Below are 144,179 nucleotides of genomic sequence, written 5' to 3'. Positions count from 1 at the left end.
CCACGTGGCACGATGCTTCCCCAAGGTACTGGCGCAGGGCTCACACAGGCCCTGGCCTCTGAATGGGCACTGGAAGGCATTCTTCTGCATTCAGTACCAGTTCACACATTGCCTAATTTCTGTGATGGTCTATTACCTCCCCAAGACTGCAACAAACTCTGCCACCCCTTTAGTTAAAGTTTGCATATATTTAACTTAGGTATCTGAATATACTTTGCTTCTGGCCTTTTGTACTCTTACAAAATAATTTTGTCATCTCTTTGGATTTTATCATCTGATTTAGGAGCAGATACCCCACCACCCCACCCCATATTTTTCACTTTTTAAATATCTGTGAATATAGTAAAATGGTACGGGCAGCACTGACTTTCTCTCTGCCCGATATGGAAGAACAGGAACTGGACTGACCCTCCTGCCTGAAACAACTTAAACAACAAAAACAAAAACAGGCAACACAGGTGAAACAGTGGCTCTCAAGGTTTTGGAAGTCAGGTAACAAAGGACATTAATCCCGGGAACGTACACTTTTTCCGGACTACGGCCTGGAGAAACATTCCAGGCCGAGGGTGGGGGAGGGGGAAACTCAGACGCTGTGTCCGTGCTTTAAAGAGATGGAACTAGGAGTGTGGGGAAGCCAAGATGGCTAGACTGTTCAGAATGGAAAACAGGAGAGAAGTGCACAGCGAATTCCAGAGATCTGCAGAGGGTCACGCTTAGGCCTTCTGTTGACTACTCATCAGTGTGTGCGTGGGGGGCAACTACCTGGGAAAGAACCACCTGGAAGGATCAGAGGAACAGTCACCAGATCAGGTGAGAATAGGGCTGAATCCCAATAGCAGACTGGCAGGGATTCCAGCCAGTAACTTAGAAGGGTCTTCCTTGGCAATGGGGAAAATGAGCCCTAGACTAAATGCCGTTCAGTGCATAAAAGAAAGGCCCGAAAGGATCAGTGTCTCCAAATACCTGCATCGGAGAACAAAGATTTAAAATATTTGTAGGAGTACAGAAATGTTCAGCAACTAATAACACAGAATTCACGATATCTGGTGTTCAACAAAAGATTCCCAGAAATGCAAGGAAAGAAAATACCAAAAAACCCAGTAGCTTGAAATTGGCCAAGAAATAAATGGCAGATGAGAGAATTAGAAAACAAAAACTAAACAAATATTACAACTATAATCATATCTTCAAAGAGGTAGAGGAAAGATTGAACATATTAAGCAGAGACATGGAAGACAGAAGACCTAAACTGAACTAGAGGCAAAAACTAATGTCTGAGATGAAAAATACACTAGAAAGACTTGATGGCAGATTGTAATTGCCAAAGACAAGCTGAATGGACTTGAGATCGTAACAGAAACTATTCAGAAATGAAACGGTGCAAAGACTGAAGAAAGTGGGTAGCATCGGTGAACGGGGCAACTTCAAGTAGTCATTTACATGTGCATTTGACACCTCACAGAGAGCCGAGAAGAAGGGGCAGAGAAAGTCTTTGGAGAAATTATGGCTTAAACATTTCCACATGTGATAGAACTAGATATCCACAGAAACTCTGCGAACTCAAGTGCAAGAAACAGGAAGAAAATGAAATCAATGCACATCGTAATCAAATTGCTCAAAATGTATGATAAAGAGAAAACCAATCAGGCATCAGGGGAAAATGACAAAGGGACAAAGGTAAGAAGGATGATTCTCATGGGAAACAATGTAGACAAGAAGACAATGGAGCAACATCTTTACAGTACAGAATTAAAGAAGTCAACGCAGAATTCTTTATCTGGTGACAGTCTCCTCCAAAGCAGATCTGAAATATCACACCTAAGATTTTTATCAGACCAAAAAGAAGCTGAAAAAATGCATCACCAGCAGACCTGCACTGTAGGAAATGCTAAAGAAAGGTTCTGCAGACGGTTTGAGTGGAAAAAAAATGGTAGTTTGTGTCTTTCTTGTCTGTTCCATCTAATTTTTCTTCAAGTTTTTCCCATTATGTGGAAATGGTGTAAGCACCCAAATTGAAAGGCAGGGATTTTCAGATTGGATTAAAAAAAGCAAGGCCCAAACTACATGCTGCCTACGAGAAACCCATTTTAAATATAGAATGCGAATAGGCTTAAAGTAGAGGGTGGAAAAGATATGCTAAGTATAGTAGCCATATTAGTGTCACACAGTAAATTTCAAAATAATATTACCAGGGACAAAAAGGGTCATTTTTAATAATAAACGGATCAACCATCAAGAAAACAATCCTAAACATTTATGCACCTAATAAAAGAGCTATAAAAATATATGAAGCAAAAAATTGATAGAATTACAAGGAAGAATAGAAACATCCACAATTATAGTTGATTTCAACACCTCCTTCTCTTAATTGATTGATTGAACAGGGAGACAGAAGACTAAGAAGGATATTAAAGACTCGAATAGCATTATCGACCAACATGACCTAATTGATACTTTATGGAACACTCTACCCAACAGCAGCAGAATACACAGTTTTGTCAAATATACACAGAAAGTTTACCAAAATAGGACATAGTCTGGGCCATAAAGCAAGTCTCAATGCATTTGAAAGGACTCAATCATATAAAGTGTATTCTCTGAACTAAATGGAATTAAATTAGAAATCAATGAAGGAATAGCTGAAAACCCCCCAAATACTTGGGAACTATATAACACACTTCTAAATAACACATGGGTTGGAGAAGCAATAAAAATAGATGTTAGACGTTTTATTTTATGAATGGGAAGGAAAACACAGGGTTTCAAGAGTTGTGGGATGCCCTTAAAGTAACATTTAGAGGGGAAGTCGTAGCACTGAAATACCTACACAGGGAAGAAGAACGACTCCAATCAATGACCTCAGTTTGTACCTTAAAAAAGCAGAATAAGATGAGCAAATAAAACCCCAAATGCAAGCAGAAAAGGGAAATTACAAAGACCAGAAAGGAAATTAGCAAAAAAGAAAATAAACAAATAGAGAAATGGCTCCGTGAGAAAAATCAAGAAAAATGATAAACCCCTTGTCAGATTTATCAGGAAAAGAAGACAGAAAGCCCAGGTGAGCAATAACAGGAACAAGAGAGGTGCCCCCCTCAGGAAGAGGATGCTAAGGGGGTGGCAGGAACAAACTTCTGTCAGTGAGCTTGACAACTTAGATGCACTGAACGCATTCCTTGAAAGACACACTCTGCCGTTTTTACCACTCAGAAAGAACCTGATATTGACTAAGTGGGATATGTGAGCAGATTCTCACTAGGCTGGCTTGCTCTCCCGTGTTCCAGTGAGTGTGCATGCTTGTGTGCAGGAGGTTTGGCACATGTTTTCTGCAATTAAAATAACTTTTAAGTTTCATGAAAAGGAAACTTCCTTTCCACGAATGTCAAAAGCTTGAGGGGAAAGGTTTGTCCCTCTGAGATGCAGATGGAAAATTTCCAAGGACTGAATGTCTTGGGGTGTTAAAAACTAAATCAGCAGGGTCGACATGCTTTTCCGGTGTTGGTAGGGATTAAGAGAGTGTGCGTGTGCTGTCACTAGCCCTCAGTGTGGAAAAACCCAAGTGTTCACATTGCGAGGGACCCTCCAAGGCACACGAGAGGGGTTAAGTCAGCACAGTGAGTTGGAGACCCCCTCCCGGCCCCCCACTCCCTGTGTCTCTGCTTCTGGACCCGGAGGGGCTTTGGAGCCGAGGGTGGGGGCTCTGGTGTGAGGCACGAGAGGCAGCGCCCCTGGAATTTGGAGCAACGTGCGTGTAGGACGTCTTAGTCTGTCCGACTTTAATCAGTGGAGAATGAGCTTATGGCCATCCTCCTACCGAGAGGGTCACTGGCTGGAAGCCGGAGGGAGACTGAGTTCTCACATCTGTTACCTGAGGAAAATAGGGTCAGGATGGGAAGCAAGACTCCAAAGGACGCTGGCAGTTAGAGAAACAGGCGAAGTGCAGACCCTGGGGTGAATGGGGAGACCTGAGAGGCTTCAGCAGGCAGGCGCCTCTGGGGTAGTGTGGTCGCACCTGCGCTAGGTGCCCAGGAGGCATGCTCCATCTGTAAGAACGTTCTCTGTTACTTAAACTTCTCACGTCCTCTGTGGTCAGAGGACTAGGTCTGTGTCTTAGGTGTCACAGACAGTTAGGCAAAGGGGGCTGTGCCTGCCACCCGCATTCCAGAAGCACGTACCTGGGAGGGTTTGCATGACAAATTGTTTGGTTCGAGTGTTGCAGTCTCATAGATGGCATTCATGTGGGACTGTGAAGGGCTCCTCAGGGCGTCTGGGAACGCCTCTGCTCAAGTTTCATCCCCCGAGTCCCCAGGGAGCACTCGTGGCACGCCCTGACCCGTGCTGCATCCCCTGGGCCTAGGTTCCAGGCCGTCCCGGCGGGAGCTCTCAGTCCATTGGAGGAGACAAGACAGGCCGGGGTGTGACCACAGAGGAAGGGCCAGTGTGGGCGGCCATTTGGGAAAGGACCCATCTTAACTGAGTGGAGTTAGAACAGGTATCAGAGGGCAAACGTGGGGCTGGATGCGCTATTCAGCTAACCCAGGGTGACTTTTCCCATGTCGTGAAACAACTCCAGTAAAACGTATATGATTTATAAACCAGGTGAATAAAATCTCGTGTCTAGGTTTAGGATTTAAGGGACTAGAAAAGTCTGCGTATCTCAGTCTGGAAAGATCCTCTGGGATCACTGTACAGTGGGGACATCAGGCCCTGTGGGGGTCGTGAGCCACCCAAGGCCCCTGAACAGGTATTTTCGGGGACTGTCTTCCCCAGGGAGATGGGGGAGAGGACTGCACTGGCCTGGTCTGCGACTTTGGAGTCACCAGTCAAAGCTCTAGCTTTCCTCAGAAGTGGAAGGGATCCATCCCCAACTGTCAGCTGTGGGCAACGCTACAGGCAAGAACTCAGGAAGACTGAGGGGAGAGCGTCCTAGTTCAAAGCCCTTCTTTGGCCGTGTTTTCATCTGTGAGCACAGAGGACACCGGAAGGCAAGGACAGCACCTAGGGAACTTGATTCTCCAGCAGGAGAACTCGCCCAAGCACACGGCAGTTATGAGTCCCATTCCAGGGACTGAGCTGGGGTCCTTGCCTCAGGTCCAGGGTCTGTGGGGTGTTGAGTTTTGCACGCGCCACGGAGCACCGGCTATCCCCAAAGGAAGACTAAGCTCAGAGGCCTGAGAGGTGGGGCACCAGCATTTTGGGGTAGGTGTGCCGGCAGGCCTCTTCCTGTTGTGAGGGGTTGAGAACTTTCCCTGGCTAAGAAAAGGAGGCACGAGGCTTAGCACTATTTTCTTGTGAGGTTTCTCCCATGCGTGTAGTTTCAGGGTGAACCGGCTGTGGCAACTTCAAAAGAAATCAGATTAGTCAAATCAGCCCCAGCTTACACGTGAGTGTGCTTTGGGGCAAAGGAAGCTGGCCTTCAAAAGGTAGTGCTGGAAAAAAAGGGTAATGTTTGTTTGTTTATATTATTTTTGTGGCATGCAACCGCTTTTAAGAGTTTGATAAAAAATTTAAATTGGGGGAGAGAGAAGAGGGAGAACCTGCCCTTCAAATAAATCTCCCCTGAGGTCATTTCATCTATTTGCCTTAAAGGATTTTTCTTTTTACGTCGTTTTACATATGTGTGCATATCGGGTCGAGTTATGACCTTACAGTACATACAGATTTTTTCACCTTGCCTTGGCAGCTTTATACGCTGCTTCATGGAGCTGAACCTTCGCCCATGAGCGGTGCAGGCTTGAATGAAATGTCCCTCCTACACTGGAGAGCTAGGAGGTTTCTGTTTACAGACAGTAATGCCATGTCAAATTTAATGCTTTCTTGAAGAGGATGTCTTGGGTACAAATTAGGGAACACTTTGAGAGATGAAAGCTAAGCCAAGGATCCTGGAAGTGGGCAAAGAACCTGGAAACCAGTACAAGAGTGGGTGATAGTCAGTTGTCCTTCAGCCTCCCAGGATGACACTTGAGGGGGCACGTTCTCCTGGGTGCTGTGGAGTTTGTCCTGAAGCCCCCGTAGTGCCCTGGGCTCGGTGGGCTCAGATGTCGAGCCGGTGACTGTATTGTATTCTCTGTCCAGCATAAGAAGGTTGGGACCTATCACAGCAGAAAAATCCAACCTTACAACATTTTTCAGTCTGCAAAGGGATAACTGGCTTTACAAAACTTTTAACGGATGACCTTTAACTATTGCATCTAAAATGTTTTATTCCTGATCACGTTGGTGGGACTTCTGATTGGGAGGGGAGATGGAAATTAGGGAACTCCAAACCAAAAGTCTGGGGGTCCCTGATCCCTTGAATATCTATGGAAAAGCAAGAAGTGCAGTCACACAATGCAGGAGTCAGTTTGCAAGAGTTCAGGCAAGTAAACAAAACAAAACAAAACAAAACAGCTAGAGAGTAAAGTGAACAACGTTTGCTGAGCTCCAGAGTCGTCTGTGGTGGAATCTCAGTCTCAGCCTTGGGAAGGCCCCTCGGCCCCTTGCCCTGCTGAGTGTGTACTCTCTGAGGTCTCCTGGCAGACGACCGCGGAGCTAGAACACTTCCTGGGGTAGGGAGGCCACTACCCCAACGAGATACCCTTAGATGCTTTGCTTATAGGTAAGTTCTTCCAGTAGGACATCACCTGCCTTCCCCGAAGCTTCCTCTGGTGGCCCTGAGTTCCGCCCTGTGGACGGACACCAAACAAACCCAACCTCTCTGTTCACCTTTCCTCTGCTTGTGGCCATCCTTGTGCTTCTCTCGAGTCCGTTCCTTTCCAGGCTACATGCCCTCATTCCTGCTTGCTGCTCATTAGACAGAGTTCCCAGACCCCTGCCATTCTAGTGTGTCTCCTCCAGGCAAAGGCCAGCATGTCAATGTCTAGCACACGTGTGGCACCCAGAGTGACATTTCTGGGATTAGGACTTGGTGATGGAGCCCGCTGAAAGCCTTAGGGGATAGAGAAAACCCTCCCGCAGTGACTTCCTCTTCTTTGTGGGACAGTGAGTATAACAAACAGGAAATACAAACCTAGGAATTTGGAACAACTTTGGCTATTCATTGGCTCTAACGAGGGGAACAGTTACTTTTCTGAGTCATTAGGGGTCGTGAGGGGGAGAATGGATAAAGGAGCATCGGGAAAAGACAGTTGGCTTGATTCGCCTCTTCCCGGCATAGCAAACGGGACCTCTTTTATTTGCAGTCTTGCAAAGTAAGGGCTGAAAATTCTTAGAGGTTACTTCCATCAACCTCCTGAAGTTCATATGACAAAACTGATGCCCAGGGAAGTTAAGTGGCCTGCCCAGGGTCCCAGAGAGATTAATACCAATCCCTAAAGCAGAGCCCAGATCTCTAGGATTCTTTCCATCTGTTTCTGCTGCCTCTGCCTCTCTTCCCTGCCTATTCTCAGACCCTACCTTTCTACCTAACGCCCAACCCCTAAACCTCTTTGTCCCTCTGACCATTATTTTTACCCGAAAGCTTCATTTTAAAAACACAAGCACCAAATTCAGAAGATAACCTTGGCACCTTTTAATTTTTTTTTCCCACGAGAATCTTTTGCACTGTGGTTTGTGGAGGAAGCTGACTCGAGCAATCTACTTGTCCTGGTGGTTATCAAAGGGAGCAGGGGCCGTCGAGATAATGTATGGGTCTAAATATGTCAGCCGGTGTACGAGCTGTCTTGTCCCGCTGGGGCTACAGGAAGTGTTTTCACCCAAACACGCAGGTTACAGATAGGTCAGGAAGATAGTGCAGTACCAGGGGGTCAAACCAGCCACTGTGCGGTTTCTATAGACTTGCAGCCTCTCTAGGGCCCAGGGAACAGAGATGCCCACCTCCAGAAAGTGCTGCAGTGTTCACACGGGCACCCCTAGGGAGAAAACTCAGCTAAACAAAAAGTTTGCCAAATGAAGGGCCATCTTTAATTTTCATCTCAGGTCTACTCACTGCTTGTAGAATGTATCTTGGGCATTTTGATTTGTTTGTTTCTCTGTGATTTTCATTCATTCAGTAATTATTTTTGGGCACCTCCTTTGTACTGAACGCTTTTTCCTCTTCCCTCTCTGAGTTCCGCTCTGAATCCTCTAGGATTCAGCTGGAATCCCACGTCCGTTGGGGGGCCTTTGCTGTCCGCCCCAGCCCACAGGACTCTCCCTCTGTTGTTTGTGCTGCTGTACCTCTCATCTGCTTTGAACGCTGAACGCTCTCACCTGTAGGCTCTGCCTTACCAACTGGATGAACAAACCTAGCATTTGTTTAGCCATGTGCAGCCAGCCAAGTTCATGTGTATTTTCACATTTCATTCCCACAGTATGAGGTAGGTATTATCATCATTCTCGTGGCAAAGGTGAGAAAGCTGAGGGCTCAGAGAGATGAGGAAACTTGCTTGTCACGTGGTTGGGGGTGATGGTGCAAAACTCAGAACTCAGCGTGGTCCATCTGACTCTGGAACTTCTACTTTTTTGTCATCCACCACACTGCACTTGTTTTAAAAGTCCTTTCGTTTTCTGTTGAGTCTTATACCTTGTCAGTCCTCGGCTACATTCCCGTTGGTTGCGTTGTTCTAAAGCTTTCTGCTCCAGTTTGACAGTTACAGAAGCCCACATTCCCTTGCAAACCATCAAGGAAATGAGGAAATGTCGGATTGCATCGTGGCCATTTTTATTTCAAATGTTATCTGAATTTCTTGGACTGAGTCTGGAAGAAAATGAAGATGAAATAAATATATTGCCACTATAAAGCAGCTTATAAGCACACAGCTATCACATCATGCCCTACCCTCCAGCACAGAATTTGATCTCTGGGCGGAGGTGGAGAGGGAGGGTGCTACTGAGTTGGCCTAAGCAGAAAAGAAGACTGTCTATCTGACATTTAGTGAAATTCCTCATTCTCATCTAAGTGTCTTGGCATCCATATCAACTCAGCTCAAGTTGCTATTTAAACTGAGAGTTTGGCTTTTTTTTCCTTGTTGGTTGGTTTGTTCCTTTTTGTATAGTCTCTACTCTAGCGTGAGCCTAAGAAATTAGTTTCACTCTCTTGATTCAGACTCACACTACCAAATTAGTAAGGGGCCCTCCTGTACTGGGCACCATGTTCATCTGTTTACATAGGCAGTCGCGTCTTCTGTGAATGAAGACAGTTTTAGTTCTTCCTTTCCCATCTGTATACCCCCACCCCCTACTTTCCTTGTCTTGTTATGGCTTCCAGTATGATCGTGAAAAGGAATGGTGAGAGTGAACACTTTTGCCTCATTTCTGATCTTAGGGGGAAAGCCATCCTTTGTCGCCATTAAACATGACGTGAGCTGTGCATTTTTCTGTGGATGTTCTTAATCAAGTTGATAAAGTTCTCCTCTATTGTTAGTTTGCTAAGGGTTTTTACTTTTTTGCCAAATGCTTTTCCTGAATCAATTAATACGATCATATAATTTTTCATCATTAACCTGTTGATGTTGTGAATTACGTTGATTGATTTTTGAATGCTGAACCAGCATTGTGTATCTGGAAAAAAATCCCACTTGTTCTCGGTACATAATTCTTTTAATTCATTGTTGTATTCTGTTTGTTAATATTTTATTGAGGATTTATGTAGGTTTATTTAAGCCCTGACCATGAGTACATCATTCCTTGTTCAAAAGCCTCGGTGGCTCCCAAATATAATGAACTGAAGCCCAGATCCCTTAGTCGTTCAAAGCTCTCTGTAGTCTGGCCTCAGGTTACCCCTCTACGCTTCTCTACCACTCCTCTCTGTGATGTGCCCTCTGCCTCCCTAAATATTTGCTGTAATTTCTCACCATTCTGCTTTTGAACATCCTGTTCCCTCATTGGGAGCTAGGCATAATATTCAACTTTTCCACTCCCATTTTCTGAAAGCCAACTTTTGTTTAATACCAAGCTCAAATGATAACCCTCCCCCCATTTGGGGAATTGTGTCTGTTTCATCTCTGTGTCTCCTGAAATTCAGTCTCATATGTATAAAGAGAAACCTGGAATTTAGCTGTAGCCTCATTTCTCAGGACCTGACGTTGTCTTTGCTTTTCGATGTCAGAGATTGAGATCATCTAGTCCAGCTTTTTGAGTAGTGATCCCCTCTATATTGTTTCAGACAGAACATTGTTTCTGTGCTGATTATTTCCTGCCCCATGGTATATTCTGTTGCTGGACGTTCTGTTAGAAGGTTTATGTGATACTGAGCCAAGATTTGCCCACCTGTGGCTGCCATCATTGGTTCAGCTCTCACTGGAGCAGCTTGTAGCTTTCATGGAATGTTTTTACGGAGACAGCATGGCGCAGGGGAAGGAGCTTAGGCTTTAGCATGGGGCAGTCTTGAGAGAAAAGTCCAGTCTGCTACCTATTAGCTGTACTATCTTGGGTGAGTCGATGAATTTGCCAGAGCCTCTGTTTCCCATCTTTAAATGGGGGATTACAATACCTTTTTAGGAGAATTGTTAGAATAAATGACAAAAGGTATGCATGAAATCAATTATGTGAAGCTTCAAGTGCAGCACCTGTAATAAAGGAAATATTCACCAAAAGATAGCGGTCAGTGAGCTCCTGCAGTGCACACAACACCCACTAGGTGCCAAGAGGACTCAAAGCATATAAACTAATCTTTCTGTCTTAAGGCACTTAAGGCTAATTTGAACTGTGTTCTAAATTCATTGTTCCAGATGAATAACAGGAGACACTTTGTTCCTTCACTCGCCTACGGGATGAGTCCAGCTTGGCAGGCACAGGTTGGGATTTCTGATGGGGACAGTGTCATAGTTTCTTAGGATCGGAGCTGGCCTCCTGGACTTACATGACGGATGATCGGTCAGTTCAGTGGAAGTGGCCAGTAGTGGTTGGGAGAGCCCAGGCTGCCAGTGTCATGCCTGTGTGGGAAGGGGAAAGTGAAACAGACTTTCAGGGTGGATTGGATGAGCTGAGCGAGCTGCGGAGAGTGGAGCTGAGGGGAAAAACAAATGAGAACTTTCTTTTCACATCCTCAGAAGACTTGTGGGGATGCTCCGAATTCTTAGCGAGCTAAAGCAGCCCTGCCATGGCTCATTTTTTCCCCCACAACATTTCCAGGGGGCCGAGGCAGCTCTGCTTTGTTAGACTCTCCTGTTGCTTCTAATATCCTAAGTCCTTTCTTGTTTCGCTGCCCCCAGCTTTCATACATATCCTCTTGAAAAAAAAAAAAAAAGACTTTGTAGGAACAAGCATCTGTTTATTTGGTTGTCAAATGATCTCTGATTGAAATATTTTCCTTTGTAGTTCTTCACCAGCTGGACCTTCCACTGCACCACTGCTGATGTCACGAGGGTGGTGGCCGTCGGTTTTGCGGCCTGCAGACTGGGCAGTCCCCAGGGGCTTTTTATGGTTCCGGAGAGTTCTCTAGCTAAAGATCAGGGCTGCATCTGTTGAGCAATGCTCACAATCTCTTCAAAAGTGATGTTTCCACTATGCTTAACATTTGGGTTTTTTTCCAGTCTTGTGGCAGTTCTTTGAAGGCTTTGATGCTCAGGGCAGAGGCAGGAGGCACTACCTCCACCCGGGCCTGTCAGTTCAGAACGGTCAGTTCCACTGTAGCCCTCAGACCCGTCCAATCACCAGTTGCTTCGGCGACGTCATCGCCAATGTTTTATGGAGATGGGCCCGGGGGCCGACCTTGAGGGTCAGGGCAGATGTGAAACTGACTTCCCTGCTGGAGCGCCTCAGTTATATGACTTTGATCTCGTCAGGGCCCAACTTCGGCAGCATGGTGGGGGCAGCTGATGATGGATGAACCCTGATTTGGGATGACGAAAGAGAGTTGCACCTAAGCCTCCTCCAAACCTGAAGCTGAGAAAAATGACAAGTACCTATTTTAAGACAATAATTCCTAGTGATATCCAGACTTTTATTTTTTTTTAAACATTGGTATACTCTTCCCCATCTTTCTCCCCCAAGTCATTCTATGACTTATAAAGATAACTGTGCAGAGCTCGATTTGGTTAAGCTAGACAGTGGTGGGTTTTTTTTTTTTTTTAAATCTGTGAGCTGGCAATAAGATTCTAAATGTCCTGGGCACTTCATTAAATGTTTTGTGGTCTTAATGGCAATTGGTAATGGTTGCTTTGGACATTTTCTAGGCTAACATGCAGTGACTGGTCTCCATGGCACATGGCTTTGGGGACTTTGCCACAAGTTGGAATAAATGCAGTATTAACTCCTTTGGGAAACTTGGCTGCTCCTCTTGGCCCCCTTCTATGTGGAGGTTCAGTGAATTTTCCTGCTGGCTCAACCCTGATTAGGCCCCTTAACTTGGCAAAAGACACTGGCCCTGCTCTACACTTGGCTTATGGCCAAAGCATATCCAGTCCTCCTTTAATAGAAACAATAGATTATCTGAACCTCAAGCTTTTGCTTGATAGTATAACTTCAAACTGTGGAGCCTCTATTCTAATCAGAAGCTCATTTTTAAGATGCAAAGGTCATGGAGGATTACTTGAAGGATAAGCCGTTCATCTTCTTCTTCATATTCTGAATATCATCCTTGGGTCAAAGGATACCATCAGATGGTTGCAGACTTGGACTGCATTGTCTTGATTTTTCAAATAATTCATTCTCATGAATCGAACTTTGATTTGTGCCGTTATTCTGCATTGGAGAATAGCCCCTTGAAACCTGTTGTATTCATGGTGGATCATTATTAAAGGTGGAATTCAGCACACTGCACTGAGACAGGAAGGGAGTTCTCTCTAGTTTCAGTACCACTACACCTGTGTTTTACCTGGGCACCTGTTCTTGCCTTTTAGAAACCAGGAACCTTATAACCAGTGCTACCCTCTGTGCATTTGCCCTGGGAAGCATGCTGTCAAATCCGTGGTCTTCTTTCTACCTAGCATTGTACCTCACTCCTTGCTTTATTGCTTTTGCCTACTTCATTTTTTCTCCCACACAATATTCTCATTGAAACAAAACACTAATTGTATGGATATTTGTAACTTGCACAAATCCCTTTTTGAACAGGCCAGGGCAAGTCTGAATTCATGAAAGCCCGCTCTCCCCTGGTGAAGGTCATTGTGGTATGTGGAAAATTCCAGAGGAAAGAGCAAAGGGCAGGCATTCTCTTTAAAGAACACAGGTCAGCGTCGGTTTACATCTCTTTTGCGAAACTCTTTTCTAACTCTTGCAGGTAATGCATTCCAGCCATAAGGTTTGGCTTTCTCAGGAAATCATGGAGATGTTCCAGAAATGAAAATCTAGGCCCATTGACCAGAAATGCCATCACGCTGGGTAGATGCTTATAGTCCCAACCAAAACCAAACATGCCCTCTGTCAAGAACCCACAGCCCCGGTTGGCCTCACCTCTGGGGGTACCAGCAGGTCCTCAGAACATGCCCCCACCGCCCGCATGGCAGAGCCTCCAGAGTTTGTGCCTCTCTGTGGCTCTGTTCATATTTGTGGTCTCTGATTAGTTGTCTTCATTTCACCCACTGAAGAGACAGGTAGGCCAGTGAGCTCTATACCATCCTGATGAAGAGGTAGAGGTTACTTGCCATGACCCCTTGGGGACTCCTCAAACGGAGACTGTCTTCCTCAGCCCTGGCCTCTCCCTTCGAGCTGTCCTCATGCTGTGCTCGGGTGCCCTCTGCCCCGCCTACAGCAGCCTCCTGAGTGCTACACATCCTTCAAGCCGCACTCCGTCCTTTAAGTCCTCGCCACACCACTAAGTTATCCCTCCATACCCGCAATTACTGCAGCCTTATGTCTGGAGCACACTTGGCCTTTAAATTTTGCTGCCCTGAGGCTGGGCCATTTATTCATTGTGGCTCCACTCTAAGCTAGACTTAAAGCTCTAGGGGCAGCACAGATGTCCCAGCCTTGGTCTTAAATTCCTCATGACATCAATATGATTCTGAGCACCAATAGATACTCAAAAATGTCTCCTTCTCTCCTGTTGCTCGTCCTTGCCCTCTTTTGATTCCTTCTGTTTCTCCTTCTGTTTATGGGCCTCTATTAACCAGTTTTGCTGCTGTCATAATTAATCCCCAAAGTTTAGTGGCTTATAAACCATAGGTTTGTTCCTGTGTCCTGAACACGCTCGGTCAGCAGGGGCTCTGCTCCATGTCTCATGTGGGACCCCCACTGGAGAAGCCCTGATTTGTGATGAGTCATGGCAGAGGGAGCGAGCTGGAGAACTGAAACATACTTGCCCTGTCTCTGAGGCTTTTTCTCTGTTATTTCCATTCATCCCATTGCCCCAAGCAAGTTATATGGCCGAGCCTGACATGGGAACCCCACCTACAGGAAAGCACTTAAGCCACATGAATGGTGGGATGTGAGAGCATCTTCAAGGATGAGAGCTAAGAATGGGCAGCAGTGAACCATTTTATCACACTGGGTGCCTGGCCCTGCTAGGATCCTTGTGTAAGGCAAAATAGGTTCATACCTAAGCACAGTAGTTTTATGGCACATAACAATTTTAACTCTGCTTTCGAACAAGGAAACAGAAGGTCAGATAATTTAACAGCTTTTGAGTGAATGCACGCATGAAGGAATGTCTGCATTTCTTTCAGCTTTTCTAGTCAACTACTCACGCCCATCCCCACCAGCATTTTCCTTCTCCAGGCAATGCTACGGGTATGACTCTTAGCGTTCCACGTGGTCCTCTAGGACACTGCTCAGTAGGTTTCAACAGATGGTTTGTTATCTCTCCAGGTCAAGATAGTTAGAAGCCTCCATCCCTGGTGGTGGGTCTGATGGTGGAAACTGCAAGCACCATCCACAGATAGGACTAAGGAAGCCTTGTTAATAATACATGTTAAGCCTCTCTTAATGTAAGTTCCAAATCCTGGTCTCAAATCATTAGTGGGTCTTGACTTGAAAATAATTTAATGGGTGATCAAAAACATGTTTTTCAAAACTATTTTTTAATGAAATAAAATAGAATGAAGTACAAAGTATCAATAAAAAGTATTCGATCACACGTAGCGAGGATCAGTGTCATCAAACTTCAGTCTGTTATGTAGCTTGTGTGCGCACATGCTCTACACGTACAGAACTGCAACCTAAAATGGGTTTTTAGTAAGTTGCTGTCAAAGTTTTGAAAGCCTTTGTTTTAAAAAATGCCTTCTTCAGATCATTCACTGGGTTCATTCTTTCTGGGGTCCATTTCAATGAACAGCCCTGAAGACCCGAAGGCCGTCTTTGTGTCCTGTCTGGCCAAGGGGCGCTGACCTGGGTGACAAGCATGGGCTGTCCCTGTCTTCCAGGCAGTCAGGGCCGAGGCCAAGGGCGGGGCAGTTGGTCAGGGAGCTGTCTGTGAGGCCCCTTTCGGCTCTCTGACTCCATGGGCCTATCCCTGTTGTTGCAGAGAAAGTAATCCGCCAAATACTCATTCTTTTTTGATAACGTGAAGCTCCAAACATTTTGGGCTCTGTCTTCTTTTCCTGTTTTTTCCTATTTTATTATTTTTATTTTTATTTTTTAATATATTTTATTGATTATGCTATTAGAGTTGTCCCATTTTTTTCTCCCCTTTATTCCCCTCCACCCTGCACCCCCCCTTCCACCAGCATTCCCCCCTTTAGTTCACGTCCATGGGTCATACATATAAGTTCTTTGGCTTCTCCATTTCCCATACTATTCTTAACCTCCCCCTGTCTATTCTGTACCTACCTTTTATGCTTCTTATTCCCTGTACCTTTTCCCCCACTCTCCCCCTCCCCACTGATAACCCTCCATGTGATCTCCATTTCTGTGATTCTGTTCCTGTTCTAATTGCTTAGTTTGGTTTTGTTTTTGTTTTTTTAGGTTTGATTGTTGAATAGTTGTGAGTTTGTTGTCATTTTACTGTTCATAGTTTTGATCTTCTTTTTCTTAGATAAGCCACTTTAACATTTCATATAATAAGGGCTTGGTGATGATGAACTTCTTTAACTTGACCTTATCTGGGAAGCACTTTATCTTCCCTTCCATTCTAAATGATAGCTTTGCTGGATAGAGCAATCTTGGGTGTAGGTCCTTGCCTTTCCTGACTTGAAATACTTCTTTCCAGCCCCTTCTTGCCTGCAAGGTTTCTTTTGAGAAATCAGCTGACAGTCTTACGGGAACTCCTTTGTAGGTAACTGTGTCCTTTTCTTGTTACTTGTAAGATTCTCTCCTTGTCTTACTCTCGGGTACCTCACTCTTATGTCTGTGTCACTATTTGATTTCAAGTACTCAAATATTTGCCAATTCGTGAGGATAGTGGATATGGTTTTTTGTTTGTTTGTTTTTGTCTAGCTGCTGATTCTGTTCCTACTTTCCATTAACAACATTCAACCATAGCAATTGGACCAATGGATAAATGTGACACAGGCATTAGAAAACATCCTTGAGATTTTCTCTAAGGAAGATGAGATAGTTTTCTCTTTCTCTGAATTCATAGCTGGACACTCAAAATGATATTAAGCCTAGAGCCTTTTCTGTCTCCCATCTTCAGACGAGGCCGTGTGCAGTAGAGCATGGGGCCACACTCAGAGAATGGGCGTTTCAGAGTAAAAGAGAAATCATGGAACATATGTACAGGTTGAAGATACCATTGTTCGAACTCTTGGATCCACCTGACCTGAGATTAGATCTACTCCTTTTTGTCCAAGTCACATGTACCAATACATTCTTTTCTTGTAGTCTCAAAATCCAAATTATAGGGGATTGGTTAAGAAGATTATAAACTAGTTTTAGTTCTGTTTACATACCTTCTATTAAAAAATTAAAAAATTACATTTTTTCTTTCCAAAAGTATTTCTTGAGCACAAAAACATGCCATTCACAGTGTTAGTTGCAAACCATACCTGCAGCAAGTTCTGCTTCAATTTTTTCCATTCTTATGTAGTACAAAATCATAACATCATTAAAGGAAACTTTAAAAAAAAATCCTTAGTCAAGGACATTTTTTTTTTCATTGCTTCTATGGAGAGAGAAAGGGAGAGAGGAAGGGGGAGAGAGAAACAGTGATTGGTTGCTTCCCATACATGCCCAGACGGGGATTTTACACACCCAGACGGGGGATCCAACCCACATCCTGGGGATGTGCCCTGACTGGGAATCAAACCCGCAACCTTTTGGTCATGGACAACGCTTCAACCAACTAAGCCACACTGGCCAGGGCAAGACAACTTCTAAAAGAATGTGCTTTATCTCTTTTCACCAATGTACTTTTTTGGCTTTCCATGTTTCCATCTAGTGTTCCTTCATATGCAAGACATAATTTTATACATAATTTATAAATTATATACATAATTTTCCATGGTTAAAATCACAGTGTACTCCAAATTTAGAGTTCTACTTTTTCTATTAACATCAAAGCATAAAGTCTTCATATTAATAATACTTAGTGTCTGTATAACAGCCTCTCTCAACCTCAGCTCCGTTGACATCTGGGGCCTGACCTATGCATTGTAGAATGTTTATGAGCATCCCTGGCCTCTTCCCACTGGATACCAATAGAACTCACCTCTCTCCCCACTGGGACAACAAAAAGTGTTTGCAGACACTGCCAAATGTCCCTTGGCAGGTCAGGGGTGGGAGTGGGGAAAAATTGTACCCAGCTGAGAACCATTGCAGAATAATATTGCTTTGCCTTAACACCACAATTTTCTTAACCAATCTCCTATGATTTGGATTTTGAGATTACTCCCAATTTATTGTTATTACAAATGATGCAGACATGAATACTCTATGCATGTACTTATTTATATTATGCAATTGATATCCTAGGAATAAATTCATCAAAGTCAAGTGGTAGGAATGATATTTATTGCCAAGTTGCTTTTCAAAAGAATTCCATCAGTCTCTAGCATAAGGTACAATTTTAATTAATTAATTGTTTCCTCACCATTCTGCCGGGATATAGTCTCTTATGTTGCAATTTCAATGCAATTTCAGCTACATGTGGTGGAAGGAATCTAGAACTTGTAGTCAGACTGGTCTGGATCAGAACCCAGCATTAGCGCTGACAGGCTGACCTCAGGGACTTTCTTAATCTCAGTCCTGTGGCCTGATTTGTAAAATGGATCTAACCATCCCTACAAGGGTTCTCATGCTCACAACTGTTGACCTTTACTGCTCGAAATACCTCTGCCTGTGAGAACAGCACTGAAAAATACCATTTGTGTTTGCAAAAGCCTGGAGAGGGGAAGAAATTGTCTGCAATCCCAAAGGCCATCTGGGCTCCTCACAGAGGTGGAGGTTTCTTGCTTCAGAGAGGTTGTTGCTTCACCTCAGCCTTCCGCCCCTGCTGCTCTGGGTGCCTGCCTTGCTGGAGGCCATGGGGGCCGTCAGTGAAAGAGGAGGCAGAGATTGCTGGCACCAGCAACTACAGGAGCAGTCGGCAGAAGTAACAAAATTGAGGGCTGACCTGGGCGGGAGCCTGTCATAAGGGCTGTGGGTGTACTCAGGGGGCCGTGGGGCCAAGGGGAGGAGTCTCCATGAAGACTTTGGGTGGGCCACGGTGAAGAACTGTCAAGGTGGAGAAGATGAGGAGGTGGTGGTTACAGGGTGTGTCCGTGGGGAAGGGAGGGGCCCAGAGGAGGGAGGATCCCCAGCCAGCGCTGAGGGGAGTGACAGAGTTCCGGGAGCAAGCAAGGGGGTGTGAAGAAGGGCAGGTAAGGTGGCACACAGGGAGAGTCAGGACGGAGCGACAGGACGAACCTCGCGCCCTGTCCTGCTGCCGCTGCTGGGGCGTTGGAGACCAGGTGCTTGCGCAGGAATCAGTGGGTTGCCGAGCGGACCAGAAAGCTGATTTGAGCCCATAACAGCAGGGCTCTTCTTGATAAAAGTGACAGAAACACAATATATACAACTTCAAGCAGAATGAAAATACTACTATTGGTGATTCCTCAAAAACTTGAAAGGACTTCCATGACCCAACAATTTCACTCCTAGGTGTGGCCCCCCCCCGCCCCCCCAATGGAAAACAGAGGCTCACACGGAGACTACACGTGCATGTTCGTAGCAGCTCTGCCCACAGCAGCCGAAAGGGAGAAACGACCCCGCCCGTCAGTGGAAGAACGGATAGACAAAATGTGGTGTATACACATAACGGAATATTATTCAGCCAAAAGAAGAAATTCTGTTACATGCCACACCATGGATGAACCTTGAAGACATTATGCTCGGTTACAGAAGCCAGGGGCCAAAGTCACCTGTTGTATGATTCCATTTATATGAAATGTAAGTCCAGAATAGGCAAATCCATAAAGACAGAAAGTAGGTTAGCGGTTACTAGGGGTGAGGGAAGTGGTGGGAATGGCTGCCTACGGGGAACGGGACGTTTCTTTCGGGACGATGGATGTGTTTTGAAATTAGAGGTGGCGGTTGCACAACCTTGTGAATGTGCTCAGTGCCGCTGAATAGAACACTTTTAAGTTGTTAGTTTTATGTTGTGTGAATTTCATCCCATATGTCACTGCCACAGACTCAGGAAGGGCAGGCACACCACTGGTCCTCGGAGACAGCTGGAAGCGGGATTTGCGTCAGGTCCCACTGTCCTCACGGAGGACATGTGGCAGCTGAGAGCTGCACGACGTACTGAACGTGGCGCCTCCCAGTCTCTCGGTCTCTACGACAGTGCTGCTTACTCATCCAGCATGGAACAGCTGCTCATTCCCAGGCCACCAAATGCAGCAGGGCCAGGCTCATAAAGCCTCCAGGGCCTGGGGGGAATAGATGGAACTGGCATGCCATGCGGATAAAGTCACTCGGGGCCTTGACCTGCATGGATTAGATTCCAATGGAGAATAAACCTTGCCAAGCAGGTCCACCTTGCAAATTTAATGCAGACATTCAAAGTCAATGCCACCTTTCTGAGAAACACCCTCTTGCAGGCCCCACTGTTACGGAGCAGGGGCCTGGCCTGGGGCCAGTTGTACTGTGTGGATTCTTGACTTTGTGCAGGAAAGATTTCACAACACGAGTACAGGTGACTATGAGGATACATTTACTAAACCTGGGGACAGAGAAACAAGGAAGGGCTTAGCATAGAAGAAGCAATAGGAGAGCCTAGGTTGGGCTGTCTTAGCTCATTGGGAAGTCAGAGAAAAGGGGGCTCTAGGGACAGGTTCAGGGGATCAGCCTGGGACAAGCTACCAGCTGCCCAGAGTTAAGGAGACACTTGCCTGTGAAGAGGGGAGGGTTTTGTAAGGTTTCTTTTGAGAAATCAGTTTATAGTCTTATGGGCATTCCTTTGTGGGTAACTCTCTCCTTATCTCTTGCTGCTTTTAAGATTCTCTCCTTATCTTTAATCTTGGGTAATTTAATTATGTGTCTTGGTGTGTTTCTTCTTGGATCCAATTTCTTTGGGACTCTCTGATCATCCTGGACTTACACGTCCAGTTCCTTCACCAGACTAGGGAAGTTTTCCTTCATTATTTTTTCAGATAAGTTTCAATTTCTCACTCTTCCTCTTCTCCTTCTGATATCCCTATGATTCGGATGTTGGAATGTTTAAAGTTGTCCCAGAGGTTCCTAAGCCTCTCCTCATTTATTTGAATTCTTGTTTCTTCATTCTGTTCCAGTTGGATGTTTATTTCTTCCTTTTGTTCCAAGTCATGGATTTGAGTCCTGGTTCCTCCCTTTCACTGTGGTTCCCTGTACATTTTCCTTTATTTCACTTTGTATGGCCTTCATTTCTTCCTTTATTTTGTGACCATACTCAGTCATTTCTGTGAGCATCCTGATTACCAGTGTTTTGAACTCTGCATCTGATAGGTTGGCGCTCTCTTAATCACTTAATTCTTTTTCTGGAGTTTTGATCTGTTCTTTCATTTGGGCCATATTTCTTTGTCTTGGTGCAACTGTTATATTGTAAAGGGTGGAGCCTTAGGTATTCATCAGGATGGGGCAACCCACTTTGCTTCTGTGTTGTGGTGCTGTATGTAAGGGAGGGGTAAGAGAGGGAACAATGTTGCTTGCTTGGCTCTTGCCCCACTTTCCATCATTTCCCTCACTTCCTACTAGCGGAGGTGCTGATTCCTGGGTGGGTGGGCTTATGTACATCCTAGGACCCCGAGTCTCTCCAAAGGACTCTTCTGGGAGACTGGGAGTTTCTCCCACCACCGCAACCCCCACAGGTTTTTACAGCCAGAGGTTTTTGAGGCTTTATTTCCCCACCCTGGAACCCTGGATTACACAGTTTGTCTTGCTCCTTGGTTGTTCCTCCCAGGTTATGCACATGCGGATGCGGGATATCCCAGTCAGCCAACTACCACCTTGTCATGTATGCTGTCTCCCCAGGCTTCCTGTCTCCACCTCTCTTAGCAGACTAAATGAGGGTTTCTTCTTTAACTCCTTGGTTGTTGGACGTCCATAGAGTTTGATTTTCTGGCAGTTCTGCTTGTTTTTTGTTTTTTAAATTGGTTGTTATCCTTCTTTTGTTGTGCAAGGAAGAAAGCATATCTACCTATGCCTCCATCTTGGCTGGAATCTTAAGGCTCTTTTTTTTGTTTTAAATCAAATTTTCCTATTGCTTGTAGCTGAAGCATATCCTAACCGATAGGACTGAGTGTTCTTGAGGTGACATTTCTATCCCTGGCTGTGTTCATTACATCATTTCAAGATCCCCATTGCCTCTGAGTGAGATAAATGGTAGAAAAGTAGAGAATTTGATGAGGAAGATGAGGATGTGGTTTTCCTTGGGGTATCTACTTTCCGTTTATCCCCTTTCTGTCTCCCAACTCATCAGCATCCCCATTGTTCATGTCCTTTCTTGTGCAGAGTAGATGCTGCTGTCTGTCATTACGGGATCACTCTCGCCCGGATCTGAAAACCCCACTCTGCGTCGGTTTGACTCTCAGCTGTCTTTATGCATTCAAGCTTTCTGAGCTCAGATCAACGCTCAGGACTGGTCCACAGTTGCAACATGTTTCTCTTGTCAGCTCACTTCCTCACATTCCACCAGGACTCGCTGAAAACTCCGTCTTTGCAAACTTCCATTTCACTTCCTCAGCATCTTCCATGTTGCTGAGAAAATTGAAGTTATCAGTTGGGAGCCCTTTTCAATTCCATACCAATCTACAAGCCAACCTATGTTTACAGCCGCCTTTTCTTTCTGTCTTTTATTTTTATAGATGTGGTATTTCCTTTTCTTTCTGAAGTCATTCCTCCCACCTGGCTTGGATTTTAATTCTTGCACCCATCACCAACCACTGGTCACTTTTGTAAGCCTATTTAAGTCTCTCCCATGTTAGAAATGTTTTCCTTCCTTGATCCCATGACCTGTTCCAGCTGTCCCCGTATTCTCACCGCCCCACACAGCCAAACTTCTAGAGAGCTGCCCGTGCTGCAAAGCAGTTGGCATTTTGAATGGGATTGTATTCTCTACAGATCGACGTGTGGAGAAATGACGTCTTTAAAATACGCCTTCCAATCCATGAACGTGTAAAGCCTTTCATTTGTCTTCATGTTCGGTTTTTCTCAGTAAGGTTTTATATTTTTCTACGTGAAGGTTTGCAAAACTTTTGTTAGGTTAAGTACTAAATATTTGATATTTCTTTTTGCTATTGTAAATGGCACTTTAAAATTTTCATGTTGCTTCTTGCTTATACATATGTAGAAATATAATGGAAACTTTTAAATTGATTTTGTGGCAGTAGTCTTGTCCAATTTACATATCAATTGTGATAATATGTCTGTAGATAATTTGGGATTTTTCAGTGCACAATTGTGTCGTTTGCAAATAACCCTTATCTAGTTGTTTAGTGCCTCCCATACACTAATAAATGGAGGCAACAATAGTGTGAAACTTCTCATTTCTGACTTTAAGGAAAAGATTTTAACATTTCCCCATTAATTATAATGTTTGATCTAGTTTTTTTTAATCTTCACCTGAGAACTTTTTATCATTGTTTTTAGAGAGAGGAAGAGAGAGAGAGGGTTTAGAAAGAGGTGAAGAAAGGGAGAAAAAGAGGGAGAGAAACATCGATTCATTGCCTTTTGCACACACCCCTACTGGAACCAAACCCGCAACCCAGGCATGTGCCCTCACCAGGAATCAAACCCTTCACCTTTTGGTTTCCAGGATGATGCCCAACCAACTGAGTCACACCAGCCAGGGTGATACAGATGTTTTTAAAGATAAACTTTATTAGATTAAAAGTGTTCCCTTCTGTTCTTGGTTACTTAAATGGTATAGATTCTTTCAAATTATAGACTTTGTTACATTTTATCACATACTTTTTTTTGCACCTACTTACATAATCATTTTTTTCTTCTTTTTTCTATTAATGTGACAAATTACATTAATTGATTGTTCAGTCTTATAGTCCTGTAACAAACTCAATTTGGTTATTTTGTTTTTGTGTATCACTAGATACAGTTTGCTAGTATGTTGTGTAGGAAATTTTCATCTAAGTTCATGAGTAAGATTGGCTGGTAACTTTTCCTTTCTTAAAATATCCTAATCAGGTTTTGATATCAAGGTAATGTTTGTCTTATAAAATCAGTTGGAAACTTGGCTCTCGTTTGTGTACAACTGATAAATATCTTTGCCAAATGATGGTTAGAACTCACTTGTAAACATCTGGGCCTAGAATTTCTTTGTGGGAAGGTTTATAGATTAATTAAAAAAATAGTAAGATGGCTAATTCCATTTTCTACTTTCTCTTTTGCCAGTTTTGGTGCACTTTGTTTTTCTCAGAATCTGTCCATTTGATTCAAATTTTCAAATTTATTGATTTTAAGTTGTTCAAAATGTCTTTTAAGATCTCTTCAATTCCCACAGGATCTGTAGTGGTACCGTTGGTTTTACTCATAATATTAACTATTTGAGATGTTTAAAAAAACATTTTATTTATTTATTTTTAGAGAGAGGGAAAGGAGGGAGAAAGGGAGAGAAACATCAGTGTGTGGTTGCCTCTCACGTGGCCCCCCACTGGGGACCTGGCCGGCAACCCAGGCATGTGCGCTGACTGGGAATCAAACCAGCGGCCCTTTGGTTTGCAGCCCACACTCAATCCAATGAGCTACACCAGCCAGGGTAAACTTTCTTTTTTTACTTGAATAATCTCACCAGGATTTATCATTTTTATTAGTGTTTTCAAAGAATCAACTTTTGGCTATATTTATCCTGGCCCAGACATTTATGGAGTCTAGGGAAAGAGTACAAATGGAGGCTTATACATACTTATAGTACATATTTAAAATAGCAAATATATATCTTTCCTTAAGTAATAAAACTATGTAACAACAAAGCTGAAAATGTGTGAGAGCTGTGATTTTTATATGGCTAAAATTGGTAGAAAATCAGAGATAACTACATTTAATTTTTATTGGACATAACTGGGTGTTCTGTACATGGACTAATACTTTTTAAATTAAACATTTCTCTTCTTTAAACAAAATGAATAATGTTGTTATAATTAAGGCTTGTACATAATTAGCATCTTATTGATGCAAATTAATCAGATTAATTTGACAAAAATGCCTAATTAGACATTTTTCAATCTTTGTAGTTCTTAATTTTTCAAATTAATTTTAACTGAAGAAACCTCTCACTGCCGAAGCAGTAGCAACTGAAATTGTCAGTGAGATACTTAAAGCACTGATCAATTTGGAAAATGAACCAAGAAATTTACATACAAGTACAAATATTATAATGGGGTTACATAACAGACTATTGTTACTACATAAATATAACAAAATATTTTGATTTTATTAAATATATCTTTAAATCATTAAAAAATTTAAAATAAATCCTTATCACCATAAATTAAAGCAATATTTGGATAGTTATAGTATTCTTTTTTTTTACTGTTAAGAAAATTTTTGTGGTTTTATTATCCCATGAGGCACTGAAACATCTAAATAAATCAACACGTGGATGGTGAGGCATCTGATATCTCCTTCACTTCTTTGGCTTACTAGAGCATCTAGTCAGTAGATTAAAAAAAGACAAAATTTGCGTTACGTATTTCCAAAGCATGCGCTGGTATAACACAAACTTCTCCTGTTGGATGTAACTAGTCTGGCGTCCAAACATTTGCATAATACCCAGGAAGCAGCGGTGCACTGTGCTCGCTCCCACCCTGGCCCTGCTTGTTTGTGTACCTCTGGAGGAGGGCGAATGGCACCGGGAAGAGGAGGGAGGAGGAAACGGTGAGAGTGGCTGGCGGGGAGGAGGTCAGCGGAAGTAATGCAAGGCCAGCCTGAATGTGTCATTGGTGCAAACCCAAGCACGCTCGATAGGAACATCTGGTGGAACCTCAGGTCTCCATCGGCTTACGCTGACCCACAACCACAGCTGATGTTGTAGCTACCTGGAGTGGGTTGCTGGATTTTCTGGAACCGAAGGCAAGATAACGTCTCCACAATGACAGCTTTCCCCGGAGTTGCTGTTCTTCCCACGTAAGGTATGATGCGCCGGTGTAAGTTGTGCCCAGTGGGGTTCTGCCATTATCAAATAACTGGAACTAATGGTGAGTGAAGCTGGATCCAGTCTGCTCCCAAATTGGCTTGTCTCCCACTGTGGAGCGTCACCGGGTCTCAGCCTGAGGGGCCGGCTGGGGGGCGGCAGCGTGGGCCTCAGCCCCGTTGGCCGGCTCGATCGTGGCAGCGTGGGTCTCAGCCCCATTGGCCGGCTGGAGGGTGGCAGCGTGGGCCTCAGCCCCATTGGCCGGCTCGATCGTGGCAGCGTGGGTCTCAGCCCGAGTGACCGGCTTGATCGTCACAGCGTGGATCTCAGCCTGAGGGGCCGGCTGGAGGGCGGCAGCGTGGGCCTCAGCCCCGTTGGCCAGCTCGATCGTGGCAGCGTGGGTCTCAGCCCCATTGGCCGGCTGGAGGGTGGCAGCGTGGGTCTCAGCCCCACTGGCCGGCTCGATCGTGGCAGCGTGGGTCTCAGCCCGAGGGGCCGGCTCGATTGTGACAGCGTGGGTCTCAGCCCGAGGGGCCAGCTGGATGGAGGCAGCATGGGTCTCAGCCCGAGCGGCCGGCTCCAGGACAGCAGCGTTGCGGCAGCCAAATGCCGTCTTCTAAAGTATTCTTAAGTTCTTTTCTCACACTGTCCAGTACCTAGACATTACAAAAAAAAAGCAGCATTTATTGCTTAATTTGTTTTCAAGTTTCCTTCAATCAAGACTATAGTTTGAACTATAATTGTCAGAAGATAGATTAAAAAAATATATTGGGGCTTATTTGTATGTGAATCCACTCCTTTATGTTCTTGGAAATATCTTTGTTTCCTTGTTTCAATTTTCTCTCATCAAATGTCACTTTATGGCATATTTCTCATGCAGATATTTTTGGACTTCAAAAAAATGATTTTCTGTAAAAAATGTGGAGTGTTAAATCTTGTTCCCTGTTTGTCCAATGGAACATTCAACACGTTAGTTTACATCAGAGAGTGTTTTGTGCGAAGTATTCACTTGCTGTGAGAAGGATGTGGTTGCCGTTTTGTAGGTTCATTGTTCAATAAGGAGAGGAAAGTTATTTATTAATTTTATGAGTACAGTTTTCTTGTTTTCCTGGGAAGACTCGAGTTTAATCTGTTGCTTCTGAGTTGTGAATTAGATGCGTGTTTTTCATGGCCATTGTTTTGAATAGCTAAAAAATCTTTTTTAAAAAAATTTTATTTATTTATTTAGAGAGAGGGAAAGGGAAGGAGAGAGGGAGAGAAATATCGATGTGTGGTTGCCCCTCATGTGTCCCCAACTGGGGACCTGGCCTGCAACACAGGCATGTGCCCTGACTGGGTATCGAACCAGCAACCCTTTGGTTCGCAGGCCTGTGCTCAACCCACTGAGCCACACCAGCCAGGGTGAATAGCTAAAAAATCTTATTATGAAGTTGTAAGAGTTTCATCTGCTGTGTTCAAGTTGTAGAGTTCAGAAGAATAATTTTCTTGTTTTTATTGTTTTGCTCAAAAATTAAGGCTTTGTTAAAGATATTCTAATGTCTTTTTCAAAAATTCTATTTCAGGTCATGCTTGACATTAGTCTGTATACTTTTATTGCTTCCATTATTTAGAAACTTAAATAGATCGTCCCTTTGAATATTTTTCTATTACTTTGTTCTTTTCAACATTTTTCTGTCCTGACTTTTAGTTAACTATTTAAAAAATTAATTTATTTTTCAATTACAGTTGACATACAATGTTGTATTAGCTTCAGGGGTACAACATAGTGTTTAGGCATGTATATAACTTATGAAGTAATCACCCTGATAAGTCTAATTCCCCTCCGACATATGCATATAACTGTATTCCCTTTGTTGTACTTTACTTACATCCCTGTGATTATTTTTATAACTGGCAATTTGTGTTTCTGAATCCCTTTCATCTTTTTCATCCATTCTCCCTACTCCCCACTCATCTGGTGACCAGCAATTTGTTCTCTATATCTATGGGCTTGTTTCTGTTTTTTATTTTTTTGTTCATTTATTTTTTTAAAATTTTATTGCATTAATTAGGGTGACATTGGTTAATAAAATTGTATCAGTTTCAGGAGTAAAATTCTATCATATATCATCTCTATACTGTAATGTGTGTTTACCACCCCAAATCAAGCTTCCTTCCATCACCATTCTACCTCCCCCACCCCCTTTCCCTCTGGTAATCACTGTATTGTTGTCTTTATCTGCGAGGTTTTTTGTTTGTTTAATCCCTTCACATTTTTCACCCAGCCCCTCAAGCCCCCTCCCCTTAAGAAGTGCCAGTCTGTTTTCTGTATCTATGAGTCTGTTTCTATTTTGTTTATTTAGTTCATTAGATTCCACATATAAGTGAAATCACATGGTATTTGTCTTTCTCTGTCTGACACATTTCACTTAGCATAATAACCTCTAGATCCATCCATGTTGTTGCAAATAGTAACATTTCATTCTTTTTCTTTTTTTTTCCTCCATGTGTCCTTTATAGATGTTCCTGAAAACCCTTCCCCCCCTCTCCCCCATAATTATGGCTGAGTAATACACACACACACACACACACCCTATACTTTATCCATTCGTCTATGGATGGACACTTAGGTTGATTTCACATCTTGGCTATTATAAATAATGCAATGAACATAGAGGTGCACATATCTCTTTGAATTAGTGTTTTGGATACTTTTCAGATAAATACCCAGAAGTGGAATTGCTGGGTCACGTGGTAGTTCTATTTTCATTTTTAGGGGAAAGTTCATGTTGTTTTCCATAGTGGCTGCACCAATTTTAGTTAGCTATTTTTTTTTATTTCTATCATGATCTCTACTTCTACACATGTTCAAAGATTTAGCATTAAAATTTTAAATGTATTCAAATGAAATAAGTGTCCAAATATATAAATTTAAATGTAGTTCACCAAAATAAATTAAAGTTATTAAAAATAAAAAGTATTCCATATATGTGTTTCAAGTTATTTATTTATTATAAACTATGCTAAATTATTTACTAAAAATAAAAGCAAAATACAAACTATAATTGAATTGTCAAAATTTTAGATAAAACTTATGTTAATAAATCTGAAACATTTAAATGTTTTACTATTTAAAACATTACATTTTTATTAAAAACCTATTTACAGTTCTAACATTTAATGTATATCTAATTGCCTAGATGAAGAATCAGAATTACATGTTATGCGCCTGGCTCCACATGTATGCAAATTCAAGAATAAAATGAACGGCTTAATATTGTAAAATGCTCCTCAGTCTCCACGAGCAGCTATTGTGAAATCTGTAGTAGTTTGTATTGACCTGTTTTTCTATCTTTACACTGTCCTTACGATAGATCTTTTTTATACCTTCATTATTGTAGCTTAATGATGCCTTGAAGTTGGGTCACGTATGTCCTCAAACTTTGTCCCTAGTTTTCAAGATTGTGTAACCACTTGAATTTTATATTCAACTAAATTTCTACCAGAAAGCAAGCTGGAATTTTAACTGGAATTGCATTGACTCTGCAGATCAAATTTTGGAGAGTTGACATCTAACTAATGTTGAATCTTCCAGTTTATGAACATGCCATATCTCTTTGTTTAGGTGTTCTTTAATATTTTTCAGCATGCTTGCCATTATTTAATTTCTATGAACATCTTTTGTCAAGTATTTTCCTAGGTGTTTCATATTTTTGATGAATTAAATATTTAAAAAATTTTATAATTGTTGATGGCTAGTATATAAAAGAACAACTGATTTTTCTTGGGTGTTGGCCTTCTGTCCTACAATCATGCTAAATTTATCTGCTAGGACTAGTAGCTTTTCTGTAGACTCCTTAGGATTTTCTACTGAGATAATTATGTCATCTGTAAATAAAGTTTTACTTCCCCTTTTGAAATTTGGATGACTCATTTATTTTTTGTCGTTGCCTTATTGCATTGGCTAACACCTCTAGCACAATGCTGATTAGAAGTGGTGAGAGCTGTAAACTTTGCATTGTTTGTAATCTTAGGGAAAAATTATGGAATTTTTTTCCATTAAGTTAGTTGTTAGCTGTGGGTTTTTGTAGATGCCCTATATCAATTTAAGAAAGTTCTCTTTTACTACTAGTTTGCTGAGAGTTCTAAAATCAAGAATGTTTGTTTAATTTTATCCAGTGCTTTTTCTGTGTCTATCAATATGATTATATGGAGTTTTTAAAGTAATGAATTATATTGATTGAATTTCAAATGTTAAGCCACACTTGCATTCTTGAGATAAACACCACCACTTAGTCATTATGTATTATTCTTTATATGTACCATTGAATTCAATTTGCTGAGCATTTTGGGAAGAATTTTTGCACCTGTATTTATGAGGGATGCTGATCTATGATTTTGTTTACCTCAGTGTCTATCTGGTTTATGTATGAGGATAATGCTGGATTCAAAAGTGAATTGGGAAGTATTCCCTTCTCTTCAATTTTTTAGGAAAATTTTGTGTAGAACTGATATTATTTATTCTTTAAATGTTTGGTAGAATTAATCAAGGAAGCCATTGGGGCCTGGAGATTTCTTTAAAAGATATAAAACTATTTTGGTTTTTTATTTCTTCTTGAATCAGGTCTAGTTATTTTATATCTTTAAGGAATATGTCTATTTCATATAAGCTTTTGAACTTATTGGCAAGAAATTGTTCATAATATTCATTTATTATCCTCTTGGTATGTGTAGAGTCTGTAGTGATGTCCCCTCTCATTCCTGATATTGGTAATCTGTGTCTTCGCTCTTTTATTCCTGATTCATTTGGCTAAGAGTTTATCAATTCTATTGATCTCTAAGAACCAGCTTTTGGTTTCCTTGCTTTTCTCTTTTTTGTTTTTCTTATTTTACAGATTTCTGCTCTAATTTTTTATTCTATTTACTTGGGTTTAATTTTTTCTTCCTTTTTCTAATTTTTGAGGTGAGATCACCGAGTTCAGACATTTCCTCTCTTCTAATAATAGCCCTTTGGTACCATGATATAAAAAACTCACAACGGCTGCATTTCCTTCCTCCTGACCTCGGTTCTGTCGTTGTCGGTCATTTCAGTTCTCCCTAAGTTTTAAGCCTCAGAACACATTGCTATTGTTTTTGCTTTAAATATGTAATTATGTTTTAGAGACTCAAAACATGAAATAAACTTTTAAATATTCACCCACATACTAATCCTTTATTTCTTTATGTGGTTGGTATATTTTTCTTTTGCGTAAAAGACTTTGCTTAACATTTTTTTTTTGTAAAGCAGAACTGCTGCAGATGAATTTTTGCAGCTTTTGTAAACTGAGAAAGTCTTTACTTTGTGTTTGTTTTTGAAAGATGACCATTTTACTGCTTTCTAGCTGGTATTGTTTCTGGTGAAAATTCTGATGTAATTCCTATGTTTATTACTTTACATAGTATATCTTTATTTTTTGTCTGCCTGATTTTAAGATTTTCTCTATCTTACTAGTTTTATGTCATTATTTATAGTATTCTTTGGTGGACTGTTCTTCATTTTTCTTCTGCTTAGGGTTTGTTGAGCTTTCTGTATCTTTGGATTTATGGTTTGCATCATTTTGGGAAAGTTTTGGCCATTTTTTCTTCAAATAGTATTTCTCTCCTCCCTCCCCCTCTCCAGCACATGAATTTTATTCACTCAGACCACTGATACTCTGGTGGTTTTTGTTTTTGTTTTTTTTCTTCTGTTTCATTTTGGGTACTTTCTATTGCTATGTCAAACTCACAAATCTTTGACAATATCTAATTTACTATTAATCCTACCGAGTGTTTATTTTTATTTCACACACCGAAATTTTTATTTTTAGAGTTTGATTTGGGTCTTTTTTTCCCCCATTTTCCATGTCTCTGCTTAACATAGTCAATCTTTCCTCTACCTCCCTGAACACATGGAATATAGTTATACTAATCATTTAAATATTAGTTTTACCTACTAATTTTATTATTTATGTTACTTTCATACCTATTTCTATTGATTGGTTGCCCCCTCCCTCTCAAATGAGTTAAACTTTCCTGTTACTTCAGATGCCAAATATTATGAGTTTTACCTTTTTGGGTGCTGGATATTCTTGTATTCCTATAAATACCCTTACATTTTTTCTGGGATGCAATGAAGTTATTTAGAAATAGTTTGATACTCCTGAGGCCTACTTTCAGCTAGGAAGGGATCAAAACCTTTTGTCTAGGGTCATCTACCCGATCTGCCCGGAGTTAGGAGGTTTCTATTATGGCTGATGAGAATGCAAATTGCTCCCAGCCCTTATGAGCACCAGTGATTCTCCCCCCTCTTTTTGATTCCTTCCCAGCTGAATACTCTCAGAGGGCCCTCTGCAGATCTGTGGGTCTTCCCCCTCCTCCCGTCATCCCTTGGGCAGCTCTCTCTTCTCTATTTCTCTGCCCTGAGAACTCTAGTTCCCTTGGGCTCACCAGACTCCCAGCTCTGTCTCCTCAACTCAGACTGTCAGACTCGGCCTCGCTTCCCACCCCACCCGGTGGCCTGTAAGTGCTCTCCAGCAGTCAGCTGGGGCAATGGTCGTGCTCACCTTGTTCCTTTTCTCTCAGGGATCCCTGGTCTGCATTACCTGATAGCCAAAGTCTGCAAACTGTTGTTTCTTTTCTCCTCCAGTTTTTTGCTGCTGTTGTTGTTGTTGTTGAAGCCAGGAGGGTAAATCTAGCCCATATCACTCTGTCTCGGTAAGAATAAGAAGCTCAACTCTCTTTTGAACTCAGTGGATATTGCCTTTCTACTTGCTACAGCGAATTGTCCCAAGCTTAGCAAAACACTCTAAGGAGCATACTGTAATTCGAGTCAAAGCCTGCTTAAAAATTATCATTGCTCCTAAAATTGCAGAGCAATACATTCATATGGGACTTACTGTGCCTTTAGGTTTACTCTGTGTTGGCTGACTGTGTACTGTGCAGTAGGCCCTGTTCTAGAGCCTGCAAATACAGTGGTGAACGAATCACATGAGATTTCAGCCTTTTTCATCTCATGGCACAAATCAAGGTCAGCTGCTCCAAATCATCAGAACTCAGACCATTCTCCAATTGATCCCCTTTACTTGCTAGTAAATATGACATTGTCTTGAAAAGAGGTCTTGCCCTGCAAGCCATTTAAGAGCTGTTCAGAGCCCTGGCTAGGTGGCTCAGTTGGTTGGAGCACTGTCCTGTACACTGCAAGGTTATGGGTTCAGTCCCCTGTGAGAACACTATTGAGGTTGCAGGTTCAATCCCCGGCTGGGGTGTATACAGGAGGCAACTGATCAATGTCTCTCTCTCTGCCCTTCCCCTGACCCCCACTTCCTCTCTCACTAAAATCAATAAACATACCCTCAGGTGAGGATTAATAAAACAAGAGCTGCTCAGAATGTTGGGATCCAATCTCTCCTTGGCCTTTATTGTCTCTATAGGCAATTCCATCGGGTGCCATCTTGTCCCTGTTAGAGAAGACAATTCGACCTGCTCAGCTCACGCAGAAGCGCTGACTGAGTATTGCTTCTGAAACGAGCGTCAGCTTCTGTGCGATCAATTTTAATTGGGGCCTCTTGGTCCCGTGTTTTACAAGACGTGCAGGCAGGCTCCAGGCACAGCTCTGCGACTTTAGAGTGTCTTGTCACACCTTGGGGGAAAGTCAGGCCAAGGGTAGTAAAAATGGGGGTATTTTATTCTGGACTGGAATCAGATACAGTATTGGGCAGAGTTGCTGGCCGCAACTGAAGAAAGAGACCATCTGGACTCTTTAACTGACAACTTTTAAAGCTGTGGGTTGTGTGCCATATTATCTTTAATTTAGCTTGGTCTACCTGATTCAGATCACAGGCTTCTTGGGAGATTCATGCAATCAACATTCGGTGAGAGAGAATTCCAGGAAAGCGTACCTGGCACATTATCTACCATATACGTGACAATAACTGGTTCATTCTTGTCTGTTTGCACGACTGTAAAAATCCTACGTGTGCACGCATGTGAATAATTAAATATTATTTGTTTAATTATAAATTATACATAAGTCATATAGTTATAAATCAATTGAAATAAAAGTACTAAATTAGCACGACCATTTTGGATGCTATTGTCAACAGTGTGGTGATGTGCTGGTCTCATGATTTGTTTTATGAAAAATCAAAATAACTTTGGGCCCAGAAAGGCACTCTAAATCTGTAACTTTTATTTGAAAATCATAGTTTTAATGGCTGTATATGACTTAGGATAGCTTTTGGCCAAAACCACGAGTTTCTCCTTGCCCAAGTGTGGATATTTTAGCCCCAAATTTAAAGGTAATATCAATATTTGGCTGGTCTATTTGTTATTTGCACGGTGGACATATTTCTTTTATTTTTCTGTTTTAAATCTGGAGCATGAGAATGCTTGGCTTTATTTCTTCTTGCCCACTTTGGGCTGTTCATTTTTCTGCCTGGCAGAAATAAGGACTTGGAGAAATCAGCTGCCCAAACGTGTGATTTCTTGGTCCTCCCAGCACAAAGCAGGTGCTCCTGGGAGAATCATGGGCTGTCCAGGGTGTTCGTAAGGGAACAAGAAAGAGCCCACCCTGTGAGGGTCCCCCCTTGTCTAGACATCACAATAGCATTGTTTTCTAGTGCCCTACCGCTCCAGCAACCTGAGCAAGTCCAGATCTTTCCAGGTCTCTGTGACATGTAGGGCTCACAGTTGCCCCTAAAGCTTGGAGGTGAGGGAAAGAGGGACTTGGGCAGTGCTGTGTGGACTACAGAGCCCTGAGGAGGGGCTGGGGTGCGAGCACTGGGGAGTCTCCAGAAGCAGAGGTTGGGTTAGGCTCGTGGGCATTAGAGTGTGAGCCTCTCCCAGTCCTTGTCTGGAGCCTGTGTAAAGTAGGGCCTGAGTGGCCATTGAAGGCCCTGCACTATGTCCCTAGCTGGCTGTGGGACAAATAGTTTCTTCACCTGTAAATGGGAGCGCTGGACTAGTGAGTGATCTGTAGGTCCCTCTGAGGACACACATTCTGTGTTTCCTGGTCACCACTTCTCTGCGCATAGTTCGCTCTTTCCTGCCACTGCCCTGGGGCCAAACATTGGCACTGCATGCAACTGGAAACGGGGTGGAGGAGGGGTGTCAATCGAGGATGGGTGCAATGTTGCCCCCCCACCCCCCGACTTTGGCTCTCCCTCTCCCTCTTTTCTTATCCTCAACTTCTCCCAATGGTGAAAGTGCTGTGGAAATCTCAGAACTTGGAACACCCCCCAGTAATTTATGAAGCTCATTATGTGAACTGTTGAACGAGGCAAAGCTCTTCTTGACTGACAACTCTTAGCTAGATGTCCAGGGAAATCAGGTGAATTTGGCTGGGATTGGGGAGGAGCAGTGTGTGTGTGTGAGAGAGAGAGAGAAAGAGAGAGAGAGGGTGGGGGAGGGAGAGAGGGAGAGAGTGGGAGCATGAGAGTGGGTGCTCACTTGAGCTAATGACACACCCAAAATGGGACCTGAGCCAGTGGCTGTTGAGGCTGAGGTAAACACCTTGAGCTCTGTCAACAGAATCTCAGCTCTATCTGCATGTGGACTGGGAGACAGAATGGGACCTCACAACAGCCCGGAGTGGGTTGGCATACCTCCACTTAGAGTACTCAGTTTGTCTCCAAAAGCTGAGCCTCATCCTTGCAGCGATCCCCTCCCAGTGTCTCTGGGGGAGGAAGCTAATGCTAGGCTTGCCTCACCAGCTCAGGGAGGTTATGTAACTGGTCCTGACTAATGACTCTATGACAACGACCCAGGTCATCCAGGACTCTGCCTGTTCCTCATCCTGCATCCCATCGCCTCCAGGCCCCAGGAACTCACCTCCTCTCCACCCCTGCTGCCAGTGTTAGTTAGGAGCTCTTTATTCCTCTCTCCTATCACAGTGGGCTCCCCACTGGGCTCCTCACTGGGCTCCTCACCTCCACTCTCACTGCTTCTTCGAGTCTGGCGGCCAAAGGATCCCCCCACCAAATCTGGTCCTTACTTACAACAAGGCCTCCAGCCGCGCTCAGTTAGCTACGGGACCAAGCCCACACTCCACGTGCACACGGCCTGGCAGCATCAGACCTCCGCCTACCTTTCTGGCCTCTTTCGCCATGTGCTGCCATGAGAGAGCACAGGCCTAGACTTCCCTGCCTCTGTTCCTGCCATTCCTGCTTCCGGGAGCCCCTTTCCTAGACCCTTCTTCACCAGCTAAGTGCCTGCTTCTCCTCAAGCCAATAGTATCAATAACTACAGACTCTAATAGCCAGTACTGTTCTAAGTGTGCTCCACAGGTATTGATTCATTTACTCTTTTCAACAACCTTGTGAAGTAGGTGCCAGTGATGGAATGAGGAAACTGAGCCACAGAGAAGTTAATAAGTTGACTGAGCTTGTAGAGTTAGTAACAGGGGAGGCCTGGGTGCAAACCCACTCAGCCAGCGCTAGAACTTGTGCCTGACCACTATAGCCCACTTCAGGACCCTCACAGACACTGCTCTCCCATGAAGCCCCCCACCCTCACCCCCAGCCTCTCCAGGCCGTTTGTTGCTTCCCATTCTGTGCTAGTGACTACTGTTCATTTGCCATAGTGTCTGTCTTACTGCTTTCTCCTGTGAGCCTCTGGAGGCCAAAGGCCATGTTCTATTCATTTCCACACGCCTGGTGCCCACAGTGCTTGGCACTTGCTGGGTGCCTACTATGTATTTATTAAAAACAAAAGAGCCAAGTGAGTGACTTGCTTCTTCCAAGAAGCCCCGCCCAGCTGCCCTCTGTTCCTTGGTTTGAAGTATTCCTCCCCTTTGCCTGTGACTGTGCCTATGGTCAGCTCTTGGTTGGGTCCGGTGATGGCAGAGGAGCCACAGAGAGCCAGCCGACTGGGGAAGAGCTCTGCTTTTCTGGTCTCTCTGGTTCGGAAGAAGAAGACTTGGTGGTCAGATCATGCCCAGCCAGCCGGAGGGCAGAGTGAAGGAGAGTGTGGGGCCGAGGGCAGGAGACAGAGCAGCAGTGGACCCTGTTGGGACATCCCTCTGCCATCTCAGCTGCCTTCTCTGCAGTGACACACACAGGAGGAAGGAATCCCGATGCAGAACTGGGGGCCATCCTGTCCCCACATGATTGTAATGAAGGAATCCATATGCAGAATAAAGGAAATGTCTTTCTTGCAAAGTGTTCATTCTGAAACCAAAACTGTGAGTCAGGGGCCAGCCAGGGCACTTTGAGGCCAATGCAGAGTTCCCAGAGCACCCAGAATCTTCCTGTGGTCTGACAGCCTATGCTTCAGGGGTGCTGACGGGGCTGGCAGTGGGTCAGCAGGGGCCCACCACCACGGAATGAGCTCCTGTGTGCACTGGGTGAGCTTCCCACTCAGTCCTCACTGAGACCTGAGAGCTGAGGGTCACACCATTGGTGCAGGGGGGGAAACCGAGTCAGGAATCCATTTGCCCACCCCAAGTGTCTGTCCCCCAGATGTCTGGTAGCTCTAACACCAACCACTCAAGGTTTTAGACACAATTCTTCCCTTCAGTTTGTCCCATCACATAGGATGCACACCCCAGGAGGAACAGGTCTGTAAGCTTTCGCACTGTGGGCTCTTCCTCCAGGAAGCCTTCCCTCTTTAAACATGTTTTGTTTCCAGATGCTTCCTGCAACCTCTACTGACTACTTCCTGTGGAAGATGAAGCTCAGAGAGGGCTTGGAACACTCTGTCAGCCACCTAGATATAGCAGGTTGGTGTGGCTGTGCCAAAATGGCCCTGTCTACGTGTAAAGTCAGTGGCTATTTTTTAAGTTACCAAGTATGATGTCCCTCCCTCAGCCATCTCATCCCCACCTCATCTGCCTGTCCCCTGATCCCTGACTTCCTCACCATTGCTCAGCCCCTGCTTGACCCTCAGAGCCCAAGTGATAGGTGGGGGCCAAGGAGAGAATAAAGCATCTACACGTTGCTTTATAATTTTTCAAAGGCAAAACGTTTACTGTGTGTGCGTGTCGCTCTGCTGGTTTTAGTTGGCATTAAAATATCCCCGCCATGAAGCCTCTCCAGAGTGCCGAAGCTTGGGATGTCCCTCAGACACTCAGATCTGGCCAGGTCACAGATTAGTTGGGACATTAGTGTTCTCAGTCCCCGGGCCCTGCTAGCTCCCTTGTTGACAGTGGGAGGGGTGCTAAGACTCCCATGGGACACAGAGCTGGGCTCAGTGCACACAAGGCAGGCCACCCCGGGGCCCAGCGGGGGCCCTCAGAGAGTTCAGTCAGTCCTGCTGGTGGCCGTAGGGCCAGGAGAGAAGGCTCTCCTGGCCGTAGGGCCAGGAGAGAAGTCTCTCAGCTGAGCATGCTTGGGGTGTGGACCCAGGCCACCTGAGCTCCAGCTTTGCCGCTTACTACCCAAGTGACCTTGGACCGACTCTTTTTTTTCCTCCTTTTTATTGAATTTATTGAGGTGACACTGGTTAACAAGATGATACAGGTTTCAGGCGCACAGTTCCACAACACATCATCTGTCACTGCACTGTGTGCTCACCACCCCGAGTCAGGTCTGTCCATCACCATTTACACCCTCCCCCACACTGTGCCCTCCTGCACCTCCCTCTGCGATCACCATGCCATTGTCTCTGTCCCTAAGGTTTTCTTCTTTTTTGCTCAGTCCCTTCACCCCACCCTCCACCCAGTCTCCCCATCCCCGAACGCTGGCAGCCTGCTCTGAGGCTCGTGTCTTCACTCATAAAAGGAGGATAATTATACGGCGTCTTTCCTTTAAGTTTGCTGGGGGGGTGAAATACCCATACATGGTTCTTGTAATTCTCCTAATTCCATTCCTCAGAATTCTCTTGGCCTATGCTCTCTCTACATTTACCCTCATTCCTGACATTTCTTTACCTTCCCTCACCCCTGCCTTATTAGGAACATAGCAAGGTCATAGCAGACGTTCCTATTTCCACAAACACTTTCTCTAGAACAGTGGTTGCCTGGGGATGGGGACGGGAGGAAGGAGGAAATTTGGGGGGCGATGGAAACATTTGCTATTTTGATGATGGTTTTGTAAAGGTATGCCCAAACTGGTCAACTCGTGCACTTTAAATAAGTGCAATTTGTGGTACTTCAATTATACCGCAAGGCATTTGGGGAGTTAATTGAAAATATAATTTCAAATGAGCACAAAGATCAACAGCATGCTTTAATGCTACACTCACATTTCATCAGACTACAACAAAACATTTACAAAAAGCTTTGTTGGCGGTCACATCACCGTCACATAAGCTGGGCCAGTATGTGTTGTAACTCATCATCTCTGCAAGGATCGTGTGTATGGTCGTATTCCTTATGCTCAGCCCAGAGCCTAGTGCCTGTTAGGCAGGCAGAAAGACTACCTAGTGGGTGGCTGGCTGGCTGGATTGATGGATGGATGGATGGATTGATTGACTGAGTGGATGGATGTGGAAACTAAGATTCAGTTAAAAGAGTGACAGGAGATTCAACCAGCTCTTCCACGTCAAGCCTCCTTGGAAGCAGAAGAATGTTGTCAGTGGTTTCCTCTAGTTTCCCCCACCTTCAGTATGCCCAGGATGCCTCGAAGGCCCCTTGGTGACAGCCTCCTCTGCCTGTCCTGTCACCTGTGTCCTCCCCCAGAAGCCCTGTTTTTCCTGTACACATTCCCTGGGGCTTTTGTTTCTGTCCGACAGCTTGATCTGCACATGGGGGAAGGTGGTGGTGTCTCCCAGACAAATTATTTTACAGCCTGAAGGAATGCGGACCACAGGTGCCTCAGTCCCCTCATGATGCCGGTGAAGGGTTAGTCTGGATGGCCTCTGGGACCCTGCCCTCCTCTGGCATCCCTGGGGGCTTTCACTCCTGGACACCACCATGAGGCAAAGACCACATTTCTGTTTGGATTAATGAGTTGACACTGTCATGGTACAAAATTGAGAAGGTGCAACCGGGTGACTCCCCTCCCACCCTGTAGCTCTGCTGCTGGTGCCCAGCCGCAGAGGCGGCCACCACTGATTGTTCCTGGTATGTCCTTCCAGGGACATTCCAGGGTGAGTAAACCTAGAATGAGGTTTGAGGATGTGGGCCAGATTGCGTCAATATTTATTTGTTTTCAAGCCTGGTATGCTGTTATTTAGCTGCCCCATAACCTGTTCAACCCATCCCCCTGCTCCCGACATTTAGGTGTAAACATCTGCCACAGTCAATGTCCTTGTGCGTGTATTTTTGTGCACAGGCGGACGTAAAACTGTAAAAATCCAGTAAGTTCAAAAGATATATGTGGCATTTCAACTTGTATGAATATGACCAAATTGCCTTTCAAATATATTTACAATTTATCCCCCTACCCTCAACGTAGAGTGCCCGTTTCCCACATGCACTAATAATATTTGTGACAGTATTTTCCAGTTGATAAAATTTTATTGAGGTATAGAATTCAAGCAGTAAAGCACATGAGTCTTAAGTGTATAGTCAGATGAGTTCCCCCAAAGTGAAACACGCCTCTGTAGCTACCTTCTGTGTCAGAAAGAGAATATTTTACAGCAACCTAGAAGGCCCCTCCTGTGCTTTCTCCTCACTACTCACCATTCTGCCCAAAGATGATTAATATCTGACTTATGATACCATAGGCTACTTTGCCTGTACTAAACTCATACATGGAATGATATAGTTTGTATTCCATTGCTCTGCTTTCTAACTCAGCATTTATGACGTTCATCCATGTTTTTACATGTGGCAATAGTTCATTCCTGTTCATTGCTGCAGCATATTCTATTTTTGAACGTATCACCACTTATTTGTCCATTCTACGGGTGATAGAATGTGGGTTATTTTTGGTCTGGGGCCATTGGAAATCTCGCTGCTGTGTATGTTCTTCTACCTGTCTTGCAGGACAGATGCATTCATTTCTCTTGGATATTTCTATGAGTAGCATAGCTGGGTAAAAGGGTAGGCTTATGTCCCGTTTCCCTAAGTGGTTGTACCTATTTGCACTCCCCCCAGTGCTGTGCGAGAGCTTCCGCTCCTTCGTGCCCTCCAGGATTTGGGGCTGACGGTTTTCAACGCGAGCCATTTGGTGAATGTGTGGTTCCTCACTGTGGCTTTAACTTTCATTCTCCCGATGACTACGGAGTGTGAGCTCCATTTTATGTTTTTATTGGACATAAAAACTTTGGTGAAGTGTCTATTCAAGTCTTTTATTCATTTTTCTATTGGATTCTTAATTGATTTGAGGAGTTATCCTGAACATAATTATTTGCCAGGTGTAAATATTGCAACTCTTGTCCCCCCCCCACCCCCCACCGGGATTGCCTTTTCATGTTTAAAAAGTCTCGAAGTCTCGCCTACTTTGAGGTCATGAAGATATTTTCCTATAGTATCTTCTAGAAACTTTATTGCTCACATTTAGATTGTGATCCCATCTGGAAATTTTCTGTTTTGTATGAAGTAGGAGCCGAGAATAATTTTTCCCCAGACCCTATTGACCTCACACACTTGTTGAAAGCACACTCATCGCCCTGCATCACCTGAGTGCCCATTTATGAGTGGGGCCATTTCTGGGCTGTGTTTTCTTTTTTTTTATTGTTCTATTTGTCATTTGTCTATCCTTATGGAATACCACGCTATCATAATTTTTGTGATTTAAAAATAAGTTTTAATATCTAGTAATATAAACCCTATAACTTTGTTCTTCTTCAGTATTGTTTTGGGTACTCTTGGCTCTTAGAATTTCCACATAAATTTCGGAATATGTTTTTCAGACCTCAAACACTTATACACACAAAGTAAACTGATTTGGGTTGCATTTAATGTGTAGCTACATGTGAGAAGAATTGACATCTTAGATGTGTTGACTTTTCTAATCCATGAATATGGGATAGCCTTTCTTTTATCTTTGTACTTTTTCCTCAATATTTTTTTAAGTTTTATATTTAGCAGGTCTTATACATCTTTTAGACCCATTTTTAGATATTTTATTTTTTATTGAAATCATACATATTATCATTTAAAAACATAACTGTTCAGTTATTTATTGTTGGTATATAAAAATATAGTTGATTTTCTAAGTCTTTTTTAAAAACAAATGATTTTATTTATTTTTAGAGAGAGGGGAAGGGAGGGAGAAAGAGAGGGAGAGAAACATCAGTGTGTGGTTGCCTCTCGCAGGCCCCCCGACTGGGGACTTGCCCCGCAACTCAGGCATGTGCCCTGACTGGGAATCGAACCGGCAACTCTTTGGTTCACAGGCCAGCGCTCAATCCACTGAGACACACCAGTTAGGGCAAAACTGGTAGTTGATTTTTGTATCTTATCTTTGAATTCAGCAATCTCACTTAACTTACTCATAAACCATAAAAATTTGTCTGAGGATCCTTTTGCATTTTCCCATTGACTCGGTACCTTACTGATACTCTACACAGTCATGTAGACTATATAATTGCCGTTTTTTTCTTTGTAATTCTCATGACATTTATTTATTTTTCTCGTTTTATTTCGCTGGCTAGGTCCTCTAGCATAGTGTTGAATAGAAGTGATAATAGTTGGCATCTTTAGGTTGTTTCTCTCAGGATGAAACCTGTATTAGTATAAGTGTTAGTTTTTGCCATTAAATATGTTTGTTGCAAGTTTTTAATAAATGCCCTTTATCAGAGTGAAGAAGTTACTCTCTGTTACTAGTATGCTAAGAGTAGTTTTCTAAATAATGCATTTCAAATTTTATCAAGTATCTTTTCTATACTTACTGTTTTTTTCTTTATTCTGTTAATATGGAAAATTACATCGATTAACTATTCAGTGTTAAACTAGCTTTGTATTCCTTTAATAAACCCAGCTCGCACACAGTACGTTTTCCTGGCCATGTACTACTGGATTTGATTGGGTAATATTTTGTTGATGTTATTTGAATAGATGCCTGTGAGAGAGACTGGCCTTCTATAAATTCTTTCTCTTGTTAAATGTTTGCCAGGCTTTGGTATCAAGGGTATGTTGGCCTCATAAATCAGTTCAAAGTGTTCTTTTTAAATCTATTTGTTAAATATATCTGAGAAAGTGATTTTCCTCAAACATTTTGGAGAATGGAATGGTAAAGCCATCTGGGACTAGTTTTCCTAATAGGGAAGTTTTATTTAAGGATTCAATTTTTTAAATGAATAAATGAATAATGGAATTTCATATTTTCTATTTCTTCTTGTGTCATTCTTAATAAGTTTGATTTTTCAGAGTGTCTATTTCATCTAGTTAAATGGCATAAAGTTTTTTCTAATATTCTTTGATACTCCTTAATTTTAGGTTCTGATATTAGTAATTTGTTCCCTTTTTCCTGACACGTCTTGCAAGGTGCTTACCAATTTTATTACTCTTTCAAAGCACTAACTTTAGCTTTGTTGATTTTTCTCTATTTTGCATGTGTTTTCTATTTCATTTTTTGTCTCCTATTTGTTGTTTTCTTATTTCTTTTCTCTATTAGGTTTAATTTCTGTTTGTTTTCTAACTTCTTGGCATAAATACTTATATCACTGGTTTTCATCCTTTCTTCTTTTCTAATATATCCATTGACAGTTATAAATTTCCCTTCAAGCATAGCTTTAACTGAATCCCAGAAGCTTTTATTAATACTTAAAGTATATTCTATTATAATTTCCAATGTGACGTTTTTTGACGTATGGGTAATTTAGAAGTGAATGGCTTAAATTCAACACCTTGTGATTCTTAAACTTGGATTTGATTACTGACTTCTAGTTTAATTTCATTGTGGTCAGCAACCAAGCTGAGTCATTTTAAACCTTCGAAATGTGTTAAGGCTTGCTCAGGGCTAATACTGTGGCCTAGTAATACATGACTAATTTTAGTAAATCCCCCATGTGCACCTAAAAGAAGGTCTATCTTGTAGTTTTGGGGCATAGGGTTCTACGTATGTCAATTAGGTTTTACTTCTTAATTGAGTACTTCAATCTCATATCTTTATCTACTTATTTTTTTATTGAGATATAATTCACATGTCATAATAGTCACTCTTTTAAATTGTACAATTCAGTGGTTTTTAGTGTTTAACAAAATTGTGCATCTGTCACCACTGCCTAATTCCAGAACATTTCATCACCCCCAAAAAAACCCTCCCCGTTTCTCACTTCCTCCAGCCATTGGCAAGCTACTAGTTTACTCTTTGTATCTATGGGCTTATGTATTCTTGATATTTCGTGTGTGTCTGGCATCTTTCACTCTGCATAATGTTCTCAAGGTTCTTTTATATTGTGGCATATATCAGTACTTTATTAATTTATGTGACTGAATAATATTTCATTGTAAAGATATACCACATCTTGTTTATGCATTAATCAATTGATGGCCATTTGAGTTGTTTCCCCTTTTCGGCTGTTGTGTATAATGCTGTTATAAACATTTGTGAATAAGTTTTTGTAGGAACATGTTTTCAGTTCTCTTGGATGTTATGTAGGAATGGAATTCCAGGGTCATAGGGTAACTCTATGTTTAACATTTTGAGGCTGCCAGACTGTTTTCCAAAGGGCAGTGGCATTTTACATTCCAACTAGAAATATAAGAGGGTCACAGTTTCTCCACATCCTCACCAACACTTGTTATTGTCCATCTTTTAGATTTAAGCCATCCTGGTGGTATCTTTTTGTGGTATTGATTTGTATTTTCCCAGAACATCTTTTTTTATCTGCTTATTGGCCATTTATATATCTTCTTTGGAGAAAGGTCTAAAATATTTTGCCCATTTTTAATTGGGTAGTTTTCCTCTTAATTGAGTTGAGTTGTAGATATCCTTTAAATATACTGGATCTTAGTCACTTATCGCATATATGATTTGGAAATATTTTCTCCAATTTTGTGGGTTATCTTTTTATTTTCTTGATCCTTACTTACTTGATACCTGCTTGTTCTATTAGCCACTGAGAAACGTGTATTAAAATCTTCTATCATTATAGGTTTTCTATTTTCTTTGCAGTAATATCAATTTCTAAGGCATATTAGATACATACAAATATAGAATTATAATATCTTCCTGTTGCATTGCTACTTTGTATTATGTCCATCTTTATTTTAGTAATACTTCCTCCTTAAAGTCCACCTACCTGATATTAGTAAGCTACAGTGGCTTTGTAAATTTTGTGCTTGTATATCTTTTTTGTCCTTTTACCTTCTCCTGTCTGTATTCCTACTTAGAAGGGATATGTCCTGCAAGCAGCTTATATTTATTTGTTAACCCAGTCTGAAATTTTTCTTTTTTAAACGTATATTTTATTGTTTATGCTGTTACAGTTGTCCCAATTTTTCTCCCTTTGCCCCCTCTGCCCAGTACCCCACTTCTCTCCAGCAATCCATCCCCCACCCCTTAGTTCATGTCCATGGATTGTGCAGGTAAGTTCTTTGGCTTCTCCATTTCTTATACTATTCTAAACATCCCCCTGTCTATTTTGTACCTACCATTTATGCTTCTTATTCCCTGTACCTTTTCCCCCTCCCAGCTGCTACCCTCCAAATGATCTCCATATCTATGATTCTGTTCATGTTCTAATTGTTTGCGTAGTTTTGTTTTTTTTTAGATTCATTTGTGAATTTGTTGTCATTCTAATGTTCATAGTTTTGATCAAAACTTTATTTTCTTAAATAAGTCCCTTTAACATTTCATGTAATAATGACTTGGTGATGATGAATTCCTTTAGCTTTCTTTACCTTGTCTGGGAAGCACTTTATCTGCCCTTCCATTTTAAATGATAGGTTTGCTGGATAGAGTAATCTAGGTTGTAGGTCCTTGTTTTCCATCACTTTGAATCCTTCTTGTCAGTCCCTTTTTGCCTGCAGGTTTCTTTTGAGAAATCAGCTGATAGTCTTATGAGAACTCCTTTGTAGATAACTCTCTGCTTTTATCTTAATGCTTTTAAGATTCTCTCTTTATCTTTAACTTTTGGTATTTTAATTATGATGTGCCTTGGTGTGGTCCTTTTTGGGGTCCAACTTGTTTGGGACTCTCTGTGCTTCCTGGACTTGTATGTGTATTTCCTTTGCCAAATTAGGGAAGTTTTCTTTCATTATTTTTTCAAATAAGTTTTCAATTTCTTGCTTTTCCTCTTCTCCTTCCAGCACCCCTATGATTCAGATGTTGGTATATTTGGAGATGTCCCAGAGGATTCTTATGCTATCCTTGTTTTTTTTTTTTTTTTAATTCTTGTTTATTATTGCTATTCTGGTTGAATGTTTCTTTCTTTCTTATGTTCCAAATTGTTGATTTGAATCCAAGCTTTCTCCCCTTCACTGTTGGTTCTCTGTAGATTTTTCTTTATTTCATTTAGTGTAACCTTCATCTCTTCCCTTATGTTTTTGCCGTACTCAGTGAGTTCTTTGAGCATCCTGATCACCAGTGTTTTGAACTCTGCATCTGATAGATTGCTTATATCCTTTTTGTTTAGTTCTTTTTCTGGGGTTTTGTTCTGTTATTTCATTTGTGCCATATTTCTTTGTCTCCCCAATTTGGTGGCCTCCCTGTGTTTGTTTCTGTGTATTAGGTAGGGCTGCTTTGACTCCCTGTCCTAGTAGCATGGCTTCTTGTACAAAAGGAACCTGTAAATTGTGTGGGGCAGAGCCTTAGGTCGTCGTCAGGGTGGGGTTATCCACTTTACCCTCTTTGTGGCTCTGTGTGGGGGGAGGGCTTGGAGAGGGGACAGTGCCACTGCCTGGCTTCTGGGGGTTTGCCTGGCACTCACCCCATTTCCAGTTACTTTACCCACTCCCCATATGTGACTGGCACCCCATATGTGCTGGTGAATCCCAGAGTGGGTGGGTTTGTGTACCTTCTAAGACAATGTGGACCCTTTAAGCAGAGTCTCCTGAAAATCTGGCAGTTTCTTCTGCCACCACAACACCACTGGTTTTTATGGCACAAAATTATGGGGATTCATCTTCCTCATGCTGGAACCCTGGGCTGTGCAGTCTGGCCTGGGGCTGGGATTGCTTGCTCCCAAGATATCCCTCCCAATTTTTAGCCACCACACGTGAATGTGGGACCACCTGTTCTGCTGCCTGTCCACACCACACCGAGTTTCCTCGCCTCTCCGCCCCTCCTACCCATCTGCATGAACGTGGCTTCTTTAAATTCTTGGTTGTCAGACTTCCATACAGTTTGATTTTCTGACAGTTCTGGGTGTTATCTGATTTGAGATTTAATTATAATTCTCTCTGTGGTTGCATGAGGAGGCAAAGTATGTCTACCTATGTCTCCATCTTGACCAGAAGTGATAGTTTTCATTTATTGAAATGTTTAACCGATTTATATTTTATGTAATTACTTATATATTTAGATTTCAATCTAGTATCTTATTATTTTCTATTTGTCCCACTTACTCTACATTCATTTTTCTCTCCTTTTTTGCCTTCCTTGGGAATAATCATGTAATTTTTAACAATTCCATTTTCCTGCTCTATTAGCTTGTTAGTTACACATTATTTTACACATTGTTTATCTAGTGATCAGTCTACCAGTTACCTTGTCTTATTAAAGTCTAATTTAAATTATTACATGTAGCACTTCCTAGACAATGCAGACTAAAAGTCACTTAATGCCATTTTCCCTTCCTACCTCTTGTACTGTTGTTTACATGCCTTAATTTCATGTTTATTTTAACCCTACAGTGTACTATCATTATTTTGACTTAACAGTCAATATTCACTTAGATTTACTAATTTATCTATTCTTTTCTTTTTTCTCCATTCTGTCCTGCATTTCTTTGTGTTTATCTAACATTTTTATTAAACATTACTTTTTAAAATAGTTTTAGGCTTACAGAATAATTGTAAAGATAACAGAGAATTACCATTTACTATGTGCCCACATTCCCTAGTATTAACATCGTACATTTGTATGGTATGTTTTTTATAATTAATAAACCAATGCTGATACATCTTTATTAACTAAGTACATGTGTGGTTTCCCACCCAAGACACCACATTATATATTGAATCATCATGTCTCTTTAGGTTCCTCTTGGCTGTGACAATTAAAGTTTGCTTGTTGACAGTTTTGAACAATTTTGATGAGGTATTTCACAGGCTGTCCCTCCATTTGGATTTGCCTGACGTTCCCTGTGACTAGATTGGAATTACAGGTGTGGGGATGAAACACCACAGGTGAAGTGGCATTTTTATCACATCATGCCAAGGGTACATACAATTAACAGGTCCCTCAAAATCTGGGTCTGCCTCCCAACTGTGGGTACCTATGCCCCTTGACCATTCCAGGAAGTGCCTGAATGTCCCTCAGAGGATGAGGAAGGAGGTGTGGATCAAATGTTTCCTCTGTGTCTGTCCAGGTGTGAGCATCCTGCTATACCGTGAGCAGTTGTGTTTAAAGACCTACCTTTTCTTTACAACATGGCCCCTAGCTGTAAGCCAACTATTTCATCTGCCGCTCATCCAAAGGCACCACAACCGCTCCAACACTGGAGGAAAAACTGGCTGCACTGGGCTGACTGGGAGGTGGGGTGTCAGTTTCCAGCCCGGTCACACCTTCCGTGGTGGTTCTCAAGGGTCATTTTTGACTCAGGTGCTTTGCTCACTGACTTAGATGTGACTCCACAGTCTCCCCCAAAGAGAAGCAGTAATTTTTATTGACCATCCAGTGTACGTGCATATTAAGAAAAACATTTTTAAAGCCTGAATTCAACATAATTTGTGCTCTGTTCTGTCCTGACAGAGAGTAATACTTAAGAGATAGTGTTAGTTCCTCTCTGCTCATCCTGGGTCCTATGGACCACCTATGTCTGGTGGACAGGGTTTTTTTAATGCTAATCTTTATTATTTATTTTTAGAGAGAGGGAAATGGAGGGTGACACTGATCAGTCGACTCTTGCAAGACCCCAGCTGGGGGCCTGGCCCACAACCCAGGCGTGTGCACTGCCTGGAAGTCAAACTGGAGGCCTTTCCTTTGGCAGGCTGGTGCTCCACCCACTGAACCACACCAGCCAGGGTGGGCCAGGTTTTACCAACACAAAGATCTGAACGAAGTTTTGAAATGATAGCTTTTCTTTATCTTTGCCAGGTAGCATTCTCTAAATAGCTTTCTTTGGTGATTAGAGGAAAGCTCTCTTTTCCCTGATAAGCTGAGCACGCAAACAGTGGCACATTGGGGAGGAGTGAGGTTCACTCTTGAGCAGATGTGCATGGAACAGAACTCTGTTTTTCTGAGCTGCAGACCCAAGTCTATCCTGTGGGGCTGCCCAGAAAAACTCTGCACACTATGCTTTTGTAGATATTGGAAGGTGGGCTTTTGAGTTCCTCTAATCTTATTTCTTCCTGGACAAACTGTCTCAACTTCTTGTTGTGACATGATTGCATGTCCCATCACCATTTTAGTCACCTTCGTTGAACAAGTTTCTGTTCATCTGTATGTCTGTGAAAGTACGGTGTCCAGAGAAGGACATAATGTGCTGGGGTTGCTGCCTAGCCCATGGTATTATGGAACTATCAGGTCCCACAGCTCAGTAAGGCTCCAAGTTGCTGCTTAAACTTCAGGTTGTTGATATGTGGTGCGGTGGGCATAACCGACCCTCATGGGAGGACCACCCTGGTCAGCACAGCTGCCTCTCCACATTTAAGAAGCAGCAGGAGCAGACACACACCCTGGGATTCCCACATCCCTCTGGGCCAGCCTGAGTCATCTGTCTTATCTGGATTTGAATCTTTAGCTGGAGCCCTGCCATTGCCTTAAGCAAGGCCCCCAAAATGATGTCAGTGTTCATGCTCAGCTGCCCTTGCCTCAACCAGGCTAATGGGGATGGGAAGACATCCCTTTGTTTCGGGCCAGTGGGTCCTCCAACTGTAGCTGTCTTCTTTCATTCTTGCAAATGCTGGGCCCACCCACAGGGGCTGAAACCAAGATTCTGGCAGGTGGAGAGGGCGAGCTTCCTCCTTGCCACACCTACCTTAGAAAGCAACAATCCACCTTACATTCAATGAGTGCACTTGTATGAGGGTCCCCAGGTGATGTAAGATATAAGGGGGCCTAGCAAGTTCCACAGACATGGCAGAGGAGCTGTTGTACCTCTCTGCCATGGCTCCAGCTCTCCGGCTTGAACCTCAAAGCGATCCTCGAGAGGATACTCCATCTCTTCCATTCTCTTTACATCCGTCACCAGTGGCAGACCAAGGCTTCCAAGGTCATCTGTCAACACCTGGTCCTCGTCCCTGGACAATTCATTCTCTCCCATCTCCCCCCTCCCCACCTTCCAGATCCATCCACTGCATTCTCCGGAGCTCTGACATCAGCCACCTCCGAGATCCTCCCCTCTTTTCTGAATGTGCCTTCCTGTCCCTTTAAACTGGAGCCCCACTCGCTGAGGGCCCCTGCTCCCTGCTGACCTCAGGGAGAGGCCGGTTTCTCTCTCCTACAGGCAGGTGCCAGGCAGGGCCGGAAATGCAGGGGATCCTCCTAGCTTCTCAGTAGCACTTCCAAACCACTTCTCCATTTTTCCTCCCACTCATGCCATCGAACTTCTTGTTTCTCCTCGTAGCTATCAACCTCGGCCTCTGGTCGCTCTTCCTTCAGTGATTTCAGTTCCCAGCTCACATCTCTCCTCCATCACTGTGCTTGGTGTCATTGTACCACCACCTTCCAACCCTGACACTGTCCTCTGTCCCCTACCTCCTCAGACCTTCACCTCCATGTTATTTCAGATACCTTTGAAATCTCGGAATTTGCTTTTTTTTAAAAAAAATTAAAATATAGTTAATACACAGTATTATATTAGCTTCAGGCACAAAAGATAGTTATCCAACACTTATATACCCAACTAAATGCTCATAATAATTCCGGTAACTATCTGTCACAGTACAAAGTTTTTACGATATCATTGACTATATTCCCTAGGCTGTACATTATATCCCTGTGACTTACTGATTTTATAACTGGAAATTTGTACTTCTACTCCCCTCTACCTACCTCCCCCCAGCCCTCTCTCCTCGAAACCACTGCTATTTATCACAGTAATGGTAGCAACAGAGAGAACTGGGTGTAGGAACTCTCTGTACTATTCTTGAAAACTCTCCTGTAAATCTGAAATCACTCTAAGATAAAAACTCATCCATGTTTAAAAGAAACAACACTTCCCTTATCCCTTTTTTCAGCTACACTCCACTTCCCCGCTTCCCTTCCCAGGGAAATCTCTTGAAAGAGTTGTGTGTGGCAGTGGTCTCTCTCTCCCCCGCCCCAGCCAGCTCATTCCTCAATCCACTCCCGTCAAGCTACCATCCTCAGCTCCCCACTGCAACTGCTCGGGTCACAGTCAGTGATAATCTCCAAGTTGCCCAACCCCAGTGACAATTTTTTCTCCTTATTTGGCTCCTCTTGTGACTTGTAGCAGCGCGTACATGGCCCAGGGCTCCAGTTTAGGACCCTACCCTTTGTCTATGCCCTTATCTCAGAGGTCTATTTCATCCAATCTCATGGAGTTAAGTACAACTTACTTACTGTTTTTAAAAAAATTTATTTAGAGAGAAGGGGAGGAAGAGAGAGAGGGAGAGAAACATCCATGTGAGAGAGACATCAATCAGTTGCTTCTCATATGTGCCCCAACCAGGGACTGAACCTGTGACCCAGGCATGTGCCCCAACCAGGAATCAAACCAGTGACCTTTCGCTTTGCAGGATGACATCCAACCCACTGAGTCACACCAGTCAGGGCCAACTTGTCTACTGCTGATGCACAGATTGAGATCTTCAGTCTTGACCCTCTGAAGTAGGGACTATTACTATGCTCTCTTCACATGAATGCAGACACAGGCTTGCAGACATTAAGGGGCTTCCCCAGTGTTACACAACTAGAAGCTGCAGAGCCAGGATTTGAACCCAGGTCTGTCTGACTCCAGGCCTGTGCTGGGAATGCCCAGGCTGCCCTTCTGCCTTCTTCTTCCATCCCAGCTCCCTGTCCTGCTTGCTCTCTGGGCTCTCCTGCATGTGCTTCTTAGTCTGGCCTCATGCCTTTGTCCCCCTTGTCCACTTCTCCTGGAATGATCTTTCCCCCACCTTCCCCCACTCCACCTCTCCAGTCCTCTTCCCTCCCAGCTCTGGTGGGGGATTTCTCTACTCCTAAGGCCCAGGCCGATATCTTCTGGCCTCCTCTGAACTCCCATAGGATCCAGAGTCCACCCTAAAGCAATGCAGGGCTGCAAACATAAGTTTCTTGCTTTCTGAACAAAGAGGGGGTCCTTGGCCCAAGTAAAGTGCATACTCGGGGACATTGAGGCACAAATCTGAGACTGGAACTGCCTGGGAAAATGGGGACCATGGGCCTCCACCTTGAGGGCTCTGAGTTATCCAGGGTTGGTTTTGTTTCCTCCACTAGCTGGTGAGCTCTCGGAGAGGGAGAGCATGACTTCATCAGAAGTGTGTGTGTGCACGCACGTGTTTGGGGGAGTATGTGTTTTTGATCCAGGGCTGGGAACCTGCATATGCAAAGGCCTGACTTCAGTTCTATGTGGATTCTCAACTGTGTTGGTGGTCAGTGCCCCTAACCCTTGCCTTGTTCAAGGGGCAACTGCACTTCAAAGCTCTATTCTCCAGGGTCCTGGGAAGCCAAGAGAGGTTCAATCTAAAAGTGAAGGGACTGATTTAGACTTTACCAAGGTTACAGAGAGGCCAAACAGTTCCCCTAGGGGACACTGAGTTCAGAGGAACATTTTGAAGCAATGTGGGTTGTGCTGTGGTCATGATTGCTTTGGAAGAACTGAAAGTGCCCCCAGGAAAGAACAAGGAAGAGGCTGGAGACCTGCAAGGCCATGGTGGTGCCGGTAGCGGTGGGGCGGGGGGTGAGAACTGTGTGTGTGGGGATGCCTGTATACTGGTTGAGAAATTAGAGGTAGGTATGTGCCTACTCCTTTGTAGCATTCTGAGTCAGTCTGGGAGAATACATCCAGTCTCGTCTTACTGGCGCCACCCCTGCCTCAAGAATGGAAGGGCCAAGTTAACCTGGTCACTCTTACACAGACAGACCTCCTGATACAAGTTCTTTTTCGCAGAAAGCAGAGGATGGGCAAGGGCTGAGGAGAGCAGGCTGTGGACCGTTGAATCTTGCACGTTGTGAAGGCAGTGGGCCTCCATTCTAACTCCAGTAAAACCCACAGTTCAAGCCCCCACCCCCAATTTGAATGCACATTACATGACCATGCTTCAGGAGAGGATAAATTTTGCCCTGTGTGGATCAGACAGAGCCAGGGCTGGCCCTTCTCCACCAGGTGTGGCTGCTTCCTTCCTCAGGTCTGAGTCTGAGTCCCCCTCCTGGAGACACCTCCCACCAGCAGCTGCCAACCAAGGCAAGAGCTGGGAAGGTGTCTCACCTTGCTGGGCCTTGCCTGCCCAGGGGAGAACCTATCTAGAGTCAGGAGGAGCCCCCCATGGCTGAATGATTGTTAATTCTACACAGGGGCCCTACCTCTGTCCCTGCTCACCTGGCCGTGTTGGCACATACCTACTCCTAAGCCACCTGCATTCTGAAAAGTAAAATATGAGATGAGAGTGCCTAGGTCTGTCTTCACTGGATTACTCTAGACAAACCACGGAGGAAGCAGGGAGAGCTTGTCTTGAGCTTGAGTGCTTTAGAGATCAAGCTTCTGCAATCCATTGGGGACAGTGGCCTTGATGCACTCCCTCCGCCCCCAACCCCACTCGCCTTGCTGACTTGGAAGCAAGGAGCTTGGAGCTGCCTCCACCCCCAGGGGCTGGAGGACATAATCACCGTCTGCAGGGGGTTAAGGCCAATGGCCTTGCCAAGGATGCTTGTAGACCCACACCCGCTAAAGTTGTTGGGTCCCAGGATGGGCTCATCCATGTTGGAGTCCTGAACTCACCAACACTCAGTGGCAACTCTGCTGGTGAAGGCCCCATTGAGATGTCACTCACAGAAGAGCTTCAGAAAAAAAAAGCCAGACGAGGTTTTCAGGAAGTCCGAGAAAGCAGGCAAAGGTGAGTGGGAGCCGGGCAGGGCCCAGAAAATCCAGGCTGAAGGTCCAGGCACCAAGTTTGGGAAAAGAGATGAGAAGCAAAAGGACCAGAAGGAGGTGTAAAGTAATAAAGACAGGAGGAACATTCTATTTGGCAATGAAAACAGAGTTCTAGCTTAAGATATACCACCCCCTCCCCCCATACCAGCCAGCAAAGGTGGTGTGAGGAGAGAAGCACGGCTAAGACTGGGCTTCTGTTTCATCCCTTCCATTCGTAGTGTGTGACTTGTGGAAGTCCCTTAATTTGGCTGTTTCTTCTGTGAACTGGGTGCTCCCAGGATTGCTCAGCTTGAGGGTCAAGAGAGCTAATAAGGTGGGGGGACCACACCGTGTAGACCGAATTATTAGGCGAACGAAGTGCAGGGTTCTGGAATGGCTGGTTCTAGGTCGGATGAGTGTAGACCCCCTCCCCCCCCCCCCCCCCCCCCCGCCCCACTGATCGCAGCATGGAGATAGCTGCCTGGTCATGAGCAGGTCATGACTTGGAAAGGTAACATTTGAATGAGGGAACCCATCATGTCCACATCCAATTTGGGGCTTTCACAGTGCTCTTCCTGGCTGAGGTTTCTTTTCTTTTTTCCTTGCCCTTCCCACTCACATCCTACCTGGGAAGTTCCCCCCTGAGCCCTGCCACCTCCAAGCTGAAGTCCTTTCTGCCTGCCGAGCCCTGGCTTTCCCGTCATCACAAAGTGCAGGGTGTCACACACAGGTCCAGACGGCTCTCAGACTGGCTCATGTGACTTTCTGAAAGCAGGAGCCATGACTTTTCCCTTGGGCCGCCCCCCACCCCCCTGCTGGGCACGACAAGGGCCCTGTGGCAGATAGAAAGAGGGACGATGTAACGTGGCTTTCCAGTCGTAGGCGGGTGCCAGGTATTAATATTAATCTTTCTTCCTTCACCCATCTTCCTGTCCTTTGGCCTCAGCTGTCTCAGAAAGACCGGTGCCGACGCCTGTGTTCGGTGAGCGAATAAACTCTTTACTTTATGCCCATGTAATCCACAGAAAATCCACAGGAAACAAGCACCACCAGCAGTGTAGGATCAGAATACTTTAATAAGATATCAGTGTCAAAATACATTTCCTTATAAAGTTAAGCTCCCATATAGCAATAATGTCAGTAGGAATTCAACAAAAGAATAATGTACATGAAATCGTTACATTGACAGGTAAAGTTAATATTGAAGCTCGGAATATTTTTCAGAGCGTTTTAGTAAAACTGCAAGGGTAAGATGCCCCCAATGCCGAGGCAGCGCACACAGGAATCAACGCCAGCATTGTCGTGGCAGGAACCCTTCAAGCCCTGTCGCCGAGCGGGGGACAAAGCTGTGCTGCTTACGCGTGATTTGGGCAACACAGTGAATAGGTCATTTTTCCCATATAACTTAGAGTTTTTTGAAATGTAAATTTTGGTTTTGGCAGAGTGCATCCAGGCTTACCCAATTCTTGGCCTGTTGCACTTCAGGCGTGTGTTTCTAGAAACTTCTTTGTTGTACCCATGACAGATAAGTTCCATATGACTGGTGTTTAAAAACTGAAGGTATCGTCCCTCTTACCCAGTGAGTTAAAGTGCTCTGCGAACACTCCATTTCCAGTGCTTCCTACCTATACAAGTCTCTTCAGGTGACAGGCAGACCTGGGGGAGGCCCTGAGGCTGCGGTGGTCCCCACGGTCTGCCTGCTGCTTGCCAGCGAGGGGCACTGCACCTTGGTCTTGCAGGGCAATGTGAGGAGGGGGCAGTGGGATGGGGCTGGTCAGGTCAGCTGCCCCCTCTTTCTGCACCCTCCCTCAGTCCAGCTCCATGCACCTCCAGGTGGTAAGCTGGGGTGACATGGACTGGGTCACTGCACCATTTCTGAATCCTTGCTTACTTTCACGAATTCCCACCTAAGCCATCTCATGGTAGTTCTGGCAACACCCAAATGTGCCCTGTGAGAGCCCAGGAGAGTCCCATAGCTCAGTGCACTTGCAGGGATAGCAACAAAACCCTAGGGGAAAGTAAAGCGCTTCCTCTCCCTTCGATGTGCCCCACCCCACGCCCCTAGCCCGTGATGCGCCCTCAGACCCCCCGGCAGCAATAACAATATATACATACATACACAATGCACACAGAACATGAGGGGAGGACAGCCCGCAGCACTCCCACCTAATGATCCTGCTTCTTGGGTTGTTTGTCAGGCTATGGCATCCCCCAAAGCAAAAGCCACCAGAGAGCAATTGTGCAGTGTCGGCAGGAAAAGGAAAATTAACAGCTTAAAAAAATCTTAAAGTGATTGTGTGAGCAGGATTGCATTTCCGTTTCTAAGTCTTTAGATATTACAAAGTACCCATATATATGATAAACACTTAACCCAGGTATAAAGTTTTAAAAAACTCAGTTATGGTTTTGAATAATAATAATTAAAAAATAATCCACCAAAGTTGGGGGGGGAGAACACCAAACAGTTTAGGAAAGCCACACTGCAACTCTCACAGATAACCACATACACTGGAGTTCGCCCTTCACATTTCTTCTTTTCCCCAAAAGTCATGAAAATTAGAGCGAGGAGTTGGCTTAAAAGACTGAAACTTACAGTATGGTGATTAGTTTTAAAGGAAGAAAGGAGAAGGACTGCAAGAGGGCGAGGCCACCAATCAAGCGTGAAAGCAAAATTATTTTGTTTCTCTTTGGCAACAACAACAGCATCTTTTTAGTTCAATGGAGCAAAGCTTTGCCTGCAGTGGAACACACGTCCCCAGACTTGTTAGCATGAATACTGTGTGTGCGTGTGTGTGCGTGTGTGTGTGTGAGAGGGAGAGAGAAAGAGAGAGAGAGAGTGGGGGCGGGGGAGAGACAGAGACCCATGGGTAATATAAATTAGAAGCAATTGAAGTTGGGGAGGGAAATCTTACAAAATTTAAGAATATTTCCATTGACAGAATACAACACAGGTCAGACAATTGTATACTTTAAAAATATAGATAATAAAGTGAGCATCTGCAGAAAAAGGCCATTACTTGGTAACCTGGGCAAGTTTGCCAGGTAAGAACACCTTGTAAAAAGTGCTGTGTTAGAAATACCTAGCTGCAAAAACAGACACAGAGAGTGGCGCTGGCGGGATGGCGTGTGGGGGGCCTGCCCTGTGGGGGGCGCTAGTTCAAGTGGCCTGGTCCAGGGCTCTGAGAAGCTCCCCTCCTTGCAGGAGTGTGGAGCTTCCTGGAACAGGGACGTTCACCTCACAGTCATATCTGGTCAGTTCGGGCAGCAGGTAGGGCTCAAACGAGGGCCCGAGCAGCCGGCTTGCCGTACCTGAAAGAATGGTCAGCACTGTATTTTAAAGACTAAATCAAACACCCACATCTGGAAAAGGCTCTATTCCATAAGAGGCTACCGGGGATGAGAAGGGCACAATACAGAGAGCAAGAGGCATTTCCAGTTTTTGTGACTCGGGGGTATGGGTGGGGCAACCCCACTATCACTGTTTCTTCAATGACAACTTACCTGAGTGACCTAACTGTGTTCAGAGGGGGACCCATCAGAGAATGTCTGTTTCTGGACCCAGCCCACTAGGTGGGGTGCCGAACCCCAGGGAAGAGAGTGTGTGTGGTGTGGGCAGCAGCAAGAGGACGTTTTTAGGAGAGGGGGTTGTGTGGAGGGAGCCCCCACAGAGGCCTCTTGGCTTTGAAGGAGGAGGCATCAGTGGGAGCCAGGGACCCTGAAGCCACTGTGCCCTGGCAGTGGGAGGGCGGGGATAGGGCCAAGTGGAGGGAGGGGATTACGAACCAGCTGCTACCTGCACACACAGCACACATCTACAGGCATATGCACTGGGCGCACACATGCACGCACATGCATACACGCACACATGTGCACATACACGTGTGCAAACACACACACACATTACAGGGAGGGGCAAAGGGAGATGTCACAGCACCCAAACCCCACTTCCCTGGAAGGCAGGCCCAGGTACCCGGAGGGCGTGGAGGCCCTTCACTGAGTCCCTGTATGTGAGGTTCCACTGTCCTTTCCCTTGGCGGCGTATGTGCAGTGCCCCTCCCCGCTGCCCATACCTGCCGCCCCCACTGAGCCTCACCCCCTGTGAACAAGGGCTGCTCTCCCACCTGTCTGAAGCCCCCACAGTCGCAGTGGATGCTTGCTCACTATCCCTTTCTAATCCTCACTGCTTTTACATACTGTCAGAAATAAGTCCCCCTGATTTCTAAGGCTCAAGGGGAAGTGTGGGCTCACAGCGGGAATAACAGTGATTATTTCGTACTGAATACAGATGGTACCAGCATGCAATGCTGGGGATGCAGAGCTCGCTTTTGAAGGTGTGGCTTGCTCTGCCCTCCAGCTGGTAAAGAGAGCAGCTGGAATTTGAGCCCCAGGCTGCCCCGGTGGCTCCTAAGCCTGGATTCTGAAGCACAGAACAGCAATTTGCCCCAAGACACATTGCTGAGGAAACTCCCTCTTTTGGGTCATGGGTCTGGGATGTTCCACCACAGCCTCAAACTTGTTCGTGCTAAGTAGTGACCTTTCTGTGACAACATCTATGTTTTGCAAGACGGTGACAGACTAACGAGGCCCAGGGTAGAAGGCAGACATCAGGCGACTGACTGTCCAGGAGGCCCAGCAGGGCGACCTCTCCCACAGCCTTCCAGGCCACCCCCAGCCCCCGCCAGCAGCATGTCCTTCATGCATGTCCTCAGCTCAGCTCAGCTCCTGCCTGAACGCAGGGTGATGCCCCGGTAGGTCAGTGGGGGCACGGGGGAATTCGGTAACACAAAGAACTGAGTAAAGACACAGGCTTGAGAACTCATTGGATCAAAAGAGCCTTGGATGGCAGCTGATCGTTGGAAGGTTCCTTCCAAACCCTATAGACAGGCGGCCTTCCAGCTCCTGCTGCATCACTTCTGGGAAGGAGGGTTCACCCCTCTCAAGGTGGTGACCTCTCATGGCAGCGAGCCCCTGTTGTACAGATGGAGCTGGGACCTGCGCTTGTGAAGCCCATCTCCGGGCCTCGCCCCTCCCACACACATCGGACCCTGGCAGGGAGGCCTCAGCCCCCGAGTGCACCCACCTGCAGCCTTGTGAGCTGACGGCAGGCCATAGTCTTGGTACTGAAATGCGCAACATTGTGGGGGGAACGTACTCTTGGCGCTCTCCCTGGGGCTCATGGCGGACGGGGGCTGTGGTGGTGGCAGGTGTCTCAGAGGCTGACTTGAGCCCCTCATGGGATTTTGGGTGAACTCATCTGAAAGATCAATGTCAGAGAGTGAGGGCAGTGCTGACCTGGAGGAGGGGAGAGGCTGTGAAGCCCCCCGCATCCTCCTTTCCTTCAGTAGAATCACCAGAACTAGAGCCAGCCCCGCTGCCTTGAAGCCCAGAGATTTTTGACTGTCATTTGAGCCAGACTGGAAGGCGAAGTTGGGTGTGTGGAAGGTGGGGTGGTAAGGCAGGTGGCGGGTGAGTAGAAGAACCAAGATGGACCCCTGAGCCCTCAGCCCTTCCACTGGCAAACACCCCCACCCCTCCCTGGAGGGGCCAGGCCTGTGGCTCACCACTGGGGATGTTTGCACTCAGCTGCTTGTCGGGCATCGAAGGGCAGTTTCCACAGCCCCTGAGAATCTTCATCCTTTTCCACATCAAATGTGAAGGGCTGCTGCCTGGAGGGTCCCCCTGGGTGTGGGAGGGGCAGATGTAGAGGGGAGAGGGCCAGAGAACCAAGTCCTCAAGCTGAGCCGGGGGTGGGGTGGGCTCAGGGCAGCGATGCCCAGAATAAGGCAGGCACTCCCTCTCTCTGAAAGGCCACATCCCCACCCCTCCCTGCTGCCCTGGCTGGCACGCTGAGCCTCCCAGTGTGTGAGTGCTCCCTGCAGCCCGGGTCCCTACTCTTGGCCCCGATTCCCCACCCAGCCTTCCCCAAGGGGCAAGGAGGGAACCCAAGGCAACCCCAGTCAGGGGGTGGCTCACCCCACTCATGTCTTGGAAGGCTTGCTCCTCGTACTCCAGTTGTCGCTTCAGCTTCAGCTTGTTGGAGAGGGCGACCACGGCTGGGCTCAGCACGTCCGGGCCTTGAGGCCCAAAGCCCTTCGCAGACCTGCCAAGCCCAAGAGAGGCCGTGAGGGGGTCTGGAGCCCCACGCCACCCGGTACCTTCACCTGAACTCGGGCCTTCAGAGGGCCCTCCCTGAACTAATACTTGCAACTGTGGCGGCTCTAAGACCACAGGGCAGAGTCCCAGAGGAAGGTATGGGCCCCAGGGCCTGAGCAGTGGCTCTGCTGCCCTTCCTCAGTTTCCTCTACCTGGCGAGATGCTAACAGTCCATGTCACCTGTGCCTCCCTCCACGCCTGCCCGCCCGCCCAGCTGTACACAGGCAGCCTCTAGGCCTGACCTCGGCAGCTGCCCCGCTAGGTGCCCTCCATCTTCAGGAGGGTTTCTCTGCCCCCTCTCCCTCTGCCTGAGCTGCTCCCAATGAGCGCTGCTCTGTCAAGGGAACGTGCCCCAGGGCAGCGTGACCAATGTGCCCTGGTGGCTGGAGGTCATACACCAACCATTGGCCTTCGCCCAGTGAGTGCCCAGCTGGTTGACATGGGGCTTGTGGGGGGTTTGAAGGAGCCAGGGAAGGCAGGACCAAGAAGGCAGTGCTGGGCACCAAGAGGCAGGGAGAGGCAGGGGCATCTTTTCACTTTTCTCAACCAGGGCTCCATGAGGGAACTGAGACACTCATTGCTCAGGCCGCTGTGTTCTGTGGCTCCGGTAATGAACTCTAATAAGAGAGGGGCTCTAAGGGGTGTGCCGATGAGAGACATTGGTGTTCAAAGCTTGGACAGCCAAATTCTCTCCCTTTTCCTGTCCCCAGTCTCCTCTGGGCTCCCTCCAGCTCTGATAAAAAACATCCCTGCTCGAGGCCACCCGGGCCTCGGAGTGACACCCTGCAGCCTAGGCTCTTGGATTTCTGAGGACGGCTAACTGGAGGCTCAGCCACTGCGCGGCAGGAGTGGGTGCTGGGGCAGCGAGTCTGTCTGGGCCCCAGGTCTCCCTTCTGTGGGAGCCCATCTGTTCCCTCCCTTTTCAGCACGGCCTTGGCTGAAGCGGCCAGGGCCCACTGCCACGTACCTCTTCTTGAACATGGAGAGATGAGGCGAGGTGACAGGGGCCCCCAACGGCGATGCCCCCAGGGCCTCAGTGCGCTGATCTCCGCTGACAGGCCACTTCGCGGGCCTGAAGTGTAATGGTGGGTCAGGGGGCCACTGTGTGTTGAATCTGCCCCCCAAAGAAGAGAGAGGAGCGCTGGCCTGGCCGCAGCACTGTGGCAGGGACACCTTGCTCCCGCCATCATAAAAGATGGAGGATAGGGGCTGGTGCTCAGGCTCTATCTTCTTGCTCTCCAGTGGCTGCTGGTACTTGTCCAGGAGGCAGGGGCCGTGGGGAGCCATGGGGGCCAGCGGCTGGAAGATGTTTGTCATGGTACTGAAGCACTGCTGGGGGAGGAGCTGAGGGTTCTCGGGCAAGAGCTTCTCCTCCGGGCAGATGGGACTCAGCTGGAAGTCTTCCCCGTCCATGGGGATGTAGGGTGCCAGCGTCTCCAAGTCCAGCTCACTGAAATCCACCTGAGGAGACGCAGTGCAAAGGCAAAGGCACTCAGCAGTTGGTGCTGCCCCCAACACCAGTCCATCTGGGCCCCTCATCCCCCTCCCCCCTGCTAGAGTCAGTCATCCCGGGCACAGCTTGACAGGGGTACGCCCCTGCTCTGATGCCTTTGTTGGCTCCCGGCAGCCCACCAGGGTACTCAGACCCCCAGCCTTTCCGTGCAGTTCGTCGCCTCTTCAGCCTGGCCACATGTCTGCACGTGGACACCCTCCACACACCATGCCGGTGTCACACCCCCACCCCACCCAAATGCTCTCTTCTCTCCACTCTACCTGCCCAAACCCCACCTTCTCTCACGAGGCCCCAGCAAGCCCCACCCCTTCCACAAAGCCATCCCTGCCTCCTCTGGCTCATGGCGACTGTCGTCAGGGGACACTCAGGCCTGTGCTGCACACAGTGGCTCCTGGAGAGTCAGGCGCAGCACTGTCCTCTTCCTCCTCGTGGGCTCGGCACAGGCCTGGACACACAGCCAATGCCAGGGCGCCACTGCGACTGCTCAGAGACCGAGGCCCCAGGCATGGCCTTCATCCTAGTCAGCAGGTCCTCAGAGATGGCCCCTCAGGCTCCCAGGGTCGCACTGCGTGCCACAGGGAACACCCCCAAGCAGACGCAGAGAGGAGTTTCCTCCTTCCGAGAATGACACCCTCACGGGAGTGGGGGGGAGGGGGATGTGCTTCAGGTGTTAATGATTACAATGAAACAAACGGTTAAAGACAGAAGCAGACAGTTATGACCAAGTGCTAAGTAATAAATCCCAGTGGAGTTCAGAGGAGAGAAGGGAGGGCTGGCACAGGGAGCATTTGGCAGAACAGCTGGAACTTGGGCCAGGCAGCATAACGAGACAAGCAGAGGAGCAAGGAGGAACTTCGAATGAATAACCCAGGCTAAGACAAATAGGAACGGATGACTTTCCTTTGCGTTTTGTCAAACGTGCAACCACCCACCCACCTCAGCCCTGTTTACGCAGCTTTTGCAGGAGCATTTGGCCTTACGTAACAAATGCTTTCCTGAAATGTGACATGTAAATGAAAATTTATGAGTCAGATGCCATTTTTAAATGCACTTGAAATAGAACAGTGTTTCAAAGACTCCTAAGATGATTAACTTTGTGGAGGAGGGAGTAATTGTTCCCTGTGCTTATAAATATTTTATACATCTGGATGTCCTTTTTAAATGTCGGGCTTCCTTAAAGCAAAGTTCAGTTGCAGTGTTGGTTTTCATGGGCACTAAGAAAGCTGCCTGAGTCAGTAGGAGGTAAACGAGGTGAGAGGTCAAAGTGGAGGCGCTGGGTTTGGCACAGGTAAAGCACAGGGCAGAAGTGGGAGAAGGGACCTCCACCGGCTCGACTTCCCCGCACCCTCACCCAGTTAGGGACCATGACCACAGCATCTCCACTGGTCTCTGCCACAAAGACCTGAGGCTGCAAGACCAGACATGGGCCTTCACCAGCAGCAGCTGGTGGGCAGGGCCAGCCCAATCTCCTCCACAGCCGCCTACCTGGGGGCTGCACTGGTCCTTTGCCTCTGTGTCCATGGCGAAGAGCTTCTCAATCACTTCAATCTTCAGATCATCGTTCAGAGTCGTGTAATAGTCTTCAGGGCTGTTGGGCTGGAGACCAAGAAGGAGAATGACAATGTCAAGGGTATGACACTGGTCTCCCCAAAGTCCAAGGTGGGAGGAAAAATACACTCTTGGGCCCAGAGATCAACTCCATTCCACCCAACTACTGGCAGAGGCCCCACTCCTTATAAGCTGTGTGTATTAGGTCAATTCATCAACCTCTCTGAACTTCAGTCTCCTCATAAAATGCGCCTGTCTTGAGGAGCAGATGGGCCGAAGGCCATGGCCAGCAGGGCTCGGGGACCTGTCCAGCTCTGCGCTCTGAGCCGGCAGGAAGCAGGGCTAGGGGCTCAAACCACGCACAACTCAGCCGCTGCCTTCGAGGGACTTATTCAGGTGGGGGCGGGGATGGGCTGGCCACTGGCAACAACAAAACATCTCGGATACTTGGCAGGTACGTGTCGCCATCTCTGGGATAAGTTGGGTAGGAGGAGGGCAGGATTTCTGTCCAGGCTGTGCAGCCATCGGCAGTGGCCAGAAGGAAGAGCGCACCCTCTCCGTGGCCTCCCTCCAGGGGCGCTCACCGTGGAGCAGCTGCTGTTGGTGGCACTGGGGCTGGTGTTCCCTGGCACAGCCACCTGGGGCATGGTGAAGGCGGGCAGGCTCCCGGCCTCGCTCTGGGCACCGTGGCTCCTCAACTCCTCAGCCCATGGCTGCCCGGGGGGCAGGATGGTCTCGCCATAGGCTGATGACTCCTTGAAATTCTGGTTCCCTGTGGAGACAAGGGTCTGCCTTGGTTAACACCCACATCACTGGGCTCCCGCCCAGGGCAGAGAAAGCCCAAAGGATGCACAGGAAATCTCCACAGGGTCTGGAAATCATGCCCAGGGCTAGGCCCTCCATGCTCTGAGGCTTAGCTGGGACAAAGGGCCCTTTAACTGGGGCTCTGAGTAAACGTACAGACTCCCTTTCAAGAAGACACCCTCTTGGAGCATTTCATTTTCAGAGACTAAATGTATTCGGAGCCGCTGTTCCTTGAAGAGCGATCGGCATGTAGATGAGAAGGTTAGGAGAGGCGAGTTGGGCAGTTTGCCTCCTGCTACGGCACAACAGGGAAGCTACAAAACCTCTCGTCCCAGGACGGCCCTCTACGACTCTGTGAAGTTGCGGGTCTCTTGTGGCCTCTCAAGAACATGTCTACAGGGGCCGAGACCTGTCCAGGGCAGCCACGGCAGCCGTACCTATTCCTTCCGCAGCCACGGAGAGCCTGTGGGTCACGCACAGGGACACGCAGGGGAGGAAGGAGCGCCCAGGTACACATTAAGTGCTTCCAGCATGGGAGCAGGAGGGCCTGAAGGCTGTTTCTGTGGCTATAAGGACTCATGTCCCTGTGGGACCAGCACATGTTTAAAGAAGTAGTGCCAATGGGGGCTAAATCTGGGCCTGACCCTTTTCTCCATCCATGTGTCTGGAATTCTCTCTCTTAACATTATTTCCATTTGGCACTCTGCCTAAAAAGCAATCTGTCCTTTAAGGTGCAGGTGGGGAGCCACCCTCCCTGTGAAACCGTGCCAGCGGCCACAGGGTGGGTTTCTTGCTGCCTCCCTCTCTCATCTCAGACTCCTACCCCCCCCTCCTATGGGGGAGATGTGACTGCTCAGGAGGGATGCTCCATAACCCCTCCAGGTGCAGCACTTCACGAGGTCAGGAGTAGCACGGCCTCACCCCTGGCAGCTGCGTGTGTTGTTCTGTTGTGCCCAGCACAGAGTCTGGCCACTAACAGATGATTAATAAGACTCAGGGAAGGAACAGGGGCATCTCTGGTTAAGGAGAAGCTGTGGTCAGGGAGGCATGTTATGGTAGAATCCTCCCCCACCCCCAGAGGGTTCGACAACCCCCAGCTCAGCTGAGGAGCACCCACCAAAATCCAGAGAAATGATGGCATCTCCCGCAGTGGGGGCCAGCTGGGCCAGCTCCTCCGGCTCCTCCTTCAGCTTGGTGTACAGGAAGTGACTCTTCTCAGAAACAGCCACCTCACCACTGTTGTCAAAGATGCTGTTCATGGCCATCAGGTGTGGCTTGAACAGGGATTCTGTCTGGTCCATGGAGAACACCACGTCATTCTTCTCAATCTCACTGATGGAACAAGAGGGCACGTCAGACCTTCCACATTTTCTAGCCAAGTCCTGTTGCTCCCTAGGCACAGGGAAACCCTGATGCCCAAGCCTCTCAGCCAAACACATGGGCATGGACACTGGGTCGTCGTTTTGTACAGAACCACACAGACAGCAGTTTGGAGCTGAGGGAGCAGCATCAGGAGTGCGCTCGGACAGGGAATCTGTCTGGGATGCTGTTTTGTGATCAGATGCTGCGTGGTGTGCACAGGTCTGAAAGGTTTTGTCTGTTTCACCCTAGCAATGACTTTATCCAGCTTCCCAGGTGCTACAGAGCAAGGGTGTTACATCTGCTTTTCTCAAATCACATGAGTGGTTTTTCCCCACTCGAAAACACTCGTTAAGTGATGACTTTGCTCTGCCTCCCCACGTGGGTTAGAGGGATGACAGCGAAGACAGACGAGGGAAAGGACAGAAAAAGCACTGGAGAGGGGATACCTCTGTGCCCCACTGCTGAGACGCCCACGGCAGCCCTCTGGGTCATAAGGATCAACACTGCAAAGAGCTGGCAAAGAGCCTTTGGAGAGGCTGGGCTTTCCCCGGGTCTGCCATCCTTAGTCTGGGGAGCTCAGGCCCCGCACACCCCACCCCCACTGGCCCTCACACACTCACCTCAGGACGTAGTTCACACACATGATGCACTGGGGCTGCAGGTTGCGAGGGTTGTAGATGACCGTCCCCTGCGTCTCCAGCCACACGTAGCCCCCATGCTTCGCCAGCATCCGGTACTGGCCACTCACCACCTGACCCTTGGTGCACACTATAGGAAGAGAAAGGGAGCCTGAGGTCAGGGCTGTCGGGAGAGGAGGGGGCACTGTCAATCCCTTGACAAGTCCGCTCACCGACTGGCTCTGCCCTAATTTCCCCCTCTCCCCTGCCCCAGTTCAATAACAGGGGCACCAGGAGGAGCCTGCCTCTTCTGTCAGGGACCCCAGGTCAGGGGTGGGCACTGGCAAGAAGGCGGAGAAAGCCTGACCTCAGGGCAGACCCAACAGCAATACTCAGCTTGTGCATAAATGAAGTTAAAAAAAAATGATATCCTTGATTGTTCCAGGTCATCTGTCAGGCCTGCCACTGTAGAGCCACAGAAGTTTTGTGGCCCATAGCAAAGGCAGAGGTAAGGGGTGGGGGCCCCAGCAGCCTGCACTCCGCCTCTTCAAAAACCTAAGTCCTTCCTGCTGCTTGTTTTCCCAGCTGCCCAGCGAGGCTGCTTGTTTGATTTCTTTCCAATTCCAGATTGTTCGAAATGTTCATTTAACATCTGCATTTACTGTAAAAAGACATTGGGGAAGGGCTCCCGCATCCTGGAATGTCCTCCTCCCCAGTCCTGAATACTCTCTCTGCTCCCATTAAAAAGGAATCAATAAATTACTCATGTTAGAATTTTTGGTAGTTTTCTGAACTGCCCTAATACTTTGATTCTTTGGGAATTCATTCTTCAGAATCCCAACTCAGAGACTCCGCCCCACAAATCCCAGAGAATAGGAAAGAGGCGTGGTGGCAGGGTGAAGACATCTTGCTAGCACAGGGACTTTGGGGAAAGAACAATCTGTCTTGGCATTGGTTTCCTCACCTGCCAAACGACCGCTGATAAAAACAATATGATAATAGTTATCATTATTAGCTGTGCGGTGTACCACGACTATTTGTACTAAGGGTCACATCTGCCTTATCAGGTACAAGAATGTGGGCTCAGTGTCTCTGGCGAATTCTCTCCCCAGAGTTACTAACGCAGACGGCGTCCAGGCCCTGGTACCTCTGCAGGACGTGTCTGCAGACAATGTTGTGAAGGGCCAGTGGGGGAATATCCAGACTCCCCTAGTAGGCTGGTGGCCGCCTCCTCATCCCCCGCCCCTGTGTGGTTGAGAAATGCAGTTTGGTTCGTGCTAACGCTGCTTGTCATCCTTTACATTCGTTTTTCTTGGCAGATATTATCCTCTTCAAAAATTTAACGAGCACCTTCAAGGTGCAGGAGATACCATAACTGACATGTGTACAGCGCTTTGCAGTGTTCGGAACTATCTCATATGATGAATGCACTTCTGCAAAGCGATTACAACAGCCCCTGGCACATACAGTGTCAATAAGGATTATTGGCCCTGTCATCACCTCATTTTGGATACAATAGCACCACAAGGTAGCTATTACTAGTCCTGTTTCACATCTGAAGAAGCTGAGGCTTGGAACTGTTGAGTGATTTGTTCAAAGGCCCCCTGAGTGGAAACAGTAGACAAGGTTATAGTCCAAATTAAAGACTCCTATCTAAGCTTGTTTTTGTTTAAAGTCAGCTTGAGTGAGGCTTAATTTACCTTCAATTAAAAAATGCACCCGGTTAAGCACCCAGAGCGATGACTTTAACACCCTTGTAACTTTCACCACCCTCAAAGGTATAGTGACTTTTCCAGCACACCACCCCCATCAAAAACCCTTGTGTCTTTTGACGGTCCATCCCCATCCTCACACCAGTGCCAGGCAGCCCCTGATGTGATCCCTGTCACTAAATATTGAAACGCCCTCTTCAGTTGCACGCAGTGGAATCGCACAGGAGTGTGTGCTCTTTGCATCTGCCTTCTTTTCACTGAGCACGTTTCCCAAATTCCTCGTGCCGTTACAGGTATTCGTGGTTTGTCCCTTGCAGTGCGGAGTAAGGCTCCGCTGCATGTGTGTACCGTAACTTATCCATTCACCTGGCAACGGGTGTTTGAGTTGTCTTCAGTGTTTAGTTGCTATACACATCGGTGTACCGTCCTTTGTACGGACGTCCTTTTCATTTCTCGTGGGTGTAGCTGGGACTGTAATGGCTGGGTCATAGGCTCAGTATATGTTTACTTTATAAGAAGCTGCCAAATTATTTTCCACAGTAGCTGTACCATCCTAATCTTTTTCAAAAAAGCCTGTGCTGTAGGGGAGATACAGATTGTCTCCTTTTAACATAAAGGAACTAAGGCCAGAAGGATTGTGACCTGCTTAACATTGCCCAGGACTAGACAACCCTCTCGTGGCTCCTAGTCCAGCACTCCCTCCCTTCCTTCCCCCGGGCTGCAATCCACGGGCAATCTAAATTCGCTGTTGCCCCTGTCCTGACCCCTCATGGACCCTTCCACCTAAGAAGTAACTTCTATCCTCCCTGATTTCACTTTACCTGCTCCACTGAGGCCCCCCTGCTGCAGTGAAATGATTCTTGCACAATTTCAAGCAGCTGGAGTTAACTTATTTAGACGGTTCTTAATGCAGTCAAAATTCAGGGCCCTTATTCTTGATTAAACAGTGCACGGAGCAAGGGTTTTAACTGTATTTCTAGCGATTGCAGGTGAGGGCCTGCTCTGTCAGTGGAATATAATTACACCTGCCTTCTAATCATCTGCTCATTAATGCCAGCCTGGGTGAGGGGCCTGCTACTTGGTAGATAGGCTTTTTATGACCTTTAATCTTGTTTTCCTAAAAGCACATAATGTCCTCACACAACAAAGGAAAACCACCCCCCCCTACCCAACCCCTCCTGTCTGAGAGTAACAATGTATAAATTACCAATCCATTTGGAAATGATGGCTTTCAATTATCTGAATCTGGCTTGAGGGCTGAGCTTCCCCAGCGATTTCAATGGAAAACATACACAGGCTAAGACATATACGTGCGGAAATTCGGATGCTGGTGTGTCAACCGGCCTTAAACCTTGGCCTCTGGCTATTTCACAGCGTGAGTGTGGGGCTGTGGTGCAACTGTATTTGCACAAACCCCGTGGTGGGGGTGGGGAGGGTTTTGTTTTAGCCACCACTAACCCAGTTTCCAACACATGCAGATCTCCCTTTGCTGGATTTGCTGGCTGGCTGGCCGGGTCCAGGCCTCTCAGCCCAGAGCAGCTTTCCCTGGTTCCACCAGGGAGGAAGGGAGCCTGTGGTTTCCATTTGGGCTGGGAATTACCTTTAAGTGTGCCTAATGCTTAAGCACACCGATTCAATAAAAAACCACCATATTTTCCCTGGAGTCAGCAGAAAACCGTGACAAATTTTTATCCCAGCTCCTTTTTCATGAAGCAAAGCTTTTCTAAGAAGAAGATTAAAAAAAAGTCCTTCTGATATGGCTAGAGAGAAGTCATCCTTTCTGTTCCCATGGATAGCAGTTCCCAGAAGACGAAGTGTTGTATAATGCTGTCCTGCAAGAATTCCCAGAAACATCTCTGTTTGTCGCCGGCTTTGACTTCACCCTTGGCCGAGGAGAAAAGCCGGACTTCCCCTCAGTTTGACATCTATAGGAGGGAAGGCCCAGAAAGTCTGGCCCTGGGGAATCAACGGGGCAGCTGGGCCAGGGAACAGGAACAGCCACAGACCACAAAAACATGGGGACCCCAAGGCGAAGGCTGGAACCACGTCCTACAATTTTAAAACTAGGGTAGGCCAGGGCTGGATCTCACCCATCCTTGTGGGCCACGCACACACGAGCACCTCCACCTCCCTCCCCAATCCCTGGGCCCATAAATGCAGCTGAGTCTAGGTCGTTTGTTTGCTGGAGAGCATAGCGAGAGACATTCCTGAGACATCATGAAGGGCCCTGTTTCACTGTCCGATCAAACTCAGAAACCACAAGGAAGCAGTAGAGAAGACCTCTATTCGAAAGAGAAGACCTTACTCTAATGGATTAACTGTGCTCGGATACTGCCTGTGGGGCTACTGACTGTTAGCTGCTCTGAACTTGAGCTACCCTAACCTCAGGATAGATGGGTGGATTTAGGAACAATGGACAAAGAGCTGTACTCCAGCTTTTTGTACCCCATTTTCTTCATTGCTACTCCAAGCCACAGCCCATCCTGGGAGCTCAAGACCAGCAGAGGATCTTCTCAGACTCAACTCTAGGCCTCTCTGTCTGTACCACTGTGGGCGCTCAGTTTGAAACATTCTTTTCCAAATACCTTTTATGCCTTTGGGTTTACCATTCATTTAGTGCCTGTGCTATATTGAACACTGTGCTAGATACCGTGGCTGAAGGTATGAGCCACCGGGCTCCCTTGGAGCCCACAGTCCTCCTTTTCCCTCAGAAACGAGATCCCTTAGGGCAGGGGCCAATCCCATCAATTTCTGTGGCCCTCAGTGGACCAAGAATAGAGCTGTAAACCCAGAGCCCTTGCATGTTGATGGGCTGTATGGACTCAAGAAAATTGTCTTGGGTCACCTGCAAATGGGAAGCCTGAACCGGGAATATGACCAAGTGAATGAAATAGAATAGCCCTGTCCAGTACGGTAGCCACTAGCCAAGTGTGGCTATTTCTTTATTTAGTCCTCACCTGAGGATGTGTTTATTGACTTCAGAGAGAGAGGAGGGAGAGGGAGGGGGAGAGAGAGAGAGAGACATTGATCGGTTGCCCCCCATATATACCTTGACCAGGGCCTGAACCCACAGCCTTTTGGTGTATGGGACGACACTCCAACCAACTGAGCCACACCAGCCAGGGCAAGTGCAGCTATTTAAATGTAATTAAAATTAAATTAAATTCAGCTCCTCAGTTGCACTAGACGTATTTCAAGTACAGCACAGGTAGCACATGAAATAGGAAGGTACTGAACATTTCCGTTGCAGAAAGTCGTGTCAGTCCTGCTCTAGAACCCTTTCATAACTCGGGTTTCTTTCAAGCTGCCAAGCACAGTTTCCGCGTGACATCCCTGAGTTGCCTAGACAGCCTCCTCCAACTCAGTTCCCTTGTCCAGCAGGCAAGCACTGGGAGCAGCATCGCTTGTGGCTGTGCCCTCCTACCTTCCCTGCTGTTTAATTCTCCCCTATCCTTCCCGGTGCCCAACTCAGGTGCCCTCTCCTCTCCTTTTCTGAACTGCCCCAGCCCTCCTCTTCTCTGAATGAATGTACTTGCTTCTGTAGCACCCCCCTAAGGGGATCACCCTCTTCTGTTCCCCTTCGCAGGGCTGCTCCACAGGGCTGTGCAGCCTGCTCACCCTGTCTGCAAGGGTGCTCAGTGGAGGCGGTATGTGGGGGCTGAGATTCAGCCCAGCCGTATGGCTGGACGTGGGTGTGTCGCCCCGGAGGAAGAAGCCCTTTTCTAATTCTCATGCGGGTGTCACATAGGCTGGTGGCAGCCTTGGTGCTCTAACCATTCTGAGCGTGTGAGTCTCTCAGCTACACAGGATAGTGACTCAGGGAAGGCAGGGACCGGCTCTTCTCCCATCTCACCGTCATCACCACTCAGGGCCGAATCCCACAGACACAAGGGAGCCGCCCAGGACACTCCAGGGACTTACGGTTCTGGTGACTTTTGGTCATGTTCTCTGAGTCCAGTGCGTGGTAGAACTCATAGGCTGAGCGGCCAAGTAGCTCCTCTGGGTGGTAACCGACCAGTTCTGTGATTCTGAATTTAAAAAAAAAAAAAAAGAAAAGCATGTAGGGAAGAGAAACCATATAAATGTGGACAGGGGCTCAAGGACTTAAATCCAGAAGGTGAATCAAATGCACACATCCAGATGAAAACACTACAGGCTCCTGGTCGCACCATTCACACAAGCAAAGGACACGTGGTGGTCGACCTGCCACTGTGGACCCGCCCGGCCTGCACTCCTCCTGCCCTTCCTGAAGTCATGTTGGGGGAGGAAGGAAACGTGGCTCCCCGGGGGACTCCCTACCCCCAGCCCTAATGCACACATGTGCCTAATCTCCAACAACCATGGGAGGGCTCTCACCAGCCCCTCTCCGCCCCCCGATTTTGCAGATGAGGGAGGAGAGACCCAGGGAAGGCAGACGATATGCTGATGTCCATATGTGTCTAAGGGCAGAGCGAGAATGAAACCAGGGCCTCCTGACTACTGGGTCAAGCTTCATCTAGTAGCGGGTGATGTAAATGAAGTGAAGATTATGTGGCCTCAAGTGGGGAAAAAGCACGGAGATGACCTTCGTCTGTGTGTGAACCACAGAGTGAGGAAGAACCTGGGACAGGGAGAACCCCTTCTGTGCTGAAAGCTTCACTGGTCTGGGTGCCTCTCATGTTCTGCCTGGTGACCTCAGATTCCTCTTGCACACGGGCTCTGCCTTCCATGGGTTCTTCTACTTGTCCCTCTCTATTTCGAGGAAAGGAAGGAGAGCAGGAGGTACTGAGAGGAAGAAATATAAAGTCATAGTCATAGAAATGTGCCTCCTCATTACGTTCTGTGATGACCTTGCAGCTCAGAAATGACAGGGCTCGGCTCTCCTGCATGTGTCTTGCTTCATCCTGGAAGGTGTCTGTTTTTGATGGAAAGTGGGTAGATGGAAGGCGGAGGTGGAGAACCATAAGAACCACTTAATGCTCCAGGGACCCTTGGCTGTGTGCTGGAGTCATTACAATAAACCAGCCCTGCCCAAGAACCGCCAGATTAGCCACATTCCCACATCATACCTAAATATTATTTTTTCATAATCTTTGTTATTTCACATGTTTCTTCTAATGGGCTTGTGGTCTCATTAATCACGTTAAGAAGTGATGCTGTTGTCCTCATTCCAAGTTCTATTTCAGAAAGCGTGACTTTTAGGCAAGGCCCCATCATTTATCATCTATGTTGGAGATTAATAACACGGAGGGAAGCAGAAGCAGTGTCTCTATTCTCCTCCAAAGGGGTTTGCGTACATCTATCGGAAGACATCATTGTAAAGTACCGTCTCCATCCTTCCTCTCCCCTACTTAAGCACCTACAGCTTTCCCTATTGCCAACCCTATAGGGAGTAAATAAGCTCTGCCTGAGGGCAGCTCCCCTCAGAATCTAGTCTCCAGCTTCCATGCAATTTGATTTTCAACTAACCTTCAGCATGTCTCGTACCCTCTGCCCTGGTGGACCCCTCTCCTTGCAGTCCCCCATTCCTGGTAAACTCGTTCTTGCTGCAGAACCTTGATGCCCTCTCCCCTTCCCCCTTCTCTATGTTCTGACTATCGCAGGGCCAGCCCGGGGCCTCACCATTGCCCTGGAGCCCTCTCCAATTCCTCCAGCCCTTGCCAACGTCACCTCATGAAGTCCTTACAGGCAAACACAGTGTTACAGAGGATTATGTATTTATCTCTCCCCATCCTACCTAGGCTGTCATCCCCTGAACTCAGGGACCACTTTCTCCTTTGGCATCCCCTACATGGGTAAATACTTGAGTAGCTGACTGGTGAACTGATTCACTCTTAGGACCTAAGGTACAGCCAGAGCCCAGTCTGTCCCAGCACTGTGAAGGAATCCAGGCGCCCCTTCTCACTTTCCTCCTAGAACATGATTAACTGCCTCAGTGTGCTCAGCAGAAACCCTCGTGATGCTCACTCCATCTTTTCTTCATTCTGGAGGGAGTGTCTGGTGCTGATGTGGGCAGAGAACAGGCAAGTTCTCTGCCTAGGGGAGCCTTGGGGATTAAAGCCTTTGTCATACAAGGGACAGCCCAACGGGGCTGGGAAGCTTAGGTCTCAGATCAGACAAGATCGGTGTGTTCAGGGTAATATGGCCTTACACTATTGATGTAGCCACTATGGAAAGCAGTATGGAGATACCTCAAAAAATTAAAAATGGATCTGCGTTTGGCCCGGTGATCCCCCTTCTGGGAATATATCTGAAGGAACCTGAAACACTAATTCAAAAGAAAATAAGCACCCCTGTGTTCATTGCAGCGTTATTCACAATCGCCAAGATATAAAAACAGCCCAAGTACTCATCAGTAGATGAGTGGATAAAACAACTATGGGACATTTACACAATGGAATTCTACTCAGCCATAAAAAAGAAGAGAAGTTTACCTTTTGCAACAGCATGGATGGACCTGGAGAAGATTATGTTAAGTGAAATAAGCCAGTCAGAGAAAGACAAGTAGCATATGATGTCACTCCTGTGTGGAATCTAGTGAACAAACTGAACTAACAAGGAACACAGAGACAGACTCGTGGATGGAGAACAGATGACAGCTAAGCAGGGGAGGGGAGGTTAGGGAGTAGAGGGATGAGCGAAAAGGAAAAAGGACTCATGGACATGGACAACAGTGTGGTGATTGCTGGGGGAAGGGGGTATAAGGGGACTAAATGGCAATGGAAAAAAAATACAATTAAAAGAAAAAGAAAAAAAAGAGCTTGGTTCTCTGCCGATTTAGCCCAGTGGAGATTTCTCCAGTGAGATTCCAGCAGCTCACTTGTGCCAGAGCTGGCCTTGGACCAGGAGGACCTGTCCCCTCACTTGGCCTTGAGCACAGAGTCTCCGAACTCATCAGCAATGGACATGTTCCTTGTCACCTTGCTCCCAGGGCTGGTGCCCAACGGCACCGTATCCAAGGTGGAGACTGGAGGAGAACAAGGAGACAGCAGAACAGTGCTGGCCCTTCCTTTCCTACAACCAAATAGCTTGTCTGTCAGGCTCAGGGCCTGGGGATCAGAACCGCACTGCGGGCCCTGCTGCCGGCGGGCCGGCCAGGTGCAGGCTCCCAGGTTTGCCAGAGAAGTGCTGCTTATCCCGGGTGGGTCAGACAGGGGGCTGTTCTGCGAGAGATTGGATTCTACTCCCTAGAGAAGTTCAATTTTCTTTCACAACCGGAATCTTCAAATAAAAACGTTTGAAGCCGATGTTTGTTACAATCAGCCCCCGAATGTGTCGCCCATTCAAAGGCACACAATGGGCATGTTCTGCAAGTGGACAAACAAACCTGGGCTTCGGGGTGGCCAGCTATCTCCCCCGTAGCAGCCTTCATTTATCTTGTCAACGACAATAAATATTTAATGTCTCCTTCTCCATTCCTTTAAACAGACTATAAAAACTGGGAAATACGCATATCGCAAACACAATGGAAGAACATTCAAGTTGTCCCACTTCACAAAGCCAGGAAACCCCAACTTAAAGCTGATGGCCACTCGCCTTCATCCGTAGGCACGCCGACGCCAGTGGGAGGGTAGTGAACCCCGCTTGTTTACAGGGACCGCTGCCACAGCGCAGAAGGGCCCGCCCGCTAATTTCCCGGGGTCTCAGAGACGCCTCCAGGGTGGGGCTGTGGTAACACAGGTTCATTAGCTCTCTCCAACAGGGGCAGAAAAACTACTTTTTTTTTCTTCCTAATTAAGAGCCCCTGACTCACTGGGGGAAAAAATCAGGTCGGGGTCACCTATAAATTAAAAAAGTTCTGTCTGCAGAGAAGAGGGAAACGTAAAAGAGCTCCACTTACAGGTTTCGGAAATGAGAACAGTCGCTCTCTAGTAATAAAGTGGAAAAGGAAACAGATCAAGGACGAGGTGGGGAGGGAGATGGAGACGTCGGCAGCCACAGGAGGCAGAGGGAGAAGGAAGAAAAGGAGGAAAAAAAAATACAGAGGAAAAAACAGCTGTTAAATTCTGAAGTTAGCATTACCCCACTAAATGCATGGGCCAAACCACCAGGGCCTGGATTTCCGAGTTGGACAGGCCTTCTCCATGTAACATGTCAGCTCTTCATTGCTCTTCGATTGCCCTTTCCCCCTGAAAACGTTCAGAGGCTGTCTACAACACGGACTGCCTGTGAGCCAGCGCCGGAAAGAAAACCAGTCTCCAGGCTGCAGTGTCGGTGCCGTCACCTGGGGAGGCAGCGGGGACTAAGAGGGCTCGCTCCTCTTCCCCGTGGTGACACTGCCAAGTGCTGTCCCCAGGGGACCAGCAGCAGGCTCCCTGACTTCAGGCCGCTGCCTGGAGTCAAGCGAGGTCTGACTGCAGTTTTTACCCATCCCCCGCAGGAGTAAAGGATTTGCTAAGCAAATTAATCATGAAAAACAAGATGGGTTAGAGTATTTAAACTATGAAAGAGGATAAAAGTTTTAAGTACTTTTTAACCACCTATTTGCTTTTCAAAAAACGCATTTGCTACTAAACCATACTTCTATTACAGTCTGCTTTCTTTCCTTCCACCCACCCACCCTTCCTGCAAAGGCCTCTCGTAGCTTCGGCCCAGTTTGGTTCTTACAGGTGCAGGTCGGCTTTGAATAGCAGTTTCTAATATCCAGACTACCTACTACTAGGATTCCAGTGCCTGCTATTTCAATACATTTTGATCCAGATTTTGTTTGTTTTGAACAATAGCACTTGGACCCCTGTGCTTTTCTGGAATATTACACAGTCTGTGAAATCTGTACGAACAGCTCTGTAGGGAGCGGACAATCAGTCTCCAGCCTGTCAGTGTGACGTGTTCAGAGCTGGTTAATTTACTCACAGGAAGGTGGCCCTGGCTCAGTCCGGGACTCATCCTGCTCTGAGTGCCACTAAGTGCCTCACTCATGACCCTGGGGCCCACACGCAGTCAGAGACAGTTTGCCGGGGACTGCAGCAAGAGAGAAGCAGGCCGTGTAGAAGGAGTACCTTTTGAATTGTGAGGTCTAGCAAACTTTGAAATAAATTCCAAAGAGCATCTGCAGAGCCGCCCCTGTCAGGGAGCAGCCCTGTATTCCAAGTAGACTGGATTGGGCAGGATAATGTATGAGCATCCCTCATATGCACGCTCAGCCTCTGTTAGGCTGATCTCAGAACTTCGTCCTTCGCAGGAGACGCAGATGCGCGAGGGCAGCGTTTAATGTTTCTTCTCACCCAGGGATTTAAAGAAACACATGTACCTTCTTGCAAAGATGTGTTGGCAAAGGCTAATTAAAGGCAAAAATATTTAGAATAGACTATATATTAAACTAAAAAATCCTACATGCAATGTATTAATCTGAAAGATCACCTTACATTTAAAAAATGTCACCCATTCTTTAAAAAAGTAAAACAAAACAATGTATTAAATGTACCTCAATAGGCAATGAAAGTATGTAATCTGAACTTATTAAACTTATTAAGCTTCTGACATTATTGTGCCCTATGTTGCCTGAATTCAGTAACAAAACAGGGCGGCCCTCAGACTCTTTGCCTATAAAGATTACATGGCCCTCTTTGTGAATTTCAAATTTTCTACGGTGATTTTGATGCCTTCTCCCTATCCTTCCCCCAGTAATACCGATCCTATCCACAGAATTTGCTTTTATAACTTACTTCAAAGATATGGGGAGACTCATAAAACTGGCAGAATCACAGAGGGATTCTGTGCAATACAGATTTCCCCCTCCCCTCCTCCATGGCTTGGCTTCCTTCCCAGTTATTCTCTTCCACCACTAGATGGCACCGCCACCGGAATCGGAGCAGCACCCTATTTTAAAGTTAAACCGCCTGGGAACACATTCCGTCTTCCTTTTGGGTGCGTGGAATGCTCTATTTTGTACGATTCACTGTGGTTGCATTAAGTTGCTCACGTATCAAACGGTAAACTCTTGGAGATCAGGAACCATCTCTTCTACTTCTTCAATATAAAAGTCTCTGGCGCGGGGTTAGATGCATAACAGATGCTCAATAAACGAGAATTTACTAATTGGTTGCTCAGTATTTTAGGAAACAGCGAAGGAATGGAGATGAGCTCATTGATTACACCAGTAACTGGGACATTCTTCTTCCTCAGCCTTGTTACTCAGCTTGACTCTCCCCGTCCAGAGCAGCTGACCATATACACATAATTGAGACTGATACATATATAAATTGTTATAGAGTTCACTTAAAAATCGTGTACTATGTTTCAGATGGTTAATATGGGACTTGCTATGGTCCTCTGCCCCTTCATCAAGAGGGGCAGGACAAACGCACTTCGAACCCTCTGCACGCCTTCGCTCAGTTTCGGTAGTCTCAGGTTGGACTGGCTTTGAAAACTTGAGCGTTAGACACGATTAGAGTCCTCTTTTCTTTCCTCTTGTTAAAATGTCTCTTACCCTTTTCCTCTCTGTCCCCCCTTCTTTCTTTCCCCCGTGACCCTTTTTTGGTCATTGTTTCAATGATTATGTCTGTGAGCTCAATACATGTAAGAAAAAGTACCAGACGGTCCCCAAAGTGATTTTTTGCATTCTGATTGCCTGACATTTTCATGAGATTCTGATTTTCCTAGTGGGAAAACAATGCCCTTTGTGAAACTCAGAGCGCTCCGTGGGTGGCAGATGCCATTAAATCTAGTGAGGTCCACGGTTAAAGAGGGAAGCTGCCCTCCCCCCACGCTGGCTACCCTGTGCACGTGTTGGGTTTGGAAACGCTGATCTTGGAAGGGTATCAAGGAGAGAGAGTGTGTGTGTAGTGTGAGAGAGAGAGGGAGAGAATGCATGAGAGAATGAGACTATGAATTTGCTTCTCCTCACCCCAATACAAACAATGAAAACAAAACAAACCACCAAAACTAAAAAATACCGGTCCTCATCAAAGCAACAGAGAAATAACACTTACGGATTAAGGACTTAAAATAGTCACTTTATAGATGGTCTAAACCACGTCTGTGCCCTTGCTCACTAATCTGCTAATCGGTTAAACACAGCTTCTGTGTAGCACAGCATTCTGTGTCTTCAAATACCCCTGCACTCATCTCTCCCGCACCACTGAACGCAGAGTTGGGCTGTGTGACTAGGTTTCGTGAAAGGCAAGATTCCACCGATAGTGAGCTGTGTCCAGCAGACCTTACATGCAGCATCAGCCTCCACGCTCCGAGTCACGAGCCCTGCATCACAGCTCTCTTCAAGCCGTATGGACTCTGCCTACCACCCTGGGCCCAACTTACCAATGAGTGCAAGTCACACCCCTTTCTGTGTCCCTTTGCTCTTCAACTACGTGCAGGTCCCCAGTTCCTCAGGGCTTTTCCCTCTCTTTTATGCAAAGGTTGGTTTCCTTCAGGAAATGACCTGAGATGCACTCAGAACGAGATCATGAATAAAGAGTAACTTCTAATTGCCCTTTCCAGAGGAGTTTTCTCCTTCACTTTAACAAGGATCCAAGTCTTAAGCTTGAAAAAAAAAAAACCATTCCTCTTTTCTATTATCTAGGAATGACGAGTTATTTTCTGGGACAGTACGGTTTCCCCACTGCTTGTGGGGGACAGGGGGAGGTTCTGCACTCCCCGGGGCTACATGCAGCTCTCACTGCCCACAGCACTGTGGCTGCTCCCAAGCTGCACAGCAGCGAGCGCACCGAAGCCAGAGCTGCAGGGGCCCCGTGGCGGGATTTCCCTCGCCGTCTCGGAAGACTGCACAGAGCGGGTGCACGCTACAAAACTGTTTTCTGCCAAGAACATTCATTTGAATGGAAAGCCTGCATCTGATAAATAGCCTTACACTCACAGGAGTTTCTCTGGTGCCTGCCTTCGGAACAAGCGTTCTCTCTAATCATCATCATCGTTACAATACTAACAGTACTAACAACTATAATTACTGCTGACTATGTCAGTTCCAGGGCAAAAGTCTTCATACATGACATTTTCTCCCTATGAGGTCAGAGCACTTCTTTCTACTTATATAACCACTACCTCCAGGAGCCTTGAGTCCTGGCACTGTGGGGGATAGGAATGACTCCAGGATACTGTTACAAACATTTTTTAATGGTCCTGGAGTGGTGGCCAATTCTAAGAAGAGGCACCAGACAACATCAGGTTAGTCTAGAATCAGGGGAAAGAAATTCAGCCTCGCCTGGGAAGTAGGGCCCCACCCATAAAGAGAGCTAGGGCACCCTGGATGTCTGGTGGGTGAGAGGAAGGTGGTGGGGGGTGCTGGGAAGGCTGAGCAGGAGCTGTCTTCTGGGGCCGGGTGGCTTCCTGCTGGCTAGGAGGGCAAAGCAGTGTCCTGCTGGTGGTCTCTCCTTCTTCCAGGCCCCTAGCCACTACATGCCTCCAGAAGTGATCTTGGCCCCTGGACTTTAGTGGGGGAACTTGCTTTGGGGGAGGACAAGGACAGGGAGACAGAAGGAGTGACAAAAAGCTTCCCATCAGTTATGGTGCTTGCACTTTTCAAAGGGCTTTCACAGTCATTTTACCAGGGCCCTGTGAGACAGGTTGAGAAGGCACGGTCATCTCCGTCTCAGACACTGGGAAGTTGAGATCTCGGGGTTTGTTGAGAAACCCTAGCGGGGAAGAGTAACCACAAAAACTGTGACTCTGGAAGGAAATGGTGACTCTGGATACTGCAGAAGGCTGAGGTCAGGCTGAGCGATCCTGCCCCGAGGGGCATATCTGGGACACACTAATCAGTAAGCCACAGTGGCATATACTTGATGCAGGCTGACCTGGGCCCAGTCACGTCTCCTGGCTTTTCCTCTCTTCTTGATGGTGGCCGTTGCTCAGGGCCTCTATTCTCCCCTATCTTTTTCCGTGTTCCGATCCTCCCACATTCCCAATGCCAGGGCACAGCGGGGAGAGCAGAGGCAGGGTGGTGGGGCAGGCAGGTGCTGTGACAGCCTCTCCCAGGCCTCTCTCAGCAACCCAAGCCCTGAGCTAAGAACTAGAGCTGATGCGGCTTGCTTGCGCAGTCTTAGGCACTCTTGGGGTGACTTTAATAAAGAAACCAGTTAGGGTGGGAATAACAGGTAACCTGAGTATCTCCTATCGGATGTGAACCCAGGCCGTCCCAGTGCAGAGTTGATGTGCTTAACCTAAGAGAATTTCCAGTTGGGCCTGGCTTTGGGGGTTAGCGTATGCCTTAGGTCCCTTCATCAAAAAGTCTTCAAAACTAGGCTGGACAGTGACCAGAAGACAGGTGACCGAGGAGGAGCAAAGACTGAGGGAAGAAGAGCTCAGTAATGGAAGAGAATACACGCAAACCATGTGGCCGTGGGGCGGTCTCCCAGCCAGAACCTCAGTTCCCAGCTGGTGCCTGAGAGCTGATGGAAATCTCTTGCAACTCATCTCCCAGGGAAGCAGACTGGCCTGGAAACTTCCTCGGGAGCCTGACGTGCACTCGGAGGAATGTGCACATCATAGCCATCAGAGACGTCAGGAGTTGCACACCAGAGCTGCTCTGCAGGCAGATCCTGACGCTGCGTCGGCGGGGGCTACCAAACACGGTGTAGGAGTCCCTCAGCTGCCCAGGTGGAGTGAGAGGGGCACAGGCCCACAGACTGGCACCCAGCAACACGGCCTGTATGCCCCAGACCCAACCCTATATCACAGGCGCAGCCACGCGCACACATGCAGGGAAGGAACACTGCCCACGGCACACCCTCCCCGGCCCTACCTGTCGTCGCAGTAGGTGAACTTCATGTCCATGCTGTGGCGGCTCAGGAAGGTCTTGCTGTCCAGGGGGATGTCCATGTGGGACGGGTGCTGGATGGGTTCGCACATGATGATGAGGCAGGAGAGCAGGGGCTCCTTGTAGCCGCAGAGACCACTGGGAGGGGCGCAGTGGTTGTAGACCTTCACCTGGCCGGTGCAGTGCAAGACCTGGAGGCCAGCCAGGGAGGGTCAGAGGTGGGGCCGAGAGCGGGGCGCGAGGGGCACCGCTGGGGCTCCCACCCGTGCCTGAGGCCATCCTACCTTCCAGGTGGCTGACTTGAGGTTGACGGTTCGGCCCCTGTTGGTCACTGTGCACTTCATCCTCATGAAGAAGTCCCGCTCTGTGGACAGGTCTTTGCTTTTCTTCCCAAAACCAGAGCCTGGATGGGGCAGGGTGGAGGGAACCAGCTGAATTTAGTTTTTCATTTATATACGGAAGAGGGACCCAGTCGCAATGTTGTCTGGGCAACGTATTGTGTGTGTTTCCCAACTATCTGCTCTCTTAGCACCTGCCAGGAATGCTGAGTACCATCTGGGCCTGTGGACAAAGCTGTCTCCCCTCCAGCTCTCCTCCCCAACTGGAGCACGAGCACCTGAAGGGCAGGGGTATCACACCGTTCTGTTTCCATTGCGCCTAGTGCATGGTCAGCGGTCCCTTTGCAGCAGCAAGGGAATGAGTCACTTTAGTCACGATCTCGGCAAATCTCTGCTGGGGCAGGTCCGGGTTCCCCAGGAGGGATTCCAAGGGACAGGCTGGGTGAGGCCACAAGTACTTCAAGGGGATAAGCTTCTCAGATCAGAAGTGTCCCTCGGACACTCCTGTCTTTTCCTCATTCTTGTCCCACAGGAATTGGAACCTCCCTGTGCCCTATTTTCAACCAGTAATGGCTGCGTTCAGGAAAATGTACCGTCAGCTTTCTCCCTAAAGTGACACACGTCCAGCTCAGAGAGACCTCTGGGAGGAATCTCCTGGGATTTGGTGAGCAAGTCCACACCGAGAATTAACTCAACATGGATATCCTTTCTCAGCCAGAATTAAATAAATCACCAAGACAAACAATATAGCTTCCTTCCTCATAGTTGCCCAGTAGCCTGCCCGTTCAGAACTTTCTCCACTTTCTGAAAACAAAGTGATAGATGCAGTGTCATCTGAGTCCCTTGTCCACATCTAAATTCTGCCTAGCCCACCATCCCCATCCTGGGTCTCCCAAGGTGCACGTGTGCCCACCCACCCCCGCCCCCTGCCCCGTGCCAGAGAACAAGCCAGAGCCTTGTTCCTAACACTCAGACCCCTCCTTCTAGGCGTGGCCACTGGCCTCGGCACCTGCACGTCCAGAGGCTGGGGTTTAACTGTCGTATCCCAGAGGCCTCTGTGTCCAGTGAGTTATGTCACCTTTGAATGTACCTTAAACACCCATAGGAGAGCCCACCAAGTAATCGACCAAATGGTGGATTTTTTTTTTTTTTAAGAAAGCATATTCCTCCATCATGATCACAAAACCATGTCTTCCATACTTAATGTTTCTTACAATTTAAATTTTCATAGGTGGGGTTGCCATATCATGAGATATTTTTGTATCTTGGGGCCTGGACTGACCACCAGGACCAGTTCAAGTGTTGGCAATGAGCATGGCTGTGGCTTGGGTTATTACTATGGTGGCCTGCTGACTTGTTAGCCTCTGGATTCTTGCCATTCTGCCAATTGATTAATCTTTCTAAACATAGCTCCAATCAGATTACTCCACCCCTGCTCAAAAACCTTCAATAGCTCCCTTCTGTCTACAGGATAAAGTTCGAGGCCCTCTACTGGCCCTTCAAAGTTTTCCGCAATCTGCCTCCTGGTCTTATCTCCCTCTAGGTGCTCACATTAACCCTTTGCTTTCAGATCACGAGTCCACCTTCATCATCAGGCCGGCACCTTCAATAGGATATGCTTGCTGATTTATTGAGTTTGATCCCAAGTCCTCGCTACATGGCCAAGAGACCTAAAGTTCTACTCAGATAAATAGATTAGGGTCATGCTGTAAATCATGGCACTTGAGAGCTGGAAGGTTCTAGACTTTGTCTGGTCCAATACTGTCTATTGGAAAAGGAAGACTCCAAGGAACCAAGCGATGAGGTAACTTGGCTCAGGTCACATGGTCCGACTGAGACTAAGGTCAGTGGTTGAATGGAGGCTGAGAACACAAGGACCAAAGGGTTTCTGGAGCAGAAGATATGAGACTTCGGTTTTCTTAGGCTTCAAGCACCTGCTTTAGAAAGGGATTCAGAAAGGCTGGTAGCCCCTTCCCCATAGAACCAGACAGGACTTTCTCAGCAGCGCAGATGAGACACCACACAGCCCATAGAGTGCCCCCCAGACTGTACTCTGGGAGCCAGGTGGTCCGAGGCCTTCAGGTGGAGAGCAGAGGGGCTGCATGGGTTCAGGTCTAGCTGAGCTGTGGGGGTGCTGGTCAGTCTGCATTTTCCAGACCCAGACCACGAGCTTAGTTTGTAACAAAGGTGGAAGTGGGCTGATGAAGTGTCTGATTTTGCACTGCATACGGTAACAATAGCCAGACCTTGCAGGCTTAGCCCCACTGCCTCTGCTATTCAGGGTGGACAAGCACAGTCATGGCAGTGGCAGCTGACGGAGGTTAAAGGGGATGTTTAGACACGGGCAGGATCTGCCCGGGGCAGAGATCAACGTCAGGTTCAGGAGGGACCTTGAAAGTCACTGAGCCCCACTTCTGCCCAAAGCCTCTGTCCTCTGGATAACATTTCCATTCTTATGCTTGCTTGAATGTCCCCATTTGAATGAGATGAAGCAGCAACTCCAACTGCCACTGCAAAGGACTCTCTGCTTGTAGGGGCCCTCCCATCACTAGCATCTGCTGGATGCCCCACAGGCAGGGTGTAATACACCAGACCTTTTAAATGTCTTCTCCATCAGAAAAGACTTGTCCTTTGTCTCCACAGGGGACCAGATTTAGTCTTTGACTCCAGGGTTAGTGCTTCTCCAAAGGTGGCCCCAGTGAGCCAGCCCCCTGATACTCACGCCTGTCTCGTTCCCGCCACGCTGACTCAGCCCTGCACTGTAACTCACTCCACCTGACAGAACGGGGCAGAGTGAGGCTGGGCCAGCTTCAGGACTAAGCCCGAGGAAGGCCTGGAAGCTGCCACTTTCGCACTTTTGGGAGCCCTGGGCTGTCATGTAAGAAGTTTGGCTGCCTTGGACTTGGAGATCCCAGGTGAAGAGCGAGAGGCTCTGAGGCTGCACGGAGTGAGACCAAAGTCCAGCTATTCCAGCATGGCAGCTGAGCGCCAGCCTCCAGCCACCGTCCTAGAGAAGTGGCTGAGCTACCCTGGCCATCTCATCTAGTCCGTCCCCCAATGATGGTAGCTCAGCTGATGCGACATGGAGCAAAAGAACCACCCACAGAACCCACACAGTTGTGAGAGGTGACAGAATGATTGCTTCAATCACTACATTTTGGGGGGTTTGTTACCCAGCAATAGACAGCTGCAACAGTTCTCAGGGACATATTATTACAGATGAGTTTATTGGTTTGGGCGTCTACTTGGCAGAAGTGCTGAACTCCAGGGCATGAAACCTCCTGGAGATGCTGTCCTAACCCCAAGGAGGCCCTACCAGCATGCAACCAGGCACCACGCAGGACTGGAGGAGACGTGCCTGAGTACGAGGTCCCTTCGGTGCCCTCGATCTCACCTCACAGACTCTGCCTTGAGTTTTTGCGTGTCAGTTTTTTCTGGATCATGATAGTCACGGTCTGTCATTCCTGCATCCGTATACAAAGGGAACAGAGGCGGTACAGGAGGAAGGAGACCCACAATGAAGAATACTTTACCGTCCTTGATACTCAGGTTCTCGCGGATCTCCTCATGGTCACAGGGATGAGTAAAGTCAAAAATACTGTGTCCTGTTAGCTCCACCTGTTTCAAAAACAAGGCTGGACTTTATTACTCCTAGCACTGAAAGAGAAGATCCCAAGGGGAAGCTGAGCCACCTGGTGGGTTTGGAGGCAGGGCAGAGACCCAATCAGTTCTAATATGCCCAATTCAGTGTTCGGCCCACAGACGTGAGGACGTAACAGAGGACTGCCGTCGATGTCAGAGACTTCATTCGTAAGGGCCAGCCCACTAATCTAGTCAGTGGCGCTGTCCACCAGGACAGCCATCTGCCATGCCAAATCCAATGCCAGGGCACGGGAGTATGGTCCTGAGGCTTGTGGTCTGGGATCAGAGAGGGGACAGGGTGGCTAGGTGTGGGGAGAGGTTAGGAGGGATGTGATCAGAACCTTCCACTAATTTCTACCCCCAAATAGAAACATTTTCCCTTTTTGAAAGTCGGAGGAGGGTGTCACCTGTGTGAGTCCCATGAACTTGCTGATGTTTTCCGACAGAAAGATCATGTCGCCGTCTTGGGTCACCACGGCGATGAAACCCTCCAAGGCTTTCAGGTACAGGTTGTCCATCTGCTGGTCGGCCTCAGCCTCAGACTCGTTTTCAGAGCAAACTGGAAAGAGATGGGGGTTGAATGGCTTGCATGAACGTGGTTAGCACAGATGTGACCGGCATAGGTGGATGGCTGCCAGGGATGGCATAAAGGCATCGAGTGGACTTTCCTGGAAGGGCTTGCTGCCGACCACCTAAGTGACTGTCACATGCCTGAACAGGGGCCATGGGATGAGCACCAGGCTCAGAGAATGTGCCAGAGTTGCAGATGCTACTCTTTCTGCAGAGGAATAGGACAGGCCAGCCTTCAGAGGCAAGAGTTGGGCTGTGCAGAGTAGTATCTTGGTGGCTTTCCCTTTGTTTTGCTAAAACCATGGAACAAGAGGGGGAAATCCTTCTCTCTCCCCACTCTGGTTCAGGAGGATAGCCTCTGCAAGGGGACTCCATCTGGCAATGGCCTTATACCACGCACACATCCGCACCTGATCCCTGTTTACTGGGCGTCCGTAAACTACCTTGGTCAGCCAAATCGATGCCAGTGAACTGAAGTCCAGGTGAGGGTTTTGCCTCTGACAGTGTGAGTGCTCTCCGTTACCGTCTCCATTTAAACAGAGGCTTTAGGAGAGACAATGGCCAGACTCAGGGCTTTCAAACTTCAGCACGTACCGGGATCCCCTAGAAGGCTTGTTAACACAAGGATTTCTGCGCCCAGAAGTACTGTGTAATTTGGGAGGCCCAGTGCAAAGTAAACATGTGGGGACTCTTGTTGAAAAATCAAACCAAGCCCCAGACCCTTCTAAGTGCGGAGCCTGCGGGACTGTACAAGCCACACCTTCGTGAAGCAGCCCCAATGGGCCACATCCCCCGAGTTGCCGACCCAGTAGGTCTCCAGTGGGGCTGCGAATCTGCTTTCCTAGGAAGTTTCCAGGGATGTCGAAGCTGCTGGCTAAAGGACCACAGATTGAGAACTACCACCTTAATTCAAGGTCCTGCCAGTGACCCCAACACTGGGAAACTCAGCCTATATTGGCAGGTGGGGACCTATTTGGGGACAGTGAGGGGAGGCGTTCAGCACCTTTGAAATCACACTCGCAGACAGACAACCACCTTCTCCAGGCAGCAGGGCCAGCCCTGTGGTTTCTGGCCTGTGAAGAAGTTTTTTTCTCTTCAATTTCTTTGATCTCAGTGGCAACACTGACTTCAAAATCTGGAGTCATCCCAAGACAACCTTATTTGGGTTAACTAGGCCCAAAGGAAATAGTTCTGCTTAAAATTTCCTGTTTTTAACAGTTCCGACACAGCTAAACTGGTTTCCACCCATGCCCAGTACTCTTGCTTCCAGGAGGTGGCGAAATTGGCTACAGCAGCTGGCTGGGCCAGCCTCTGGGAGGGAGGGAGGGAGGGGGCTCTCGGGGATGGGGGGGCACAAATGGAAACAGAACGTCTTGGAACTGAAGTCACAATGGCTGGAGGACCAGGAAGCCAGCAGGCGGGCCTCCGGGGACCCTGGGACAGCCGGGCCTCCTTCCTCTGTGGAACTATTTGCTCCCACAGCACCTGCTTATTCTCCCAGGGGCTTCTGAAGGAATCTGGCCAGCTCCTCATCAGCCTGGAGCGGGGGGGTGAAAACTGTGGGGTAGAGGCGGACCTTCATGCAAGAGGCCAGGGGTCATGCACGTCACTCTCCACTGAAGACTCTGCCTTTTTCCCCTGCTCTTTCCTGGGAGCATCTTCCCTAATGTCTCACTAATCTCCAACTCAGTGTTAGGCACATGGGAAATTCACTCATGAACTGTGCAGTTATTACGCTCTTGCCGCCTGCCCTGTGCTGGTCACAAAGCAGGAAATCAGGCATCTGTCACCAAGTGTCCCTCACTCTGTGCTCAGTCCCATCCTAGGGAGTACAAGGATATGGATAGATGTAAGAACAACTCTTCCCCTGAGGTCTCTGCAGTGGCGGTGAGGACAAAGGTAAACTGCTGTGAGGCTGCACAGGAGGGACAGAAACCGCTGGTGCCGGGTGGGGAGCATGGCCGCAGATGCTCAGTGAGCTGCCGGTGACGTGGGGGGGTGCTAAATTGCCGTGGGTTCTTGGTCTCAGTTACTTGCTTCCCAAGGCCCTTCAGAGTCTGACCCCAAAGAGGAGGGGCAGGCCACCAAAATCAGAGGCACTCTGCTGAGATGAAGTCTGCTCAGCCCTGCTTAGCCCCGGGAGCACAAGATTCTTTAATGCTAAAAATAGCCCCTGTAAACAGGCTTTGATGACTCCCCACAGCCAGGATATGCGCGGGCTGAGGTTTCGGAGCACTTTTTCCGGAGCACCACTCATTTCCTTCAGGCAGCACCACCCGTGTGGGGCGGGACCCCACGGGCCCCGGGAGCTGGGCATCGGGGGTGAGCGGGCAGGGTGGCAGGGCAGGCACTTCTTTGCAGGACTCTGAGATCAGGCAGTTGCAAGGTGCTGCTGCTAGTTAGGACGCATTTTTATTCCAGCGGGGTCATTTTCCCTCTTTGTTTCCTACTCAGAGGGGTGCCAGCGTGGCTTTGGCTGCTCTGAGACCACTCTGCTGCCATCTGCCTGCTGCAGATGTGCTTGGCAGAAAGTCATTGCTTAGCGACCCATCGCGGGGCTTTCCTTTAAGCTGAGTCCTCTCCTCCAGCTCTTCCAGGGCCATAGACACCCCCTCCCACCGATGTGGGTGTACTGGCTGCAGGAACAGTCTCAGTCACCACAGGGAAATTATTTTTGGATCCTTACTGGGTCTTTAGCCATACCTGTAAACTCCACCATTACCAGGTGGTAGGCTTGGGCTACCCTCACATCTTTCGCTGAAGGCACTGGTTTTACCTGATCTTTCTGGTCTCCTGAAGGGTCTTGAAGGTCCACCCTTAGAGGTCCATTCCTTTGTTCTTTACATAACCTACTATCCCATCTTACCTCTCTGTGTTAACCTTCATAAGCCGAAGCACAGGACTGGGGTTAGCAAATATCTACTGATTGACCAGATCTGTCTTTGGTTTAAGTCTTAAGAAAATGATCTGAACAAGGTCAGTATCTCTAGAAGAGATTATACATTAGCTGCTCTTAGACATTAACATCCTAGCATGAATCAGCTTATCAGCTCCTCTGCAAACAGCACAGAAAAAGGCTTTGATTTGGAGAGCGGATGGGGCAAGGAGTGGGCAGTAAGAACACAGGGGGCAAGAACCTGGGAAAAGAAGGCTGAAAGTGATGCATAAGGAGGCACCAGAAACCGCAGCTTCCTCCATAACTTTCACCTTTTGGTTTCACTTTTCCTGCATGAAAAGCTCATGGTCAAAGCTTTAAAATTACTTGTCCCACATTTTAATATCTTTCCCTTAATCATCTAGAGATCAGGAAATCACAATCTCTTACTCAGACCAATATCTTCACTTAAGCAAATGCCAATGAATTGATCATCAACCTGACATTTCTCTTTAGAAACCCTGCCTCACGTTAACCTCCAGTTCACAGATGAAATGAACTGGATTTCACCACATATGAGTGTGGGGAAGTCAAAAATCCACTTTAGGGTGAGAAGCCAATTTTGCATATTTACTGCTGCATGATGCCCTTTGAACGCAGAAGTGCCCCTCACTTGGTCCTGGCTTGTGGAGCTCATCTTGAAAGAGGATTTAAGACAATCAGGTGGTGTTTCCACCAATGTTCCCGTCAGAGTGTGTTCTGTTCTCGGCCCGGCGTGGAAGCTAATATCATAAAGCTATTGTTTCAGTGTGCTTCCTGTGATACAAATCTCGATCGGCAGCCCAGACTCCTAGCCTGGGTTTCTTAGCGTCGAGGTTTCCTCTCCAACATTCCCACACAGAACAGCCTACTGTGAAAATCAAAGGGAAACGTGTTACTAAGTAAAGAAGAAACTTTTCTAAAGCAAAACCTGGCCGTTTTTAGCCTTTTGAACTCTGAGGTATGCAACCAGCTATTTCCTATTATAAAATGAACCAACATCAGCACTCACCTTTGTTAGAAATGTTTCAATAATGAATCTGTTTTGACGTGAAAAAGCTTGGCAACTCTGCATTTTGACAGAAATTGCTGAAAGGCAGGTAAGAGGATAGTATTCTTATAGTCTACTGATTATATATGCATTATTTATATGTAATTGTTATGAATTCGTTTACTTGTTCATAGTAATTTTGATTTCCAAGCTATAACTTATCAAGAGCCTAATATGTGGCAGGCAAGAGGCTACAGGTTTTACACCCATTACCTCAATCCTCCAACAGCGCCACTTAGTCCCATTACTCCCCCTGCGCAGATGAGGAAAGTGAAGCTCAGACAGTACAAGAGGTTTTCGTGTGGCTGCCGAGAAAGAAGGCGGCCAGACCAAGGTTCCCACACGGGTCTGTCTGCCCACAAATCCTTACTCCTTTTCATTGAGCCACATGTGTTGAAAAGCAAAAATATGACTAGAAAAGAAAAAGATCCTGTCTCCTACACAATCCTGGAAACAATCCCAACCACTGGCTGCAGGCACGCGTGGCGGCAGGCTGGAAGGGAGGGCAGAGAGAGGGGACGGTGCTGGCCATCTGTCTCCCCCACGCCCCCTCCTCCCCCACAACGCCTGCTCAGTGAGAGCCACTCCTTCAAGGACATCAGGACCAGATCACTTTTTCTCTCATTTCTTACCTTGGGACAGAGAGGACCAGAGCGGGCATGCTGAGGGCCCTGCTTGGTCTGGGGCCGAGCCCAGCCAGATGGCAGGCCGTTTGTGTCCCTGAGCTGCAACAGCTCCTGAGTGGAGAGGCAAGATGTCTTGCTGCGGCCACTCTGGCCCTATCTCCCTTGGCGTGTCTGGCACAGGGGCTCACGCCGGCACACGGGCCAGCAGACGTGCTCAGACGCCCAGCCTCTGGTTCACGGTCCTCTCACAGTCAGCCTCTGAGCCACCAACAGGCTCGTGCATGGGAGAATGTGGAAAACAAGGCTGTGACCCAGGGAAAGGATGGGAACACCAAGTGTGTGAGGACCTTCTCCCTCCCCGCTGCTCAGGGTAGGCCCCAGGTCCTCTGTTTAACTTTGGTCCCCCTGCCTTTTCCCTCCTCTTCCCCACGCGCCCAGCCCTTGCCAACATCTTCCCCTGACGGGCTCACAGAGCGCTCCTGCCCTCCTGTGTCTGCCTTTCCCACGGACCAAGATTCAAAACGACGAGTTTCAGGTGCAGACTCACTGCGTGCTCAGTGCATGACTTTGGGCAACCTTAGCTTTTGTGTGCTTCACATTTCAACCACCAAACACAGAACATCTGTGAAATGTTCTACAAGTCCAGATTTGATCAGAGAGCTATCCCAGGATGAATATATCAGTCCCCTGGGGCTCTCTGTTGGTGGAAGAATGGGGGTGGTGGTAGAAGGAAGCAATGATTAACCCAAAGGAATTAATGTCTAAGAGCAGAATTTCAAGTACCATAACCAGAAAGTCAAGATGCTGTTTCTGGGTATCGAGAAGGGTCTTCATCTAGTCATTTAAGTCCTCCACTGCCTACTCTGTGTAAATGTAAGGCTGACTCCAGCACTACCAGACACTGCCCTCCCCTGTCCGGGAAGGTGAGTCTCTTTAACAAAAAGAAGAACACATGTTCCCTGAGGTGGCATCTCCAAGCCTTTCTTACACTTCAGCCCATGTTCCCTCTTTCTGTAGCAGGTAGGATGACGAACCTGTCAGTGCTCAGCACTGTTTCACTGAAAGCATTTTACAGAGCATGTCTCTGCCCTTGGTTCTCCCCGCCTATCCGCACTTTTCCGAGATGCTTCAGACTTGCAGCACAGGGTTGGCCCTCCAACCCTTGCACCCACTGCGCTGTCATCCTATTTTCTGAAAGTCTTTCCCCCATATCCTTCCTGTGCTCGAGGGCCCAGAATAGCACATGTCACTCTGGCCTCCCAGCCTCACACTGGATTCCCTTTGCTCAGGGTTTCCTTCCCAGAATAGCCACTTCATAACAGGATGGCAGAATCCCCCCGGCTCCAAGGCACTCAGCCCACTCAGGAAAACTGAAAACCAACCACCAAAGAGCCTTGCCTTCCCTGCCCACCTCCCTCACGCTCACCGCCTTGGATGCTGCCCACCCGCAGTGCCACAGCAGGCGAGGAGGACACAGCCCACTGCTCCGTCTCCTTATGAAATGGGCAGACTAAACGGGGGAGTCCCATGGGATCTAAAACTGGGCAACTCCTCAGGCCAGCTCTTTCTGGTCAGGACTAGCAGGAAAAGGCTTTATGAAGAGTGTAAACTCTGAGAAAAAAAAGCGTTCTGTGAACTTCAGCCTTGCCAAGACACCAGGGGGGTGAGAGTGGGTGAGCTCTGTGGGGAGGTGGTTATCCATCGATGACTCCCCGGTGTGAACAAGCGTGGCTGGGTCAGGGGCCTTACAGACATCATCTCCATTGACTCTCGCTGACACCCTGTGCAATAAGTATTTTTAACCCCTTTTACAGTTGAGGAAACCAAGGGCAGAGACACCAAATAATGTGCCTGGCATACTGGCTCAGGGGAAAAGATCATATGGGCACACCTCGGCCCTTCTGGAGAAGGTAGTTGGAAGACAAGCACTAGAAACCACTTTCTAAGGCACTGGCAGATCTGGACTGAATCTGAGTGGAGTGTGGGTCACAAGGCCAGATGGAAAGGCAACTGAGAGGCCAGCAAAACCTGCTTTGTTCTGCTCTCTCCTTCTCAGCTGCCAGGTGCCCGTGGGTTCCCGTGGTCCTGTCCTCGCCCTTCACCTCACGGCTGTACTCATTGTAAAGGTCAATGCTGGAAAGGAGATGTGTGACATGAAGGAATAAAGCACCAATGATGGTGTCTTCATGGGCGGAAGTTTTGCAGAGTGGGAATTCCTGGGTGGGGAGACCTTCCCAGTGGCCTTTGTGCCAACTCCGGCACAAGGGAGCCTCCTGGGGGCGTCCACCGCCTCACCTGAGGACAGGAGCTTGTGTGTCCGCAGGAAGCTGATGGCCAGCCGCATGATGGAGGCCTTGTCCAGATGGGAGCTCACGCTGTGAGGCAGGGGCAGCTCGTGCGCCAGCTCGTAGAAGACCTCTGTCTCCTTGCTTCTCCGGCACCTTGCTGCATCCCGGGACTTCTCCTTCCTCCTCTCCGAGCTACTCCTAGATTGAGAGAGAAGGGGTGAGTCCCCACAACATCACTGTCATTCCATCATACCCCAATCAAGACATCCCGAGGGACCCCAGCCCAAGCAGGGCACCACCAAACTCTTACACCAAACTAGTACCGGCTCACAGGCCGTCTGAACCACACAGCCTGCCTCCTATCCTCAGCCCTGCTCTCGTGTGTTTGCGTCTTCTCAAGCAGAGACTTGCCGATTAACTCCATCCACCGGCAGTGCTTCGGACCTGGGCCTGGGTTATCTTGGGATTGAGGTCAACGTGCACCTCAGTCCCAAGATACAATGGGGATGAGAAAGCTGTGGCCAGTGACCCAGGTGGCTGTGTCAAAAACTCTGGAAAACAAGGTGAGCGACTGCTTCAAGCTTCCCCTTCTAGACAAAATGCACTTAGAAAAAAATTAGGCCCAGTCCTGAAACTTAGGTCCCATTTTTGTATCAGAGAGTTACTTCCATGCTAAAAATTGAAAATGTCGTCGGAGCCCAAGAAGAACAGGCAGCCAGACGTGTCAGCCTGGTGTCCCCAGGTGCACACTTGCCCTCAGGGGTCACAAAGGAGTAAGCACGTGCTTTCCTCCTCATGCTGCCAGCATAGGGTGACTAGCCTGCCTCACGCTCATTTCCCTCTTCTTTGCAGGACGGACAGAAAGATGACGCACACCCAAATCTGCCCCTTTCAGGAAGTCCTGACGAAATCCGGGATCTTCTTGTAAAGCCCAAATAGCACTCTAACATGTAAAGTTAAAAGCCAGACTCTCTGTATTGAATTCTAAGTTCTCCACTTGTCAGCTCTATACACTCATGTTATTTAAGTGGCTTAGCCTCAGTTTTCTCATCTGAAAAATGGTCATACGGGTACTTATACCCCACAGAATTATTATGAGGATTAAGTATGACGATTTATGTAAAATCTTTAGCACCAGGCCTATCCCAACAGGAAGCAATCAATATTAGCTAACATTAATAACAACTGTGTCCATGAAAAGATGAACATGAGAGTAAAAACATTACAAAAGTAGACAGTACAACCCAGTTTTCATAGAAATATACATAATAGTGCTAAAATACTAGCAGAAGTCTAGAAATGTAATAAAATAATAACATTCTTACAGCGATCACATATATAGTGTTTACTCTATTACTGGTACTGTTTTAAGCACTACTACTTCAGCTTCTTTAATTCTTACAACTACCCCTGGAAGTCTCTATTATTATCATCTCTAATTCACAGATGAGGAAATGGGTCCACAGAGGCTAATCTACCTGCAGCTTCTCGGCAGGTGAGTGGGGAAGTGAGGCTTTGCACCAGGCAGGTGGACCCCAGGACCCAGGGTCTTAACCATGGGTGATGGTCTTGTCTCTCTCTACACAAAAATGCTAGCAGTTTCGGGTTGGAGAGGTGATGGGGGATTTTCTTTACTTCATGTTTATCTGTATTTTCTTATATTTTTATAAATAACCTGCATCTCAGGGTCAGTAAACAAGTTTGCTTTTTTAAAAACGTGTCCAATGCAGTCCATGGCTCTCCCGGCCTCATCCACCCAGCTCCAGCTCGAGCTCTCGGTCCTCCCTTCTGACATTTCCAAACCCGGGGCTGCTGCTCCTCCTGTTTGGCTTTGCTTCCTGTTATCTGGGCAGATAATCAGTATTTTGGGACTCATGGAATGTTGACATGCCTTTCAAGCCCTTCAAGATCTGGGGCAGAGGCACTGTTCTGACTTTACAACATGTTTCCTTTTAAAAAACAGAACATCCAGCTCTGTGGATGGATTAAGCATCATTTACTCAGACTGCAGAAAGAACATCCCATCGCTGTTGATGGTCAAGAAGAACAAGAACCTTCAGCAAAACTGTGAAACTTTTTCCTGTCCTAGCTCTCTTTTATGTTTCCTTTATCTAATCCCTGCTCCCTCCTCTCCCCTCCAACTTCCAAGTCCCAGAACCCTCTCCCTGCCCCCCGCCATCCCCACTCCCTCAGATCTGCCCTCACGGCCATGCTGCTTTGGCACCAGACCTTTAGCGACAGTGCCTATATTACTTCCTCCCATTTGCATTTTAATCCTGACCTCTGACTGTGGAGCAAAAGCAGTTGCCCAAGGTTTGCAGGCCTCCTGGCACGGGAGGTAAGGGTGGGAAGGGGACAGGACGCAACAACTGTACACACCACGCCTATGGGTCGTGAAAGCCAGTGTCTTGGAGATGCTGGACTCCATTCTCCAGCACCGATCCTTGTATACCCGACAAAAGCAACATCAACATATGACCAGACATCAGGGGCATCCAGAGAAGCCATCCAGGGGTGGAAAAGGTCCGCAGAACAGGCTATGACATTAATGCCAACATCTGCATGCACGGAGCTTCCCTTTGCCATTGTCCCTCCCACCATGTGGAAGAGCAAAGCAGAGAGAACCAGGGAAGGGAAAGGCAGCGTGGGGTCGGCGCTCTGTCTGGCCATGGCGTTTGACGTTTGGGTCCTACTGCGTTCTCTGGACCACATCAGTATTTGTGACACTCACTTTTGTGCCTGCACTACACCAAGTACCTTACATGTATCACCTCATTGTCGCCCTCCAACAACACAATATGGCCGGTATTGGGAGCACGATTAACTTGTGGAAACTGTGGCTCAGACATAATATGCAACTTGCCCAAGATCACAAAGAAAATGCCCGCAGGAGTCCTTGGAAATTGTTAGTGAGCGGACACTTAGAAGTCCTGAAGCACATGGGGGCTCCCTGTGGAACCCCACCCTCCCAACCTACAGGGGGGATGGGCGAGCAGGCATTGCTGCTGTCCCATTTCGCAGATCTGGAAGCTGAGGTCTGGCCCGGTTATGTGACTAGAGAAGAGCCATCTAGCCAATTAGGGGCAGATCTAGAGCTAGAACTCATTTCTTCCTAGGCCAACATTTTCCCACTGCTTAATGGTAGGAGATAGTGGCTTTAGCAAGAAATAAAAAAGAAAAAACAATCCAGCAATATCTTAACATTCAGGAAAAGAAGATTGAGACTATCACACAGCCTCTGGGTGTAAAAGTCACGAGCCCCCCTTTAGCTACCTGGTTTCACGGTTGCACTGACATGACTTTAATTAAATTATCTAGTTTCAGTGGACACAGCCCAGAGGAATCTGTGTAATGCTGACTCTTGGAAGAACAGACAAAAGTGTGCAACACTGCTTCGATTTACTCAGCAACACTAAAGAGCAAGTATAATTAGTGCTGAGAGTGAAGGTGAGATACCCCGTACCCCAAGCCCAATTGATGCATATACAGGCGACTTCCTCACACAATTTATCACGAGCTGGGTCTCCTGGCCAATGGAACAGGGGACTGGAAGTTAGGAGGACTGATGTTCTAATGTATTGGCCACAAGCCTACCGAGCTACATCGGAGTTCGGACCAGCAACTGCACTGCTGGTGCCCGACGGCCCCACCGGGAAAATGGGGGAGATCTCAGGCCTTACTTGCCAGGATCAGACGGGACGAGTGGAGAAGGCTGGGAGTGCAGGTGTCCCTCCCTTTATTGCACATCACAGATGTTGCATTTTTCTTACAAGTTGAAGGCAAGACCCTCCACAAGCAAAGATTACGACTCACTGTATTGAGATACTCACTTTATTGGGGCATTCTGGACCTGAACCCACAATGTCTCCAAGGTCTGCCTGTGCGAGAAAGCTCTCCACAAATGAAAACCCTCATGAGAGATGATAACAACTCCATTAAATGGCTAATATGAGTGTTAGTCACATCAGACTTTGGCCATAACAGCTGCCCCTCATCACCAATTCAGTGCTGTCTCTGGGCTGGGGGTATATTCGTGGTGAGGCTGATCTTGACCAATTCTTTTGTTTCTTGTTACTGAACCTTCTTTGGTCAATGAGGCTTTGTTTCCTAAAATACTCAAACTTTATTTTCTCTCCCTGGATGGGTTCCAGAATTAATGGCAATAGACCAGAATTTTTTTAAAAATGACAATTCTAGGCATAGCATGTTAGAATTCTCTGGTTTCTTGTGAAAAGATATTTTATCCTAATCATCAGAAAAGGCTCCGAAATTTGTTTCTTACTCCCAATTGCTCTTTGACCAAATTCTAGCTCCTGTCTTTCTTGGTGGCCCTCCTGTGACCCGTGAGTGGCCCTGGCACAACATTTCATGCGCGGAGCACACAATGTGAACCCGGGCCCCGGGTCGGTGGGCCCTCGAGCAGACGTGGAAGTGTTTACGGAGCTCTGAGCTAGACCCTGTGGGACTGTAGAGTGAATGAGATGTACATTCCTTGTTTTTAAGGAGAATGCAGTCTAGTTAGGGAGCCAACAACTTGAAACATTTCTATTAACTAGAGAAATAAGTACCAACAATAAACCCCATAGGTGGTTAAGATAAGAAACCAGCGGGTGTGAATAAACAAGGTCTGAGAAGGCCACTTGGGGAGGCAGGATTTCAGCTGATCCGAGAAGGACAAATGACAATACCTTTCTGGTATCTGCAGGGTTCAGAGAACACTCTTTTTCTACAGGTGTTATCTCATGTGAGTTTCACAACAGCCCTGAGAGATAGGAACTATTATCCCCATTTAATAGATGAAGAAGTGGAGATTTGGAGGGATGAGTAACTTGCTAAAAGATATTGTCTCAACCTAATTCTTCTGGATCCAGGATGAAAGGTTTCTCCACTGGCAGCAAGGAAACGGTTACTTATTGTGTAACTTTCCAAATGCACTGTGTTAGATGCTTTCCCACAAATTGGATGTTTATGTACAGGACAGGAGGAAGAAGGGGGTGAAGAGCTGAAAAGGAGCCCTGGCCTGGTGGCTCAGTTGGTTGAAGCGTTGTCCTATACCCTGAAAGGCCGTGGGTTTGATCCCCAGTCGGGGAACACACTTAGGGTGTGGGTTCAGTGCTGGGTCCAGTCGGGGTGCGTATGGGAGGCAACCGATCAATGTTTCTCTTTCACATTGATGTCTTTCTTTTTCTCTCCCTCTCCCTCCTTCCTTTCCTCTCTCTCTCAAATCAATAAAAACATATTCTCCAGTGAGGATTAAAAAAAAGTACACACAAATTTTTACTTAAGTTCCCCCAAGCTGAAAACTCAAAGTCTGAAACACTGGATCCTAACTAAGGGGAGTTAACTACTTAAGGACCAGACAGCCAATCAAAAGACTCCCCAGGTGTATGCTCCCCAGGTATATGCTACACTTCCACCAGGAAAAACCTCTTGGGCCAGAGCTTCACTGTCTTAAAACTGTCTCCTTAACTTCTGGGTCATTGTTTCAACATGGAGCCATTATCAGCCCTTGGGCACAATAATCCTGGTTTCTGACTTCCAGGTGAACATAGCCCGTTGGGGCCTCCAAGATGCCACAGATGCTCCAGTGGGGTTGGTTGCTTCATCAGCGACAGTCTCCTGATGTTTATTGCAATCCGGACTCCCACGTTCAATGCCTGTAGGCCACCAGAGTACCAAAACTATTGGGCTGGCCAAAAAGTCAGTTCAATTTTTTCCATAAAATAAGACATGTTTTTCATTTTCACCAATAATTTTATTGCTTTGGATATTTTGAGTATGTCGGCTATCTCCTGCTATTGGCTTCTAGTGGGCAGAGGCCAGGGCTGCTGCTAAACATGTTCCAGTGTGTAAGACAGCCCCACATCAAATAATTATTTGGCCAAAATGTCAATAGTGCCAAGAAACTTTGCAAACCACTTTTGACACATTCGATCAATCACAGCACCTTCTCTATACACTGCACAAATCTTTTTTTTTTTGCATTTCAGTTGCGTTTTTACCTTTCTTGAAATAATAAAGCACAACATGCTGAAAATGTTGCACATTTTCTTCCATCTTCAATATTAAAATGGCTGCACAAAAATTCACCACTTTTGAGAAGTTTTTTAAAAATGCATGCTGATATGACAGCGGTCACAATACAACCTAACAAAATTGTTTCAAATGAAGTTAAAGGCAACTAAGCGCTACTAGACCCAAACCACAGAAAGAACTAAATGGGCTTTTTGGCCCTCTGTTCACTACCTATAAGGCTAGATGGCTTAGAAGCATCTGGCGGAGAGGCTGAAGCTAATTCAGCCATCTTAGATGAGTCTATTGGTGGGTGGAGAATTCTAAGTGGGTTCCAATTTTCAGGAGCTGGGAGTGGAGAAGATGAAGGTCAAATGCAATTCGGAGGAGCTCTCATGACCCCTCGGTGAGGTGTGCGGCTGCTGCACAAAGGCTGCCTCGGGGAGGAACACACCAGCCTCAGGTCCCAGAGATCAGGACAAGTGGCTGGCTCGCACACCTAGGGGGTGATTGCTTCGTGGATTAAATTAGAGCAGAACCAAAGCCAGTGCTTCTCCATCCTGGCTACTCACTGGAATCATCAGACAAGCCTTTAAGAACTGATGCCTGGGTCCTTTGTTGGGGTCACCCAGAGACCGCCATATCATAGGTCTGGGGTGCAGCCTGGGCACCAGAGGTTTAAAGCTTCCCATGTGATTCTCGAGTGCAGCCAGGATGGGCTGGGAACACTGTTGCAAAGCAGTCAGCCTTAAAAAAAAAAAAAAGCCCCCGCCCCCTATTTGGTAGAAGTCAAAGGAAACTGAAATTGATTGGGGCTAGGTATGTTTCATCAACGGGATCATCTGAGTCTCACTTAAATGATTCTGTTTTTTTCAGTTTTAACCTGCAGCAGAGTCACCTGGAGAGTTTATTAAACCACAGGTTTCTGACCCTGGGATCACGTGACTTGGGAGCGTTGACACCGCGCCTGCTTCTTAACCCTCACTTCACTCTTTCGCTCTGAAATGCGCTGTGTCCACACTCACTGTGGCCAGCAGATTTGGAGTCACCACCAAAGCCCACACAGTTATCTGTCTGGGAGCCCGTGCGGCTGTCCCTGAAGTACCAGATTTGCTCTAACCGACAGAAGGAGGGGAAATAAGGAGGGAGGGGTTTGAATAGATGCCACTTAAAAGGCAGCTGCCCCTCAAAACAGGCACCTTGGGAGAAGGTGAAAACTTCACTCCCACGAAGTGGTCATTGTACTAAGTGCTTTGGGAGGTCTTTTCAGACTTAGTTTCAGAGCCATACAAGCAAATCAGTCATAACACTGCATAAAACAGGCTTCATTTTAAACCCCAAACAATATTATCCCGTTTACCCACTGCCTTTCGTCACTAGACTTGGCTATGGATGGAATTTGGTTGTTTGAAAAAATAAAATGTGCCCCCAGAGATAAGGCTTTGCCACAATGGGAAGTTTTGAAAAGAATGGTCTTTGGCTCTGAAGGCAATTCGAAAGGAGTGGCAGAGCCATTTCAGAAGAGGGTGGTGTTCTGGCGACCAGCTTTCCGGGGACATTCTCATGTCTGTCCAAAGGCAGAAGTGATTACCAGGGATATCTATTATAGAGAGGGGCGGAGGGGAGGCTCCGACATAGGCCAGACAAAACAGAAAAACTCAAATTAGCAAATTCGAGAGGAACTAGGCAGATCAAACAACCCTGGACAAGGGGGGAAAGGCACCAATCTGCTTCGGTATGCAGACTGGTGAGGGGTATGCTCTCTCCTGAAAGAGACCACAGCTCAACTGGGAGACAAGAATGCTCCCACAGGCGAGTACACTGAAGCCCTAGAAGAGGGATACGAAGAGGGCGTGAGGGCTGCAGTGGCTACACAGGAATGGATGTTTTCACTCACTCCTTCCCTGAAGGAGGAATCCTGAAAAGTGTCTCATACCTCAACCTGCCCACCTCCTCTCCTCTGGGGCTGAGCACACCTCCACCCGCCCCCTCCCTGACTCTGACGGCCTGTGCCCCTGGAGGGAGCGCCTGGACTGCGTTCAGAGCTGACAGTAATGTTGGAGGCCCACCCAGCACAGCCCTCTAATGGTCAATTCTGCTCGGGGCCCACTGGAGATGCTTATCTGGTGGCCTTCTCAGCTGCAGGCAGCCTTGGAGAAGAGAGCAGCAGATCCAATTACTGAGCAGCCCCATAGGGCTCCAGATCCCCCAGCTCCCTGCATAATTGGAGGACAGGTGCAGCCCAGCTGGGAGACTCCGTGCATGGTCAGGAGTAACACTGCCACACTGTCCCTCTGCCTAGCTCCACCGAGCCCCAGCCTTAGCAGGGTTCTGTTGATTCAGCAAGTCCGTGACTACTACCACTTTGCACTTGTACCACTCACTATAAAGCACTTAATAAGTTAAAATCTGTAAGTCTGACTCAGTAGGACAGAAAGAGCAGGCATCAGGATTCCGTTTTAGAGATGAGGAAAATGGAGGCTCGGAAAGGTAATGGGAATGGAATGTGTGGAGTTGGAGCAAAACCCCTGCACTCTGACTCTCTCCAGGACACGTGAACAGAGAGCCATCGCCAACCAGCACTAGACAGGTCACACCATTGGAAACAGAGACCTTCACCATGAATTACTGTCTCATAAGCTCGTTTATCTTAACAGGTCATTTCCTTTTTTAAAAAGGTTACGGTGGAAATAAGGGCAATGCATATTTAGTGTAGGCAACTGTGAAAATACAGAAAGGTATAAAGAAAAAAACCTGAAATTCCATTGGATTGAAGGCTTTTTACTTAACATTTTATCATATTTTAAAGGGTTCTTCAAACATATTACAACAGCCAGCAACAGCATGTTATGTGGGGGGTTACAGTGCACTTGCCTGTTCCAGCTACGGTTTCCAGTTTCTGGCTGATAGAGAGAACACTACGATGCCTACCTTTTTAACAGGCGTGTGTTTTATTTTTTATAATAAAAGATGACGGGTACCCAGCTCGCTGCCAGCTCCCCACAGCTTTCCCATAGTGATCCCCTGGGAACGTGGAGGAGATGGATTTGGCAAGAGCAGCACCTTCAGGCCCAGGGCCGCCGCTGCTGAACGTGGAGCCCGGAGGGGGTGATGCAGACAGAACCGAGGGGGAAGGCAAGCGCTCAGGCTGAGCACCCTGTCTCGGGCCACTGTCTCTCTGCCCAGCCTCCGGCTCCCGTAGGCTTCCTCTTTCCCTCCTGCCACATGCAGCTTAAAGCACCTGAACACAGATGACCAATCGCTGAGACTGGAGAATCCAGGGCTGCGAAGATGGCCACTCCAGTGGGCCTCCCAACTCCCAGTGCAGAAGTAAAGGGTTTATTCCATCCTCCTCAATCTCACCGCACCCAGTGCACTGACAGAGGAGACTCAGTGGCACGTGCGCCCACAATGAGGGAAGGACAGCAAGCAGCCACAGCGGGCATTTGCCTGTCTCTCCGTTGTTCTCGCTGGCCTCTAACACCTGCCACTGCCTGACCCCTACGCTGTGCAGACTCCAGCCGAGGGACCAGTGAACCCCAGCAAGCTGACAGGCTGCTGCTGCTGCGGTTAGGAAAGAACCACACATAACGCTTACAGACTGATAAAGAACTCTCATCCCACTGCCTCTGATTTAATCCTGAAATGATCTCATGAGGGAGGTATGGTCCCATCCCTACTTCACACACGAAGAAACAGACCCCAAGGATGTAGTGATGTGCCCAGTGACACCCAGTGATGGAGCCAGCATTCACACTATCCTTGGACCCTAAATCCATGTTCTTGATTGAAATTGGGCAATTTTCCCCAGAAGACCACAGGCAGGTCCCTTTACAGTGTCAAAAGGTTTAGTTGAGCTGGGTTTATAGCAGGGGGTGGGGAGGAGGTGGGCTAGGGAGCCCTGTGAGGCCACTACTTGATGAGCTCTCGATCTGGGAAGCAGGAAAGGAGATGTCCTGCTCACTGTCCTGTCTGAGGTTGGCCCTCAATGGACTAACCAGGCCCAGTGGAATACTTTTTCTCTGCTTGGAGATGCCTGACTTTTTCTTTCTTTCTTACTTTGCTAGCAGAACCTACAGACGCCACAGGGTAAGTGTTTCATTTCCACTGGGCTCTTCGGCACCGCTTTGCTGGGCTTGAGGCTATTTCTGCCCCCCACCCCCAAGCTGTGCCCAGATCTGACTTAGGTAGGGTTTGTCCTCTTTAGGGCTTCCACCCATCAGCAGCCTTCTTCCTTGGGGTCCCACAGGCTTCCAACAGCGCAATCTGTGGTTTGGCTTGAGCCGTCCTGTGTGTACAGCCACACAGGTCCTACAACAAAGCCCTCAGCTAAGAACACTAACAAAGAAGTCACACAACCAGGATAAAGAAGTGCCCGAGCTACAGAACGATTCCCGAGCACGAAGCACGCACGTTCTCTGGAACGAACGGGGAGTAGCTTAGCACCCCTGCAGCCCCTAAGACATATAGCCCCTGCCTCTCCCCCTCCCCTCTTCCCTCCTGGAGAACATGCACTTTATCTCCTTGGCCGTTCTAAACTGCACTCATCTTCCAGGCCCTCCCACGGCCCGCTTTTTCCAGGAAGGCCGCACCTATGCGGACCTCTCTGCACCCTACTTCAGAGGTTCCACACTGCACGATCCAGCCCTGTGTGGTTCTCTGTTTATTTCATGTCCGTAGCTTCTGTCTCCCTAACTGGACCACACATTCTTGAGGGAAAGGACCCTATCATCTGTTCTTTTGGCATCCTCTAAAGTACAGAGTGGTATGAATTGAAGACACTGGATAAAAACCACTTAACTGGATTCTGTTCTAGATTTTTCATAAGCATTCTATTCTAATTCTTATTTAGAATAAAAGGTTTTCATCTGGGAAGAGCCACAGCACAAAGACACTCAGAGACGCTTGCGCCCGTGTTCCCAGCCCTGAACCAAATCTGGGAACTGGCCTAGGGTGGCAGACCGTCACCCGTGCTCACACAGTCAGCACGGCTCAGACTGAGCACACAGATCACCTGGGATTTTGTTACGATGCAGTTTCTGACTCGGTAGGTCGGGGCTGGGGCCTGGCAGTGCATTTCTAACCACCTCGTGGATGGTGCTAATTCCACCGGTCTGTGACCACACTTCGAACAGAAAGAGACCCAGGGTCTCCCAAGAGCTAGAGACCAAGGACACAATGGAGATGCTGACATTTGGCAGGGTTAGTGCTACCCTCATGCCATCCTAATCCAAAGCCACCTAAACTCTGACAAGCCTGGTCTCCTCTTCTGTCGAGAAGAATCTTACCCTTGCTTTATGTTTCTTTATGGGATTTCACTAAGCCATACTTTAATGTCTCCTCTGCTACATCTTCCCCACCTCTATCATCTCATCCTTTCTTGTTTCTTAAAACTCCATCCTCGGGGCCAACTCAAGCTCTACTTCCCCCTGACGCTTCTCTGGCCACCCTCAGTTTCTTCTGCAAGGCGCTTCCTGCCCACATTACTCACTTGCCTTCATTAAAGGCCTCCCTGTCTCACTGGCTTTACTATGCAAACCTCCTGCTTCTATAACTGGACTGTAAGTAGCTTGGTGGAGGGGGGTAGGGCACAGACACAACACCTACTTCTGTGCCCTCGTCACGGGACCTTGGGCCACGGCAGACAAACTGGGTAAATATTTGCTAATTGATTGTAAGTACAATTCAAGCGTGCCCTTTACTCTTCTCCTTTCCCTCTCCGGGAGGAAAGAAAAAGTGATCCCAGCTGCCTTGGCCTCCATCCCCAGCCCAGGGGCCTTGCTCCTCAACTGGGAGCTGCAGCTGCACCAGCTCAGATTTTAGTTCTCTGCCCGCCTCTTCCCTTCAGTGAAGAGTTAAAGCATTGGGAAGGCTGCTTCCCACTTGGAAATCTCCATTTCCTCATGCAGCATGAACAAGAGAACATCTATGGACAGAGGCTGAGCGAGCCAACTGCACAGGGAGTGAACTCACTCTGAATGGGGCTGTTCTAATACCCCGCCAAGCCAAGTCATTAAGATGCCATCCCTGAGGTGCAGCCCCCAGCGTCACCTCTAGATATCTATCCCCTGAAGCCTGGCTGGCAAGAAGGATGAATGGCGAGCACAGAGCCTGGTGAAAGCAAGCTCTTTCATGGGGGGGGGGGGGAGAGGACCTCTGCGTTTGCACCCGAGGGGGGGTTGGGTGCTGCAAAGGAGGTAAAAGTAGAGGTCCTCCTCTCTCCTGCTTCCCCCTTCACCACACGGAACTAAAATTAACTTCCTCATTTATGCAGAGTGGCCAAAACAATTGCTTCTCAAAAGGCAACCAAGGTGGGGGGTGGGGGTGCATAACAACATCAGAGAAAACATGCGCAATGCCAAAAATAATCATCGTGTCATGAGAAAACTGAACGGTGCTGTCTCGGGGGCCAGCGCTGGGTATATTCAGGAAGGAGGGGCCAGAAATTCCCCTGGCAGTGTCGTCGGACATTCCGGGTGAAAGAAATTAAAAAGCCATAACTAGAGTAGGCAGTTGTCAGGGAGAGCTCTTTTCAAGCACAGAATATGATCTTAAGGGTCGCTTCTCTCTCCTTCATTTTAGATACTTTAATTTCCAAGGAAATAACATTTGTTTCATTTTTTAATAGGGACTGCCCCTTAATCATGTGCTAATAGTGAAATACCCTAGGACCTGATTTACTAACCCCAGTTTGAAGCCAGAACTTCTGGTGACTGGTATTTAAAGTATTTCCAAATGTAAGAGAGGGGGTGGGGGGAAGCCCGGATCTCTCACTTTCCTTCCCCCATCCCATAACCCCTTGTCTTCTATTTAAAAAAAGAAGAGAGAAAACAAAGGCAAAGGAAAAGTGAAAGGAGAGAGAAAGGAGCCGGAGAGACGCTGAGACCTTTCCTCCCCTGGGCTACCTTTAGAACCCCGATTTCCAGCCTATTTACACAGTCACATGCCCAGAGCTGTTGGATCTGATTCGCGGTCATAGTGCAAGCCCATGTTTTCTCCCAGTTCTGCCCCGTCATACTATGATGCGACGTGAGATATTCACGCACACTTTGGACGCTACGTTCCATTCCTTTGTACAGGAGTCATCAGAAGGTATGGGAAATGCCGAAAGTCTTCCTCAAGTTACTATCACACTCTCAGATGATAACATGGAGCAGTTTGGAATATAGGTCTGTGTTTCCTGCAACTCCCGCCCCCCATCCCACCCAGCAATAGCTTTTTCCCTTTACTCATTCAACAAATATTTATGAATACCTCTTCATGTGCTGGGGCTGTTAAGTAATGGAATGAAACATGGGACAACTATTCCTGACCTCAGGGAGGTTGTGGAGAAGTGAAGAGTCGAGTCCTGAAGGACTGGCCTGCTGTCGGTGACGCAGTGGGAGTCAGAAGAGGAAGTCTGCAGGGCTGGACAAGGCTGGGAGAGGGGAGAGCTCGGTGCTGGAGGTGGGGCTTGCAGAGGGAACAGCTATGGGGAGGCAACTGGGAAGGCAGGAGGGATGAGAAGGACAGAGACGCTGCTGGGGCATGAACGGGGGTGCCAGTGGTCAGGAGATAGGCCGGAGGTCAGGGTGCCAGTGGTTAGGAGACAGGCCAGAGGTCAGGGTGCAAGACAGGAAAAGTCCGAGTGGGGCGAATGCACTCAGTCAGCAAGCACCATTGGGTGTCCGCAAGGCGCCACGCACAGACAAGGGCCTTCAACAAGGACAGGTACGTGAAGTCAGATGACCTGACAACGGCCCATGCCATTGGTTAGTTATGGCTGATGTGCTAGGGGACGGGCAGGGCAGAACCCCGCCTGGATCTGCTGGTGGAGCTTTGGCCACACTGCACAGCAGGCATGAGATGCCCTCTTTCTTGGCAGCAAAGCCAGGAGAAACGCATTCCTTAGGTAGGAGCTCTAAATATGGCAGCCACCCTGGGGCTACCACAGGCTGGAACTCCGGCTCACCCACAGACACCTCGGCGAGGCATGCTTGCTGAACAGCAACTCATAAATGCTACCCAGGGGACCAAAAGCAAGCTTCACCAAGGGCACACCCCTCCTCTGGCTCCAGTGGTGCTTTACTTTCAAATACTTCAGCCCCAATCTTCCAGCTGTTTCTCCTTGCCTCTCACCTCTTTGACCACTGATCAAATAGAATACATTTCTAATCAGAACTCAGGCAGAGGAACAACTCATCAGTCCCCCCAAACCATTTTGGGATATCACTCTGCATTTAAAAATAGAAATGGCTCCCTACCACCCTCACCACGAAGTCCAACTTCTAGGTGTCCCTTGAGACCTGCCAGCCCTGAACTTGCTTTCCCACCCCAGCTCCCACAAGCCTGCAGCACCCTCCCTGCTCCAGCCAGCCTGTACTCTGCACCGACACCCACCACTCAGCACTCCCATCTGTCACCCAGTGTTTTTTCCCCACCTGAAATGGGATCCTTCCTTTCCAACATTCCAAACCCTATGCTTTCAGAACCAGCCTAGGCCCACCACCTGCACAGAGGTTTTCCTGGCCTCTCTACCCAGCCCACACTGTCCGCCCCTCCGGCTCCCACCCCGAACACCTGGAGAATTGATCTAAACCACTTAACTGCAAGGTAGCATCACTTCATTACCCCTTATCTTTAGGGTCTTCTCTGAGGCCACAGGCAAGAAGTCAAATTTCTTATGTATCACAGAGCCTGGCACTGTACCACAGCCCAACAATAACAGTTTCTCCAGCTCTTTTAGACACAGCATGGAGGGCTGGAGTGAGGGCTAACCCAGCCACACCCCCCGCCCTCCCCCCACCCAAGGGGCAGGATTAGGAGTGCAGTTAGCACCAAAGTAAGTGGGTTCAAGAAGAGGAGTGAGAGTGGCTGCACTCATCACTAGGTTGCCTAACATCTGGTGACTCCTCACTGTCCCCAGGAAGCTGATCCCCATCCCCTAAGGATGTCTCCAGACAGAAGTTGCTGGCTGTGCCTGCCGCCCTACTGCAGGGGGTGTTCAGTGAGCCAGATGCCAGTCAGCTTTCAATGGCACTGGTGAACAAGCCTGGACAGAGGCGGCCCCGCCCCCACCCCTCAATGAGATCAGGGACGTTTCTGCCTGACCCCACCTCCTTGACACCACAGAATCTTCTGTTGCCCAGCACCACCCATCACCCGAAGGCCTCACATCACATACGTAGGTGCCCTTCTTGGAGTCAGATTTCTGCCAGGGAGGATGCCAGGGCTTGGCTAGGGCTGCACCCTGTGGTGATGTAACACAGAGGTGAGAAAATGAGCAGAGCCAAGCCAAGCCAAGCCAAAAAAAAAAAGCCACTAAACACAAAAATCCTAAGAAAAAAATTAAAAAACCTAATGACGACTGTCAAGGTCAGCAAGGGAGTACAAGCATGAGCCACTTTGGAATAAGCACTCTTCATGAATGTTTACAAATCCAGCCCCCCAAACTCACGCCTACCTCGCAGCACACACGCCAGGCCAGGACGGGGTTAACAGAACCCAGCTGCTCCCCTTATCTGCCTAACCTACTAATGGCCAATCTCTGCTACTGAGATTCTATCAGCGATTTCTGCAAATCACTTTTATTAGAGATAATGTCATTTTTACTTCATTAGCCAGCCCAGCAGTCAAAGGGAAAACAAGTTGATATTTTTTCTTTGAAATGCCAGTTCTGTCCATTAATGCTGACGGTGGCAGCAAAACGGAAACTCTCGGCCACACTTTTCAAGAGATTTTGGTCAATTAACCCTGGGCAGTTAAGCCTTCTGTTTCCTGGGCTGAGCAGAACACAGCCTCTCCCCAGCGACTCCAAAGCAAAGGCTGGTTGCTCTGTTGGTGTCGCTCACTGCCCCGGCTGCTCCAGGAGGGGACCGTGGTTACACAGCAGCGTCCTGCAGACTCAGTCCGACCCAGCAGATAAAAACAGCTGTGTAACATCCAGGCAGGCGGTCACAGTGTTAATTCTACTTTGCAGAAAGCAATAATTAACGTGTGAGTCAGCAGCAGAGAAAGACTTTAAGCCCAGGGGGAAAGCCCCAAAGTCCCTGAAGCCCCAGAGACTGCGCCGTGTTCCTGTCAGTGTTCGATGAAACGATGTACAAGATCAGCCGGGAGTGGGGAGACCTGAGAGGAGCGTGGTAGTGCCACTCCAGGGGCTCTCGTGAGCTGGCTGTCAGCCGTGCAGGGGACACGCCATGACCTGCTGCCAGTGCGTGCAAGACAAATGTCCGTTTCTCCAGGGTCTACTCGGAAGTGCTCTTTTTGGTGTTCCTGCTTAGTTCTCTCTCCTAATTATTTTAAAAATGCCACATGTAGCCCTGGCCAGTGTGACTCGGTTGTTTGGGCGTCCCTCCACAAAGAAAAAGGTCGCCAGTTCAATTCCGGTTAGGGCACATGACTGGGTTGCTGGTTCGGTCCCTGCTCGGGCAGACACAAGGGGCAACTGATCGATGCTTCTCTCTCACATCAATGTTTCTCTCCCTTTCTCCCTCCTTTCCCCTCTTTCTAAAAAATACATAAAAATCTTAAAAATAAAAATAAAAAATGAAATGCCAGATGTAGCTTTGGTTGCACTGGAGTGACTTCTCATTGCCTCACAGATTGTGACAAATTTGTCCTGTACCCACTGCAGTTGGCCACATTCCACAAGTCTGTAACACCTGAAGTTCCGAATTAACCAGAGTTCTAAAAAGCCAGGACTGAGCTAAAAGAGCAAGTACCCCTTTGCATTTTAACATGTTTTTTTTGCAAGAAGTGAGGCTGTCTGGAATTAACATCCCACCTGATGTTTATGCTCGGTGAGCCTTAGCTTTCACTCGCCCGGAGTTTCCTGAGTGTCTGCTCTGTGCCAGGTCTGGGGGATACAGAAGGAAGGACAGGGCTCTGCCCTCAATGAACTGGCAGCCTAGCGCTGGAGACAGGCCACCCAGCAGAGCAGGACATGGGCCAGATGCACCGCTTGGGCTTGGGGGCTCAGGCCCTTCCTCTGTGGCCCAGGGCAAGTTACTTCGGTTTTTCTAAACCTCAGTGTCCTGTAAACAGTTACTCTGAAAGTCCCTGCTTCCTTGGATCTTGTGAGCAATAACTGATACATACAGGTATCCTTCCTAGAACCGTGCCTGGCATGTACCACACACTCAGCCGTGTTGAGCGATTGCTGCAGAAATCAGGAACAGGTGCTCTGGTAGCACAGAGCCTGTCGTCGCCCAAGGCGGGGAGAAAGGAGGCCTTATGCTGGGTTTCTTGGTGAGATTTTAAGGACAAAGAGGAATAGCCAGGACAATGAAGGAGTGACGGGGTCCCAAGAAGAGGGAGCAGAATCAGGCATGTGAGGCCTGCTAAAGTGGCACTTGGCTCAGGTTTTAGGGGCCCAGGCCATGTCAATCGGGGCTGACCTCGAGAACAATGGCTGGGACCACCCCTCCCAAGGTGTCCCAAGGTGCCCTCAGCCAGGAGCAGAATCGCAGGGTAGCTGAACCACGGGGCAACCCTGTTGCGGCATTTCTTCTATTTTCGCATTCCTTGTGCTTTGACAATGAGATGATTGTGCGGATATTACAAGAGGTGATTATCTCCATGGGCACTGAGCCTATTTTAGCGCAAAGACCTTGTCTTGCCAGAGCCAAGACTTCTGAGGTCACAGCTAAGTTGCCAATTCTACAGAACCTCTGACAAACCCCAAGGCCGCCAGGGAACCTGCTCTTTGCAGGATGGCTTATTTTAAAAGGTAAATGGTACAGACATGGGGCTGCGTACTGAAGACCTCCGGGTGCCCGGCTTTGCATGTTGGGACTGGGGGGGAAGAGAAAGGCAGTCTCTGCCACGAAGCAGCAACCACTCAGAAACGATCGTGCACGTGTCTGGATTCCACACAGCTTCCCCCCCTGCCCTCCCGCCCCGAGACCTCTGTGGGGACAGGAGACCCAGATGCCCATCACGCCCACACAGGGGTGGGGGACACAGAGCTTGTTGGATGGACTCTGCCATGGTTAAAAAAAGTATTAAAATGGAAACTTGGAGGAAGAGTTTCAAGAAAAGGGAAACAAAATATTACTGGTTCTCCTACGTGTTACAACAAACACAGGGCAGCCACAGTGTTCTGCGACCTTGATGAGATGCGTTCAGCGGTGACACATTCTTAGTTGGTTTAAGTCATTCTGTGAATCATTCATCCTGATACCTATAGGCAACCTTCCTGGCTGCGAGGCGATAGATAACTAGGGAAATGAAAAGGCGTACTCTTCCATGTGAGGCGTGCAGGGGCTATGCAGATAAGCCAGTGGTATTTTACCTTTAGGACAGTTTTTTTAAAAAAGAAATCTTGCTGTTCCTATTTTTCCTTAGAAATAGAGAGGAGCACACAGCAGGCAAGGTCTCCAGGAAAAAACCAAACCAAACCGGTGTTAGCGGGAGAGGTCCTCAGTCCTGCTGCCTTTTAGCTGCCTGCTGCCCTGGAGCATCTACCTTCCTGCGCTTTTCTGGGTCTCCCCTTACCTCAGACCAGCAGAGCCTATATGCTCCTCTCTTGCCTTGCAAGGATGGAGAGAAGAGCGGCTGAGCCCTAGGAAAAGCAGGAGCATTCTAGAAATGGCTCCTCCTACTCTGTTGCCTAGCACCCAGATGACAATCCCCAGACTAGGGTCAGTGGCCAACCATAGGTCTCCACTTTTGGACATGGTCTGATCAGCCAGGAAGGATTTCTAGAATTGACCTTATTAAGGAAAAAAAAATGTAATATGTAGCTTGACTTAAAAAATCCAGGAAGCTCCAACACACTATCATGTTCTTAAGACTTTTTCTTTCCTCCATAATCCTTGGCCAAGTTCAAAGGTGAACACTTTCCCAGAGACTCATTAGGAATAATGTTTATTTCATACATTTGGAGGTTGCAAAGTTTGATTCCATCTTGCTTATTCGGAAAGAAAATAACTTTTTTTTTAAATGAAAACAAAGGATGGGAATGAGACAAGGGTAAAATTGGAAGAGAAGAAAGGTGCTTAGAATACTGGCCTGGAAAACAGACGTGAGTGCTGACCGGTTTTCATCTCTGATTTTCTCTGAACGGTTATAACAGCAAGTCACTTCACCTTTCACCCTTTGGAACCTCCATGACCCCTTGGCCCCCCTGCCTTTGTGGGTGCTTATGGGAAGGGATGTTTTGACTGCAAATATGTGTACTTGTGCCTTCACACAGGATGCTGTATAAGTAAAAGGTACTGATGAGTATGACCAGGGTTTCTGGTTTCTTTACTGTGGAGAAGACTCAGCAGAGAGTTCTGTGATGCTCTGTAGTCTGCTCATCTGAAGCCAGGATGCTGTGAACGAACCTGTCAAACCAGGCCATCGCTGACGGCTTAGGTGATGAGTGGGAATTCTCTGTTACGGGTCCAGGCCAAGGTGTTCATGCTTGTGCCTCATCTGTCACTTCTGTATCATTTCCTTCCCCCAGAATAAAGTGCCAGACCAACTCGGTGATGGGTCAGTGAGGAGTAGTGTGAAGGGCGCTGGCCCACCTGATTTCTGCTCACTCTTCAAGGCTGGTTCCAGCCTCAGCGCACTCCTTCCAGGGGGTGTCTTCAGTTGCCAGGCTGGGGTGACCTCCCAGTCTACACCACTCTTTTAGCATGCAGCAGCCTCTGCCAAGTATTGTTAAGTCTCGTGTCACCTGTGTAGGCTAGGGTAACAGATGGCTCAATCTGCGTATCTACCTTGAGGAGCTATGGGATAGTCAGGTTGCAAGAGAAATTTGAGGCTGTTGCTAAGTTTCCTCAAAAACCTAAATTCCAACACTGCTGGGAAGAGAGGCCCTGTAGTCCCTAAGGTGGGGAAACCTTAGGGAGCAGGAGAACTCATCTTGCGTAAGGTAACAACACTAAACTCTAATAAAGCCATGGCTGGAGGGCTCTTCAGGGCTGCCTCTGTGTGCTGCCCTCTAGAGGAGGGGCTGAGAACATCACCAGAATGCTCAGGGCTGTTCAAAGCGGAAGCAAACAGAGCACTAGGTTTTTCCACACATCTTCAACATGTGAATTGTTTTGCACCTACTGTGTGCCAGGCACTGTATTTTAGTAGAATAATCACCCAAGAATACGTGGAAAACCAAAGTAAGTCTCTATATGGTTTTAGGCCATACTACTGCTTTGGGCAAGGAGTTTTAATCTTGTCCTATCTAAATCCTAAACAGGTAACCATCGTTTTTCTACAATTCAGCTGGAACTTAAATATGAATGCAATGTTCCAAGCTTCAGAATTCTTGGATTTGGTAGGAAGGTCTGAGCTCCTGTCTATGGTCTTTGTGGTCCTATACTTTGGGTCTCTGGTTGCTGTCAAATCTTGGACACTCCGTTCCACTCTAAACTCTCTATTCCCGTTCCCTTAGCACCATACAACCAAGCTTTAGTTTCTAGTATTCTCTAGTTCTCTAACAGTCTCCTGAAGAGAAATGGCCTCTCCTCCCTTAGATTATAGCTTCTTGAGGGCTGGGACCACATATTCTACTTTCTCTTTTTTCCACCATGCTCAGCAGTACTGGGCACACGGCAGGCACTTAATATATACTCAGTCACAAAATAATAGCATTTTAGAATAAGCAAAATGTTAGCATTTATCCAGTTCAATCCAGTCCCTTTAACATACAGAGAAGGAAACTGGGGCCTAGGGGTGGCCAGTCACTAACTCACGGTCAGCACGGCCCCTCCTTTCTGATCTTGGAGTTAAGACCAACCTCAGGTGCCTTAAGATACACCCTCTGATGCAGATACTATAATGACCCCCATTGTGCAGTTGAGGAAGCAGAGGTACAGAGTGTTGAACTTATCCAAGATGCCTCAGCAACTGAGTCAGGACTTGAACCCAGGCTCTCTGGCTCCAGAGCCTATAATCTTATCACCACTCTATGCCATTTCTCCTCTTCAGAATCCCCTAGGGCCCTATTTCCCTATCACGGCATTTACCATCTCCTGCCTTGCTTGTGATCACCAGCCTGCTTGTCTTTGCCCCACCCACTAGACTGTAGTTCTGATGGGCAGGAATAAAGGCATCTGATTTTCCTTAATACTCTGGGGTCTCCAGCCCAGTGCCTCCCCTGGAATGAGTGTTTGTCCAATAAAACTCTAGGAAGATACCAGTAAAGTATGCTAGGCTAGGAAAGACAATCAATTTCTTCCTCCCAAAATGCTGTGAGGAACTTTCAATACAGGCGCACCTCGGAGACACTGTGGGTTTAGTTTCAGACCACTGCAGTAAGGCAAGTTATCACAATAAAGTACGATGGAATCTTTTGCTGGTAGAGGGCCTTGCCTTCAATTTGTGAAAACGCAACATCTGTGGAGTACAATAAAGCAAAGAGCAACAAAACGAGGTTTGCCTATACTTGTTTTCCCCATGGGGGAGATAGGAATCTACTAGGAGCACAAATGCCTTTGCCAAGGACTCTCCACCCCGGCCAAACGTTGCCCAACTCTTGCACAACCATGAAGTCACATGCGAGGTTCAATCCACGGGCAGGTGATCCAGCTACTCTTTTCTGCAGCCTATTCATGGTTTTTATTTCCTTATTCTTTCCCTCTGTACAGAAGACTCCATCCTGGCCCCCATGCTTCAGCCACTCCAAAAAGTCTCATTTCCCTCGACATGAGGCAGCTGGGACTGGAAGTTAAGGGAAAAGCAGATTCGCCACTCCCCCAGCTTCTCACAGGAGCATAAGTTGATCCCCCGCTGGTGGGAGAATCAGCCGTGACTAGTGGATTCCAGTGTTTCCCAAACCCACACAGGAGAGGAAGCTGGGCTATCCCCAGGGGCAAGTGATTCCTGCTCCTGCGCCAGCAGCACAGAGTCATTTCCATTGCTGAATGTCACCCTTTTCTCAAATATTCAAAATAGCATCTATGCTATTCCAAGGCTGCCTCTTATGAAGACCAACTGGGCCCCATAATTACAGTTTCTCTGCAGGAAGTAATCGCTACAAGCTCCGCTATTTTCTCTCTTCAAGATTTAAAGGGGGTGGAGGTGAGGGGCTTTCACTAACATTGTGGGCAGCTGTTTTCTGTTTCTTCAATATTTTGTGTCCTATTTTTAAAAGGGCAAAGAGCTCTAACATGGGTTCTGAAAAAAAAAAAACCCATGGCAATAGAATTTCAACTTTTCTTTTTTTTTACCAAATTTTTAATCGACACAGCAGCTATGGATGAAAGTACATAAAACTTCTTGGACGTGAAGGCGCACAGCGCAATGGAGTCCTTCTGTAGCAGGTGGCCGGGATGGAGAATATGGTGATGGGACTCACGCTCCAGCATCTGCCCGACTTGACTGGCCCACAGGCCAGAATCCTCATATTGAGCAACAGACAGCTGCCCGGCTACCGTACCGTTACCCTCTATTGATCTGATTCACCTGGGATCTCAGCTGAACCACCAGGAGGTCACCACCAGAGTAAACCATGTCATCATTCTCCAGCTTCCAGGACGTTCTCACCCTGAGACTGCTAGGGCTTCTACCACAAGGGAAGCACACCCTTAAAGTCTCTCCTCATCCCCCAGCCCCCAGGGAACACCCACGGCAGTATTTTTTTCCATGTTCTTTTACATGCTCCTCTCCCATCTCCAATGGATGGGGAAAACAGCTCTCGCCTCCCCCCAAGTAATTATCTAAAGGAATTTCAAAGGATATTAATATTCTAATACAATACAATAATGATTTCTTAGAACTATGTATCACTTAAGACTCCGACCTGGAACACCCAGAACCACTGGAGAGCAAGCAGTCACCCAGATCCAAGGGCGCTGCCCTCTCTGTGCCTTTAGGTGGGATGTCAGCTCCTCCCAGGGGTCTGTCCTTAGGGGATTTCTCCGCTCCATCTGGAAAGGTCCAATCCCCCCTAAGGATACACTGGAGAGTTTTTCTTCTCTTTCAATGTTAAATGAGCTACAGAACACACCCGAATAGTAAACCAGCTCTCTGTCAATGGGGAGCTTCCCACTCGAGCACTGAGCTCAGGTCTGCGCCCACGCCGGGAGGGGTGGAGGTGCGGCTCACGCAGGCTGTGAGGTTGGCTCCAGTCAGGTCCGTTTTCAGTGCAGGGCAGACACACTGACCACTTTCGGATTTTCCTACCCTGGCATTTAACAAAGCAGGCTCCAGAAGGAGGGCCCTGCCTCTCCTGGAAAGCCTTTTATTAGGTGCAGTTGGTCTCCCACTTACGTAGCTGCTTTTAAAACTTAATGCGGAAAATCCCTGACAACCAGAAGCTGCCCAGAGATGACCACTTTGCATTCTAACCACCCCAGGCTTGCCCCCCACGGTGCATCATCCCAGTCAAAGGGGGCAGCAGAGATGCTGTCCTTCCTTTTCTTGGGCTCCCAACATCTACATGCTGTCCCCAAACCAAGTGGATTTGTCTAAGGATGTATACTGTGCAGCCGGGACAGGGGACATCATGAGGGCACATTCTCCCACCCCCACCCCGCCCCCCGGTGGCCCTATGCTCAAGTTTTTAACCATCAAATAATCTATACTTATTGATCAATTCATTGGACCTGCGTCGCCATGGTCAATGGCTTTCGATGGCCAATTGAGTCACCACTGTGTATGTGTATGAGATTGACTTTCAACCTCATAAATGGTTTCACGGAAGGCCCATGCAGTATTTTGGAAAGCTTTCTTGTCTCAGGATATATCATTGGATGAAGTTTCCTTCCTTTTGCCAATTAGGCTACACAAGAGGTCTTACTAAAAAAAAAGGCATGACTATGAGCACGCTCAGGTAGAAATACAGGCATTAAGACTGTGTAGAGAAAGTTATATTTCTATACAAAGGGATTCTCTGAGGTAGGGATGGTCAAGTGCTACAGTTTTTTCTCTCAAAACAATCAACAAGGCAAAACCAAGGAAGACTCTTCAAGGTAAGAAACATAAATGCTCCCTTACCTGCCTCTGGTTTAGCCAGATAGCCTTGGGCCAGTCTGTTCTCAGAGTTACCTTCCCCTCCTCCAACATACACCTTCCCTGAGATGCCCTTTTCAATGTTTGAACACGACCTCATCTTCAGTCTTCTCTTTAACCCCATTAGGTGCCCAATTCAGATCTGAGATGCAAAGCCACCCAACACTCGAAAAAGTACATACACACAAATACCAACAGACGCATACTCTCACGTCAGACACACAGGATAGATGTGCACACGCAAGCACACCCTGCACGTATGCTGATAACCATTACGCTGTTTCTTTCCCCCAAGGTTTTAAAACAACATCTGTACTTTCGGATAATAAATATTTAGTAAGTACCTAGCACACATAGGTCTTGCTAAGTACCATGTGGGGCTCTCGAGACATGCAAAAACGTAATTCAGCCTGCCTTGCTGTTAAGCTGCTTACAGACAGCAAGTGATACTAGGTATCTCCCTGCATACGCGACTGAAACAGACTGTGTATTTGTTGGTGGTGATGAGGAGAACCAGCGGTTGTGTCGGCCAGCAGACACAGGCCAAAGACAGTGACAGCTCATTTCAGAAAACAGGAGAATCACACCTGACACAATCAGCTTCCTTCGATCACTCAGGTATACAGTTTAGAAAACTCTTGACCTTTGTAAAATTCTGCTTTGGCTTCCGGTAACTCCCCTTGGAAAACTATAAGCAAGGTTTCGAGGGCCATAACAGTGGCAATGCCTGATTACAATTCATGATTTTTAGAGAAATCAAAAAGAATTACATATTTCCTTGATCTGTTTATTTCACTAGTTTTTACTCGTTTCTCATTTCATAAGAATGCAAAGAAGATACGAATCTATGGGTGCCTTTGAAACTCAGAGGTGCTACATAAATGCAAGGTGTTACCTCTGTTCAATCTTACTTAGTCCTCCTGTCCATCTGTTAAAAGATTTCATCAATTATGGACACAGTTGTCTCTGGCATCTACTTTATGCTTATCTTTGTTAACAAGTAGTGAGCACTATTTTCTATCCATTACTGAACTTAATGCCACATAATGGCTTGTAACTTTTGAGTAAACTGTAGCAGAGATGAATTAGACCAATTATAGCTGCTTAAAAAAAACCCTCTCCTTATTAATGTCATCTAGATCTTAAGCTTTTTAAGGGTAAGGGTTGCTGGCTGAGCATCCTGTCTTGCCTGGGTGCTGAATGAAGACTCGGTTGTTGAGCCATGAGGTCCCAGCACAATCTGGGAGAGTGATGCTTCCTGCAGCTCCCACTCCACCAACTGCTTCCCTCCCAAGCACAGCCCACTGGATGGAGCTCAGGCTAGGGTTCTTCTTAGATGTTAATAGATAGCTTTTTGCTGATGTCTCTGTTCATTGGTACAGGTATAACTAATTCCAGCTCCCACTGATGGGTGTGTATGGCTGCTGAGTGATCAAGAATACCAAGGTCACCTCTGGGATCAGAGATGCTGTGACCGATTAATACTACTTGTCCTGGGCAGGCTAGATGAGGGATGCTCAAGGGCTGTGCACCTGCCACTCCTGATATAATGGAAACAGCCTAGGCTTTGGAGGGAGCACCTCCACTTCACATCTGGGACCGGGCACTCTGACTACATGACTCCAGGCAAGTCACTGGGCCTCTCGACTACTCAGACCCTCTAAACGAGGACAATGGCTGTTTCCTAGGGTTGATGGAAACCAGTGGTTCTCAAAGTATGGTTCCCAGACCAGCAGCGTCAGCATTGCCTGGGAACTTGATAAAAAGGCCAATTTTCAGGCCCCACTCCAGACCTCCTGAATAAGGAACTCTGGGGATGAAGCTCAGCAATGTGAGTTTTCGTAAGTCATCCACGTAGTTCTCATGGATGCTGAAGTTTGGGACTCCTGTTGTGAAGAGTCACAATGGAAATTGTAAGTGCTACAGCACTTATTTTAAAGACAGAAATCATGTTTTCACTGACTACACAGTGACTAGCGAAGTGCTCAATTAATTCTAAGTTCTTTCTTTTTTGTCAAAATACAAGCAGTCAACACAAGAATCTGGGTCGGGGGTGGGGCAGCCGGGGAAGTAGAGGGGGTGTATATATTGTTTCAGGTGGCAAAATTAGATAGTGGGGTAGTTTAAAGACCTAAGAAAGCCCTTGGCAAGATGTCTGGGGGATTTCCTCCCCAGGGAGAGGAAAGAGGACGGGCTCAGGCTCTGCAGCCGATGACAATGCTGGTTCTCAGGGGAGAGGACACTTAACGCCCACACATCACACTAAAGCAGGAAGGATTACACAGGGCAGGCCCAGCCCACCGCAGGCTTCCTCAGTTAAATCTCATCCAAAGAGTTTCCGTTATTTCAGCCTCTATTTTAAAATAGTGTCACTTGCTCCACAGTACCAGCTTTGAAGAGCGGTCTGCTGAGGGGCTTGTGCTGAATATAATAACGACATAGTGTCTCCTTCCTTCCCACTTGTCACTCCCAAGAAACATCACTGCATTGCTCGTCTCATTTACCTCAAAGGTGCAGAGAGACCGTAGGGCAGTGACTTGCATTCCCATGCAGGCCACAGTGGAAACATAGCTACAAAGGCAAATGAGCTGCTAATCACTAGGGATATGCATGCTAGAGCCACAATTAAATATCACTTCACATCCACTAGGATGGCTTTAAAAGAAAAAAAAATAGAACGTAACACGTGTTGGTGGGGATTTGGAGAAATGAAAACCCTCGTGCATTGCTGGTGGGAACATAAAATGGCGCAGCTGCCGTGGAAGACACTACAGTGGTCCCTCCATACAATTAAACATAGAATTGCCATACGATCTAGCAATTCCACTTCTGGTTACTTACCCTCAAAAACTCAAAAGCAGAGACTCAGATATTTCTATACCCATGTTCCTTGCAGCATTATTCACAATAGCCAAAGGTAGAAACCCAAACGTCCATCTACAGAATAAACAAAATATGATATATCCACACAATAGAATATCATCACTCAATCTTAAAAGGGAATGGAATCCTGACATTGCACATGAAACTTGAAAACATTATACTACGTGAAATCAGCCAGACACAAAAGGGCAGATCTTACACGATTCTACTTTTATGAGACACCTAGAATAGTCAGATTCATAGAGAAAGTAGAATTGTGGTCGCTAGAGAGTTAGTGTTTAACGAGTACAGACTTTTCAATTTGGGAAGATGCAAAAGTTCAAGATGGGTGGTGAGGGCGGCACCACAGTGTGAGTGTGCTCGATGCCACTGAGCTGTCCGCTTAAAATGGTTAAAATGGTAAACTTTACATTATATATATTTTACCACAACAAAAAATAGTTAACCACCTTTACCCCACCTGACACAACCAAAGAAAAAACACCAAGAGGTGAACCTTCTAGAGGACTCCCAAGCTCTCAGACGAAGAAAATGTCTTAAACAAAAAGGACTCGAAAGCCTCCCCGTGCTTGACATCTAAAATGATAATGGCAGCTTCACCCTTCCAAGACGAACAGTATTCCCGGTTTGCTTCGGTTTGCCACTCTCCAAGCGTCTCTGCTGTGAAAAGAACCACTTTAGCTGCGGCTTTCCCGTGTGTGCACTCGGTGACTTAACAATCCCCATCCTCCTTCCTGTTAATGAAGGTTTGCCTCGACCTTTCCATTAGCCCACAAAACTACTGTTAAAAAAGCCATTTATCAGATTAACACTGAGCGCTGCAAAAGTCATCTGCCAGCGGCGTGTGCTTTTCCACGTAGGTATTTCCATGCCAACAGCTGCTGCACGTTCACTGTACAGAACAGCAATTTCAACAAAGTCCTGTTTCATAATTCTGAGGGTCAGTTCAGTCGTCCCTCTCTGCTTCCCAAATGTGCACACATGGCAGAGACCCCACCAAAACCAGGTAACCACCAAGAAAGGGAGCAACCACAGAATCAATTTGCTAAAGGCCTGCCTGCTGAAAATATTGTAAAGCAGGCAAACATGGTATTATTTCCTCTTCTTCAATCTTATCCCCCTCCTAATTCCTCAGAAGTACAGTTAGGAATGGGATGTAGTAACAGTTTGGCCAGTAATTCTAGATAAGGGAGTCCTGGGTGACTAAGTGGAAGGAGCAACTATAATTGTGCAAATTGTTACAGTAGATTACGTCCCTGGACATAAACAAGATGGGGTAAAAGATTTGGATTCTACCAATGCCAAATTCTGTTGCAAATTCTCGTTCTAAACGACGATGCCTGAGAGCCTTGAAATGAATATATTCAAACTGACTAGGGCTTTGTGATGTAGAAGGGGAGTCGGAAGCAGCTGTGGGAAACTAAAGGGACCTTAACGGGCAGTTTCCAACCATGAGCAACGAGCCCCAGCCTCATACTAAAACCGATTAAATCAGAGAAGTGTCCCATCCAGCTTCAAAGTGATTCAAAGAAAACAAGCAGACACTGTAGTCACCTGGCTTTCCAATGAGCAGGAGTTCTTTATGTTGAAGTTCACTGTAAATTTGGGCCACACGTCCAACCATAATCAGCAGCAGGCGAGAAAAAGCTCATCACAAAGCTTTCAGGGATGGGACAGGAACATTGCATGGATAGCATCTATTTCAGCCAAAAAAATTTTTTTAGATCTTCTAACTGCAACTAATATGAATGACATGGACCATGCATTAAAGTGTTCAGTGTGGTGAATACACTACTGTGTAAAGAAGGAAGGGAACCTCTTAAAAGATATGGATTATGTCACAACATTTCAGGAAGGCAATCACCAGTTAAAATTTCAAATGGAGCTCATTAGAAATCTTGGGCACAGTAATGCCGCTGAAAGAAAAACTCGTTCTCCCAGCCAATGGCTTCTTGCTCAAAGCAGACACGCGGGCTACACCAGGAGGCCCAGCCCAGCCCTGACAGCCCGCACGGCCATGGCCTGTTCTCTGTAATCACGTGAATTATTCTAAGCCTAGGGAAAGGCCCACATGGGCACAAAACCTTTTAATTTGTAGTTATTTCTGGGACACCAGAGCTAACTAGTGCACTGGTCCAGCGCATAGATGAGATGCTGTTTGCAGGTTTGAGAATAATCTGCAGGCTGGTTAGAGCTTGTTTTCTGAGCCTGGACACGTCAATGAATAGTGGTTGCATTATGCTACATCTATAAGTAGAACTTAATGCAGTCGTATTAAATCTATGCACCTTGATAGCCAGAGATAATTCTGGTATACTGTTGTATAGAAAATGCATTTTCACAACAGCACATAATGTAAGAATATTCTGGAATTGCATATCCATATTTATTATGCAGAAGAAGTATGTTCACCCAAGTGTTAACAGTGGTTACCTCCGGGCAGTGGAATTCTGGTGATTCTTACTTGTATCTGGATGCCTTCCTGTATTGTGACTTTTTACAGAGAACATGTATATTTTTTATAATCAGAAGAAAACAACTTAGCTACTTTAAAAATAATTTTACAGGAAAGATAACTTATGGGGACTGGTGTGTGTGTCTCCCTAACTCCCCTTATGCTAAAATCTTCTGCCAAGTAATCTGGGGAACCCTGTCCCTCCTTCCCTCAATCCCCAGGGCCCAGCGCACCCCTGAGTGACGTCTGCATGTCCCCGTCCTCCCTCCACACTCTGCTGCCTGTCCAGCAGCGTCAGTGACCTGCCCCCGCGCTGGGGGCAGCCATTCAAGAAGCAAGGAAATATTATGCAAGAGCACAGGAAGTCAGAGGAGACAGGATTCTGGGCAGGCCTGGCAGAGAGTCTGTGTGAACTCCAGTGAACAAGCGGACTTTGCTCAGCGGGGCTGAAGCCAGCAGAAAGCCTTCCCAGGGAGGCAAGGGAGAGCCGTCCACCTCAGGTCTCTGGACAGTGGGAAGCCATCCAGGACTTGATGTACCTGATGAAATGCAGATAAACCCAAGTCCTAATATTTCTACTTTTCTGGCACAATTTCAAGGTGACTCCCCACCAGTCATGCACTGTGACTCACCTCTGTCCCACAGTGCACCCCCCTCCTCCCCAATACAGCATAACTCCATTCAGTAATTTTCACGCCTGTTCCTCTCAAGGCTACTGGCTTTCTAACTCAGTTCCCTCTCCCTCTCCTCACCCCTTCTGCCTCAGATCAAAAGACACAGTACTTTCAGGGCTGTGTCAATCATCTCACATCAATATCAACCCTGAGTGCTGCAGATGTGTTCACTTATACGCACATATGTATACGTGCATATACGAATCACAGCAGTAGCAATCCCCTCTTTTGTAACAGTTTGTTTTCCCAGCCCCAAACCAATTGGCAAGGCAGCGATTAATGCAGCCCTCTGACGGCTGTGGAGGCTGAGGCTCAGAATGCGTCCATGACGGGCTGCAGCGTGGTGCCAGAGTGGGGAACCGGATCTCCTAGTCAGGGTGCTGTCACTCGCCCTGGCGGCCCGCCTCCTTCTTCCCTGGCATCAGACCAGGCAGCGTCCCTCTGGGTAACACAGCTGTTCCCTTTTGTAAAAACCACTGGGCGGTGTGCATTCTGTCACACTCAACCCGCTGCCTCCTTGAGGGTGGTCCCGCTGCTGCTGTGGGAGTGGATTCAGACCCTTCTCTCTGGCGTCATGCCATGCCCAACGGTGATTCCAAGTCTCTGACCCTCTACTTTGACAGGACCTCCTCTTGCAGGGGAGACGGGGAATTACAGGAGAATTGAAGAGCCTTCCTCCAAACCCCCACTGTTCACCTTTAACCTCCCCTCTTCCTTCTCTAAGGAAGTCCTTGGAAATAGGAGTCAGAACCAGGCTCCACTTAGACTTTACTCCACAATGGAATTGGAACCCTAGAAGGATATTTGAGTTTATCTTGTCTGGTTCCCACCTACTGGCCCATTTTAATGATGGAGAAAACCAAAGCCCGAAGTCACCCAGCTGGTTAGCACTCCTCTTTCCAGCAGGCCACAGGAATCTCACTGGGCACATAAACGAGGCATTTCCCAAGCAGAAAGGGCCTAGAGGCGTGTGGTAGGATAGATGATACCAGCAGAAGTAGGGCTGTTGTCCTAGCACCCCACTCCCCTTTGCCTCTGCTAGGAGCAGGCAGCGGTGTTTCAACACGCAGAACCAGCCACATAGGGAATGACACCCGCCCGGTCACTACCCCTGGCCTGACAATGGCTAATTATGGTGAGGACCGACAGTAGCATTCTCCTGGGACTCTGTTGTGTATTTCCAGACGCCACCAACACACAATGGTTCCTACTCCTCTGGCGTAAACACATTGCCAAATCAGACAGACAATAACATCAGCACAACAGAAAAACAAGGTGCCTAGGGAGACGGCACCGGTCTTGGAAAGACACTGGGGCCGGGGATCTCTTAACGTGGGCTCTCCCACTCTCTGGCTTGGGGATCCCATTTTCGTGCCTCATGTGTTTGTTTAAAAAAAGAAAACAGTGATGAAGGGATGGAGGCTAACTGAGGAAGGTCTAGAGAGGCTTCCCTGAGGAGGTTATATTTAAGCCGAGACCTAAGGCCCAAGTCAGCTGGCCAGCCTCAGGGCAGGGCTGAGGGCAGGGCAAACTCAAGGACAAGAGGTATCTGGAGTGCTGCAGATGATGGACCTCAGGCCAGAGCTGAGTGACCTGCCAAGTCTCATTGTCACTATGGGGCAGACCCAGGCCCTTCGCCTCCAAAGCTCCTTCGCACTTAGTGACTCCTGCAGGTCCAGGTTCTTCTGGGCATCAGCATGTCCCTCATTTCTAGATCCACCGATAAGCTGTCTGACCTCTTCGAGAACTTGGGGCAGGCCCCTGGTCCCTTTGGGAGCCCACCCTGATGTCTTACATGTAAGGTGTAGAGCAACAAGTGGAACCTGAGCAGCTGTAATGTGGATCTAGCCCTTTAGGTCTAGGGGTTTGGGGGTGCTAAATCAAAGGGCAGATGGCCCCCCACAACTGGATGGCAGCTGGTGTGGACCCTCTGTCTCCACAGGTGAGGGAGAACAGGCCCCGCATGGAAAGCGGCACATCCGAGGTCAGACCATTTTTCAGGAGCCCTGGAGGGTTCCTTGGTCTCTTGGTGTCATCAGGTTTCCTTGTATCTCAGAGTGTGGGGAACATGTAACTCATCCCTGAAAATCACTGGAAAGAACCCATCATCCCGGAAAGGCCAGCCAGGGGGTGGGGTAGGGGGGATGGGACTGAAAGGCTTGAGAACAAGCATCTCCTTTTAGATTCTCCTAAGACTCCCAACTGCTGTCAAATCATGCCAACAGGTAATGATGTGCCAAATGGTTATATTACTGTGCTTGTTAACAATGATGCCTTAATAGTCTGCCCTTTAAACTTTTCAAAGGTCTTTCTGGTGAGATAATGGTTGCAAAATGATTTTAAACATGAAATATACTTTTAAAATGCATGGTTTTATTGAAACTCTAGCTCGTTTCAATCTCATCATAACCTTTCAGCAAGCAGTTAGTGTGTCTGACCCCCAGTCAGGCACGGGAAACGTGCAGAGAGGCTGAATTACCTGTTCCATGTCACACAAGTCAGAAAAGGATCCAGAATAGTCTTCCAGCTTCCTAGAGCCTTTTGAGAGCTGCTGTGCACCTCACTTGCAGGCAGACTTTGCCAGGGACCCTAAAGAAGGTGGCCCTGGGACGTTTACCATCTGTCTGGCAAAACAGAGGCTAAGAAATGTGGGACTCTTGTGTTCAGCTAATTTCGGAGGAATTCAAGAAGGTGAAAGTGTGTGCCTTTTCAAAATAAACATGTACTCTGCCTTGTCCCGGAAGTTCTGACTCAAGGAGAATTCAGCTGTCATAATTACCATTGTGATATTTGGATCCATAGAAGCAGCTACAGGTGGCCCAGAATCATAGTATGTAAGTGGGGCTGAACATGTTGATCTGAACGTGGAAAATGGTTTCTAATGTGCTCAAATGAACGGCTCAGAAAAGAAGGAATCAACATTCACAGTCATCTCAGACTCCCAAAGCCCGAAGCCACCCAGAGTCTGTGGTGACCAACCCCCCCTGCCTCCTCGCTGGGGTGCACCCAGGCCCCATTACCTCGCTGAGCCAGGTAGGGAAAGCAGTTTGCTCAGAGTTCAGCAGAGACAAAGTTGGAAGTTTGAAAAGCAGTTTTTACTTTGAAAAGGAAAAGAAAAGAAAACCTCATGGTAGGTGTATGGGCTTCATACCCTAGCGGTGCAGTCACAGATGAGCTTGGTTAGGGTGCCTTCCTTTGCCTTGTCTACAGCCGTGGGAAGGTAGATGCTAGACTCAAGGTCAAACTTTGGCTAGGTTCAAGTAAACACCAGTTTCTAGCCTACAGGTTTCTCAGGATGACCCTGAAGCAGCTTCCTGGGGAATGCCCAAGGCTCCAGGGAGCCCTGTGTCTGGGCTGAGCTGCATGGGCTGTGCAGTAATCTGCCCTCTAAAGTCCCAGAGATGGGGGGCTCCCTCCACCTGGCTCCAGAGGCCCCTCCCTGGATTCAGGCCCAGTGTTCAGCAGCCTGCACAGACTAAGTATTTAAATGATTACTGAGCATACCACTCAATAAAGCAATCCTGCCTGAGCCGAACAGCAGTTTCCCAGTTCTACAACCATTTGCTGATTACAAACAGGGTAGAAAAGGAATGAGATAAGACAGGAGTTGTCACGATGAGATTAAGTTCCGAGCCAAGAGCACTCAGGAGCTGTGGCCTCCCTCGAAGTACCACTGGACAGGGTGCACTCAGTGACTCGCTTGGGCTCTGCTGGTGTGGGATCTTCTCCAGTGATCCAGAATCTCTGGCCAAAGCCCTGCTCCCAAGTGTCCAGCCATGACCTTAAGAGCTTCTAAATACCTCTAGGTAAAAGGTTAGAACTGTTGGGGGAGGGGGAGGCCCCAGCTGCCCTACCCAGGTGACTCCAGAAAGATGGCTCCTTTTTCTTTCTCTTCTAGCAGCATCTGGCCAAGAACATCAGAGCTAGGGCTTTAGGGGGTGGCCTGACACATCGCAGGAGAGGAGGAGGCCCAGGACCAGCTTGGCTGCAGTGCTCCCCACAGGGAATGCAACAGTCACTTACTGGCAGAGATGACAAAAGGGGTGGCCTGACTTGGATTAGGCTGCCTCCCTACAAATAGGGGAGTGTTGAAGAAACTGTCCTATCTTTCTGCAATGATCAGACTCAAAAACCTAGGCTCTGGAGTGAGAAAGGGCAAGAAGGGATCGAATGAAAGCTCTTAGCAAATTCTCAAGGGGACGAAGACTTGACCAGCAGAACGAGAGCACAGGATGAGGGTCACTGCGCCAATCCCCAGAGCCTGCGGGACGCTGCGTTAGACTCTGGTGCGCTGTCCCCTTCTGGCTCCCCCTCTGCACATGGGGAGATATTTAGTACCCGGCGAAGTGGTAAAGTTTGAAAAAATATATATTCCAGAATGATTTGGGCACATCTTCAAGTGAGTCATTTCCTAAGGGAAAGAGAGGGACACTTTCAGCCTTTGAAGTCATTCTTATAGAGGACAACCATGGCCTTCTCCAGCCGCCCCTGGTGCTCACCCTCAGCCAGGCTCCTGACGGGAAGATCATGGAGGTGCCCTGAGCAGCTCCCCCAGGTTCCACTAACTCCCGAGAGAGGCACACACTGCTCGTATGGCCCCAAGGCAGCCCAAAGATTCCATCATAGCATGACTCAGGGGGGACTGTCCCTAAACTTCCTAACACCAGCCCAGGCCTGGTCCCCATCTCCCGTCCATTAACAGAGCTCCAGAGTCAGCTCTGGAAGGAGTCGCTCCATAGCCCTTCCTGCCTCCTTGTTTGACACAAGCTGCTCCGCCCAACTGGAATGCCCCAAACCCACCTGTCTATCAAAGTTCCACCTAATCTTCAAGAGCTAGATCTCAATGCTCCTCCATTAAGCCTTCCTCGATCTGCGCTGATCTGTTCACAACACACAAGATCTATTTACCCTTACTCACTCTCACTTAATTACCGCCAGTCTTCCATTGTTTGCTTAATGTTTTATCTCAGATAGTTTCCACTGCTTAGCGAGATAACAACATCCTAAAGGTGGACCTGGGGCATCCACTAACAAAACCATCTTGCAATGTTTTATGAAAATAATATTTTAGGAACTTCTTGACTCTCCAACTAGACTAGAAGCCTCCTGAGGGCAGAGGGTCCATCTAATGCCTCTTTGTAACCACACTGCACGGCGTGGCACCTGAACTTGGTAGGTAACCCACAAACACTGACACACACTGATGGTGCCAGTATCTCCACACACACACTACATGCATGGTGGGTGACCAAAGAGGGTGGGTAAACTGGTGTGAGTGAAGGTTTCTGCCAGGCCTCTAACCCTCTGCTAAGCTCCCAAAGTTCCTGACATAGAACTACTGAGTCTACTACACACAATTACTGGGCCTCTGTTCTGGGTGCTGGGGGGAGAAAAAGAAAAAGATGACTATGTTCCTGCTCTTGAAGGGCTTACCACCTAAGCAGTAATCAGGGACAGATGCGCGCACACACACACACACACTCTCTCTCTCAACAAAAGCGAGTTGTAGGAGCCTCATCCAAATAATGAAATGCAGACCAAAGGCCATATAAACACAGCGGTACCCCAAGTGCTGCTAATCAGGGAGGGCACCCCAGGGAAGACGATTTCTGAGTGAGAGCTGGGACTCTCCTGCTCACACCTTCCTGCCTGGCTTTTTACACTCTGAGAGGAAGCTGCGTGCTTTGTCTGGCTGCTCCTTGCCTTGGTGTACGGGGCATTCCTGACATGAAGCTCTGACATGATACCAGCCTGATGTTTGACTTTGGGCAAAATTATTTATCAACTAGACCTGCCTCTGGGCCTCCTGATTTTTCTTTTCAATGCAAAAATGAGTGAAGGGCTCAAATCTACATGAGTGAAAACAGCAGAACCCAAGACGCAGGATTTCCCCAAACCCAAAGCAATTCTATGACTTTTTTAAATTGTGATTTTAGGGACTCATGATATGCACCGAATTACAGGACACATCAGCAAATTAGACACCCTTGCCCTTGAGCAACACGCGATCTTGTTGGAAAGACAAGAACACAGAAAATGTCATTAGATAACAAGGAAATATAATCAGGCAGGCTCTTTGGCAAACAGAACCAAGAGTCAGAAACAAGTGGAGGGGGAGGTGCCAGCGTGGGAATTACTACAGAAAGGTTGTAGGAACTGGGGGACTTGGGCTCACACGAGGAGAGCGGGAGATATTTGGGTAGAAATCGAGGAAAGGAGCATCCCCGATGCAGGGACTGGGGTGAGGGAGCAGAGGGGGAACGAGTCCCGTGACACAGGGCGAAGAAGCCTTGGGGCAGAGGGAGGAGGTCAGCATAGCTGGAGCTCAGGAGGCATGCTGGGTGCTGGTGAAGTGGATACAAGAGCTGGGCCGGGGCCCCTTATTGTCAGTGAGATGCATTCCCACTGCCCTGTAGGCTGCCCTTGGGAAGAAAACTGGACCAAGGGTCCATGTGTTCATTCAGGCTCTGAGTGTGCCAGCTAATCCTTGGTGATCTCTAAGAGAAACACTCAAATCCACAAAAGACACCCCTTCCCCACCATGAAGACTCTTGTGCTCTGAGGACATGACAACCCTGCCTAAAATAGGACTAAAACAGAGCTGGTCTCAGCACCAGCTAAAACTCTTCTGAGAGGCTAGAAAGCTATTTTAGCCACCAGAATGCTTCCTAGTTGTCAGATAGCAGGCAAATGCACAGGCCACTAATGTCCATGAAGCGCCAGAAGACTCCAGAGACTGGGGAGGCCACAGAATGGACTAGGGTTACCCCCCACTTCTTGACCATCCCAAAGGGCCTCACCAAATGGAAGGGGCATGCCAGGTTAGCCAGAACGTCTAGAGTGAAGGCAAGAAAGCCAAAAAACTGGGAGGGACCGCGACCGGCTCCCACGCCCCTCCCACCATTAATTCCTCTAAGTCCCTGGTATAGAATAAAAGACAGACTCCTGCTGCATGGTGATATGGTTACATTTATAGAAGCTCTCTTGTCACCAGTGAAATGTGACCTTCATACTTTTCTTATCTTAATATCTGGGTAAACATCTGTTGTGCAAGCACACAAATAAAGGTTCTAAAGGTGAAATGCGGTGTGTCCGGTAACACCACACTGCTCCAAGCCCAGGCACCAGAAAGTCCTTTTGGCACTGCAGATGACTTCTCCCCCCCTTACCCTGGCACCAAAATTAGCCTCGCCAACCTCAGCCAACGCTGGGGTGAATGCTGCCATTCTAAAATAGCATCTGGGAACTCTTGGAAGCACAGGAGAGAACTACAAGGGTACAGTGATTTGCAGACAATTCCTGCAGAAAGCAACTTCACAGGAGTGCTTTGCAAACCAAATAAAGTGAAGTGGGCATTATCAAGATGCCTTCCAGAATCTTTGTAAAGTAAGTGATACCCTTCTAACTCCCTGAGTCCCCCACGTGGCACATTTTATGCATCCTATTTTACACCATTAAACAAGATTGTTTTCATTCAGAAAAATAATGTAGACGTCATATGTTCATAAGAGATGTTCACCAGATGGCCTGTGCTTTAACTCAAAATTTCACTTTACTCACTTGCGCAGTCCTGTTATTTCCAGAATACGCTCTAAAAATATCATGAAGCATAGTGTGTACCATCTCCCCATATATTTGATAATCCAGAATTGATTTTTAAGAGTTTGTTTGGAAATCCAAAGAATGAGTTCTCAAACAGTCCCTCACAAGCATAATTTTTTGTTGTCTGCACACAGAATCCATAAACAGAGCCGGCACCAATGCTGTGTGCCTACAGCCACTCTTTCTGCAACAGTGTATGACGTACTTTTCCAGGACAGTGTTTCTCAATACTCCAAAGTGCTTCAGCAACAGGAAGTCGTAAAGGTAGGAAGGAGGCCTGTAAATATTTGCCGTAATTACTCATTAGTAATGAGAATAGTTAGTATTAAAGTTTGAGTCATCCGCTTTGTGCTCCGGCCTCCTCATTACCTTGTCACCGGGGCCCAAGGTAATACACGGGGGCCTCGCCTCGCCAGGGATGTAAGAATCCAATTCTACGTTTCATGGCAGATGGCGTGGTTTGCCTCTTTCAGCAGCTCAATTTCCCAAATATTAGGAAAATGTGCTGCCCTTCCTTCCCTCTGCCCCCTACGCAGAGACAGTCAAGATACATCTTATACAAAGTAGTGACAATATGAATATTACTTTATGAAGAGTAAAGCTTGCATATTTGTTAATATAAACAACATCAAGAGACACAGAGAGTACCATCTGGCTAGGCACAGTGATTTAAATGATTACTCCCCCAGAATAACCATACACTTTCATTCATGCATTTTTAAAAAATCCTTACTCAAGGACATTTTTCATGGCCTTTAGGGAGAGGAAGGGAGAGGGAAACATCAATGCAAGAGAGAAGCATTGGTTGGTTGCCTCGGACTGGGGATTGTATGCTCCCGCACCCGGGACTGAACCCACAACTTAGGCTTGTGCTCTGACCGGGAATCAAACCAGCAGCCCTACAATTATGGGACGATGCTCCAACCCACTGAGCCACACCGGCCAGGGCTCACTGATGTATTTTAGAATTTAGAAAATGCTCCTGCACCGTCTCAAATTGAGCCCATGTCCTCTTACTCATAGCAAACTAACTCCCCACGGTCCCAGGTTACAAGCAGAGCACTTCAGGCTGAAAATGAGACCAAAGGAATTCGGTCAACTCTATGAAGTTATTATAGAGTTGATTAATCTCTATAAAGACTAAAACGTTAGCTGTACCCACAGCATTTATGGGCAGTGGGGGTTAACCTTCAGCAGCACACTCATGAGTGAAATGTAACAAGTCATTGTCCCAGTTGTGTTTTATCCCACGGCCTAAGACAACAAAATCCCTGTTAGGATTTCTAGCACCGACCTCTCAGGTTTGAATTTTTCACTGGAGGGCGCCGCGGTGAGGAGGTGCACTGGAGGGGACTTGCGGGAGGAGTGTAAGAAGAGTTTTAACAATCCACTCCCGTGGCTTTGTAGAATTGGGGAAATGTCAGGTGGGTGAATGGTGAATAAATGTATGTATATTTTTAATGGGATAATTTTCCTTATCGACAAACCACCCTTTCTGAAATATCTTTCCAAGTGTGAAAAGGAACTGTCTCCCAGAGTCATTATCTTGCACAGAAGTTACTTGTAACTTTAAAGCTGAAGAATTTTTCCATTTAAGGGGAAGGGGAGGGGTGCGCCTCCTGGGAACGTGTGTTGCTTCTGGTAGTCATGCGATGCAATGAGAATTTGGCTGACGTGCAAGTGGCCCCTAGAAACAGCCTCAGGCAGTCAAGCAAACCAGTATTTCTTGAGAAATTAGGGGGAAAAAAACAAAAGCAAGGCCTCTTAGAAGTAAGTAGATAAGGTCCCTTCTGCACCTATTTCCTCAGCACCAGAGATTTTCAATCCCCGACCACTCTTCTTGACTTCTTGCTTGCAGGTCAGTTCTGTGGCTTCCAGTAGCAGGACCAGAGAGCTGGCAGCAAATTACACCCAACGTCTCCTTGAAAGTCACAGAGCTGTGAATGGCATGCACCCGTGCATGACTGTCACACATGCAGTGATGTGCAGTTGCCACCGTGGCTCGCCTCTCTCTCAGCATGTCCCATGCGTCAGTGCAATTGCTTTACAGCACAGCGGCAACTCAAGAGGACTTCTAGGTGCCCCGTGCAGAGGTCAGCGGCATGATGACTGTGAATGCTCAGGGCTCGTGAGAACAAGGGTTCTATAAAAATGCGACATTATTATTGCAACGATCATAGCTATTCTTTATTCCCCCATCCATTCTTTCCTTCCTGTGCTTGAAATTTCAAAAGATCAAAAGAGTCAGAGGAAGTCTTGTGCATCTTGATTTGGAGATGGTCCTTCAGAAGCCACAGAGGAAGACTTCTAACAGGTTCTTCTGCACAATGGAGTCCAAAGGCTAAAGTAATTATTGAAGTCTTGCCACCAGTTAAGGGTGGGAGGTGGAAAGCTTTGAACTTCTTAAGGGCACGAAAGAACCACCTCCTGCCAGAGCTGAGGAGAACCCACAAAAATGAAGAATTTCCAGGACTGCCAAGTCCACCCTTCAGATCTTCAACCCCTGTCTGAGTGCCAGGTTCATACAAGTGACGAGTCACAAAAAGGAAAGTAATTATAATAATTATAAATCCAACAACAAAAGCACTTATCATTTATGGAGTACTTACCACGAGTCAGGAATGGTAGTAAACACTTTATAGATCTCTTGGAGCAGGTAAGGCAGTACGCATCCCTCGTGAAGAGAATAGCCTCTGGAGACATGTTGCCCTGTCCAAATCCTAGCTCCGCCCATGCTCCCTGTTTGAACTTTGGCACTTCACCTTTCTATACTGCAGTTTTCCCATTAGTGAAAAGGGGGATAATAACAAGGTCTATCTCACAGGGTTGTTATTAGGATGGAAAGAATTGACCCATGTAAAGTTCTAAGGACAGTGTCTATACAAATAAAACTGAGTGTTCTGATTTTTTCTGTTTGGTCCTGTAGCATATATGATTTCTACTGGGACACACGCGTGCATTCCTAGTGCATAAAATGACCTCCAAATGACCACAGGGCTCTCAGTTCCCCTTCCTTCCATGACCGAGGGCAGACATGGGTGCAGGGAAGGGCAAGTTGTACCACAGAATCTTTGCTGGATGCACATACCGACCCCAAGCCCATCTCTAAGACATTGAGAGACACGGGTGGTAAAACATCGGAACCGTTTTGGACTCAAACAGAAAGACACTGAACTGCAAGGCAGTCACCGAGCCAGACGTCTAAGTGCCAGAGCCTGCCTTTTCCAGATCACAGAACCTTTGAAAGGCTATTGACAGCTGAGCGGACTTCCCTCAGGAAAAAGAAATGCTCATACACATAATACTTTGCATGGAGTTTCAAAGGCCCACAGACCATCCTCTGAAACCCATTCACAAAGTCCAATTCAGGAAGCTCCCTCTCCCTTGGCCTCTCTGGAGTCATAGCTGCCTCCACTGTTATCCTCAGTGGGAACAGATCCCTCTGGGCCCTTCTCGAGCCTTATCCCTCCTGGAGCCTTCCTAAAGCTTCCCTCTGTGCCCAAAGCAAATGTGTAGAGAACAGCAAACATTCATTGCTGAGGGCCTTTCTGACTACGGTGTCGAAGTACACGGCAGGGAATACTCTTGACCCCTCCACTTTTTCTTCACTCTCATTAGCCCCAACACTGACTACGGGAATGTGACCTGAATCAGAGCCAGTTTATGCTGGTGGTCAGCACCTACCCTGGGCGATTCCAGGGAAAACTATGAACCAAATCTCCTACCTCCAAACACGCACAATACTTTTTAATAACTGTGTGCATTTTTGTGTGTGGTTACTACTGCCTGAAATGCTACTGAGAGCTTCTTATCTTTGGCTTCAAAATATTTGATCCTAACAGAAAAGTCATTTGTAAGCTGCCAGCTAGCTGCTCTGTTAGGGAAACTTCCTTGTGTGTCTTCCCCACTCCCCCTACCAAACTAAGGAATTTGAAGACAAGGACCATAGTTTCCTCTTCAGGATCTTATCCAGAGTGAGAGTGGGTGTCCAATACATATTTGTTATCTTACTGAGTTACACTATGGTGTGAACGGCAGAGCTGGTTTTGGTCATGAGGACAGACTGCATAGTACTGGACAGGGTGGGGGCCTGGGGGCGCAGGGAACAAACTTTGCTAAGCTTACATTACTGGAAAACGCCCTACCTGTTATGAACTATCAGTGATGGTCAGTACTAAAAGCAAAAGAGAAGCTTCATTAGTTAAAAACTAAAAGTTGGTATGGAATGGAACTGCGGAAAATACAAAAAAGCAAGTACTACCGGATTGGTTTCCGGAGAAGTAGAAAAATCTTGAGATAATTAGTGACAGCAAGTATCTGCAAACATATTGGGCTGACGTCCTGGAGCACTAAGATGATCTAATTGGTTTCTTCTACTTGTAAACATTTTATACAATGATTCCTAGAAAGTGGAGGATCACCGGATGCGTGTGTGCGCACACACAGAGATTGATAGGGTTACATTCAAAGGACTCAAACAGTTACAGTCTCATGGCTTCCCCCCTGGGGAAACCGCCACCTAACTCAATGTGGGGATCAGTCTAATGAATGTCTGGATGTCTCCTCTGACAGGGAGTTCTCTCCTTCACAAAGCAATCGGCTCCACTGGGGAACAGCCCTTGCACTGGTTTTGTTTACTGAGGTCCACATATAAGTGAAGTTTTTCCTAAGTGAAATACAGGGAGAGCACGAAAGCAATGAATTTGTCCTTTCCAAAGTTTACAGATGCCGAGACCGGCACCAACTCTACTTTTTTTTTCTTTTTTGCAAAAAGCAATTAGAATCACTCCTGGTGCAGCCTGAAATCTTTTATAATCTAGAAAAGCAAGTCTCCTTTCTATAAGGTTCAGTGCTTGGGGCGGGGGTGAGGGGCACTGCCTGCGATCCGGGACTGGAGACACTCTTTTGCCAACGATAGGGAAATACATACTTAATTGGAAGTAATGAACCAGAGTTCTGATTCTTACCAGTGCTAACTTTCCTTGTGGCTGGAGATCATTTAATCTCTCTGGGCCTCAGTTTCCTGATCCAGAAAGGGAAACATTTGACTAGATGATTTCCACAGCCCTTATAAAATAATGCTAAGCTCCCATCAGCAACAGTGAAAAAACCTGTAGCCATGCCATTTTTCCGAACTTCATGAAAGCTGTATGAATTAAATTAAATACCTGAAACTCTAATGTGTTACATCAGTTCCTTATCCCTGAATTCTGGTAGTGCAACAGAGGAAGACATCAAATGTTGAAGGAATATTTATAGAAAATATACATACGTTGAGAAAAACTGTTCGCTATATTTCTGTCTTCAGTATTGGGAAAAGATGGACTTGGGTTTATTTAGCAGAGGAACAACTATGTCCAGCTGGCAGGGGGAGGAAGAGATAGTTTGAGAACTTCTGATCCAGAGGTCTCTGACCCCTTCCACCAATGCTCCCACACTAAGTGATATAAGCCTTTGTTGGAGAAGGTATTCTAAGCTGGGTCTGGCTTTGGGAATGGACTTTGAGCCCTGATTATCCACTGGAACCACTTTCCAATCTCTGTGTACCTAAAAACTTCCAGACTCTTTACTCTCCCAGGAAGGGAACTCAGAAATTGTCTTATCAGGAGGTTAGCCACCCAGACACTTTCCATCTCTTCACTGAGCCAGGAACCTTGACTAATGAGGCCTCCCCCTCACTCCTGACAGATCAGTGCAGAAAGGCGAGTGCAGCTCTCTTACCAAGCATCAGTTTCTGACCATCTCTGATATCACTGGGAATGCCCACTACCACCCAATGAGTGTACTTTGGTACCTTCTATCAAGGCCGGCCGGCCACCCGCCGGCCAGCCAGCCAACTCTTAGAAAGCAAACTAGTATTAAACGTTAACATATCTATCAACACATGAACATTTTGGAACAAAATGAACCTGCCCACTTCTTAAAGGGCTGTTAGAAAGAACAATGCAAGTATCATTCATCTTGAATTTGGGGAAAGAAACATCTCTGCTGAACCATAAAGATCAAAACTCTTCCAAACCCATGATGTACAGAATCATCACCCCAGAGGCCCCTCCGCGGGTAGCACACTGCACTTGGGAGGCGCTGCAGGAAAGCTAAGGACATCCACTTACACGTTACACTAATTTCCAATGTACTGGGTCACATATTTTCATTACACCTTTGTCCTGCAGGGAGCCTGCAGCCAGCAAACAGAGCCAGGCACAAAAAGTAAACATGTTTCTAAACAATTAGCCCAACAGGAATTGGACAACCGTTCAAGGGACTCTGGATAGTGAGGGACACGCTGTTTGCTTTGCCAGACTGCGACAGAAAAATAAAGGCAATCACAAAGGGCAGTCACACTGGGTGCCGTAGCGCCCATATTGGCCTGCTAGGCAACTCACAGACAATCCTGGCAATGGCTCTTAAAATCAGCAGCTCTCACGAATAATTAGGAGTCTGATTACCCCACTTTGTTTTTCTTGCTCCTCTTCAGGCTCCCGCTATCTCTAAGGAAGGAGACACGACAGCTAGGTATGTCCAGAAAAGGTGTCCCCTGTTCCCCAGTTTCTTGCGCCCGATTAATAGCACAGAGTCAGCGCTGAGCCCCTGGGGAAGCTACACTTCACACATCTGTCAAGTTTCCTGCGGTTGTGACACTCGCCAACAGGCATCGGAGTTGTGGATGTGCGTTAAGGGACTGACTATAACATTTTTTTTTATTGTCCTGTCCTTCTTATTGGTATTATGATGCAGGCTACATTGGTTTTATAAAACGCGTTGGAATCTTAAACTCTCCTCCCCGCTTCGCTGCCCTTAAAGACACGGGACTCCCCAGCTGCGAGGTCCCGAGGGTGGCCGGGCCGAGGCTCCCTCACCGTCTCAGGCCTGGGGGTGCCACAGTGTCGCGGGAGGGGGAGTTGCGGTCCGGAAGAGGTAGCCAGGCTCCCCACCCCCGCCCCCATTCCAGCGATCAAAGAGTGAAGGGACCGCGAGCTAGGCGAGAACCGGCGCTTTTCTCTTCCTTTTATCAAACCCTTATCGGTGCCCCGTGGTGAGAACCGCCGTCTTCGACGACAGGATACACGGTTTCTGGCACCAATCTCGCCATGGAAGTCAGAACAAGAGCAAATCAACACAAGCACGGAGCTCTTCAGGGCCCCGGCTCAAGGCCAGTCACCCCCTCCTTCGTGTCTGGGTCCCCCATCCCTTCACCTCCTCACGGCCGCCCAGCCGCTGATCTCCAGACGCCCAGGCCATTCAGCCAGCTGTGCGTACGATTCCAGCCCCCCAACCCAAGCCCTGCCAAGCCGCCGCCGCCGAGCGCGGGGCTGAAAGTCCCAGCCCGCTGGGCAGCACCGCTGGAGACCGCAGAAGTGAGAGGCAGGCGGCGAGCCGCGCACGGTTGCGGGAAGCGAAGCCGCTTCTACTTCTGCGCGGCCGCCCGGTGCACTCTCACCCTCGCGGGGAGAGGGCCAGGCGGGGAGCGGCCGGGAGGGGGCGGGAGGGCAGTGAGAATTGGCCGGAGTCGCCTCTCACCCAGTGCCTAGAGGCTCCCGAGGGCAGGCAGCAGCAGGCAGCTCGCGGCTGCCCTTCTCTGTCCTCTTGGGAGAGAAACACCAGGATCTGCCGGGAGCGCCCGGTGTCGCCATCACCTCGCACACACCAAGACAACTGCCCCCGCGACGAAGCCCGGTCCACTACCCTCTCTCTCCCGCGGAGTCAAGGTGCGGGCCCATGACGGTGGTTTCTCCAAGTTCCAGTGGGATCTGGGGACTCGGGTTGGGGCCCTTGGCTGCGTCCTGGCCCCTCCGCGCGGTCGCGTCTTAGGGCCGCGCTCCACCTCCGATCCCTTGCCAATTTGGGGCGCAGAGGACATAGCAACTCACTTGGATGAATGCTACACCGCTAACGAGAATTAAAGTCGAAAGTTGACCTGAGTTAAATCAACCAAAAAACATTTCAACCCGCGGGCGCCGGAGTTTCAGGCGGGGGCGATTTTGGAAGATACCGCGGGAGCACCTCCGACCTGCAGGGCCATCTCCCTCGGCCTCCTGGCCTCTTGCACGCTCAGATCCCCGACTCCTTCGGGCCACAGAGCTCTCCCCTGTGAAGCCGCAGTACCGCGTCCCCAGACGGAGCACCTGGTTTCCTCCTCCCCCCAAAACCCTACCAAATTCACCGTCGGACCTCAAAGACCTCTCTACACTCCTCTCCCAGCCGCTCCGGCCGCGTCGGTCCCGCGAAGCCCGGGCACCCCCTCGGATGAGCTCCCTAGCAGGCTGGGACGCCCGTTTACCTTTTCTTCTCCTTGTCAGCTGTCATTGTCGCTGTGGCCCTTTGAGATGCCGAGCACTCGGGCTCCCCAGCCGGTGGGGCTGCAGCCGCTGCCTTCGCTGTGGCCCTGGCCCACTCCCTGAGGATCCGGTCGATGTTAAAGGTGCTCGCAAGCCTGAGAGCCCAACACAGGTGGAAGTTTGCGGACGGCTGGCTAGGTACAGGAGAAAGGGGTGGAGAAAGGTGACAGGGAGGAACCTGCACCGGGAGGCGGGGTCAGGGACAGGAGTGGGAGGAGGCTGTCAAATGCCAAAAGGAGGGCAGCGAGAAAGGGACCGAAGTTCCTTTTCTCCTCAAAACGTAGTCACTTTCTTGGGTGTTCAAAAAGAAAGAAATAAAGAGTAAGAAAAAGTGGCTCCAACAGAAGAGTATGGGGCCGGGCAGCGCGGCGGCTGAGATGACCATACAGTCTCAGGACACTGCCGAGGATTGTACGGCCGGCTCAGGAGAGCTGGGCGGGAGCGCAGCAAACGCCGGAGCAGCGCGGCAGGCGGTTCCCGAATGTCTGGTTCCCGGGGCGTCCTGCCCACTTTAAAAACTCCGGCGGCCCACGCAGGGGAGCGCACGAGGAGCGCGCGCGCGCCCCGAGGCCCCGCCCGCGCCGCGCCGCGAGCCCCGGGCAGCCCATTAGTCCCGGCCAATAAAGAGGCGCCGCTGCATCCCCGGCCCCGACCGCGGTCCGCCCCCTGCCCCGGCGCCCCGTTCCGCTGCGCCCGCCCTCTCTCTTCCCAATTGCGGTAGTTGTTTATGAGGTTGGCAGGTAGCAAGATGGGGCCCTGCGTCAGGCAGGCGCAGTTTATAGGGGCTAAGCGACAGTCATAAGTCCCTCTCTGGCAGTGCCCCTTTGTGCTGCTGTCTTCCCAACCCCGCTGCGTCCTTGGGACCGGGGCCAGACGGCGAGCGCAGAGGGTCCCGCGCACGGACGCGTTTGGTAGAGCCGCCGCGCGGTCCCTCGCCCTGTTGCGTAAACTCTAGGACCCACTCGGGATAATTTCGAGAGCCCCAGCGGCCGCGCTGCAAGCCAGGGTCATGGGGCTCTTCCCCAAACCGCCCCCACCTCCGCCACCCCCGGCAGAACGCCCTGCTTTGCGTTTTAGAAAAAGAGGGAAACCGATCACCTGCTCCTGTCGGGCCTGGGGGAAACAGTGCAGTGTTATTGTGATCGGGCTACTCCTGTTCTTTCCTTCCTTCAGCTGGCAAGTCGGTTGCTTGCGGGGATGAGCTCAAAAGTACACCGGTTTGGACAGAGGTGCGGGAGAGTAGGGGCTCTGAACTGTTTGGTTTGCCACACCCTGCTGCCAACACTTGGCCACTTGGCCACTTGGCCAGTTCAGGATTGGACAAGTGAGCCTGGCTTCCCAGTGTTATCTTGGGATAAGAGTTGACACCGTGCCGGCCAATCATGAGATCTCAGGCCTGCTTCAAGTGTCTCCAGGGTCCGATTGAAACCCTAGGAACGTGAAGGCTGCAAATGTTAGGTGTGGGGAGATCAGAAGTCTAAGGGTAAGTGATGAGAGCTCAGGGATTTTTTTTCCAGCTGTGCTTTAAATGCTTCCTTCAATCCGCACCCGCGCCTCTGCCCTGTGCTCAGCTACTCTCCCAAGAATCCCACCTCAGTCCCTACTAATCAGTAGATTACCATGATCCAGCAGGGATATCCCAGGAAGGGACCCGGAGGTGCTTCATCTTTGAAGCTCTGACAGGGCCCACAGGCTTCACCAGTGGGAGTGGAAGAGAAGGGCCAGGGAACTGGTCGTCCCTGGGGCCTGAGACTTTTCTGCACCTTCCCCCACTTAGCCTCACCGCATTTTATATTACAGTAATCTGCGTGATGAACCTCCCGGACTTTATGCTAAGTGATATAAGCCAGTCAGCAGAGGACAAAGACTGTAAGACTCCACTCGTGTGAAATATCTAAAGTAGTCTTTCATAGAAACAAAGTAGGAAGGTGGTTGCAGGACCTGGGGGCTGGGGGGACAGGTGAGCAGGGAAAAGGGTGGGAATAAGTATTCAACGGGTATAGAGTTTCAGTTTCGCAAGATGAAAAAGTTCTAGAGATCTGTTGCACAACAATGTGAGTATATTTAACTATTGAACTGCACAGTTAAAATTGGTTAAGATCGGAAATTTGATGCTAGGCATTTTTACCACAACACAAAAATATCACGAAAAAGTTTTACCCCAGCGGAATTTTGGCAGTATAGTTTTGTGTCACCACCAAAATACAAAATAAACATGAATTTTTCCCTTGCATATGGTAAGAGGGGCAGGGATATCTTTCAGGAGACTTTGGAAGGCACTGGAAAGCGGAATTAGGGAGAGATGAAAACACCTGTGAAGAATTGGAAACTTGGGCACATTTTCTCGTTTCCCCAGAGCCAATGAGCACTGTACACACAAACTTTAAAATCAGATGTCAGGCCTAACAGTCAAGGCATTCGAACAAGAACTGCAAATTTCTCTAGGGAGCCACTTCTTGTGGCTGCTGGGTTTCAGCAATGCAGTGGTTTCATGCTGGGCTTCTCCTGCCAGCCAATCCTAGTGGACACATACTTATCTCAATGAAGAATTCAACTTGGGAAGACACGGTTGGTTCTCCGGTAATCAACAATAAGCTTACTCATCTCACTTGGGACTGTAGTGGGGGAAGAAACGGGCTCTGTGATGGCTTCCAGGTGCCCAAAGCCAATCACTGCCAGAGCAAGGAGACGCCACTGAGTCCTGGACTGTGCTTGCAAGTCACAAAACAACACCTCCAACCCATAGAAGACATTTCAGCAGGGTTCCAGCTTATGAAATGAGCTTTTTAGATGTTAAAAAAAAGAAGAAAGGTAAAAGGTCACTGGAGAACATATCAACAATAATAGCTTCTTCCCCATGGCCAGCCTGCCCATCTTTCTAATTGGGATTTTGTCTTCTAAGTGAAAGGTCTCCAAGATAATATAAACAATTGGACAGATTTTTGTGGAAATCCCATTGCATAACTTTGAAGTCCGGGATTTTGGCAGTGTCTAGAGAGTCACCAAAAGCCTGTATAATTCCCAGAAGTATTGGACCTAGTCTTGCTTAGAGCAGAGCTGAGGAGGAGCCCAATGACCTCTTAAGATTTCGTCCAGGATTCAGTTCAACAAACTTTGCAGGAAGGAGTTGGGAGTATAAACCAGACAAAGGCTTGCAGCTAGAGTGTCCCATTTTACTTTTTAAAGCCCATAGAGAACTAAAGGAGAACCACTTTAAAAGATGATAGTGGGAAGAGCTGAATCCCAGGACTTGAGTGTCTCTAGAGACATTGATGTTTTGGCCACAGAGGGCAGCAGAGGGCACCGCTAAGCAAAGCTACCAGGCTGCTTAAAATGGGAATGAACTGCCTGTCTCCTAGCAAATCTCTCCATCTGCCTCCCAACTCTAGACGGGACTGCTGGGCGACAAAGGCTGTGGCCGCAGGGAAACACCCACTTGTTTTAACAAAAGACAAGACTGAGTCTCTAGCTTCCTCTCTCCCCTAGAGAGCACACCCTTAGGAGGATGGGACAGAGATGAGGAGTTAGTTTACAAACTTGCTAGAGAGCAGGCACCTGGGATGAAATGGGCAGGTGGAAGAAAGAGGGCCCCAGGAATCCCATTAATGTACAAATACGAGTGTCCAGGATGTGGTTGGAAATCAGGTTGGAATAGGTGAGATCTAACAGCAGATGAGATCTTGGAAGGCTGGGCTCTTTCTTCAGTGTTTTACGACTTTCAGTACACTGGAGCAGGAGAGGCTTCTGGGGTGAAAGAGAGGGCTGTCACTCTCAGCATCACGCCAGTCCCTGTACTAGTCCCGGTCCTACCACCTGTGTTATCTCCAGGATTACCCTCCTGGCCCTGGTCTGGCCATTTAGTTGCTTTTGGGATGGAGAGAGCAGGCAGGCTAGGGAGCAGAGGTGGAGGGAAGGGCAATCCTCCTCAGTTGAAACACTTTCGCTGAGTCACCCCTCCCCTTGCATGCTACTCCCTCTCAACAACTCTTAAACTGTGACCTCCCAAAATTTGTCCCCACACTCCCTGTCACTGAACTCCAGGACAGGAAACCATACCCCCTGGGTTTGGCTTCAGGGCAAAGCTGCGGGATATTTCACACAGACATATAGTGTGTCTACCGTTAAATGCTGTGACTTTTGATGTCAGAAATCCAGAATCTGTCATCTTTCAAAAAGAGTTCCGTGATTTTTTTGTTGATAAAAGGGTCAAGCTGTTTTTTTTTCTTCTGTCCCTACTGATAGGGTCCAGTTTTAAAGAACCACAGCTCTTCCCACCCCTCGAATCTGGATTATCAATAACATAGAAACTAATGTCTTTCATTTCTAGGTCTAGGGATGATATTTGGGTCCATGAAAGGTCTTGTGTGTTTATTATTCTATCTTCAGCTAATAGTGAAGGAGTCATCGGTCCCTGACCACCATGCTGTGCTGCTTCAGGGGAGCTAGAAGGCATCCATCTGCTGGAAAAGAGAGCCCGTGGTCCCCTTCCCTTCAGGAGGAAACAGTCCGGCTGTGTACACTACTTTTCCAAGATTATGACATAAACCCTCACTTTTTAAGGCTTCTGAAATCAATAAGCATTTTTAATGTAGTAATGGTTCCAAGATTATTTTTAAATTCATATATACAATTTATATATGCTCAATTTTTTAAAAAAATATAAAAATTGAGAGCAAAACCATATGCTGTGAATAATAGATGTTGTAAGAATTTGGTGGCAGTGGGTGGAAAGGAGGAGTGAGTGAATGGAAAAGCAGAAAAAGCGAGAGTCCCAGCCATGGGCACTGCCAGGACCCACAGAAGCCTCTCCTAGCCTGGCCCGTCGCCAGGTGGGTAGGTGACATCACTGAGGTGTTAGAGTACCTCACACGTGAGAGGGATGGCCAGTAGGCAGGACATACCAACCCCACCTTAGAGAGAAAAAGGCACAACAGAAATGAAGGTGCTACTGTCACTAAAAATGGTGACATTGGGCCTGGAGCCTAGATAACAAGAATGACACAGAGTGGGGGGGTCAGGGGTACCCTTCCCACTCCTGTAGTGGGGCTCTGGCCTATAACAAGTGTGAAAATGGGACTTTTCCCAGCTCAGTTTCAACGGAGGTCCCAAGACGTTAGGCTGCCCTTGGGGAAGGGGTGAGATCTTTGACTACAGCACTTGTGGGACCACGCCCTTCATTCCAGAAGGGTGATGTAGGCGGCACGACATGGTCTAGTGCAGCGCACGGTGTCTGCAGAACAGATGGGGTGTCCACAGGAGGAATGCCCATCTAGGATTTGGAAGGGGATCCTGTCCATGTAAGCTTCATCAAATAGATTTCGGCAGAAGAAGGTGGCAGTGCTGTTGGAGGTAGAAGCTGAGGGAGGATCACAAGTGGCCAGCAGAAGGGGGTCCTTCTGGAGCCACAGGGATGTTGCTGGAGGGGACTCACAAGGAAACATTCAAAGAATATTGAATAACAATGAAGAGAATAACCGCTGCCATGGCCAGGGAAAACCAAAGACAAATTACACCCATGTTAGGGAAAAACAAAAAAACCCCAAATAAACAAACAGAAACCCAATAGCAATAACAATAAAGACAACAAACCTTTCTTACTCCTAAAGTAGGCTATTAGGGGGATAGGAGCGGAGGTGCCAGGTGAGGAAATATGTTAAGGTCCTCAGTGCCTCGCAGGGCACCTGAGATGAAATGGTCCCTCAGTAAACGCTGACCAAATGAATGTGTGAGGGTATAAACAAATGAACAAATGAATGTATCTGTCAAGATCAAAGTTGCAGGTAACAGACATCACCTCTCCTCCTATCCACACAGGCTGCGGGAGGTCTGAGTTGGGGAAGACAGAGATTTAATTTGGGATGAAGCTTAGAGTTTTCATTATTACAATGGACTCAGGTTTTTATGAAGTATGAGCAAAGGAATGTCAATTTTTATTATTGAAGAGTGATTAGAAAATTCTTGGAACCCAAATTAGGTTTTATACAAAGTGGGAATGCAATAATCCATCAAGTAGTCTACTTAAATGTTTAATGGGAGAAAATAATAGTGTTGCTTTCTAATTATACTGTACAAACCCTACTTGTTCAACATAACTATTTTAGGGGTCTTTGGGCCCCTTCAAGTCTGTGCATGCAGATGATGTCAGAAGCCACAGCAATGCTGGTG

The 144,179-nt window shown here is 47.5% G+C and overlaps 1 protein-coding gene across 1 annotated transcript; it reads right to left on the bottom strand.

Moving 5' to 3' along the window:
* Window positions 1-54,352: 54,352 nt before the first annotated feature.
* EPAS1 (endothelial PAS domain protein 1) lies at window positions 54,353-138,523 on the bottom strand. Its single transcript, XM_024552855.4, has 16 exons — window positions 137,957-138,523; window positions 92,135-92,325; window positions 85,086-85,237; window positions 84,570-84,654; window positions 80,983-81,101; window positions 80,684-80,889; window positions 70,927-71,033; window positions 65,297-65,444; window positions 64,432-64,646; window positions 63,095-63,282; window positions 62,448-62,558; window positions 60,417-60,910; window positions 59,270-59,396; window positions 58,858-58,975; window positions 58,377-58,550; window positions 54,353-56,605 (listed from the first exon to the last, which is right to left on the bottom strand). Exons 1-16 carry the CDS (start codon window positions 137,980-137,982, stop codon window positions 56,454-56,456), a joined length of 2,613 nt encoding a protein of 870 aa, XP_024408623.3. The 5' UTR covers window positions 137,983-138,523; the 3' UTR covers window positions 54,353-56,453.
* Window positions 138,524-144,179: the final 5,656 nt, after the last annotated feature.

The sequence above is a fragment of the Desmodus rotundus genome, chromosome 5 (assembly GCF_022682495.2).
Source record: "Desmodus rotundus isolate HL8 chromosome 5, HLdesRot8A.1, whole genome shotgun sequence".
NCBI lineage: Eukaryota > Metazoa > Chordata > Mammalia > Chiroptera > Phyllostomidae > Desmodus > Desmodus rotundus.
This window is presented reverse-complemented; position numbering and strand designations above follow the sequence as displayed.

What these genes read in the sequence shown, in the direction of transcription:
- EPAS1 (XM_024552855.4), bottom strand. Translation starts at nt 137,982, where the DNA reads ATGACAGCTGACAAGGAGAAGAAAAG. An exon ending in AGTTCATGGGACTCACACAG is followed by an intron (nt 84,655 to 85,085) that starts GTGACACCCTCC and finishes TTTTTGAAACAG; the next exon opens with GTGGAGCTAACAGGACACAG. An exon ending in GACCAAAAGTCACCAGAACC is followed by an intron (nt 65,445 to 70,926) that starts GTAAGTCCCTGG and finishes CTCTTCCTATAG; the next exon opens with TGTGCACCAAGGGTCAGGTG.